This window comes from Danio aesculapii, chromosome 16 (genome assembly GCF_903798145.1).
Source record: "Danio aesculapii chromosome 16, fDanAes4.1, whole genome shotgun sequence".
Lineage (NCBI taxonomy): Eukaryota > Metazoa > Chordata > Actinopteri > Cypriniformes > Danionidae > Danio > Danio aesculapii.
In genome coordinates, this window is record NC_079450.1 from 50,933,540 (window position 1) to 51,061,393 (window position 127,854).

The following is a 127,854-nucleotide window of genomic DNA, read 5'->3' on the forward strand; positions in this document are numbered from 1 at the left end:
CACGGGGCAGAGTGTGATGCTGCTTGGCTACTTTAAAGTTTTTACATCAAAATAATAGAAATATATGTTATTTTGTATAAATGTATCGATATTATGTGAGATCTGTTTAACAGTGTGAAAATAAAACAGGCAGCAGTAATGGATCCTTTTTACTTAAGTACTTTTCTGAGGTTGTACTTCTTTACTTTTACTTCAGTACAAAAGTGTAGTCAGTACTTCAACTTTTAAACATAAATATCTATACTTCTACTGGAGTAAAGGATGTGTTTACTTTTGCCATCTCTGCCTTTAGGATACTGTAAGTACACATAAATGAAATTTAAAACTGTCTATTTATTTTAATGCAAAAAAAACCTGAGCTTTTGACTAGTATTTATTTGTTTTTCCTTCATCCTGATGTTTTGAAGTATGTTTAAGTGGCTCAATCCAGAGGGCGCACACCTTGTTTGCACGATGTTGCCAGCTTTTGTAGCTTTGCTATAAAGACTCGTTGAGTGGCTTATTCATTTTAGTGAGTCATGGCTATTGTGATGAGCACCCGTATTGACTTTCGTCCATTCATTTCACAGCAAAGTCAATCCAATTATGCAATGCATAATGCACATTATGCTCTTCCCAAACAAACCGCACTCACAACGGAGGCAAGACCTCTGTGTTACTGAGCGCACAGTGTTTCGGTGTTTGTTGTTCATCTGCTTGGCGATTAACCTTCGTTTCTGGAGAAAAAAAGAACTAAATGAAAGATGGAAAGTCTAATGAAGCACAAAGCGCTCTTCAGATGCTCATCTGTGTAGATTGTTGGCCTGCAGTCCTGACTGAGCTACCACACATCGAGGCAGGCTACAAAATGATAGAGTGACTCTAGTTTCACAAGTGTCCTCTGGGAGAGGACAGACGAATAGGAATGTGAGAAAACAACCCACTCACCAGTGGAGGACTGGAGAGAGACAGAGGGTTTGATAGGTTGCAGTAATGCTGCTTTAATTGTGCAAAACTAGCAGTGAGGTGCAAACCATTACGACAAGAGATACATCTGACACATTGGTTGGCGGGCCTTTGTGAAGTATTTAGCAATAATTAACATAACGGCAAACTTTATAAGCGTAAACACATTAAATATTTACAGGGATTGGACATAAAACTGAAACGCCTGGTTTTAGACCACAATAATTCATTAGTATGGTGTAAGGCCTCCTTTTGCGGCCAATACAGCATCGGTTTGTTTCGGGAATGACAGATCCAAGTCCTGCACAGTGGCCAGAGGGATTCTGAGCCATTCTTCTTGCAGGATAGTGGCCAGGTCACTACGTGATGCGTGAGGAAAACGTTTCCTGACTCGCTCCTCCAAAACACTCCAAAGTTGCTCAATAATGTTTAGTTCTGGTGACTGTGCAGGCCATAGGAGATGTTCAACTTCACGTTCATGTTCATCAAACCACTCTATCACCAGTCTTGCTGTGTGTATTGGTGCATTATCATCCTGTTACATGGCACTGCCTTCAGGATACAATGTTTGAACCATATGGTCCTCCAGAATCGTTCAGTAGTGAAAGTAGTTCCTCTTACAAAAGGGTTTTTAGACTCTGTGTGTTTGATTTTCTTTTTTATATACATGATTATGCCGTCGAACTGTTGTGTAAATGCAATATCACACGTAGCAGTGCGATATGACTGTATATTGTCACTCATGGGACACTAAGTCACTCCAGTTGAGTCAACGCACGCCTCCCACCAGTGCTGATTAACAGCCATATCGCACTGCTGCAAGTGTGATATTGCTCATATATATATATACAGTGTGATATACACACTGTTTATATACACAGTTAAAGTCAGAATTATTAACCCCCCCTGAATTATTAGCCCCCTGTTTATTTTTTCCCCAATTTCTGTTTAACTGAGAGAAGATTTCCGACACATTTCTAAACATAATAGTTTTAATAACTCATCTCTAATAACTGATTTCTTTTATCTTTGCCATGATGACAGTAAATAATATTTTACTAGATATTCTTCAACACTTCTGTATAGCTTAAAGTGACATTTAAAGGCTTAACTAGGCAAGTTATTGTAATTAGGCAAGTTATTGTATAACGATGGTTTGTTCTGTAGACAATCGAAAAAATATATAGCTTAAAGGGGCTAATAATTTTAACCTTAAAATGGATTTTAACTGCCTTTGTTCTAGCTGAAATAAAACAAATAAGACTTTCTCCAGAAGAAAGAATATTATCAGACATACTGTGAAAATTTCCTTGCTCTGTTAAACATCATTTGGGAAATATTTAAAAAAGAAAAAAAATCAAAGGGGGGCTAATAATTCTGACTTCAACGGTATATACAGGGCTTGACATTAACACCCGCTAGCCTGCCAAATGCAGGCAGATTTCAGCTGTTAAACATAATTTGGGAAATATTAAAAAAAAAAAAAAAAATTCAAAGGAGGGGTGGGGGGGGCGGATAATTCTGACTTCAACTGTGTGTATATATATATATGTATATATAATGTTAAGATAAAATATAATGGATAAAATATAATAGATAAAATATATTAGCCATTCACAAATTTGTGTATGTGTGGTACTACTTTTTTGTGCCAAATCATTTTCAATGAATCAAGATTGTTTTGTGTTGAAAATGATCAAATGCAGTTTTGACCAACACACTTGGATATATGTTGTGACATTTTTAGAGACATAATGCATCAATAGCACCATAAGGTTTTTAACCCTTCATCTACTTTTTTTGAGTATGAGATATTTGACTTCTATATTTAGCATGAAATATGATTGGCTGTGACATTGCGGATTTTCTTAGCATTTCTGCTTTCATTACGAACAAACACATGACGTCAATGGTGATATCATGTGGAAACGTCACTGGAAACGTCATTGCAGTTTTAGGACACCGTCAAAAGCATCTGCACTCAAATGCTTAACACAAATCCGCTGACTGTTTTGCATGCTTGTCATATTTACATCCCTTATATTTGTAGTACTACACATTGAATACAATGACGTGACTCAATCAACTTCACATGCTGTGTTTTTCCACAGAAAGTGAACATCTCTCAGGTGGCTCTTGGGTAGGCATTGAAGTACTTAATTGACAGGGCTTTAATACCGGTGCTTGTGTGTATGTGTGTTCTGCCCCCATGTTAATTGTGTCCTAAAGCCAACAGTCTGATGCAACATGGGCCCTGACACTATTATTAACAATAACATTTATCTGAGCGATAATTAGAGAAGGCACTCTCATATAAACAGCTTCAAGTGCAATAATTACGTGACAAACATTTTAGCGACAAGAGCGCATGGAGGTTGGCAATTAAGAGTTCTTTGACTTTATGAGAGCCTCCTAATGTGATTTGAAACATAAGCAAGGATTTGGAGCGTGAGTGAGGTCACAGGCTTTCACCGCTCGCAGCTCTTTTTTTTTTTCTTCTCTCCAGCTGCTGTTGATTGGAGCTACGTGTATTTTGGCAGAAACAGCATGCCATCGGTGAAGTTAAATGTGAGAAGGAAATGCACTTGTTGAAGGAGGTGGAAGACGGAATATAAACACAGAGAGTAGGAGGTAGTTGCTGTGACCCTGGGGTCAAGCAGATTCACTATTTCTGCAGGAATATTATTAGCCTGAGTTAAGGCGAGTGGCTCTATTACTGTTGTTTATTACTTGGGCAGTGCTACTCTCATTACCTGCAAATTTTAAACACAGATCCACAGGACATGCGTTCTTGCTTTGGTTTTAATCTATTTTAAAAGCTCTAAAAAGTGCTTATTATGTGGCCCTAGGGCTCATTCATGTGTCTTTGCTTCTAAAAACGCAAGGCAATGCCAAACAGACACACTATGTCATAAGACGTTAATATTAAGTTAGATTTAGATTGTGACATCAGGTGCCCAAAATTCAATGTCTAGACAGCATCTAATTTGACATCCAATAATGATGCCAAATGATGTTGATATTTTTGTTTGATTTTAGTTTGTGTTGGAGAGTGACCAAAATCCAACGTCGAGCTAACATCTTAAACCAACGTCATATTGACGTCAAACACTGATATTTATTCATCAGGTATGGCAACCAAAATCCAACATCTGATAGATGTCATAGTGGTAACATCCACACAACGTCAAGCTGTAATATCATAAGACGTTGATATTTGGTTGATTTTAGGTTGTGTTGGAGAGTGACCAAAATCCAACGTCGAGCTAACATCTTAAACCAACGTCATATTGACGTCAAACACTGATATTTATTCATCAGGTATGGCAACCAAAATCCAACATCTGATAGACGTCATAGTGGTAACATCCACACAACGTCAAGCAGTAACATCATTAGACGTTGATTTTAGGTTGATTTTAGGTTGTGTTGGAAAGTGAGCAAAATCCAACGTTGAGCTCACATCTTAAACCAACGTCATATTGAAGTCAAATACTGACATTTATTTGTCAGGTATGGCAACCAAAATCAAACATCTAATAATAGTCATACTGGCAACGTCCACATAACGTCAAGCTGTAACATCATTAGACGTTGATATTTGGTTGATTTTAGATTGGGTTGGAAAGTGACCAAAATCCAACGTTGAGTCAACATCTTAAACCAACATCATATTGACGCCAAACACTGACATTTATTCATTTGGTATGGCAACCAAAATCGAACATCTGATAGATGTCATAGTGGGAACATCCACATAACGTCAAGCTGTAACAACCTTAGATGTTGATATTTGGTTGATTTTAGGCTGTGTTGGAGAGTGACCAAAATCCAACGTCATATTGATGCCAAACACTGACATTTATTCATCAGGTATGGCAACCAAAATCCAACATCTGATAGACGTCATAGTGGTAACATCCGCACAACGTCAAGCTGTAACATCATCAGACGTTGATATTTGGTTGATTTTAGGTTGATTTTAGGTTGTGTTGGAAAGTGTGTAAAATCCAACATTGAGCTCACATCTTAAATCAACATCATATTGAAGTAAAATACTGACATTTATTCGTCAGATATGGCAACCAAAATCAAACGTCTAATAAAAGTCGTAATGGCAACGTCCACATAACGTCAAGCTGTAACATCATTAGACACTGATATTTGGTTGATGTTACTGTAGGTTGTGTTGGAAAGTGACCAAAATCCAACGTCGAGTCAACATCTTAAACCAACGTCATATTGACGCCAAACACTGACATTTATTCATCAGGTATGGCAACCAAAATCCAACATCTGATAGACGTCATAGTGGGAACATCCACACAAAATCAAGCTGTAACATCATTAGATGTTGATATTTGGTTGATTTTAGGTTGATTTTAGGTTGTGTTGGAAAGTGAGCAAAATCCAACGTTGAGCTCACATCTTAAATCAACGCCATATTGAAGTCAAATACTGACATTTATTTGTCAGGTATGGCAACCAAAATCAAACATCTAATAAAAGTCATATTGGCAACGTCCACATAACGTCAAGCTGTAACACCATTAGACGTTGATATTTGGTTGTGTTGGAAAGTGACCAAAATCCAACCTCGATCCAACATCTTAAACTAACTTCATATTGATGTCAAATACTGGCATTTATTGGTCAGGTATGGCAACCAAAATTCAACGTCTGATAGACGTCATAGTTTTAACGTCCACACAACATCAAGCTGTAACATCATTAGATGTTGATATTTGGTTGATTTTAGGCTGGACGTTGGACATTATCGTCGGACTGACGTTGAGTTCTGATGTCAATTAAATTTTCATTTCCAAACAAAATGCAATGTCCCACAACGGATGTATAACCTCAATCTGATGTCATGTTGACGTCCTGCGCCCGCTGAGTGCGATTTATTCAACATAGGCTCATTCTAAATACGTAGCTCCACATATATTTCTGAAGATCGTGAATTATGAAACCAGCAGTACGTATGGTTCCTTTTAGCCTTACTAGCTGACCGCTTATCTTCTTATGGACGGCTTTCCCGCTGTTACCAGTTTTTCAGTTAGCTCAACACCAACGTTGGTGGACTTGAGAACCAGAGAGGACTTGACCATGATGACTGGGTTCGACTCCGGCAAAGAGCCATTCCAGAAAGCAGGTAAGACAAAAACAGAATAAAAAACAACTAAATAAACAAGTAAATAACAGGGTGAGAATGTGGTAAAATCTAAAAACATGGTAAAAATTAGATGAGGGCTTGGGTTGTCAGTTGGGTTTAGAGAAGTGGGTGGGAGCTTTTGAAAACACTATTGGTTGGGTTTAGGGAAGGAGGAGGGTGGGTCAGTCGATCGGTCAGTCAGTCGACAGCGGCCTCTAGTGGATTCATGCAAGAAGAGCAGGCGTAAATGGCACTCGCGACAGAAATTTGAGATCTTAAAAGGGTACACAGCGGCCTCTGGTAGATTCGCAAAAACAAAAGCTGCAAAAAAAAACGTACCTCCTCGGACATATTTAGCGCTCTCCAGAAATGTATATAGCTGTACGTTTTCAGAATGAGCCTGGGTTGGATTTAATACTGTGTCATAAATTGAGTATTATTAGGAAAGTGTCTGGTGCATATGGAGAGGAAAGAGCGTACTGTATTTCCAACAGTTAATTGTCCAGCACATTCACCTGTATGAAGCACACTCAGAATCGCACAATGTTTTCCCAGAAACGTGGATTGTTTTATATTCACTTTTTAATTAAAAATAAAATTAGCAAACGTTACAAAATATTTTCTAATGTTAAAATTCCTCATTAAAATATTATATTTTGGTTGTTACACTGTAAAAAAATTAACAGTTTTCATATTTTGTGTTTACACTTTTGTGTAACACTTTATAATAACTACACACTATGAATCATTTACTAAGCATTAGCATCTAGTAAATTCATCATCTGTTAAGCATTAACTCTACATTAATAAATGTTAGTAAGCAGTTTGTAACTGCAGCTACAAATGCTGTATTCTTGACTTATAAGTACCTATATAATGTGCTTAATAATTGTATTTTCATACTTAGTTAATGATTTATTTTTCATTACTAAATTAAGTATTGCATTATTTACAAACCAGTTGTATTTAAGAGTAGTTGAGGGTTTTTATGATAATTCAGAATGAGTTAGTAAATGATTAATAAACTATTGAAATCAACATTTATATGTCTTATTATTCAGGCATATACTAATAGTTAACTAATGTGTTAATAAATGCTTTATTAACTTAACTTCATGCAGTTTTGTGACCTAATCTAAAGTGAGGACTATTTATGCTTTATAAATCCCTTATAAATGACAAATAAAGGCTCAGAATCAAATGAACAAAAAACTTTGCAATCTTTTCTAAAAAATAAAATTACTGTAAAGATTAAACGTTGCTGAATAACAGGAATGTCAAAATACGGCATAAAACTGGATAAAACAACAGCAACAGTATAATAATTGAACAATATAATAAGATGCAATGTTTAAACTCTACAGTTATTTTATTTTAGATAAGGTTGCAAAGATTTATTTTTCATTTGAAGTACAGTTTTATTTGTGTATCTTTAAATGAAAAGGAATGAATAATGTCATTTTTCCTGTTTATAATATAACTGAGCCTTTATTTGTCATTTATAAGGGTTTATAAAGCATAAATAGTCCTCACTTTAAATTAGGTCACAAAACTAGATGAAGTTGAGTTAATAAAGCATTTATTAACATACATAGTAACCCTTAATATTTGCCTGAATAATAAGACATATAAACGTTGATTTCAATAGTTTATTAATCATTTACTAACTCATTCTGAATGATCCTAAAAACCCTCAACTACTCTTAAATACAACTGGTTTGTAAATAATGCAACACTTAATTTAGTAATGAAAAATAAATCATTAAAAAAGTATGAAAGTACAAGTATTAAGCACGTTATAAATATGTTTGTAAGTCAAGAATCCAGCATTTGTAGCTGCAGTTATAAACTGCTTACTAACGCTTAATAATGTAGAGTCAATGCTTAACAGATAATGAATTCACTATTTGCTAAGGCTTAATAAATGATTTATAGTGTGTAGTTATTATAAAGTGTTACCAATGATTTTTATTGACATTTTAGTTTTAAATGCTGTAATATAATGTATAATTAATAATAAATAGAGAAATTAATATGTAAAATAACAGAAAATGTATTGGCAGCTTATTACAAGGTTTTTGTTGCGTAATGTACAACACCAACCTAGACAATATATCACTTTAAACTATTAAAAATGTTAAAGTCATTTTCAAGCTTTTCAAGGATAAAAGTTGTTGGAAGAATGATCAATCTCCCATAATGCAATTCAAAACCAAAAATAAACAGGGAAAAATAAAAAAAACATGAATCACAAAATCCGGAAACTGCTAACTTATGGATATATTTTACAGTGTAGCCTATACATCTCATTTACAACCCTTTCCTCTGATGTATTTGCCACCGCAGAAGGAATATAGAGAGTATAATGTGTTTTTTGAATCATGCAGGCCGGATGCGAGCAGTCTGAGAACAGCACTTGAGGAGATAAGAACAGATCAAAGTGACAAGGAGCCGACAGAACCCAAGCAAAATGGCAGTTCGTGAGAATGTCCACCGAGGCCTTGAGTGCTCTCCAATCTGCCGAGATGGAAAAAGGAGAAGAACGTCATCAAAAAGTCAGGTACGTTTCAGTCAACGCAAATTCGCCAACTGAAACGGGTGTACGCTGGCATACAAATGTCAAAGTGTCTAGAGGGATATGAAGCAGCAAATAAAATGACAACGGTTTCTGGTAATACAGAGCTGACACGTGTCACATTTGATCAAGCTTCAGAGACGATTCCTTCTTGTTACTGGTCGGGAAAGTGAACATGTCTGTGTTGCTGCTGGACAAACACTAGGCTATTATTTGGCATTAATAACCTCACTTTAATCCTAACATGATTAACTATCTTCAGTGGTATTGAAACACTTTGACTGAATGTGGTTCTATTATTTTGCATCTTATTTTTACAGGAGTAATCTGTAAAAATGTATTAACATTCAATGTAAAATTGAGCTCGCTTTAAAAAAAAATGCCTGTTATACCAAAATACAAACAATTATTTGTAAATTTAATGGTAACAATTCAGTTTAGGTCACATTTCGTGGTATTAACAAAGCATTACTTAACACTACTAGCTTAATAAACTAATTAGCTGTTTATTAATAGTTAGTAGTTGGGTTTTGGGTAGGATTAGGGATGCAGAATAAGATCATACTTTAGAACTACTAATGAACAGTTAACATCTTAAAAATAGCCAGGTAATAAGCCAATATTTAATAGCATGAATTGTCCAGCCTGATCTCACGAGAAAACGTAAGTATTTTACGTTTTGTCAGTTTAGTGGCTAATTCGTACGAGTTCAGTCGTACGAAATTGTACGATTTTAAAAAGGAGGCGTGGCACCTAACCCCGCCCCTAAACTCAACCGTCATTGGGGGATGAGCAAATCGTACTAAATTGTACGAATTAGATCATACGAATTCTCACGAATTAGCCACTAAATCAAAAAGTTACGAATTGCCGTGAGATTGTGTTGGAATTGTCACCAAAGCTAAAGTATTTCCCTGGAAATCTCTGTAAAAATACATTTATTTTGGTAACCCTTTATAATAACTTTGCATTAGTTAATGTTAATGTGTTTACTAACATGAACAAACAATGGAAAATACATTTATTACAGTATTTATTCATGTTTGTTAACATTAGTTAATGCAAATACAGTCATTCATTCTTAACACACGCGTGCATAGATTATCGAATGTTAGCAAGCATGAATTTGGATTTTAAAAATGTATTATTAAATGCTGAACTATAGTTAATAAATGCTGTACAATTCATGCTAAAACACTTAAGCACTGTAAAAAAATCCATAAATTAGCAGTTGTCTGTATTTTATGTGTTTTTTTGTTTATTTATGCTTTTGAATTGCATAATGTGATCTTGATCTTTGATTTTGAAAGTTTTCGTGTTAAAAAGTTTGAAAAAGAGACTTTTGATACATTTTGTGATACATTTTGTGTTGTAAATTACGGTAAAAAACTGGTAATAACCTGGCAGTACATTTTCAGTTTTTTTTACAAATACATATATAATTTGTTTTACAGACATACTCATATAAGGGGGCTAATAATTCAGGGAGGCTAATAATTCTGACTTCAACTATATATATATATAGCCCTGTAGCGTTCGTTTAAAGAAATGAAATGCAGCCATACGTACCTCCGCCTATGTAATTCGCTGTTTCCAGAAACATCCGCAGGGCTACGTTTTCACAATGAGCCTGTGTTAGGTGTAAAATAAGATCATACTTTAGAAACGCTAATAAACAGTTAATATCTTAATAATAGGCTGGTGATAAGCCAGTGTGAATTGTAATTACTTCAACTAAAGTGTTACCAAGTAAATATATTTCATGTATTCTTCAAATATTAACCAGGATCAAAGTTCAAGCTCTTCACACACACACGACTGTATTTACTTTCTACTCAATCACTACAGGAAGTGTGCGTCTGATTTATTACCGTGAAGAACAGGTGAGATTTGCTTCAGGAAGCAATTAGTTAAATAACCCAAGGGTTGACGGTGTCTATCGCTGATCAGTTGAACAGGCGGCACTAATAGAGGTGATTAATGCGTTTATTAATGTAGAGTCCCTATTGATAAAGACAGTAGCCGGCAATGATGTCAGACTCTACGTGTTTGCTCTGGGGGAATGGGATGGAATTTCAAGTGCTTGTTTTGCCCGTACAAACACAGGGTGGATTTTATATTATATTTAGGGAACATTTTATCAGTAGTTTTTAATGATCCTGAGTAGATTCACTGCTTTGTACATTTTGTGTGTTTACTTTACAATACGGTTCCATTAGTTCATGCTAGTTCATGTTTTTAACCACCAGAATGAACGATACTTGTAGCATTTCTTAATCATGGTTTAACATTTAGTGTGCCTTATGTTTACAATAGTGTCACTGTTGCTGGTTAGTGCTGTCGCCTCACAGTAAGAAGGTCGCTGGTTCCAATCCCGGCTGGGCCAGTTGGCATTTCTGTGTGGAGTTTGCATGTTCTCCCCGTGTTTGCGTGGGGTTGCTCCGCTTTCCCCCACAAGTCAAAAGACATGCGCTATTGGTGAGTTGGGTAAGCAAAATTGGCTGTAGTGTGTGAAAGAGAGTGTGATTCCCAGTACTGGGTTGAGTCTGGAAGGGCATCCGCTGCATAAAATATATGCCGGAATAGTTGGCGGTTCATTTCGCTGTGGCAACCTCTAATAAATAAGAGACTAAGCCGAAGGAAAATGAATGAATGAATGTTTACAATGTTGTGCTTGTTTATATTGTGTCAACAATGACACCGTTCATATTTTCCCTACTAAAATTCCATGATTTTTCAAAGACTTTCAGGTGAATATTTATGACATAATGTTTCATGTAATGTCTGTGTATTCAGATTATATTAGAGAAAGTGAATGTTCAAATTTATTACAGCATATACATTGCAGTCTATGTCATTTACAATACTTGATAAGTGAACTTTATTTATAAACTAATTTCGAGACGATCACGTGCTTATGATTGGACATTGGTCTTGCATTAGCTATGTATGATCCACCAATCAGACGATTCCTAACCTACTATAAAGAGCCAGGGTTTGTCACTACAGTCATCTTCGATTTGAAGAATCAGCCCTTCCACCCCTACTTCTCCACCTTTCCCTAAATTCAGCACTACAGTCAAACTCTCATCAAGCAGCATATCTCTTCATTGTAATCATTTTAGTCATCAGCTCTTACCAAAGGGGGAGTTGTTAAGATCTACCTGAGCTCATAGCTCCCCTCTCGCCCTGCAAATGGGAGGGAGCCCAGGGCTCAAGGACCTTTTGAGCTCAGGGCTCTCTCCCGGGACAGCATGCCAAACTTGCTTACAATTAATCATCAGCTACGTGTGAACACTTGAAAATGCATTTACGTACAGCTTACAATCACAGCTATAATTATTTGAGAGCATGTGATTGGCCAATGCTATCTCATGCCAATTTGTAACTTTTTGGATCTAATAGCTAATTTTTATGAATTTGTATGATCTCTTTCGTTCATTATCAACACAGACTCATTCTGAAAATGTACAGCTATATACATTTCTGGAGAGTGCCAAATATGTCCCAGGAGGTACATTTTTGCAGTTTTTGTTTTCACGAATCCACCAGAGGCCGCTGTGTACGCATTCGCACCTGCTGTTCTTATGTACATCCACCAGAGGTCGCTATCGATTGACCAACTGACTGACTGACTGACCGATCGACTGACCCACCATCCTCCTTCTCTAAACCCAACCAATAGTGTTTTCAAAAGCACCTATTGACCCGCCCACCCACTTCCCTAAACCCAAACGACAGTTTTAAAAAGCAATCCAGAAAAAGAAAAGCCCTGGGCTGATTTTTTTTCCACGTTTTCAGATTTTACCACATTCTTACCCTGTGATTAACTTCTGTTTTTGTCTTACCCGCTTTCTGGAACCGTTCTTGGCCAGATTCAAACCCAGTCGTCATGGTCAACTCCTCTCTGCATCTCAAGTCCACCGAAGTATGTGGCAAACTACTGGACAAACTGGTCACAGTTGGAAAGCCCTCCATACAGAGGTAAGCGATCAGCAGTTTTTGCAAAAAAGAATGGCGTCATAGCGTTCATTTTAAAGATGAAATGCAGTCATACATGGCTCTGGTTATGTTATTCACGCTCTCCATAAATGTATATAGGGCTACGTTTTCAAAATGAGCTTATGTTGAAGCATAATTTATACACAAAATGGAAGAATTTATCATTTAAATTGCTGCCATCAGTACTTCGGTTCAGATTACCTGGTTGTAGAACAAAAAGTTTTAATAGTTGTTGCTTATTTGTTTCAGTGGCTTTTAGTTTGATGAAATCTTTATTGTAAATATGTCTGAACCACCCCCCCTCCTTTGCTTTTATTTGTATTTTATTATCGTGAATGTTTGAAGTTTATGTAATGTTTGTTTGATATGCTTAAAGTGAATCTTTGATGCAAGATTAGTTTTCTCCAAAAGGACAATAAACAACCCAGGCTCATTCTGAAAACATACCTCTATATACATTTCTGGAGGGTGCCAAATACGTCCCAGGAGCTACGTCTTTTTTTTTTGCAGTTTTTGTTTTCCTGAATCTACCAGAGGCCGCTGTGTACGCTTTTCCAGATCTCAAATTTCTATCGCACAGGCCATTTGCGCCTGCTCTTCTCACGTAAATCCACCAGAGACTGTTTGACTCACCGAATGACTGACTGGCAACTCGACTGACCCACCCTCCTCCTTCCCTAAAACCAACCAACTGTATTGATTGACCCGCTCACCCACTTGCCTAAACCCGACCAACAATTTTAAAAGCAATCCAGAAAAAGAAAAGCTCTCGCCTGACTTTTACACATTCTCACCCTGTTATTTACTTGTTTATTTCATTTTTTGGCTTCTATTTTTGTTTTACCCACTTTCTGGAACCGTTCTTCACGGGGCTTGAACTCTGTCATTGTGGTCAACTCCTCTCTGCATCTCAAGTCCGCTGACGTACATGGCGAGCTAACGGGACAAACTGGTAACAGCGGGACAGCCGTCCATAGGGAGTTAATCGTTCACCTGGTAATCACGATAAGAAACGGCGTCATACCGCCCTGTAGCATTCATTTTAAAGATGAAATGCAGCCATATGTACCTCTGGCAACATAATTCACGATCTCCAGAAATGTATATACACTGAAAAAATGCAGGGTTCCACACAATTCCTTCATGTTGTCCCAACACAAATCGATTGAGTTAACTTAACACTTTTAACAAATTTTTGTGGATTGAACATGAAAAATTAAGTTGTCCCAATGAAATCTCAAGAATTGTGCTGATTCAGCTTATTTTAAATAAGTAATTTGAACAAGCAAAAAAATATTTGGGCCAAGCTTTCAGAATGAGTCTAATGTTGAAAATAAATGCAAAAGAAAAAAAAAACAAGGATAGAAAACTACTCGAAACAAATGACAGAACTAAATGCCTTGTAGAATTCAGGCATTTTCGTTTTATGTAAAAAAATAAGTATAGATATGTGTTAAATTTCGATGACTTCTCCAAAACTTTATTAGTTTTCATGTGTTTCCAAAACTTTTCCAGGCCTGAAAATGAGGCATGTCAAAATTCCAGTTTTTTTCTTGACCATATGAACCCTGTAATAATAAATTACTTCATTTCCATTAATTAACAATAACAAAGATGAAGAAATACTGTAATTAATGTAATGTTCATTGTTCATAAAACTTTCACGAAACGCTTATAATCAAGACAAAATCATGAATATGAATGCCATTTTTATCTTATTCACTCAGTTATGTCATTTTACATGAAAAGATGACACTGTTGGGTAGCACGGTGGCTCAGTGGTTAGCACTGTAGCCTCACAGGAAGAGGAACGACTTGTTTGAGTCCTTGTTGGGCCATTTGGCGTTTCTGTGTGGAGTTTGCATGTTCTCCCCATGTTGGCGAGGGTTTTCCTCCGGGTGCTCCGGTTTCCCCCACAATCCAAACACATGCGCTATAGGTGAATTGAATAAACTAAATTGCCCGTAGTGTATGAATGTGTGTGTGAATTAGTGTGTTTGGGTGTTTACCAGTAGTGGGTTGCGTCTGGAAGGGCATCCGCTGTGTAAATCATATGCCGGAATAGTTGGCTGTTCATTCCCTATGGCAACCTTTGAAATAGAGATTAAGCCGAAGGAAAATGATTGAACGAAGATGACATTGTTTGAGATGTCTTTGTTATGACAACTTGACATTACCAATCACAACATGTCAGTGTCATGCAAGTTTACATACAAATCTTAGACTGTAGTTTACAGGTCACACACTATGGTAAAATGTTTTAGGGTGCTTACATGATATTCTGCAAGTAGGAATTAGTCTTCATTGAGAATCTGCACCTATTATAATAATTCATGTAAAAAGAGAATAAAAGCTGTTGATGTTTTACAACCTCGAGTTCTCGTGTCATCTGAAAACTGAAGCAAAATTGTTTGTTAAAACAAACAAAACATGTTCTAAATTAGAGTTTTTGCAGTCTTTCCATAATTAAATCTATTTGTGTTCCTTAAGGCAGTGTTTCCCAACCCTGTTCCTGAAGGCACACCAACAGTAAACATTTTCAAGCTCTCCCTAATCCAACACACCTGAATCAACTCACCAGAACATTAGAAGAGACTCCAAAACCTGAAGTGAATGGGTGAGATAAGGGAGACATCCAAAATATGTTCTGTTGGTGTGCCTCCGCAGGAACAAGATTGGGAAACACTGCTTTATGGAACTTTAGGGAAAAATAGCACTTAATTGTCTCATTCTAATTGTTTTCTTCACACAAATGTGAATAAAATGTTGTTTAACACAACCGTTGGGTTAAAAAAAAGTAATTTAAAAATAGCTTACTCAAATTTTGGCTTTAAAATAATTACAATACACTGCAATTACATTACACTGAATGACATTACAGCATTTCCCACCAATATTTTGATGTTTATTTTCACAAAGGTGACTTGAATCATTAAAGCAGGCACTTCATCTGCATGTAATATGCTTTCTGTTATACTAATATCACTTTTTCTGAATATAATTTTGGTTGCACTTTATATGAAGGTGTCCTTTGTTTTAAATTAACTAACATTAATTAATTACATGTACTAACTGTATGGTCAGGGTTAGAATACATGTTAGGTTTAGGGTTAGTAAAATGTAATAATTCTGCTGTGATGACCCCAGATATACAGTATGAGGGACTAAGCCCAAGGAGAATGAATGAATGAATAATTAGTAATGCTTTAGTTTAAGTACCAATTCTCTCTATTAACTATAGTTACACTTTTAACCTATACATATTACCTGCCTAGAGGGGCGATATATACACTATATATATATATATATATATATATATATATATATATATATATATATATATATATATATATATATATATATATATATATATATATATATATATATATACACTATTATTCACTATTATTTTAAAGAATAATTGTATAATAATAAGAATACTTTTATTTATAATATAATATTATTGTACAATTATTCTTCTAAATAATCTTAAATGTAACTGGAAAACAATGTTAAGACAACTGGAGTGATATGCTAAGATCATTTAAGAAATTACTTTTGCATAAATATTAATTTCATTTGAATGAAATTCTAAAGACAATTCAATAAAATACAAAAATAAAAAAAAGATGTGTTATAGGATTATCTGTTGTAGACTTGACACATGGCAGATAATTAGGTTTGTTAAGTCTTACCTCCTGACTCGTCATCCCCTTCTTTTTGCTTCCTACAAAAAATCTATCTGGAGGCACGCTTAGTAAGATCACCATCATTTTGTTTAAACTTTAGTTTTGTCCACTTGCAAAACAAAAAAGGCTGTTACGCTGGTTTTCCAACGCATGAGCGGCGCGGCACGTGCCCCAGTGAATTGGGTCTAGCGACGCCCCTGCTTGGGATCATCTCTTCACAGATCTTGGATCGCTTCAGTGGCACTGCATAATCTCTGGGGGTTTTGGGATGAGTATCCCCAGGTGTAAATAGAGAATAAAGAGAATAATTAGTGTAGCTGCTGTTCATAGTGTATATAAACAAGGTGCGTCAAGTTAATTTTTGACCTCACCAAAATTAATTTAACAGATTTGCAAAAACATTGTTATTTAGTAGCGACAAATCAAGGCAATACAGTTGAAATCTGTCAGCTTGTAGCACAGTTTTTGGTTTTGTCCTCTCCAGCATCACCTGCTCAGGTTGAGGTGGAGATGAAGTTCGGTTCGGGTCACTGATTATAAATCCTTGTGACCGGCGCTGGCTGTTCTCAGAAGCCAGGAATAGGGACAGTCTTTGCTTGTGATGCAGAAAGCTTGATTTCATCATAACATTTTCTCTACTCTGTCCATAGGAATTAAATCACGGCATGGAAACAATGGCAAGAGCGCAGTGTTTCTGTACACTCCTGAGCAGAGATGGAATCCTGCCTGACAGAACATCAAGACACAAAGGGTTTTTAGAGTCTCAGACATACACAAATGTAGTGTTAAGAGTTAAAAGAAAGAACAACTGTATTTCTGAACTGATACAGCCACATGGGAATTCACAGTAAACAACATGTGGTCAGACTTTATTCTAATGTACAAGTCATACTATTAACGAACTATCTACTAAGACTTTTAGCTCGGTAAACTACTGATTAGCTGTTTAAAAATAGTTAGTAAGGTATTTACTATACTCAGTGTTGGGCAAGCCTGACAAATGTAGTGAGCTAAGCTATTAGCTACGCTACTTAAAATGTAGCTTAACTACAAAATAAGCTACACCTTGGGAAATGTAGCAAGCTAAGCTAAAAGCTACATGGCAAAAGTAGCTTAGCTACGTCTAAGCTATTTTTACAATTTTCATTTTTAAATCGAAGCAACTGAAATCCAAGTCAATCATATCTGAGTGATCAATAAAACTGTCAATGAAACATATCAGGCATAATAGTTCAGTTATTTACTGTAAATAATATGCTGTATTAAGCAGACACAAATTATAGTATATATAACAGCAAAAACAAAAAATCCAATAAAACCAGGTGTTACACATTTAAAATACTATAGTAATTTATAGTAAAGGGAAATATTTTGGAATAAGCATTAGAGTATATATTACTATCTAGTGTATATATATATATATATATATATATATATATATATATATATATATATATATATATATATATATATATATATTTATTTATTTATATTATGTATATTATGTATATTATGTATATATATATATTTATATTATGTGTATTTATTTTTATATATATATATATATATATATATATATATATATATATATATATATATATATATATATATATATATATACTAAAGTATTTTTATTTTTTGAGCACAGCATCAGAAATTAAGTTATTGCATCGTAACGTACTTTTTGAGGTATGGTCCTGCTTCAGAAATAACTCCTCTCCCTCAGTCATCTTTCCATCAAGCAAGTTTCACCAGAGGTGGCAGTAACGCACCAAATTATTTGTTTTTGACCACCGTAAAACAGGAAGAAGAAGAAATGGTCATTCTTGCCATCATATGGATTTACTTTCATCGGGTAGACGCCGGCCTCACAGCTGGTGCAGTGCAATCTGCATTCAATGCTTTTTAATGGACCCACCTAACCCTACCCGTCACAGTGATGTCACTCACTCCATTGAGTGCATTGTGTCTGACAATGCATCGCTGAGTGATGCAATCTCAGCTTGCATCATAAAGGCTGCATCCAGATACTATTGCTACAAATGGCTGCCCCCTCAAATAATGCTATATAAGGGTATGGATGGATACAGCCATACAGTTTGATGTACATTGTAATGAACTTTATCATGTTTATGACAGATTTATGACAAGTTTTGTTGACTTTGATGTCAAGTTGTCATATAAAACAACGTCATCGTTGAATTTAAAATGCCATAACTAAGTGAATGACAATTGTTATAAGCATGCAGAAAATCTCATTCACATTCATGTTTATAAAGGTTTAATGACAGTCTAATGAACACCCCTTCAATTGTTACCGTATTGTTTAGTAAAAAAATAAATCACAGCAATTGACCCAGTGTTTAAGATAATCTTTGGACAATTTATAATAACTGCCACTTTAGATTAAATCATATTAAATATATGTGTTCCACCCTGTATTCATTCATCAGATGAATGTCAGAATAACAGAATATCACTTTTGCAGGCCCTGCTTGTTAAAAAGATGTGGGCAGATCATGAAATGAAGTGGAACGGTTTTACTCCAGGTCTGTGCTAATGACAACATGCGGCGATGACATGGATCAATACTAAGTCTGGTTTACAGTTAATAAAAGGGAATGTGTTTTTTAAAATGATCAAACGCGACATTCCCAAGTGTTGTTCCTGAAAGACGTGAACCAAATTTGGAAGCTAAAGCCACAAGCCATTAAAGACGCCAAGTCTGTGTAGGGATGTGTGGGGATATCCGTTTGAATAATATTCAGTCTCTCAGATAGAAGGATTTGCATGCATGTTTTTCAGTTTAATGAGACTGCTGGCTGGCTGGCTGGCTGGCTGGATGGATGGATGCATGGATGGATGGATGGATGGATGGATGGATGGATGGACGGACAGACAGACAGACAACATGACAAAAGTCTTGCCTATCCAAGTTTTAGGAACAACAAATACTAACTTGACTTTTAGTTGATCATTTGGTGTCAGAAGTGGCTCATATGAAAGGCAAAGGCCTCTATATTATGCTTATTTTACCAAAATAAAATATGATCATGCCTTGATTTTTAATTATTTCATTAGGACAGTAAGGTCTGACTTTGCTTAGACAGAAGTCTTGTCACTTAACAGAAATAATGTACAGTATAGAATATAAAGTCATGCTGCAGTGGAAAAAGAATGAATATTGTGTATGACTCCATCATGAGCTTGGAGGACTGCATCCATACATCTCTGTAATGACTCAAATCACTTATTAATAAAGTCATCTGGAATGGCAAAGAAAGCGTTCTTACAGGACTCTTGAGTTCATCAAGATTCGTTGGATTCATCTTTAATGCCTCCTTCTTCCTCTTACCCCAAACATACTCAATAATGTTCATGTCTGGTGATTGGGCTGGCCAATCCTTAAGCACCTTGACCTTCTTTGCTTTCAGGAACTTTGATGTGGAGGCTGACGTATGAGAAGGAGCGCTATCCTGCTGAAGAATTTGCCCCCTCCTGTGGTTTGTAATGTAATGGGCAGCACAAATGTCTTGATACCTCAGGCTGTTGATGTTGCCATACATTCTGCAGATCTCTCGCACACCCCCATACTGAATGTAACCCCAAACCATGATTTTTCCTTCACCAAACTTGACTGATTTCTGTGAGAATCTTGGGTCCATTCAGGTTCCAATAAGTCTTCTGCAATATTTGTGATGATCGGGATGCAGTTCAACAGATGATTCATCAGAAAAATATCTACCTTCTGCCACTTTTCCAAATGATCAACTAGAAGTCAAGTTATTATTTGTTACAACTGGGATCGATGACAAGACTTTTGTCAGATAGATAGATAGATAGATAGATAGATAGATAGATAGATAGATAGATAGATAGATAGACAATAAAAATAGGAAAATATACAGTTGAAGGCAAAGTATTTTCCAAATTTTTTTCAAGTGATGTTTAACAGAGCAAGAAAAATGTTGTTTATATTATCGTTTTCTTATTATTATATTGTATATTATATTATTATCTTAATATATATTTTCTTAATCTTTTACTTTGACCAGAATGTTAAAAAAGATGATTAAAATACCCAGATGAACCTGTGCTATTAGTTCCTAAATTTATTTGCTTGTCTCTGATGCTGTTTGGCGCTGTCTTGTAATTGAATAATACGCAGGTTAGTGTATGCTCCATTCAGCAGTTTTCGTTTCTGTCAGCTTTTTTGTGTTTAATTAAAGAATTGATAGACTGTTATGTTTGAGAACAACGTTTTGTATGTTTTAGTGTTTAATTTGTATGTTTTGTGACAAGTTGTAGCTGTAATAAACGTGATAAAAACATGTTTTCAGATAATAAAGCTCTTCTGTCTTTATACAACAGGCTTTATTCTGCGATAACAACACCCTGGATGTACTTTATCCCTTACATAACAAAGAGACAATGGTTTCATTTCAAATCTAATTAGAATTATTCATAAATAGAAGAAGAGTAAAGAGTCAGTTTTAGTATTTGGTCTTTAAAAATTGCCAAAGGGAAGATTGTTTCTGATTTACTTTTATTTCTTTTTCAGTTTCGAGTGGCATTAAATTGTATTCCAGACAGCCGTGTAACAATCTGCAATATCAACTGCCTGGTTGTCCTTTATCCATTATTTATTACACAGCTGTCTGGATTATTTTCTTCTGATTGGTCAGTTGCGTCAGTCCAAGCTATGTTATTCCCAGATAACAACCAGTTCAACACTGGCTCATTCGTAAACTATTTATTTGCTTGTCTCTGACGCTGTTTTTGGCTGTTTGGTGCCATCCTGTGATTGAATATATTGTAGGTTAGTGTATGCTCCATTCAGCTGTCTTTGTTTCTGTCAGCTTTTTGTATTTAATTAAAGAAATAATAGACTGTTATGTCTCAGAACAGTTTTGTGTCAAATTTATATGTTTTGTGACAAGTAATAAGCATGATAAAATACATCAAGGCAATTGTTTTCAGATAATAAATCTCTTTGGTCTTTATACAACAAGCTTTATTCTACGATAACAACCTCCTGGATGTACTTTATCCCTTACATAACAAAGAGAATAATGGTTTCATTTCAAATCTACTTAGCATTATTCATAAAAAGAAGAAGACTGAGGAGTAAAGAGTCAGTTTTAATATTTGGTCTTTCAAAATTGCCAAAGGGGAAGAAGGGGTTTCTGATTTACTTTTATTTCTTTATTTCTTTCTCAGTTTCGAGTGGCATTAAATTGTAATCCAGACAGCTGTGTAATAATCTGCAATAACAACTGCCTGGATGTCCTTTATCCATTATTTCTTACACGGCTGTGCGGAATACCTGATTCTGATTGGTCAGTCGCAACATTCCAAGCTATGTTATTCCCAGATAACTACCAGTTAAGCTAATAACACCGGCTCATTGGTAAACTAATTATATTCTTGTCTCTGACGCTGTTTTTGACTGTTTGTCAAATCTTGTGATTGCATAATACATAGGTTAGTGTATGCTCCATTCAACCATTTACGTTTCCATCAGCTTCTACATTTAATTAAAGAGTTAATTGATAGACTATAATGGCTTAGAACAATGTTTTGTGTCTTATTTTTACATTTTGTGGAAAGTAGTTGTTTAATACGGAGGATAAAGTACATCCAGTCAATTGTTTTCACAGAATAAAGCTTTTCAGTTTTTATACAACAGGATTTATTCTGCGATAACAATGTCCTGGGATGTACTTTATCCCTTGCATAACAATAAAAATGGATTCATTTCAAATTGACTTAAGAGTTATTAATTTAAAAAGTACTGAGGGGTAAAGAGTCAGTTTTAATATCTGCTTTCCAAAGGTGGAGATTGTTTCTGATTTACTTTTATTTCTTTTTCAGGAGAAAGTGTTTCGAGTGGCATTAAATTGCTTTTTTCTAAGTGCTGCACAAAAATCAGATAGAATTCAATCGATAGCGGTTCCATCCACTTATTACAGAACTTCACATCCTCTTTTATCTCCACGGCTCCAGTGTCATAAGTGAGGTCTAGCATGCCTCTGTAGTGTTCAGAAATGAGACTGCGGGTGAGTAAGACAAGCATGACTCATTACAGCAAGCAGAATGTCATGAATGGCTGAATCGCTAGACCCGTTTGTCTCCAAATTGTGGACTCAACCCATTTCTGGAGACTTTTCTCTCTGTGAGAAGAGGAATGGGAGAAAGCTATTACATTAGGTGTCTCAACTCAGAAAAAGAGAGTTTGGTCTTTATTTTAGTGGAAGGTAAAAGTGGTGATGTGTTTGTTATCATTAAGGACAAATTTATCCAAGAAAGAAAATTCTGACAACCTCATGTTGCTTTGTAAGGAAACATACATTTTTCAGGGCATTTTTTTTGGGATTCACAACTGTTTTCTGTTTATTTATGGTGGTGAATTGCATTTTGGGAGCTTGATCTCTGCTCTGTAGACTTTTGATGTTGAAAATTCAACTCTACCCTTTAACAAAGTGCCTTTTTATTGACATTTTAGTAGTTTGAGATGATATAATGTGTAATAAATAGAGAAAAAAAGTCTATAAAATAATGGAAAAATTCAACCCAGACTTGTTCAGAAAATGTACCCCTATATGCATTTCTGGAGATCACGAAATACGTCCCAGGAGCTACGTTTTTTTTTGCAGTTTTTGTTTGCGAATCCACATGAGGCCCCTGTATATGCTTTTTCAGACCTCAAGTTTCTCTCACAAGTGGTATTTGCTCCTGCTGTTCTCTTGTAAATCCACCAGAGGCCACTGTCGACTGACTGACTGAGCGATCGACTGACCCACACTCCTTCCTCCCTAAACAAACCAATAGTGTTTTCAAAAACACAGATTGACCCTCCTACCCACTTCCCTAAACCCAATGACAGTTTTTAAAAGCAACCCAGAAAAAGAAAAGATTCACCTGATTTTTACCACATTTTCATATTTTACCACATTCTCACCCTGTTATTTACTTCTGTTTTTGTCTTACCCGTTTTCTGGAACCGTTCATCGCCAGACTCGAACCCTGTCAAATGTGGTCAACTCCTTTTTGCGTCTCAATTCCATCGACGTACATGGCGAGCCACTGGACAAACTGGTAACAGCGGGAAAGCCGTCCACACGGAGGTAAGCGTTCTGCTGGTAAGCATAAAAAGGAACAGCATCATACCGCCCTGTAGCGTTCATTTTAAATGCAGCCATACGTACTTCTGGATACATAATTTGTGATCTCCAGAAATGTATATAAGGCTACATTTTCAGAATGAGCCTATGTTGGAAACTTTTTTAACATTTTCAAGGTTAAAAGTTGCTGGAAGACGACTCAAGGTCCCATCATGCAATTTACAAGCATAAATAAACAGGGAAAAATAAAAACATGAATCACAAAATACGGAAAACTGCTAATTTACAGATATTTTTACAGTGTAGCTTAAAAAACAATAATAATTTGTTGATCTTCAGGATACAAATGAAGATATTTTCATAAAATTGGAGAGGTTTCTTCCTCCATTCATGCACTCTGTTGAAACAAATGTAAATAAATGAAAGCAAATCCATATTAATCGATTTAATTTAAGGCTCTAAAAAGATTCAATCACTCTATAGGATAAACATATTTATACAACAGTACCTCCTGCTTCTCAAATCTAATAGGCAAGAGGCTCAGAAATCTGTGAAACCAGCTGTTCATCTTAAATTCTGTTAATCTAATGAAGCAGTTATCTCTTCAGAGGTTATACAACTTAAGTTCAAGTTATTTGTTTTTTTATTTGTCCATCCCTGATCATTTTAAATTGAGTTAAACTTTTAACTTTTAAATTGAGTAACTTTTACAGATTCATCTTTGCAAAACATTTACAGAAATTGCTGAGATTCAATTAAAAATATCTTTGTTTATGTTCTGAAGATGGCAGAACGGTGGCGCAGTGGTTGCCTCACTGTTAAACATGAGCCTAGAGCACCATCTGCTGTTAAACACTAGCCTAGAGTGTTGTCTGCTCTTAAAAACTAGCCTAGAGCGCAGTCTGCCATTAAACACTAGCCTAGGACACCATCTGCTGTTAAAAACTAGCATAGAGCGCCATCTGCTGTTAAACACCAATATAGAGCGCCGAGTGCTGTTAAAAACTAGCCTAGAGTGACGTTTGCTTTTAAAACTAACATAGAGCGCTGTCTGCTGATAAACACTAGCCTAGAGTGTTGTCTGCTTTTAAAACCTAGCCTTGAGCGCAGTCTGCTGATAAACACTAGCCTAGAACACCATTTGCTGCCTTTAAACACTAGTCTAGAGTGCCATCTGCTGTTAAACACTAGTCTACAGTGCCGTCTGCTGTTAAACACTATTCTAGAGTGCCATCTGCTGTTAAACACTAGTCTACAGTGCCGTCTGCTGTTAAACACTATTCTAGAGTGCCGTTTGCTGTTAAACACTAGAGTGCCGACTGCTGTTAAACACTAGTCTAAAGCAGTGTTTCCCAACCCTGTTCCTGAAGGCACACCAACAGTACACATTTTCAACCTCTCCCTAATTAAACACACCTAAATCAACTTATCATAACATCAGAAGAGACTCCAACACCTTAAGTTAATGGGTCAGAAAAGGGAGACATCCAAAATATGTACTGTTGGTGTGCCTCCAGGAACAGGGTTGGGAAACACTGGTCTAGAGTGCCATTTGCTGTTAGACACTAGTTTAGAGTGCCGACTGCTGTTAAACACTAGCCTACACTGCTGAAAAATCCAGCTTAAACCAGCCTAGGCTGGTTGGCTGGTTTTAACTGGTTGACCAGGCTGGTTTTAGAGGGGTTTTGGCCATTTCCAGGCTGGTTTCCTGCCACATCCAGCCTGGTTTAAGCTGGACATAGTTGGTTTTAGCTGGTCATCACCCAGCCTGACCAGCTAAGACCAGGCTGGAAATGGCTGGATACCAGCCTGGAAATGGCCAAAACCCCTCTAAAACCAGGCTGGTCGACTAGCTAAAACCAGCCAACCAGCCTAGGCTGGTTTAAGCTGTTTTTTTCAGTAGGGTAGAGTGCCATCTGCTGTAAAACATTAGCCTAGAGCACAGTCTGCTGTTATGCACATGCCTAGAACGCAATTTGCTACTGTTAAACAGTAGTCTAGAGCGCCGTCTGCAGATAAACACTAGTGTAGAGTGCCATCTGTTGTTAAAAACTAGCCTAGAGACACATCTGCTGCTGTAAACGCTAGCCGTGCTATCTGCTGTGAAACACTAACCTAGAACGCCATCTGCTGCGGTTAAACTCTAGCCTACAATGCTGTCTGCTGTCTAGCTAGTCTAGAGCCCCATCTGCTGCTGTTAAACACTGGCCTATAGCACCATCTGCTGTTAAACACTAGCGTAAAGTGCTATCTGCTGTCAAACCCTAATCTAGATCGCTGTGTCATCTGCTCTTAAAAAACTAGCATATGGCCCAGTTCCGAACCGTACTGTACCACTTTTTCAGCACCCTTACGAAAGGGAACCAAAACATGAAAAAGGGCACCAAAAGGCGGAGCTAGACGCGCAGCTGAACACTATTGGTTTACAGTGATCTGTCATTCGCAACAAGCCAGAATGAAAACAAAGAAACCGCCATGTTTTAAATACACAGCCGAGAGATTACAGCGGAATTATATATACATATAATAACGAGCCATGGTCGACCCGGGCTCGAACAAACCTTGTCGTCATCTTGATGAACAGCCACAAAGCCAAAAAGAAGAGCAGATTTACCCTGTGCCCCGTAGTTTTTTACGAGCCAGTCTTTTGCTTTCTTGCTTGCGCTCGCTGTGTGTTTATATTTGAATTAACAAACTTCTTGAGCTCATGATAATAAACTGCGCTTGATTATTGACGTGCTTTTGAAACCCGATCCTGTCAGGAACTGACAAACGTGTGAGTGACCCGCGAAAAAACAAAGGAGAAGCTGGAAATAAAGGGAGTGGGGTATGAATGCAGACCTGGTGCAGTGCAATCTGTGCTGCATCCAATGCTTTTTAATGGGCTCACCTAACCCCAGCCCTCACAATGGTGTCAATCGCTCCATTGAGTGCATTGTGTCTGACATTGCATCGCTGAGTAATGCAATCTCAGCTTGCATCGTAAAGGTTGCATCCAGATTCTTTTGAAAAAAGGAGCACATTACTTTTTTCAGCAAACGTGAACAAATTGCCATGTTTAACTATTATCATCACCTTTTGGACTAATATCAACTCAGAATAATAGAATTATTTTCTAACAAGAGGCTACTGTAATACTGAAGATTACAGACATGAATGTGGGCTATATTTCGTGTTGTTTTGAACCCAAATAAGGACTAAATGTCTGTTGTGTTTTTCTGTAAGTTGTAACATATCAGAGACTGTAAGGGTCTGTATGTGTTCATGAATGTAGCATTTATTTATTTATTTATTTATTTTAATAATTAAAGACGTTACAGTAGGCTATTTTGCACGGTCATTGATCTGCAGTTATAATCAAATCATGTTCATAGAAAAGTTAGCAATGAACATTTATACACAAGTATTTATGTGTATAAAGCATCTATTTTGTAAGAAGTGCTTCTCATATGATATGTGAGCGACCCGTACGGCTTTACTGTAGACATTTCCTCGAGCAAAAATGACGTTGACTGAAACTGACTGTACCATTGGTACCCTTTTAGCAGTGGAAACGCAAGCCTGATAAAGGTGACCCGTACCGTACCGTACTGTACCAGTCAGTGGTAACGAGCCAATAGAGCGCCATCTGCTTTTAAAAACTACCCTAGAACATCATCTGCTGCTGTTAAATACCAGTCTGGAGCACCGTCTGCTGGTAAAAGCTAGTCTAGATCACTTTCTGCTGTTAAACACTAGCCTAGAACGCCATCTGCTGCTGTTAAACACTAGCTTATAGCACTATCTGATGTTAAAAACTAGCCTAGTTTTTAAGAGAAAATAGAAATGAATTTTGAAAATTGCAGAATCAATATATTGAATGATTTTTCACCACAGCTCTGTCATCCCGTGTGTAATGTCGTTAATAACAAAGTTGAAACAACACCGTTTGAAATGAACGTATGTGATAATTTTGTAAACATTGCATTATAGTTGTAACGAATGTGGCACATTACCATTCATCCGTCCACCAGAGGGAGCTCTCTCCCGAATATTGACTGGGTACTTCCTCGGTGGTACTTCCTGGTAGCCACCATATATAAGCACACTGTTTATGTCTGTTCTTTGCGAAGTATTGCCAGTTCCACTGCCTTACCAAGCGGTTTCTTACTGTTGTGTTTGCCATTGTGTTATGACCTTTTTGCCTGCCTTTTGACTACTGCTTTTTGGATTTTGGACTCTGCCTGGTTTGATTTTTTCGGACTGCCTCTTTGTTTGCTTGACTTAGCCTGGTTTCGGATTACGATTCTGCCTTTGTTTTATGTTCGCTGTTTACTTAATAAACCTCCAGCTTTTGGATTCAATCAGCCTCCATGTCTTCACCTACGGCTCCCTCACAATAGTCCTGTTGTTATACAGAGAGAGAGAGAGAGGGAGACCATTGCACCGGAAATGCATAACTGAACATCACTGATCCAGCATTATTCAATCAACACAGTGTAGAAAAATATTTATTAACACTAATTCTTTGATTTATGAGTGCTGATTACATATTTATGAGTGCTGATTATTTAGTTTCACAAGTAAAACTTGTGCAAGTCCATCCAGAGGGGTTAATGAATTCATAATAACCTCCACTTTTCTGAGCTACTGAGTTGAATAAAAATGTGGCAGCACTGACGAGTCAATTAAATTGGCCATGCCGGCTCTCCAGAAGACAGAAGTGTGTGTCAGCTTTGATGAGCTGGATTAAGAGAAAAGGTCCGGGATTAGCGCTTGGGGCAAAACCTTGAGCAGAAAACTAACACATCGTCTTTTTCCTACCCTTATTTTCAATCTGATTTTGCCTTCATTTCTGCATAATGTTTATTAGAAAAGCCTTGCTGGGATATGCACCATCATGCACCGGTGGACATCTGCTGCACTTCGACCTCATTTATCCCACAACGCACTTCACCTCTGAAATTTCATCAACCCATTTTAATAATCTGCTTTTCTGAATGTTCAGAGTTAGTCTGTTAGTCACTGGCGAAGGTAGGAACATAAGTATTAAATGTTAGCTTTCATTGTCCACAAAAATTGTAGTTATTATTGCTACATGGATGGATTTCTGTTTATTAATGTATACATATTTTAAGCTTGTTATGAATAACATCTCATTTCACCTTCTGACTCTCAATCATTTAAAGTCTCGTATTTATTTAGTGGTTTATAGATTATTGCTGACCTTATTGTTGATCATGACTGATTCATAGCAACAAAAAAAGATACTTGTTCCTATCATAATTAAATGTCTAAAGGAGCACACACTAATTTCACTAATTTCTTGCTGTGTATGAACTTGTTATACTGGCCTCTGAAGTGACAGCTCTAAATGACAGGTTTTAAGCATATTAATTTGGGCTCCATTTTAACGATCTAAGCACAAAGTCTAAAGCTCATGTTGCAAAATCATTAAGGGCGTGTCCGAATACACTTTTACTATTTTAAGCATGGAAAAATACGCTTTGTGCCCAGGTGGATGGTCTAACAGGGTTGTGCTTATTCTTTTAATGAGTTATTGGTATGTTTTGAGAATAAACCAATCAGAGTCTCATTTCTTATTCCCTTTAAGAGTCAATTGTGTCACGACATGGCACATTTGCTGTTTATATGACAGACTTTGTACGTGGAAAAACTGAAAGAAAACAGTTAAACAGGCCATCTGTGCAAGGACATAGAACGAACTTCCTCCATTCGGCCTCTTTACTTTCTCTTTACTTTTACTCCCTTACTTTTTTTTATAATACAAGTTACAACTATAAAACAGTATAAACTGTGTTCTAGGAAATATGAACTTGTTGGAAACAAAGGAAATAAATCTAAATGTATAACATACTCATGAAGTATTTTATTGTTTTAGTAGCCTACAAGCTGTAAAAACACTGACAAAAAAAACACATGACTGTTCTGTTTTTTTTTTTTGTTTTTGTTTTTTTGCAGTATTAGATTGAAAGATCAGAGAAGTACAGTACACCATGATCAAAAGTGAACAAAAGACTTTAGCCTAACCCCATTTAAATGCAAGATTTGAACAGGAACGTGTCTCTTGTTTACCTGTGATCCGATACCAAAATGCACCTTATAAACATGTATAAACATGACATCAGTCATGACAGCAGTCATGTTTACATCGCTGATTCCCTCTCTCTCATCCAAGTTTGCCATTCTTGCTGTAACAAGCCCGATTTTAAAATGTAAGGTGTAGAAACTACAGATATTTGTACAAAAATGTAAGGAGTAAAATTTTATAAAATTAAGGAGTAAAAGTTGTCAAAAAAAAAAGTGGAGTAAAGTACTGATACAAGAAAAATCTACTTAAGTACAATAACAAAGTATTTGTATTTCTTTACTTCCCATCTCTGGTCAGTTGACATTTCTGTGTGGAGTTTGCATGATCTCCCCGTGTTGGCGTGGGTTTCCTCCGGGTGCTCCAGTTTCCCCCATAGTCCAGACATGCGCTATAGGTGAATTGGATGGACTACATTCGTCCTAGTGTATGTGTGTGAATGAGTATATATATATATATATATATATATATATATATATATATATATATATATATATATATATATATGTAATTTCCATTCATATGCATACAAATGGTTCAGACTGGAAACGCAAGCTTGTGCGACAACTTTCGCAGTTCGTTGCATTGCAAAGTTCAAGCTTGGTGAACTCTTACCTGCCATCACGTGACTGCGCAAGACCAATCGAAGATCAAAACATGACCACTCTGGACATTTAAAATATGGAAAATATGCAGAGTCACTGATTCGATCCAAGACCAACGACGAGATGATCCTAGGCCGTATCCTGAGCAGCTACTGTGGTGGTCATGGAGGAGTGGAAAACATGAGACTAATTCCTGTGACGCTCCAGGGACAGACGAGTCTTCGCTGAGGCCAGCTTCCAGCCTCCGCCGCTGAGACTGCAGCTCGGCACAAGACGTTTGTCCAGCGGAGAAATTAAAATGGTCGTGCCCAACTGAGCCTGGCTTCTCTCAAGGCTTTTTTTCTTCACTTTCGCCTATAAGTGAAGTTTTTTTCCCTCTCCGCTGTCGCCACTGGCTTGCATGGTTCAGGATCTGTAGAGCTGCGCATCGTTGGATTTGCTCTTCAGTGTTTGGACTCTCAGTAGTAATTTTGAACAACACTGAACTGAGCTAAACTGAGCTTAAACACTACAAACTGAACTACACTGTTCCAATTTACTATGACCTTTTATGTGAGGCTGCTTTAACACAATCTACATTGTATAAGCGCTATACAAATAAAGGTGAATTTAATTGAAGTATTAGTGAATGAACAAAGCCATTAATCAAAAACAATCCAACTGAATGTGTTCCAGCTACTTTTGAAAGAGGTTGAATAAACATTTTAGACCACGTTAACACCTGTATTTAGCATCATCTGCTTGTAATTGGACTGGCAAAAACATATAATCTGTGACTAAAGGTGATTAGCAAAACTTATCAAAAATTAGAAGAAATAACAATTCTGAAGACATATCTGAAGATTCATGGCCATTACTGAACTAAGCAATTCTGCTTATTTACCATTGTTGTAGAAGACATAATATCCATGACAATGGCATTAGCTTTTGTTGCTTCATTCTGTACATTCTGAAATCACTTTAAGGATACAAGGCATTCAAATTTTTAACCAGAAGAAATTGCTTATAGATTAGCTCTGTGTCTCAACAAGGCTAGATAAAGGTGTGATTTTCTGTAATACTGTTTGCTTGTATGCACCAATTCCCAATACCCCTTTCTAAGTTTTAACGATTGCTTCCAAAAAGCAATAATGTCTTTTCCCGGAACAAATAGGCCCAATTAACAATTATCTATCCATAAATTTTATTTGCAAGTATTTGCAGTGCTTCCACTAAGCCAGGGGTCACCAATCTCAGTCCTGAAGGGCCAGTGTCCCTACAGGGTTTAGCTCCAACTTGCCTCAACACACCTGGCTGGGTGTTTCAAGTATACCTAGTAAGACCTTGATTAGCTCATTAAGGTGTGTTTGATTAGGGTTGGAACTTAAATCTGCAGGACAACGGCCCTCCAGGAACAAGTTTGGTGACCCCTGCACTAGGCTGTTGGCTAAAACAAGCCAACTTTTTTTCAACAGGCATCGTTACAAGGCTTAAAAATGAATAGTTCATTCAAAAAGTAAAATTATGACAATTCACTCACCCTCAAGTTAGATGTATTTATTCTTAATCTGGGTAATAATCTGGGTAATATTAATAAATGTGGCCATTCCCAGCTGTATCATGACAGCAAAGGGTGTTAAAAATACATCTATTCATCATAAAACAATTCACATACAACTACAGTGTTACTGTAGATCTGTATTAGTGAACTTGTGGGTCATTTTGAGATGCATCAACTTAAAGGGTTAGTTCACTTAAAAAGTCCCAGCTGGGTCAGTTGGCGTTTCTGTGTGGTGTTTGCATGTTCTCCCTGTGTTAGCGTGGGTTTCCTCCGGGTGCTCCGGTTTCCTCCACAGTCAAAAGACATGCACTATATGCGCTCTATTAAATAAACTAAATTGGCTGTATGTGTGTGAATGAGTGTGTATGGATGTTTCCCAGTACTGGGTTGCAGCTGGAAGGGCATCCGCTGTGCAAAATGCATGCTGTATAAGTTTACAGGTCATTCCGCTGGTGCGACTCCTGATAAATAAAGGGACTAAGCTGAAGGAAAATGAATGAATGAATGAATAATTACTCATATGTTTTTATGCGGCAGATGCCCTTCCAGCTGCAACTCAACACCGGGAAACACCCATAAACGCTTGCATTCACACACATACACTACGGCCAATTAAGCTTACCCAATTCACCAATAGCGCATGTCTTTGGACTGTGGGGGAAACCGGAGCACTCGGAGGAAACCCACGCGAATGCAGGGAGAACATGCAAACTCCACACAGAAATGCCAACTGACCCAGCATGGGGCTTGAACCAGCAACCTTCTTGCTGTGAGGTGATTGTGCTACCCACTGCACCACCGTGCCGCCCAGCCAAATATTGTCCTATCCTAATAAACCATACCTCAAATGAGAGGTGTCAGTTTACCAGCACTGCCATGACTGCACAATAGCACTGTTAAAGGAGCAGGAACAAGTGCACTAGATACCCGTAGAAATGTCCTGTCAGCATATTATTTAAGTGCACTTTGTTTGTTGAGATTTATATGCATTTTAAGAAGTAATTAGGGGTAAGACGGTGGCTCAGTGGTTAGAACTGTCACCTCATAGCAAGAAGGTTGTTGGTTTAAGTCCTGGATGGGGTAATTGGCTTTTCTGTGTGGACTTTGCATGTTCTCCCCGTGCTGTCGTGGGTTTCCTCCGGGTGCTCCAGTTTCCCCCACAGTCCAAAGTCATGTGGTACAGGTGAATTGGGTAGGCTAAATTGTCCGTAGTGTATGTGTGTGGATGTTTCCCAGAGATGGATTGCGGCTGGAAGGGCATCCGCTGCATAAAAACGTGCTGGATAAGTTGGCGGTTCATTCCGCTGTGGCAACCCTGTGGGACTAAGCCGAAAAGAAAATGAATGAATGAATGTATGAGTGTGTATGGATGTTTCCCAGTACTGGGTTGCAGCTGGAAGGGCATCCACTGTGTAAAACAAATACTGGATAAGTTGGCGGTTCATTCCGCTTTGCAGGCTTCTAATGAATAAAGGGTCTAAGCCAAAGGTAAATGAAATGAAAGGAAGAAGTAATTAGTTATTGAGTAATTAAAATACTTTTCAGATGGAGTAATTATATTTTAAATACTCCATTGATGATGCAATTAATTATTAATTACTTCTTTGAAGCAACCCAACGCTGCTGTCGACTAATAGTTTTTGTTTAATGTGCAAAAGTACAACATTTAGAAGTAAGAAAGAATACAGAAGTTTTCTCGTAGCTTGAAAATATTCAAATTGAAGCACTGAAGACACATGGACTGTTATGATGATGTTTTTTGGTAACTTTCTGTACCATGCTGTCTATGAAGGGTGAGAGAGCTCTAGGATTTCATCTAAAATATCTCAATTTGTGTTTCAAAGATGGTCAACGAAGGTCTCAGGGGATTGGAGCAACATGAGGGTGAGTAATTCATAACATAGTCTTCATTTTTGGGTGAACAATGCTTTAAGTAATGTTGTATTATTACTTGGATGACATGAATATGCATTATGGAAGTTGCCGAATTATAATAATGTAAAAAGTTACAAATATTAATTTGAATAAAGTAAATATGGACATGTTTCTTACAAAAACCCATCATTTAGCTTCGGAAGTCGTTCATTACTCATGAAGGAGATATAGATTACTTTTATTTTCAGTGGATGTGCTTTTTGGAGCTTCCATTCACAGCCATTACAAAAGAAAGCAGTATATGATTTGTAAGAACTCCAGTTGTGTTTGTCTGAAAGGCTGGAGGCATTTTAACTAAGTCCCTGGGTAAACTATTCCTGTAATGATAGACAAGACATTGTGTTGACCAATGCTGTCATCTATAGTGCTTTCCTGTGTCTTTTCCCATTTTTGTAGCTTGTCTTTTGCACATGTATTGCTAAGATTTGTACTTTTTAACGTTTGAATTGTCAGATTCCCCATTACCATACACTCTAGGATGAATGAAAGCATTCTCCTTACAGCACTAAGAAGTATTGTCTGCATTTTGGCATCCCATTTACTATATACTGTGGTGCTTTACAGGAAACTTGAGTCCACCGAGGTTGGAAGAAAGTGCATCTTTTTGTAAACTAAAGTAAGGCACAAACTTACCACTTATCACTTCCAGACAAAGACTTTAATTGTGGAAAGAGGATGATTCATTATCTCACTCACAGCAAAGATCTCAGACTTAGTAAAACAAAATAAATAAATAAATATAAAGTCCAAATGCTAATGTACTGCACACCAAGTGAATTATGCATTCGTCAACTGATTTAATGGGCAGCATGGTGGCTCAGTGGTTAGCACTGTCGTCTCACAGCAAGAAGGTTTCTGGTTTGAGTCTCAGTTGGACTAGTTGGCATTTCTTTGTGGAGTTTGCATGTTCTCCCCGTATTCGCGTTGGTTTGCTCCGGGTGCTCCGGTTTCCCCCACAGTCCACAGACATCTGGTAGATGAATTGAATGAACTAAATTGGCCGCAGTGTATGAGTGTGTATGGATGTTTCCCAGTACTGGGTTGCAGCTGGAAGGGCATTCGCTGCGTAAAACAAATGCTGGAATAGTTGTCGGATCATTCCGCTGTGGCGACCACTGATAAACAAGGGTCTAAGCTGAAGAAAGTTAATTAATGGACTAATTTAGTTGCTTTGTTTGTTTTAAAATGGTATCGCATTCTGCTTGGTTTGCACATACTGACAATGTGACAAATTAATTCATGTTTATTTTTCAGTTTGACTTATGACATAGTATTTAAGATGGTTATTTTAGCAGGGCCCTAACACTAATACATATCACTAAGAGTATGCTAACTAATTAGCAACATTCCAATACATATTAGAAGCAAACAATGCTAATTTAAACTAACAACATGCTAACACAGTTTGGTCCTGGAGAGCTGCAGTGCTGCACATTTCCACTCGAACCTTAATTAAACACAACCTAACAAGCTAATCAGTGTGTAAGTGTTAAAACTCTATCCTAAAAACATGCTATGCTAACAACACGCTTAACCTACTAGAATGCTAATTCAGATAACAATATGTTTGTCATCAAATTTTACTCATTTACTTACTATTCATTCATTTTCTTTTCAGCTTAGTCCCTTTATTAATCCGGGGTCGCAACAGCGGAATGAACCACCAACTTATCCAGCACATGTTTTACGCAGCGCATGCCCTTCCAGCTGCAACCCAACTCTAGGAAACATCCATACACACTCATTCACCACAGACAATTTGGCTTACCCAATTAACCTGTACCGCATGTCTTTGGACTGTGGATGAAAGCACCCAGAGGAAACCCACACAAACACAGGAAGAACATGCAAACTCCACACAGAAACGCCAACAGACCCAGCCGAGGCTCGCACCAACGACCTTCTTGCTGTGAGGCGACAGCACTACCTACTGCGCCACTGCGTCGCCCATCTACTTACTATATACGTTTAGGAAATAATATAATTTAAAATTAAAATTGGCATTTCCCTTTGCCATCATTGCATGTATGTATGTATGTATGTATGTATGTACACTCACCGGCCACTTTATTAGGTACACCTACCGGGTTGGACCCCCTTTTGCCTTCTGAACTGCTTTAATCCTTCCTAGCACAGATTCATCAAGGTACTGGAAATATTCCTCAGAGATTTTGCTCCATATTGACATGATAGCCTCACACAGTTCCTGCAGATTTGTCGGCTGCACATCCATGATGAGAATCTCCCGCTCCACCACATCCCAAAAGTGCTCTATTGGATTGAGCTCTGGTGACTGTGGAGTCCATTTGAGTACAGTGAACTCATTGTCATGTTCAAGAAACCAGTCTGAGATGATTCACGCTTTATGACATGGAGCGTTGTCCTGCTGAAAGTAGCCATCAGAAGATGGGGACACTGTGGTCATAAAGGGATGGAAATGGTCAACAACAATACTCAGGTAGGCTGTGGCGTTGACATGTTGTGTGTTCAGAGATGCTCTTCTGCATACCTCGGTTGTAACCGGTGGTTTACTGAGTTACTGTTGCCTTTCTATCAGCTAGCTGGAACCAGTTTGGCCATTCTCCTCTGACCTGGCATCAGCAAGGAATTTGCGCTCACAGAACTGCGGCTCACTGGATATTTTCTCTTCTCTGTAAACCCTAGAGATGGTTGTGTGTGAAAATCCCAGTAGATCAGCAGTTTCTGAACTACTCAGACCAGCCCATCTGACACCAACAACTATGCCACATTCAGTCACTTAAATCACCTTTCTTCCCCATTCTGATGCTTAGTTTAACATGCAGCAGTTCGTCTTGACCATGTCTACATGCCTAAATGCGTTGAATTACTGCCATGTGATTGGCTGATTAGAAATTTGCATTAACAAACAGTTGTACCTAATAAAGAGCAGGTGAGTGTATGTTAAAATCAACAGAAACTGGATGTCATGACTGGATGCATCACATGCTACCTAAATATCCTGTTGGTTGGAGGGCATGTCAGGTAGTTCCAGAGGAAATTAGGTAGCACATAACCAAGAAAATGAACAGTCATAAGAACAGTGACGTGTATTTTCCATCATGGGCAAGTATTTTTTTTCCCCAGGCTGTGCTAAGAAACACACAGTGTCTTATATTAAAGAACATGTGAAGAAAATCATCGATTTTGGGCAAATCAGGCCAGTATGATTGAAAAAGATGCAACATAATCTTCTGCCTATTCTGAAATAATTGTATTCCTCTTGTTGAGGGAACAAAATATTCTCATTTTGAATACAACATATGTCACTTGTCTAGAGAAAAAAGGTCTTTCTGTCTAAAAAACAATTTAGTGACAGGTTCCATTGTGTGTGCCCAGCATGTCATGTTGTTTTGGCAAATATTACAAAATAACATGCCCTACTTACAGTATATAAAATAAGTGTTTATTAAGTATCTGCTAGCGAGGTAAGTCTTCATTTGCTGTAGTTTTAGAAGTAAATTTGCACAATTTTACACAATAAATATAGCTAGCAAATTTATATATGTACATAAGCAAAATTTGATGACAGACTTTAATTCTGTGTTGTTAATAAAGCTGTGTGAATTAGTATGTTGCTAGCATGCCCTACTGAAAAATCCAGCTTAAACCAGCCTAGGCTGGTTGGCTGGTTTTAGCTGGTTGAACAGCCTGGTTTTAGAGGGGTTTTGGCCATTTCCAGGCTGGTTTGCAGCCATTTCCAACTTGGTCTTAGCTGGTCAAGCTGGAAAATGGCCAGCTGAAACCAGCTTGACCAGCCTAGCCAGGCTGGGAGTCCAGCCAAAACCAGCTATGTCCAGCTTAAGCCAGGCTGGTCAAGCTGGTTTTAGGTGGATTTAGCTAATCATTTTCCAGCCTGACCAGCTAAGACCAGGCTGGAAATGGCTTCAAACCAGCCTGGAAATGGCCAAAACCCCTCTAAAACCAGGCTGGTCAACCAGCTAAAACCAGCCAACCAGCCTAGGCTGGTTTAAGCTGGATTTTTCAGCAGGGTGTTTTTAACAGGAGAGCCACAGTGCTAAAGAGTTCGAACACTTTCACGCTGATTAGCTTGTTAGGGTTTGTTTAATTAAGGATCGAGTGGAAGTTCTCCAGGACCAAACATTGTCACCTGTGTGTTAGCATATAGTCAGTTTAAATTAGCATTGTTTGCATACTTCTAGTTTATTAGCATATTGATAATTGGTTATTTTTGGAAATATGATGTATGTGAGGAGGAAATGCAGTTAATCTGCACACATCTTAATGTTCCATTCTTTGGAAAGCAGTGTAAACTCGTGTGAACTTTCCAGACATTGTGCACCGAGTTATACAGCAGAAAACGTGTGTTAGGATTATTCAGCTTCTTCATACTTCTTAAAAACTTTTTTTCCTCACAAATATTAAGTCATTAAAAAGAAAACAAAAAGCAAATAGTCATTTAGCAGACGAATAGTAAAGAGAGAAGAGTGTTTGTCATACCCACTCACCTGTGTGAAGCACACTTCATAAATGCAGTTTTTTTTGAGAAATGGAGTGATTGTAAAAAATATTATACAAAAATAATAAATAATAATACAAATAAACAATAGCAACAACACAAACTAGAAAGGCCAGCAAATTACTGCTATATTCTGTGGTGTATACGATGACACAAGGGCTCCGGTGTGGTGTTGTGACACTCAACATATAACCTACTATCCGATCTGATCCTCCATCTTACATCAATTAAAGCATAGTGTTATAGGTGACAGTCTTTATCAGATTTCATATGCCACTCTAACCTTAATTAAACACCACCTAACAAGCTAATCAGTGTGTAAGTGTTAAAACTCTATCCTAAAAACATGCTATGCTAACAACATGCTAAACCTACTAGAATGCTAATTCAGATAACAATATGTTTGTCTTCAAATTTTACTCATCTACTTACTATTCATTCATTTTCTTTTCAGCTTAGTCCCTTTATTAATCCGGGGTCGCCACAGCGGAATGAACCACCAACTTATCCAGCACATGTTTTACGCAGCGGATGCCCTTCCAGCTGCAACCCAACTCTGGGAAACATCCATACACACTCATTCACACTCATACACCACAGACAATTTGGCTTCTTTATCAGATTTCATATGTCTTCAGAATTTTAACTGAGACTCCTGAACTGATTTCCCTGTTGGATTTGACTAAATCGACTCTGAACCAAATGAAGCCCTGCAGCTTATTTAAAATAGATGAACAGTGAGGCAAAGTCTTAAAGCTATTTTAGTTTCTCCAAGGTAGGAACTGTTACAGTGATAAAGTTCTCTCTTCAGTGATCATCTCACACACTTGTCACATCCGCACAGTCTCCTACAAACACATCAAATGTTTTTTTAGAAATGAAAGAATATCGATCATGTTCATCCTTAGAGCATATTTTTAAAATGTTTTTTATCAATTTATTTTTCGGTGGTAGCATTTCTGATTCATATTCATGTGCTTCATACAGGTGAGTGGGCTTGACAAACCACCTGTAGAAACACTCTTCTCTCTTATGCACCAGACACTTTGTTTAAACTCCATCTTACAAGAACTCCATAAGGAAAACGATGGTTACTATAAATGTACCACATGCTGCGCTGCTTACTTCAACCTTAAATACCTCTTTTGCACAACATTCCCCTTTAATACCTCGCTTGCACAATATTCTGCACAACACTGTTCAGTCTCATGTAAAAGTACTTGTATAACATATCTTATGTGTATAGTTTAAGAATCGCTAACACTTTATTTTGATGGTCCATTTGAGTAGTAGTACTGTCTGCTTATGCTCCTTCAACAGATATTTAACTGACTATAAGAAACTTTGCAAGTACATGTCAACTTACACTAACCCAAACCCTAACCCCAATCTAACAGTCTACTTATAATCTAATGAGAATTAGTTGGCATGTAGAACTAATGTAACTTAAATTCAACAAACGGACCATCAAAATAAAGTCTGACCAAAGAATCTTATAGTATATGTTAGTTATGTTTTTTAAAATAGCTCTTATGTCCAGTGTTGTGTTTGTATTTGTGATTAATTTATGTAGCACCGTTGTCCTGCGAGAGACAACATTTTGTTCCTCTGAATGTCCATGTAGCAGAATTACAATTAAGCTCGACTTGACTTGACTTGAGTAAAATAATGTGTGAACTTCAGCTTTTGAGGAAGTCAGTAAATGTTATTAAGGAGATCTGAACTGTGTTTAATGGTCTCCGAGGAACCAGAAGTCTCCAAAGCAGTTAAGAATGTCTATTTGCAGTGTGAAATAGTCAAAAAATGTAATCTGAATTAATCTGAACTATTAATCAAAATGTGGTCATCATTAACTCACCCTGATGTTCTAAACCCACAAGACTTTACAACAGAAATAAAGACTTTTCTAATACATTTTACTAAGATAAATATCCCTTCACTGAAAGTCTATTCACCAAGTTAGAAGGCTTTTTCACAGATATGTTGTAGGACTAGTAACTGTATTGTGCTATTGTATTTATTTTTTCTCCCGGGCACCTGCATCTACACTCTCAGAAATAAAGGTTGCTCCTATATCAGGTCCTTAAAGGTTCATTCATTCATGTATTTTCTTTTTGGCTTAATCCCTTTATTAATGAGGGGTCGCCACAGTGGAATGAACCACCAACTTATCCAGCAACTTTACGCAGCGAATGCCCTTCCAGCCACCCAACACTGGGAAACATCCATACACACTTTTTCACACAAACATACACTACGACCAATTTAGCTTATTCAATTCACCTATAGCAGATGTCTTTGGACTGTGGAGGAAATCGGGGCACCCGGAGGGAGAACATGCAAACTCCACACAGAAATGCCAACTGACCCAGCTAGGGCTCAAACCAGTGACCTTCTTGCTGTGAGGCAATTGTGCTACCCACTGCGCCACCCCTTAAAGGTATTAATACCTAAAAAGTACCAATGTGTACCTCATAGAACCATAAGATTACAATATTAAACCTTAAAGCTACAAAAATTAACCTTAAAAGTACACAAGTGTACCTTAAAGGTACTAATGTTCACCTGTATGGTACAAAAGTGTACCTTTAGAAAAGGTACCACCTCATTGGCAGATTTTGTACCTTTACTCTTAAAAATGCAGCGTTATTTTAACCCAATTCTGGGTGTAATAAGGACTAACCCAAAAGCTTGGTTCATTTTTCTATTAAATTAATAGGACCAAATTTAACTGAATGTTTGGGTTAGTCCATATTTTACACAATTTGGGTTTAAATAACCCAGCATTTCTTAGAGTGTTCATCTCTGATTGGATACTTGAGGTTCTGCTATCAACATTGTCCACCCGATCAATGTTTAAATGTGCATAAAAGCTTGGATCAAATCTGTTCATCATGTGAAGCTATTTTGCCTCTTCAGGTGACTTAAATTAAACCATTCAGTTCATATGGATTTTAATGTTGTTTTGAAGCAGCAGGATTAGGTGAATAGACTTTTACGGATGGAAGAGAAGTCTATCTGTATTTCCTATTGGTTTGGCGTAACATGAGTAAATGATGCCAGAACTTTAATTTTCGGGGAAATCAAACTGAAATCGACTTAACCTAAATGAAACTATTAAAGGGGACCTATCAGAATCAGTTTTATTGCCAAGTGTGCTTCACACACACAGGGAATTTGTTTTGGCTACAGAAGCTTCCAGTGTACATAAAGTGACAAGTGACCAACACAAAATAAATATAGAAAAAAGAAATATGACAAACATTAAACAGAGATGCAGTTAGTCAAAAAATGATGTTGAATTGTATGTACAGATTTGTTATAAATATACAGGTTATAAGGTGCTGTGTACAAATGCGTATGAGAAAGTATTGCGCGTTTATTGCACAGTAAGGGAATATTTAACTGTTCATAAGGTAGACAGCCTGAGGAAAGAAACTTTTCCTGTGTCTGGCTGTTATTGTGCTTGATGCTCTGATGGTAACAGTTTGAACAGGTAGTGTGCTGGGTGCGAGGCGTCCAGAGTGATTTTAAGAGCCCTTTTACTCACTCTGGAAGAGTACAGTTCTTGAAGTGTAGCAAGGGTAGTTCCAGTGATTCGTTCAGCAGTCCGGACTATTCGCTGTAGTCTACGGAGGTCGGTTTTGGCAGCTGAGCCGAACCAGACAGTGATTGAAGTGCAGAAGATGGATTGGATGACAGCTGAGTAGAACTGTACGAGCAGCTCCTGTAGCAGGTTAAACTTCCTCAGCTGATGTAGGAAGTACAGTCTCTGCTGGGCTTTCTTCACAATAGAGTCTATGTGAATGTCTCACTTCAGATCCTGAGAGATGGTGGTGCCCAGGAACCTGAATGACTCTACTGCAGCCACAGTGCTGTTCATGATGGTCAGGGGGTTTCTCATAAAGTCCACTGTCATCTCCACTGTTTTGAGCGTGTTCAGCTCCAGGTTGTGTCCTTTTTTACAAGAGGTAAAGTAAGTCTGATGTGTCTAGAGTGTTTATGTGAAATTTTACTTTCTTAGTTGAACTTGAAACTGCTCCTTTTAGGCTTTGATCCAAATTGTGCCGCTTTGGTGACTGTCGCTTTAAATTCAAATGTGATTGACATACAAAGGGGGAAGGGTTTCTGATTGTTTTTATCAAGTGTGACTATAAAAAATATAATGAATTCATTTTTACCATTAGAGGCTGGCTATATTCACACACTGCAACCACACAACTGTGTTCAAACCCCTTGCAAAAGTGAATTTTTTGCAAAATAGGTCCCCTTTAAGCCTTAAAATAAGCCGCTTTAGGGTTTATCCTTATTTGGTTTATCCTTATTTCTTATATTATATTAGGTGTGTTAACCACTATGTAGTTACAGTACATAAATGTTAACTGTTGTTTGTGTGGAAGAATTTTAAGACAATAAGCATATCCACAGTTATCCACAATAAGCATGTCCACAGTTATTTTCTATGACTGCACTTTATAACTTATACCTGTATCCTGCACTTGCTGCTATTGCACTGCTGGTTAGATCTAAACTGCATTTCGTTGCCTTGTACTTGTACATGTGTAATGACAATAAAGTTGAATCTAATCTAATCTAATAAGACCTCTGTGAAACTGGGAATTTGCTCATTGGAGATTTGGTGGAAGGGAAAACTTGTCATGCTACTGTAGGTTAATTTTATGTTATAAAATAATACAATGATCAAAAACAATATTTGAGTCTGCATTGGTTCAAGAGAAATGACATCAATTTGTGGCCTATTCATGCAAAATAATAAGGTTGAAGGAGTCATTTCATTGAATAATGCAGCATCTATCTATCTGATGATGCACTGAAGAATAAGGGTTTGAGTTTGGATTTTTTCCTTTTATTTTTCATGATTGTGCTGTTTCAGGATAGTGTGTGTGTGTGTATGTGTGTGCGCGCGCATTTGTGTAATTTGAGCAATTACATATTATATATTCCCTGTTCTGTAGCTTTTATTTTCTCGTAACCTCTCTGAGCTATTTGTGTGTGCATGTCTGTTAATGAGTATATATTTGTTAGTATGTATTTTTTATGGTTTCTGAAAAGCTTTATTATTTATAAACTAAATACAAGTTGTATTTAGGAAGAAAAAAAAGGATAACAATAAGATTTACTCCCAAATGTTATAATAAAAAAGTTAGATTAGTCAGTGCAGGATGTTTGTTTCCATGTACAGCAAGAAAAAAGGGTCAACATTTTATATCACAAACACGTGTGCCAAATGTCCCCAAAAGTATAGCATTACCAGTACATTTGACCTTGTGGGGACCTTCATTTGTTCCCCATTAGAAAAACAGCTCAAAAATCACACAGAATAAAGTATTTTGAAAATGTAAAAAATGCAGATTGTTTCCTGTGAGTGTTGGGTTTAGCGTTAGGGTTGTGGTAGGAGGATATAATATACAGTTTGTACAGTATTAAATCATTATGTTAATCGGAAGCTCCCATAAAAATATGTGTGTGTACAGGGACATGAAGTTGTATAGTGACAGGTATGACATGGGTTGTACTCTATTAAGGTGGTTTATGAGGTCACACCTTGTGCCCCTGTAATTCAAAATGCTTAAATACCATATTTACTGAGGTGTTTTGACATTCAAAAGGGTTGAGTTTAGCGTTAGAGGTATGGTAGGGCCATATTAATGTATTTTTACTGTACAAAATACGTGCATGTGTGTGTGTGTACTGGTTTTGGTGGTTTACGAAATTTGTATAATGAAATGGATGGTATGACAATGTCTGTTATACATATTTGCATTGATAATACAAAGGTGGTTTATGAGGACATTCCCTGTGTCCTCCAAATTCAAAACGGTTTTGAAAAAATCCTATTTAACAAGGTCTTAATACATATATTTTTATACCGAGTTTAGTGGTAGCGTAAGGTGATGGTTTTTAGAGTAGAAAATGCATTACGCCATTGGAGAGTCCTCACAAACCACCAAAACAAGCGTCTGCGTGTGTTTGACGGAAAGCCTATTTGAGCAGTATGTAAACACCCAAGCTTCCTGTATGCAGCGTTTGATAGTGTAACCACAGTAGCAGATTCACAGGTCCGACTGCAGGGCAGTTAGAAGCTGTTTGTCTCCACACAAGCACAAATTTAATGGCACACTTTATCAAAGAGGCCAGCGCTCATATCCTTGCTCTCATCTGTCTCCGAATGCCCTCTGAGCCCAATAAAAGCATCTCCTTCACTCCATAATGACTTCCTACTCCATTGCAAATGACAGTCGCTCAAGCTAATTGTCCACATTGTAAATTACGAGTGCTGAAATGACATCTTTTTAGAACGTCCAGTGCAAAGTGATGGCTCAGTGAGATCAGAGACGGATGGACGTCATTGTCCCTGTATAACAAAGAGGAGATGGTTGCCAGGTGAACCAAACGACAACAAAAAAACAAATGAAGAATGGGAGCAAGTTCACAATGCAGAGCGCAAACTTTACTTGTTCATGAATGATCAGATATTCAATATATCGTGATAATGAACATGCACAATAGTGATATAGTGGACATTTCAAAATGCTGTGAGTATTTATTTAAGAGTGCTTTTTAAAAATATACATTGCGTTTTTAGGGATGTTCATAACAACGCCAAATGTTTGGAAACTTAATTCATTCATTCATTTTCTTTTCGGCTTAGTCCCTTTATTAATCCGGGGTCGCCACAGCAGAATGAACTGCCAACTTATCCAGCACATGTTTTACGCAGCTGCCATTCCAGCTGCAACCCATCTCTGGGAAACATCCATACACACTCATTCACACCCATACACTACGGACAATTTAGCTTACCCAATTCACCTGTACTGCATGTCTTTGGACTGTGGGGGAAACCGGAGCAAACTCCACACAGAAACGGCAACTGACCCAGCCGAGGCTCGAACCAGCAACCTTCTTGCTGTGAGGCCTACCTACTGTGCCACTGCACAGCCTGGAAACTTAATTGTTTAATATTCAAACAAAAAATTAACAATTGACATATTAATCTGACCTACTACACTGTAAAAATATCCGTAAATTAGCAGTTTTCTCAAGCCCTTAATACAATCATCACTCCTGACCCTCTGACTGCACTCTTTGGTTATCTCCCAACCCCAACTACACAAACATCAACACGCTGCATCATTGCCTTTACCACCAAGCTCGCATGCAATTCTCTTCAATTGAAAAAACTCTATCATCAGAACACTGGATTAGAGAGGTTCTACGTTGCATCTATCTTGAGAAACTGAGACATGGTTTTAAAGGATCACTTAACTCCTTTAACATGCAGTTCCATACTGTCTGTCATTAGCCGCATTTCCACTATCGGGCCAGTGCGAGCCAGGGCTTTAATCGGGCCAGGCCGGGCCAATAGCCCGGGAGGTTGAGAAATGAGGCCGAAATCATCTCGCGTTTCCACTGTCGGGCTAGTTGCTCGCAGCGCGTCACGCAAACACCGCCCCCAGAACGTCCCCCGAATCAAACGTCACACAACCCGTCACACAACCCGCCCACTTCAGCGGGAACAAAAAACTCAAATTATAACCACAAACACAACCTGGCATCACTACGAGAGCTGGAAGATGGAGAACACCGAAGCGATTGCTTTTTTACTGTTTGTGGTCTGTTGGTGTAAGGCCAGACAGCGATCCCTGGATAAGGACATTCGAGTTCGGCGGCATTTACTTCGAACACAGATTTTGGCTGCAAGGCGCAAAAGAGCAGCCAAGCGACGAGGACTCGACGAGGACTCTCGCGGACTTGTATCGTTGTTCGCTGAATTTGTGCGAATGTACTTGATAACGTCCTCATTTCTGCAAACGCCGTCTATTTGCCTCTGAACATTTTCCTCGGCCCAAATGTTCAGAAGAGCCCTGGTGTCCTCAACTGACCAGTACTGTCTGCTATCCATTTTTTCTTCTTCTTAGTGAGTTGATCAAGCGGGATAGCAAAACAAATGTAAGGGAAGAAAGCATCTTGTCTCCTCTTTACCTGACAGGAAAACTCCGCCTTTGTACGTAACCACGCCCCGAAGCCCCAGTTGGCCCTCCTTGGCCCAAGGTATTCGGCGGGCCGAAAAAGGCCGGACGATGGCCCCAAGGAAGCCCCGCTTTGGCCCGATTACGCCCCGGAAGTGATAGTGGAAACGCGACTGGCCTTGGCTCGCCCTGGCTCGCTCGCTTTAAGCGCGATAGTGGAAACGCGGCTATTGAGAACCTTAACATTCCAGGACCTGCTGACTAGAATTTCACAAGAGAGGCATTCTGCCTAAAAGCTTTTGTAGTTTTCATCATTAGTTTAACTGAGGGAGCCCTACTGTACACTGTAAAAAATGCAGGGTTCCACGTAATTCCTTTGAGTTCTCCCAACACAAATCAATTATGTTAACTTAATTTTTAATTCAAAGTTGATTGAACATAAAACAATTAAGTTAATCCAAAAAAACCTCAAGCTTCAAAAATATTTCTGAATGTAAAGTGCTAATAAACAATTGTCCTATAAATAGTATTTTATATAATAATCAATACATTTTTCAGCAGATAGTAGTTCAGATCAACATTAACATAAATGTTTTTTCTCTATAAACATTTGCTGCTGGGATGAAAACCACAGTAAATACAATCTAAATAGTCTTAAAAACACTCTAAAAGTTTAAATAATAAATAATTATTCACAGTATTTTGAATTGCCCATGATATCAGTATAGTGTGTGTTGATTATTATGATGAATTACTGAATATTGGCAAATATGTCTACTAACGGAAAGTAATCTCAGTGCATGGCCCTACACCAGGGGTTGGCAAACTCGGTCCTGGAGGGCCGGTGTCCTGCACAGTTTAGCTCCGACTCTAATCAAACACACCTGCTTATAGATTTCTAGTGATCGTGAAGACACTGATAAGCATCTTCAGGTGTGTTTAATAAGTGTTGGAGCTAAACCGTGCAGGACACCGGCCCTCCAGGAACGAGTTTGCCCACCCCTGCCCTACACTAAAGCATAGGGAAAATGCAAAATGCAATTCATTCATTTTCCATCGGCTTAGTCCTTTATTTATCAGGGATTGCCACAGGGGAATGAACCGCCAACTATTCTGGCATATGTATTACGCAGACAATTCAGCTGCAACCCAGTACTGGGAAACATCCATTCATTCACACTCACATACACTAGTGCCAATTTTAGTTAATCCAATTCACCTAGAGCGCATGTCTTTGGAAACCGGAGCACCCGAAGGAAACCCACGCCAACATGGGGAGAACATGCAAACTTCACACAGATATGCAAACTGGTCCAGCCGGGACTCGAACCAGCAACCTTCTTGATAACAACTGAGCCACCGTGCCACCAGCAAAATGCTTTTTATAAATGTAGAACGCAATTTACATATGCGTATTGAGATAAGGCGAGCAAACCGAACAGTTCAACATTAGGCTATGATTATTGTGGCATCCCTAGTTAATTAGCAAACAATTTAGCCTTGTTATGTTTAAAACTGAATGCGCAGTCTTTTAATCTTAACCAGTGTCAAATGAGCTGCGCACATCCCCTGAGCCATCCTAGATATCAGTCCTCTGGTGAAACTCTGACAGAGATCAATGCGTCGACCGTTTGCAATCAGAGAGGAAGTGGTTATTGGACCACCTGAGGGTCTTGCTGTTACGTCACATTAAGGAAATGAACAGACTGGGGAGCCATTTTTAGATTGGCCAGTTAGCAGTCGAGAGTCCCTCAGAGTTTATCATCCACTGCTAAATATCGCTCAACAATACGCTCCTTTTTTTTTCTGGAATCCTCCAATTTCCCCTGCGCCCTGAGAACAGGATCAGTCATAGTTGCTGGCTGTTTAAATAAGCCAGATTCATCACAGGTCATCAGTCATGATTCTTGCTTTCCGTTCATCACTCTTTCTGTCCCTATTTAGTCTTCATGTCAATTAGAAAGGGGTTTTGGGCTGTGACTAATCGGTTTATTTAGATAAATTGTAGTGGTACTGGCTAATCCTTCAATAACTATATTACATGGTGAAAAGGGGTATATAACCTGTAGTTGTTATTTTTAAATGCTGTTTCAATCAAATTTAAGGTTGAAGGTTATATACATGCATATTTAATTTCAGCCAATTTCATATATATATATATGTATTTTCGTATATATTCATATTAATATCTACACTCACCGGCCACTTTATTAGGTACACCTTACTAGTACCAGGTTGGAACCATTTTTGCCTGCAGAACTGCCTTAATCCGTCATGGCTTAGATTCAACAAGGTGCTGGAAATATTCCTCTGACATTTTGGTCCATATTGACATGATAGCATCACACAGTTGCTGCAGATTTGTCAGCTGCACATCCATGGATGCAAATCTCCCGTTCCATCACATCCCAAAGATGCCCTATTAGATTGAGACCTGGTGACTGTGGAGGCCATTTGAGTACAGTGAACTCATTGTCATGTTCAAGAAACCAGTCTGAGATAATTCACGCGTTATCCTGCTGGACGTAGCCATCAGAAGATGGATACACTGTGGTCATAAAGGGATGGACATGGTCAGCAACAATACCAAGGTAGGCTGTGGCGTTGACACGATGCTCAATTGGTACTAACGAGCCCAACGTATAATATATATATTATATATATATAATATATTATACTTTGGGCTCGTTAGTACCAATTGACCATCGTGTCAACGCCATATATGATATTATTATTTGATGGAACACTATGGAAATCAGTGGCTGTTCACCCCCACCTAAAAAAAACCTTCAGTTTGTCTTTGTGAATTTGAAAACTAAAATAAAATTTGAAAATGATGGTCAATTTTTTGTTTTGGGGTGTACTGTCCCTTTAAATGCAAAAAAAGGATCATTTTATACATTTTAAGAGATAGCTTTAGAAATAAATAATTCAGGCTATTATTTCTTCAATGTGCAATATTTTATATAACAGTTTAGTTATATAAGTGTTTAGTGCAAAAATAAATAAATAAAAACATTTATTTTTGAAGCAATTGGTGTGTTAAGACCATTTACTGCAGTTTGGTTACCAACAACATAAAAAAAAAAAAAAAATGCATATGAAAATAAAAAAGTATTACCTAACTAACTTTTTTTAAATTGATATTGAAATATTTTTTAAAGGGTGAAACTCCAAATAAACTAAAACTACAAGTATGTGGTGGTAAACGAAACGTCATTTATGAAACGATTCAATGGTCCGTTTATGAAGAGAACTGTAGCTTCATTTCTTCATTAAATTACTGTGTGTTTTAGTCTGAGATACAGTCTTGCTGCTGCTTAATATGTTTGTTGGCAAAATTTACAGAAAAAAAGCATGGTGTCTCAAACATTACACGGTTTTAATATTAAATTAAATGCTCTACTGTTTCCCAGTGATGGGTTACAGCTGGAAGGGCATGCGCTGTGTAAAACATATGCTGGATAGGTTGGTGGTTCATTCTGCTGTGGTGAGCCCTGATGAATAAAAGGACTAAGCCAAATGAATGCTGTGTACAATCAATTGCTGTTCAGGACAAAAACAGGCCTTGTGTGATATATTGAATTATATTATGTTATTTGTATTATATATTAAATGACTATATATATTCTATGTTTTCAGAAGCAGTGAGGTGAGGTTATGGTGTAACTGAGATTTAGTGTTCAGCACAGAATTCATGAGACGCGAATAAGGTGATCCAAACGCATGTAGAAAAGTTTTGTGCTGAGATTGACTGCCATCTAGTGGCTAAAGGCTCGTTTACTGTTAAACGTATGACCACATTCAGTATCAAACTTCAATTGTTCCCTCAAAGTATGCCTACTTTTTTCCACTAGCTGTTTGGGTATTACGACTTCTGAGGATCAATACTTGCGTTTACCCTCGGGATACTCACTTGTTTTGCTGATTAGACACTGGGGCTGACTGCTACAGGAAATGCCAACACCTCAATAATTACATTCTAATCAATATTTTGTTTTATTAACAGTTAAACTAAATAATCTTTAACATAACAAAGCCTTAAAATGTAAGGCAAATGAAGCTGAGGCGCGCTTTAAGTACGTCTTTCCGTGTTGTCATCGAACTACAATTCCCACAATGCCCAAACCAGACTCACAGAATCAAACATGGCGGCCGGTGAGTACATTTTGCATGCTAGCAGCTTCAAAGATGTCTTGTTTTATTGTAGTACAGATTTGTCACATTTCAAAGCGACACAATCAGTAGGAGACCACGAGAGGTTTTATATTTAATCGTTGTAATAAAGTTTAATAAATGTATAATCTGCGAATGGGAGAATGACCTTGGTGTCGCACCAGCTGTCGTTCAATTTAGCAGCTCAACATTTAACGTTTTTTTTTGTATCTGAGGTAAATTTGGTTTTATATTCGCAAATTTGTTCAGTGATAACTTCTAACACGCTCCCTATATTGCTTACCATGGTATTGTGAATATGATGTATAATGTAAATATGACTTGAAAACAGCATTGGCATTATTTATTTGACTGTGAACAATGTTGTACTATGATAGTTATTGGCTAACTGTTACTAATATGATTTCACTATTAGGAATTAGCAAAGAATACTTTTCTGAAATTATATAATTAAGGAGAAAGTCCAAATGTGGATATAAAACCAACTTTACCTCAATTGTTTTGAACAGTTGGCAGGATACTGAAGTATATGTGGGATAAAGAGCCTGTGATTACAGTGTCCTGTGCGATCGGAGTGGCAGGTGAGTGCGAGATCAATGTAACGTTACCTTATGAATATTCATCTACTGTTTTTTGAACTTATCTTATGTTTTGCTATTCATTCAGCTTGCATTGTGCCGTTTGTGAGCCCTTATACTAAATACACAGCAATGATGAACAAGGCTGTTCCGTACAATTATCCAGGTATGTTATTCTTCACATGTAACGTGGAATATCTCGTTTATCCTGAAAAAATTGTATTAAGGTGAGGTTGGTCTTACATATTAAGCCTGCATTAATGCAATCATTGTATAGGTGTACATTTAGTTGTTAAAAGATTGGGATCTCAATTTAAACACCCACCCAACTTAAATGACAAATTTTTGATTAATGATGATTTGCATATGTTGATTAATCCTTCGATGTGCTGCAAATCCGCGTATAATCGAAAAAGAGATTCGCTTATTACTCTTTTTACTTACGCTTTTTACTCTTTACCAATGTTTTACTCTTTAAACAATCAAATGACACAGGAGTTCTGGAAAAACAGTTTATAGTTCAGATGGTAAATGTTAAAATTACTGTTTAATGCAACTTGACGCTGTTGAAAGTTGTTGGAACAATTATCAAAAATATGTCACTGAATAGTTTGGGACATTCTAAAACGTTTAACGTGAAAAAAAGCTTAACATGGCTTAATGTACCTAAACATCAACCAGAGAAACCCAAATCTCTGTTCAACTTTACTTGTAATTAACTTCAACTACTGTAAAAAGAACGAGTCCCAATTTGAAAGTCCCCATTGAAGTCTATTATAAGGAAAAAGCTTAACGTGGCTTAATGTACCTTAACAACAACCAGAGAAACCCAAATCTCTGTTCAACTTTACTTGTAATTAACTTCAACTACTGTAAAAAGAACGAGTCCCAATTTGAAAGTCCCCATTGAAGTCTATTATAAGAAAAAAGCTTAACGTGGCTTAATGTACCTTAACAACAAGCGGAGAAAATAAAATTTCTATCAACTTTTACTCGTGAATTACACTAGCTTTGATTTTATGTACAGCCTTTTTAACATTTGGTTTCCCTCAGTTGTAAAGTTATGTTAACCCTTCCTTATTATAGACTTCAATGGGGGAAAAAACTCTTAACCTGAAATTGTTCACTTTATCTATGGAATTAGGGCTTGTTCTTTTGACAATAGTTAGTGTTAATCACAAGTAAAGTTTGACAGAAATTTGTGTTTCCCTGGTTTGTGTTAAGATAGGTTAAGCCACGTTAAGCTGTTTCTTATAATGGACTTAATACGCATAACGTGATTTTTTTTTGTCACTCACTAAAATTAGAGCTTGTTCTTTTGACATCAGAAAGTGTTTGTCATGATGAGTAAAATTTGATAGAAATTAGATTTTCCCCACTTGTTATTAAGATGCATTAAGCCACGTTAAGCTTTTTTCTTATAACAGACCTCAATGGGGGAGAAAACTCTTAACCTGATATTGTACAATTTATCAATGGAATTAGGGCCCGTTCGTTTGACAATAGTTAATGTTAATCACAAGTAAAGTTTGACAGAAATGTGGGTTTCGCTGGTCGGTGTTAAGGTATGTTAAGCTGTTTCCTTATAATGGACTTAAAACGCATAACGTGCAAATTTTTTTAACTCACTAAAGTTAGAGCTTGTTCTTTTGACATCAGAAAGTATTTTTCATGAGTAAAATTTGATAGAAATGTGATTTTCCCCGCTTGTTATTAAGATACATTAAGCCACGTTAAGCCTTTTCCTTATAATAAACTTCAGTGGAGGAGAAAACGCTTTTAAAGTGCTGTTTTTCACTTTATCTATGGAATTGGGACTCGTTCTTTTTACAGTAGTTAGGGTTAATTACAAGTACAATTTGACAGGAATTTGGGTTTCTCTGGTTTATGTTTAGGTACATTAAATCACGTTAAGCTTTTTTCACATTAAGCATTTTAAAATGTCCCAATAGTTTAAAAAATGATATACCTAGTAATGAAACATGGAAGTTTTATAAGGGAATTATTGAATCAATAACTGAAAATGAAACTAAAAATAAATATGGTGTGGCGTACAAGATTATAATGTTAGATTTATACTTTTAGCATTATCAACAACAGCGGCAAAGATAATATTTTAGTATTAAATAACCTTTATATTCGGCTGTTTATTACTTGATTTAAAAATTTTTTTATTACAATTACAGGTTCTAAATTATCTTTGTTAAAACCATAGTGTGATTGGAACCGTGAGAGATGTGATCCGTTACACCACTAATGAGCATTTATTCAGTTGTTGTTCATTTGATCTTTTTTTTAATGATATCTCACTCTCCTCAGTACCTGTTAGAGATGATGGAAACATGCCGGACGTCCCAGCACATCCATCTGACCCACAGGGAACAAACCTGGAATGGCTGAAAAACCTGTGAGAAGTCCTTCACAATCATGTACAGTCCACATTCACCTTTACTTCTGTCTCAATAATAAAACTCTTTATTTGATTATCTTGTTGTTTTTCATATATATATATATATATATATATTATAGGTTTCACCCAAATAGGTATCGCTGCAGCCCGGAGACCACCAAGTGGGAGGGATTTTACTGCATGTAGGCTGGGTGACCTCCAAGTGGGAGGGACTTATGCTGCAAGTGGGCTAGGTTACTGTAGGTGTAGACATTAATAAAACACAACAGGTTACTGTGAGGTTGGGTTTAGGGTTGGGATAGGTGTATAAAACACAATAGGTTGGACTCTGTGTCATATAAAAGACATTAATAAAATGAAAACTCCAGGTTTGGTCAGCCTACTTGGAGCTCAAGTCCCACCCACTTGGAGCTGGCTCCAACCTCCGTTTATACCCTTCTCGTTTCACCTGCCAGATCAACAATAAACACCAGCCATATATCTGATATAAGGCTGTAACAGTTAACATAAACATCAGAGATTAACTTTGTTTATTGTAAGATCATTTAAAAAGGATACAATTATGACATTAAAACATTCAATAATCAAACATATGACTGATCCGCAGAGACTCTGAATCCAGTGATCATCCACACTGTAAAAAATAGCCCTAAATTAGCAGTTTTCCATATTTTGTGATTCTTTTCCCCCCTGTTTATTTCTCCTTTTGAGTTGCATTATGGTAGCTTGATCTTTCTTCCAACAACTTGTAACCTTGAAAAGTTTAAAAACGTGACCTTTTTTGAACGTTTAATAGTTTAAAGTGATTTATTGTCTGGGTTGGTGTTGTATATCATGCTACAAAAACCTTGTAATAACCTGCAAGTAAATTTTCTGTTATTTAACAGGCTTATTTCCATTTGAATGATTTTGTATACATTATATTATAGTATTTCAAATGACTAAAATGTTAATAAAAGTCACTTTTTTTTAAACTGTAGAGTTCAATTTTCAACAACATAAGTCAACAGAGCAGAGATCAAGCTTTCATAATGCAATTCACGGCTGTATATAAACGGAAACACTTGTGAATCACAAAAAATATGGAAACTGTTAATATTTAACATATTTTTACAGTGTAAATGTGTTTTCATAGCTTTATGGACGTTTATTACTTGGGTCCCGTATTCACACAACATCTCAAGGCCAAAAGTAGTGGATGTCGGTCCTAAATTTAGAAATCCTTAATGTTTGAATATTTCACAAAGTATAGGGTATATGCGGAAGTATGCTAAAGGACTTTTAGTTTGTCAGTAACCTGGGTGAACCGTTTCCGATAAACTGTATGCCATTACAAAATCGGCGCGTTTAAGGTCTTTTTTCTTTAAAAAATCAGCGATCTCCACTAGCTGAGTGATATCCGATATAAAGTGGGTCTCAGATTGTACAAGAAGCACTGCATTAAGTGAAGTTTATTCATAAACTACTTTCGAGAGGATCATGTGCTTATGATTGCTTGCGGCTGGACGCGCATTATACAGTTTACAATGCACCAATCAGACGATTCCTAAGCTTCTATAAATACCCTAGGTTGTGTATCACAGCTATCTTCATTTTGAAGAATCCCCCCTTCCACCCCTACTCCTCCTCCTTCCTCGATGGGTAGCACGGTGGCCCAGTGGTTAGCACTGTTGCCTCACAGCAAGAATGTCTCTGGTTCCAGTTTTTACCAAACCAGCTGACGGCGCGGAGTTCGCATGTTCTTCCTATGCTCATGTGGGTTTCCCCCGGTTCCCTCCCACTGTCCAAAAACATGCAACCTAAGTTTGACTAATCCAAATCAACACCATAGACCTGCTCCTACCAAGTACTTATCTCTTTAAAGAGCATCTACTATCTGCTCTTCAGCCATCATGACAGGGGAGTTCTCAAGATCTGTCTGAGCTCAAACTCCCCTCTCTCCTTGCAACAGGAGGGAGCCCCGAGCTCAAGGATTTTATGAGCTCAGGGCTCTCTCCCAGGACAGCATGCCAAACTAGCTTTATAATCATTCATCAGCTAAGTGTGAACTCTTGAAATTACATTTTCCCCACCATGTCTTTATTTACTTTACTCCAGTATATACATTACAACTTCCATGCTGTAAAAGGAACCGTATAAAGTGGAAAAAAGTCACATTAACCGTTCACCGGAAGTTTATCAGTATGGAAAGAAACACTAGCTCCGCATATACCCTATTGTAGTGCTAAAACTCGCTAAATGAGTGAAACGTCAGCATAGTGATAATAAACTATACTAAAATATGTGTTTTCGACAACATGCCTTTAAAGAAAACATTATAAAAACATTGACCTTTTAATAAGTTATCGCCTTAATAACAGAAGTTTTCCCATATGGTAAGAAGTAGGTTTTCATTTTAAAATACACAAAAAAATGGCCAAAAAATAATGTCTCAAAATATATTTAATCAAACATTTGTTCTATAAATAGAAATTTGGCCATTTCTATATGTTTTTCATAATATTTTATCAAATTATTATATAGCAAAATATATTTGCTTGAATATGGTAACTTGTAACACCGAAAGAAAATCTTTATAGAGCTCGGGAACATCTACGTCACAGCGAGTTACGGTCAACCATGTTTTAGGGCAAATGCAGGCGCAGGCTCTATGTAAAGCCTAAACAGATGCAAATCACAACAGAAAAACAACCATTTTATAATAATATCTTTATAAAAACATCTCTCAAATGCTCCAAATATAATGGTCTGATGTGTATATACCTTTATAAACGCTCTTTGTGTGTCTGAGAAGCTGATAATATGCATTCAATAACAATACAATTCAGCGGTGGAGAGTAACTGGAGAAGCCGAGCACAGACGCATAGAAGCTGGATTTACGAGTTTATCCGTAACTAACAGGGTATCATGGAGCTGCTGCAAGAAAACATCTCCATGTGTGATTTACTTCATTATTTGTACTGTGAGCACTTACAGTTTATTGATGATGAGTGCCTGAAAATGTAGTTTCCAGACTTTATTTGAATATGCCAACATAATATCATGCTCTACTAAGTATCCATGATTAAATCTCTGAGAGAGATAACAACCCTCCCCATCAGCCAATCACTGTGTGCATAGTTAATAAGGATGATGACATCACGCATAATACTCTCAGCGTCAGATTTTAAGGCTTGAAGTTTTAAGATAAAACTCTTTCATTTAGGCAAACTCTTTGCTAAGATGTGCTAAGATGAAATGTTTTGTGAATACGGGTCCATAATACCCAAAATGATGTGTTCAGGAGTCTCTGGGATATTTAATAAAAGTACAACATCAGCAGAGATCAAATCTGCTCAACCGTGAATACGTCGGCTCGGAAAATAAACACAAAGTTTAACATGCAGCCTGAGAGCACATACATGCGTTCATTTCAACTTGGAAATGCATTCTGGGATACAATGATTGTAAAAGGAGAGGAAACAAGCAGATTTGAATCTCTAATCAAGTGTAAATAAGCTCAAGATCATTATTAAACCCTCATCTGATCACTCAATTCTTTAAGCTTTCAGAACACAGTTGCATTTGCGTATACTTGCATGTGTATATACAGTATTTGTGTTTTACATAACAGAAGAGTTAATAAAGGAAATAAGTCAAACATATATAAACACAATTATCATCATTATTAATGTTTAGTTGTACTGGATTCACTTTAAAGTCTTAAGCAAATATATTGCTGAGACAATTCAGAAACTGTTTCATTATACTCCAGTCTGTTTCTGCTTTCAAATCAAAATGGTAAAAGAAAATTGAGTTTTTATCTCACATTTTTTTAAAATCAGGATCGTGAGTTAAAAACGGTTAAAAAGGATAATTGTGATTTCTTTTTTCTTCACAATTTCACAATTGCAAACTCCAACATATTTTTTGAGAATTTTCTTCTTAGAGTTTATTTCGTGCAATTGATACTTTTTCAGAATTGCAAGGATAAAACCTGAATATTGTGAGACAGCAATGTTTTTTTTTATTCTGCGGAAGCTATGTGTGTGTGTGTGTGTATACGTGTATATATATATATATATATATATATATATATATATATATATATATATATATATATATATATATATATATATATATATATATATATACTATTCTTATAAATAAACTGCATAGTTGCAATCTAAACAACTACATTCATGCCTGAAAAGTACATTATGTTGTCCAAAAGCTGCAATATTTGTCAAACTAGTGAATTTATTGATCTGCTTTCACTCTATGTGGGCGGAGTAATACAGAAGGTTGAAGAGGCTGGACGGGTGCTGTATATACACACACACAAACACACACATACATATATATATATACGCAACAGTTCTGGTATCTGATTGGCCAATAGCTGTGTAATATTCTGCAATAACAGCACCCGTCCAGCCTCTTCAACCTTCTGTATTACTCCGCCCACATAGAGTGAAAGCAGATAAATAAATTCACTACAGTTTGACAAATATTGCAGCATTTGGAGAACATAATGTACTTTTCAGGCACGAATGTAGTTGTTTAGATTGCAACTATGCAGTTTATTTATAAGAATAGTGCCAATTTTAAAATATTTATAATATCGCATTGGCATATTTATAAGTTCGATACAGCATGTCGGCATCCATCAGCTTGTCATACTAAGAAGAGTAACGACGGTTGACGTTTCCCACAAGTAGGTGACAGAGACTGCATAATAAGCCTTTAGAGGAGAAAAACTCGTAACTACAACTGATCAGTTATGTATTTATACCATAACCTGGTGATGTTTCTGAAAGTGTTTGCTTTGGCTTTTTCGGGGTTAATTATTGCGATCTCCTGTTTGCAGCAAAGAAATACTAAGAAATATCTGTAGACTGATGGCATTTCAGTCTTATAATCCTAAAATGTGAGCAAAATCACCTGTTTTGTCATCACTTTTAGACATTACACCAGAGAATCATTCAAATACTAGCTCCAAAGTGACGTTTGTGAAGTAGCAACGGTTTCTGCTGTTCTGACGTCAGCTGCAGATGTGAATGAACGGCAAAAGAAAGTAGCTCCTCATTTAAAAGTATTTTTTAGATTCTCTGTGTTTGAATTTCTTTTTTAAATACACGATTATGCCGTCGAACTGTAATATAAACTCAATATCACACAAGTAGCAGTGTAATATGGCTGGATATCCTCACTGGTGGAACACCAACCAATGCACGCCTTCCACCAGTGCTGATATATATATATATATTTATTTATTTATTTATTTATTTGAGAATTTTCTTCTGAGAAATTTTATCATGGAACTTTTTCAATTACAAGGACTCTTACAAGTCTTTAAGATAAAAGCTTGTGATAATAATAAAAAAGGGTGAGACAGAAATTTAGTTTTTCTATTATTATTGGAAGCTTCCATTCATTCATTCGTTTTCCTTTGGCTAAGTCTCTAATCAGGGGTCGCCACAGCGGAATGAACTGCCAACTTATCCAGCATATGTTTTACACAGCGGATGCCCTTCCAGCTACAACCCAGTACTGGGAAACACCCATTCAAACACACTACGATCAATTTAGTTTATTCAATTCACCTATAGCGCATGTCTTTGGAATGTGGGGGAAACCGGAGCACCCGGACACATAGAGAACATGCAAACTCCTGGAAGCTTCCATAAAAACTTAAATGTAACTAAAACGATTATTTATGCTAATTTTAAACCACAGGACACAAAAGTTTGTCCCAAATTGATGGCAGGACAAAAAAAAACATGATGTTATAGAACAGGAAAAAAATCGAAAGATAACTATTGATTTTTACAACGGTATTTTAGTTTATATAATCTTAAGTTTGAGAATTTACTTCTTAGATATCTGTTTTTTTATCTTATAACTCAGAATTGCATGAGAAAAAAAAAATCTGTGAGATAAAAACTCAAAAATGTGAGTCATAAAATAGTTTGTTTTTATATTTCACGAAAGAAAATATGCTTCCATTACGAAAAACTTACATGTAACTAATTATTTTTTATGTTCGTCTTAAACCACAGGATATAAATGTCTCATTTGTCTCACTGATGCCAAAAAATGGGCAAAAAAGAAAAAGGACCTCCAGATGCAGCGCTTTACCTCCGTCACGTCCTCCATCACATCTCCACTTTCCAGAACTTTCTTTCACATCTCTCATCCTTCACATTCTCAACTCTCTACTCTACAGCTTCATTTCTGGACGTCTGGAGTTTAACACACTGCATTAGACAGACACAAGAGCTGAGAGCCTCCTCACACACACATCACATCATTTACAACACCTACAAAATCCATTCTGTTCTGACTTCAAACCTGCTCCTCCTTCTAGAATGCTCTACTAGACCCTGTCCAAAGCAATCAAAATTATAATAAACATTTGTTGTTTTTGTTTTAGCCCAAAAAGAAAAACTCAATTAAAGGAATAAATCACTCAATGCCAGCATTGTATGAGCTGAGCACAAGAATTATTAAAAATGACAGCATGTGTGGTCAATAATGACTACATTTACATTTGGATAACTATTTCATTAACCCTTTATAGGGCACTCATGGGTAAAAGGGATATTAAAAGACTTTTATGACTTGGGAAACAAATATAATGTAATCAATGTCATTTAAGTTATCATACATGCACCAATAAAGGGTTATAAAAGCTAATTAGACAAGAATATATTGAGTGCATTTGCACACCAATGCAAACTTCATACACTCATCGCTCTGACTTGATCTAAAATGTTTTATGAAACTAAATTAGGCTCCCGCAAACATCTCTATCATGAAAAATATTAAATTTGTCATAATTTTCATGAGAATTCACTGCATTTCAGTGATGTAGACATCAGATATCACAGTAAATCTGTTCAAATACTGAATAATCTGTTCAGAATATATGAAATCAAATATATATATATATATATATATTAGTTGGTCAAAATTATTAGCCCTCCTGTGAATTTTTATTTTTTAAATATTTCCCAAATTATGTCTAACAGAGAAAGGAATTTTTCACAGTATTTCCCATAATATTTTTTCTTCTGGTGAAAGTTTTGTTTGTTTTATTTTGGCTAAAATAAAAGCAGTTTTAAATAAGAAAAATCAACAACATTTTAAGGTCAAAATTATTACTTCAACTGTATATTTATATACGCCGTTGAAAGACATTTATTAGCCCTCCTGTGATTTTAAATTATTTTTATTAAGTGCTTTTTAACATATTTTTGGACATTTTTACTAGTTTTTTACCGTTTTAACAGCTAATTTGGGATTTAGGGCTGCTTTGCTGCACCAGGGCCTGGATGGATTGCTGTTACAGACGGAAAAATTAATTCTAAAGATTATGAAGACGTTTTGCAGGAAAACTTAAGACTAGTGGTCCTCAACCCGTGGATCAATTGGTACCGGGCCGCACAAGAAATCATTAATTATTTCAGTTTTATTTATTATCGGAACGAATTTTGAAAAATGAACGTATTCTCTCGCACACATCTCAGTCATTTGAGCACCCAAATTGAACCCACAAGCAGCAAAATGAGTAAGAAACAGACGACTCTGGAAAGTTTCTTTGCTAAGGGGAAAGGGTCTAGTGGACCTGCGAACTGCCAAGAAATTGATCCACAACCCATTTGTCAACAAATCGGGTGAATCCAGCATGTCTGTGCAAGAAGATCAACTGCTGGAGATCGCAAATGGTGGTGGACTTCAATGCTGTGTTCACACCAGACGTGGAATGCGTGAATAAGTCGCGACATTCATTTGAGTTTACTCGCTTCATTTGCGCGTCAAATCTGCTTCATTCGCGCGTCAAATCTGCTTCATTCGCGCGTCAAATCCGCTTCATTTGCACGTCAAATCCGATTCATTCACGCGTCAAATCTGCTTCATTCAAGGGTTAAATCAGCTTCGTTCGCGCGTCAAATCCGCTTCATTCGTGCATCAAATCTGCTTCCTTCGCGTTTCAAATTCACTTCACAATAGACACTGATTCGCGTCATGGGCACGAGGTTTCTGTCTGCCCAGTGACTCTAGCTTCGTGCTAAATGGCTAACATGGATTTTATTGAAAGAATAGCTGTGCTTATGTGCTTTAGGAATACTGAAAAACAGCGTCAATTCATTTTGGAGCCGTGTCTGAGTCCACTAGATCCTTTCAGAGGTGCACCCAGCTCTGTGTGCTCATAAATTCCTCCAGAAACTGTACTTGGATGATGGAAGCTTTCAGTGGTGCTTTCGACTGAGCCAAGCCCAGTTTGATGAGCTGTTGTCTGGTGTCAGCAGGAGGATTTCCCCCCGGAACATCAACAACAGGCGCTACGTGATAATCACATCCCTACAAGAGAAAGCTCCTGATTGGTTAACGTGGCGTGAATGTCCGCTAAAGTTCAGATTTTCCAACTCAAGCTTTTCTCACGTAATGCGTGATACACGCATCAATTGCGCAAAACGCTTAACTCACCCTGATTCACTCTCACGAATGGCGTCATTCGCACATATTACGCCGCAGGATGTCTGTTCACGTCTTTGCATTGGCTTAACATGTAAATCACTCGCGCTTGACGCTTCTTTCCGTGTCTGGTGTGAATTCAGCATTAGAGTTCGTTTATATATCTGGTCTTTTCGAGAGTTCGCGCAGGTTCATTATTTCCAATGGAGGTGCGCGGCTCGTGCTTCCAGACACACACAGATGAATGAATACCAGGAGCACACAGCGAGTCACATGACAAGAACTGACCGATCAGCTTCAGCTTGAATGGAATATACACATTTCCGTAGACTAATTATCTCAGACTAACACAGAAAACCCAAACACTGCAGTGCTTTGTATTTTTTCCATAAGTAAAACTTGTATCAGAGTGACAGCAAGGATTTGTCAGCTTGTCATCCTCTAAAAAAAACGGTTGATGGTGGCCTAGCAACCTACGAACCTCCTCCTCCCATCCACCAAACCCCCCCACCCCTGGTCCGTGGTAAAATTACAAAGCGTTGACTGGTCGGCTGTGATAAAAGGTTGGGGACCACTGCTTAAGACCATCTGAAGCTCAACAGAGGATGGGGGATGCAACAGAACAATGAGCCAAAGCATAGATGTAAACAAACAAAAAAAACCCAGAATGGCTTCAACAGGAGAAAATACATGTTCTGCAGTGGACAAGTCAGATTCCTGAACTCAACCCGATTGAGATTTTTTTTTACTCATTGGTAAACATAATAGGTTTTAATAACTAATTTCTAATAACTAATTTATTTTGTCACATAATATTTTACTTGTGGGCGTCACGGTGGCGCAGTGGGTAGCACGATCACCTCACAGCAAGAAGGTCGCTGGTTCGACCCTCAACTGGGTCAGTTAGCACTTCTGCGTGGAGTTTGCATGTTCTCCCTATGTTGGCGTGGGTTTCCTCTGGGTGCTCCCCCACAAGGCCAAAGACATGTGGTATAGATGAATTAGGTAAGCTAAAATTGTCCATAGTTCATGAGTGTAATTGAGTGGGTATGGATGTTTCCCAGTAATGGGTTGCAACTGGAAGGGCATTCGCTACATAAAACATGTGCTGGATATTTGAATATTGAATGAATATTTTAATTGTTATTTTAGCAGGATGAAGTGAAATTAAAAGACTTAACTAGGTTAAATTGAAATTTTTTTAATCTTATTTTAAATTTTTTACTTTATTCCAGGGAAATTAGAAGAAATAAGATTTGCGAAAAAAGTCCGAAAAAAATCCTTGCTTTGTTAAACTGCACTTGAGAAATCTATGTTTTTTAATTTACAAGAGGGCTTATCAGCTTGTCTTTAACTCTATATATAACTAACATACACTCAATCTCCTAAATGATCTTAACACATTTAACAGCACCTAATTCTCTGTTTCTGTCAGCAGAAGTGTAAATCCTGCCTCTGGAAGGTTTAGTAGATCATCAAGGCATCTTTGCAGTAATTATCCGATCATCTTTACTGTATCAGAGGAGCGGAGCGGTCGTTGGTCACCGTCTTCCTGAGCTGAATATGAGCGAACGGGTTGATCCTGTGAAAAGATTAAATTAACTAATCCATCAGACTAACCAGCAATAACCAGACATGATTAGTACTTTACCTGGTAGGGGATGGAGGAGGAGGAGAAAAATCAGTGGACATCTGAAAAACATAAAGAAAACACACATCAGTATATATCTCAGTATATATTCTCTATCGTGAAAGAGACAAAAGCCAATGTTCATTCATTCATTTTCTTTTCGGCTTAGTCCCTTTATTAATCTGGGGTCGCCACAGCGGAATGAACCGCCAACTTATCCAGCACATGTTTTACGCAGCGGATGCCCTTCCAGCTGCAACCCATCTCAGGGAAACATCCATACACACTTACTCACACTCATACACTATGGACAATTTAGCCTCCCCAATTCACCTATAGCACATGTCTTTGGACTGTGAGGGAAACTGGAGCACCCGGACGAAACCCACGCGAACGCAGGAAGAACATGCAAACTCCACACAGAAACGCCATCTGACCCAGCCGAGCGAAAAGCAAATGTGCAATAGAAGAAAAAAAAATCATCTAGAAATGAGATGCTATAGGCAAACAAGCATTCTAGAATGAATGAATTGACTGGAAAAGAATGAAAGAGTGAATGAATGGATGAATGAATGACTGAATGGAGTGCAATAAAATAATGAATGAATTAAATGAAAGAGTGAATAATTGAATAATAAAATAATGGATGGAGTGCATTAAATAATGAATGTATGCAAATGAATGAATGAATTTAATGGGATGAAAGAATGAATGAGTGAATGAATGAAATTATGGATGGATGAATGAATGAAATGGTGAAAAAATGAATTATTAAATGATGAATGAATGGATGGATGAATGAATGTGAATAAAAGAATTATTTAATGGAAGGAAAGAATGGATGAGTGAAAGTATGAAATAATGAATGGATGGATGAATAAATGAAATAATGCAAGGAATGACTGGAATGAATTAATGGAATGCAAGAAAATAGCAAATGAATGAATTTATGAATGAATAAATGGGATGAAATTAAAGAATGAATGGAGTGAATGATTGAATGAAATAATGGATGGATGAATGAGAATGAATGAAATAATGAATAGATGGATGGATGAATGAAAGAATGGAATGAAATGAAAGAGTGAATGAAATAATGGATAGATGGATAAATGCAGTGCAATACAATAATGAATGAATGGAATAATAGAAAGAGTGAATGACTGAATGAACTAAATAATGGATGGATGAATGAATGGAATGCAATAAAATAATTAATAAATGCGAATGAATGAATTAATTCTTCAATGGAAGGAAAGAATAAATGTGACTGAATGAATGGAATGAAATGAAAGAGTGAAATAATGAATGGATGGATGAATGGAGTGCAATAAAATAATGAATGAATGAATGAATGAATTATTTAATGGAGGGAAATAAATGTAAATATATGGATGAGTGAATGAATGAAATAATGAATAGATGGTTGAATAATTGAATGAATAAAAAGCAATAAAAAACAAATGAATGAATTGAATGAATAAATGGGATGAAATTAAAGAATGAATGAATACATTAATTTAATACAAGTTAATTTTATTAAAATATTTCATAAATGAATTGAAAGAATAAATGAATAGAATGAAATTAAAGAATAAATGATTGAATATGTGAATGAATGAAATGACATGAATGAATGGGATGAATGAATGAATTTATTAAAGGAATGAATTAATAAATGGAATGGAATGAAATGAACGAATGACTAAATGAATGAATAGAATTAAAAGAATGTACGAATGTAAATATATGAATTAAAGAATGACTGGATGAATTAATAAAATTAAAAGAAAGAATGAATTAATGTGAATATATGAATGAACAAATAGTATAAAATTAAAGAATGAATGAATTTATTTAATAATAGAATGAATTAATAAATTTAATAAAATAAAAAAATGAATGGATGAATGAATGAAATTAAATGAAAGAATGAACGAATGTGAATATATGAATGAACGAATGACTGGATGAATGAATAGAATTAAAAGAATTACCAAATGTGAACATATGAATGAATGAATGAACAAATGAATGGATGAATTAATTAAATTTATTAATGGAATGAATTAATAAATGGAATGAATGGATGAATGAATGGACATAAATGAAAAATTGAACAAATGTGAATATATGAATGAACAAATGAATGGGATGAAATTACAGAATGAATGGATGAATTAATTAAATTTATTAATGGAACGAATTAATAAATGCAATGAGTGGATGAAAGAATGGAAATGAATGAAAAAATGAACAAATGTGAATATATGAATGAACGAATAGTATGAAATAAAAGAATGAATGGATGAATTCATTTATTAATGGAATGAAATTAAATAATGAATGGAATGAAAGAATAAATGAATGTGAATGAATGGAATGAAATGAAAGAATGAATGACTGAATGAATGGAATGAAATGAAAGAACGTATGGATGAATTAATGGAATTAAATGGAAGAATGAACGAATGTGAATATATGAAAGAATGAATGAATGGTATGAAATGAAATAATGAATGGATGAATGAATAGAATAAAATGAAAAAATAAATGAATGTGAATATGCAAATGGATGAAAGGAATTAAATAAAAGAGTTAATTAATTCATGGAATAAATTAATTAATAGAATTAATCAAAAGAATCAATTGAGTGAAATTAAATAATAAATGAATGTAAATATGTGAATGAATGAATGAATGAATGAATGGGTAATCAGAATCTGCTCATTTGCTAGCAGAATCAGCCATAAACAGTGCAGATGTGTGCTGAAGTCTTCAGGCATGTGTGTTTCTGACCCTGTCCTTGAAGCGCAGGCGTGGACTGGTCCTGCCGGTGTCGGGATTCATCATGCTGTAGGGTCTGGGCCTGAAGGTGCTGATCCGCTGGGAGATGATGCTGCGCTCGTCCTCTGAGTCTGGACTGACCTGCAGCTGCTGACCGGCAGGAGGAAGCCTGTCTAGCTGACCCATACTGGTGCTGTTAACCTTAGAGAGCACAGCAGGACTGAAGCGCACACACACACATAGATACACACAGATATACCGTCATGGGAAAACTCAGATGAAAAAATAAAACAGTAAATACTACAGTGTTTTTTGATCCGTATTACAGTAAAGTGTATTATACTGTATATACTATAGTATCTACAACACTTAGTTAATAAATGGTGCAGCATACTGTAGTATTAACTATGGTGAACTGATAAACTGTAATAAATACAAATAAATAAATAAATAAACTATAGTATATTTTAGTTTTTACTACAGTAAACTGTTTTTTTTAGGTTAATATATACTCTATAGTTGTAGAAAATCACAGTGCACTGAAAAAAATTATTCAAAGATGATTCTTTGGATTTACTAAATTTTTTTACGTTATGTGGTTGTAAACAATTTATTTGGGCTGAATTTAAACAAACAAATTAAGTTGAACATTGCTCAATTTGTTTGTTTAAATTCAACAAAAATAAATTGTTTGCAACAGTTTTGCATGCAACACTTTTTTCAGTGTACTGGGTCTTTTGCTTATATTACTATAAGTTGTTGTGTTACCATAGCATCTGTAGAATCCCCAGAACAATATATAGTACATTACTTTACTTTACTTTACTTTACTTTACTTTACTTTACTTTACTTTACTTTACTTTACTGTACTTTACTTTACTTTCTTTATTGTCCACAAGCGGAAATTTATCTTTGGCTTCACCACACAACCACATCAGCGTTCACAACAGGCAACACAAATATATCTAATGTCATCACATATATAACATTAAAAACTCAATTTAAAACCCTAGACAGGGGAAGTCAGAATAATTAGCCCTCCTGAATTATAAGCCCCCCTGTTTATTTTTTCCCCAATTTCTGTTTCACAGAGAGAAGATTTTTTCAACACATTTCTACACATAATAGTTTTAATAACTCATTTCTAATAACTGATTTATTTTATCTTTGCCATGATGACAGTAAATAATATTCTACTAGATATTTTTCAAGACACTTCTATACAGCTTAAAGTGACATTTAAAGGCTTAACTAGGTTAATTAGGTTAACTAGGCAGGTTAGGATAATTAGGCAAGTTATTGTATAACGATGGTTTATTCTGTAGGCTACCGAAAAAATGTATAACTTAAAGGGGCTAATAATTTTGACCTTAAAATAGTTTTTAAAAAAAATTAATAACTGCTTTTATTCTAGCCGAAATAAAACAAATTAAAAAATTCCAGAAGAAAAAATATTATCAGACATACTGTAAACATTTCCTTGCTCTGTTAAACATAATTTGGGAAATATTTAAAAACTAAACAAAAAAATTCAAAGGGGGGCTAATAATTCTGACCTCTACTGTACATACTTAGTAATTCCCAGTATTTAAAATTCTAATGGTAGTCGGCACAAAGGACATTTGATACACATTTTTCTTTACTTGAGGTTGCCTAAAACGTCTTTTTGATGCAAAAGCTGAAATTTTAAATTTAAGGGATGGGAACAATCTTCTATAATGACGTGTGCTTTCTGTTTAATTCTCATTGAATACATTTCATTTGGTTGTCTTTGTGCTTTACCTACAATTGCACTGGCAATTTTTACTACTCGATGCAGTTTTTGCTTTTCCTTAATCATGCTAAAACTCAACACTTTCAACCAAGTTCTTGTATACCATCTCCAGAACATCTTGACTCACACCAAATTGTTGTAACCTCCTAATGAGATATAATCTCTGCATTGCTTTTTTAAAACTGCACTCTGCATTTGCACCAAAGGTTAATCCACAATCAATAAATGTTCCTAAACAATTAAAACATCCAACTGTCTCGATTTCATGTCCCTCAAGAAACAGAGGTTTCAACCCTTGACTAAGGACTAGTATATTTCTGCTAATTATCATCTCCTTGGTTTTATTAAAATTGATCTCCAGTGAACTCCTTTTACACCAATTTTGAAGCAAATTTATATAATTATGTTAACTGTTTTAGTCAATTGGCCAGCAAGTGCCATATCATCTGCATATTTAAATAACTTAAAACCTAAATCCTGGATCTTAAGTTCAATTGTGTAGAGAGGAAAAGTATGGGTGATAAAATACGTCCTTGTGGAACTCCTGTATTTACAATCATTGTTTTAGACACCATATCGTTAACAACTACTCTTTGAGGACGATTTAAAAGGAAATCTTTAATCCACCAAATAAGATCACCATTCACTTCTAAATCAAGTAATCTTTGAAGGAGAATATTCAAATTAAATTAAAAGCTGAGCTAAAATCTATAAATAAAAAAATCATACTATAGTAGGATTCAAAACACTAGAGTATTATATAATTTATACAGTAAATGAGAGTGAAATATTACATTGAAGTATTTTCTATAAATGAGAGTATAATTTCAGTCATATCAGCTTAGAACATAACTTTTCCTTTGATGTTGGTCTTAGTACGCAATGTAAATAGGGAAATTATTAAAACGCAAAAAAAAAATTGAGATGCTAATGGTCTAATCAGATTCAATGAATTATGCTAAGCTAAGCTAAAAGTGCTCGGAGATTGGCTGAATGGATTCAAAAATGGTCAAACTCAACTGTTTAACTCTAGAGGAACTGATAAAATGAGCCTATTTGCAAAAAAGTGGAGTGTTTCTGTCAAAACAGATCATTTTTTAATGTTCTATATGGAATAATTGGAATTTATTAGTATTTCCTATTAAACTTTTTCACATTACTGTAAATACATACAGTTAAATTCAGCATTATTAGCCCTCCTGTATATTTTTCCTCCAATTTCTCTTTAATAGAAAGATTTTTTTTCAACACATTTCCAAACATAATAGTTTTAATAACCTGCACTTTTATCTTTGCCATGATGACAGCTTGTAATATTTTACATAGATATACTAGTATTCAGCTTAAAGTGCAATTTAAAGGCTTAATTAGGTTAATTAGGCAACTAAGGGTAATTAGCAAGTCATTGTAAAATGATAGTTTGTTCTGTAGACTTTGAAAAAAATATTGCTTAAGGAGGATAATAATATTGACCTTAAAATTGTATAAAAACTGCTTTTATTCTAGCTCAAATAAAACAAATAAGACTTTCTCCAGAAGAAAAAATATTATAGGAAATACTGTGAAAACGTCCTTGCTCTGTTAAACATCATTTGGCAAATATTTGAAAAAGAAAAAAATAGTTAAGTGTTAATAGCGAATAGTTTTGACTTCAGCTGCATTTAAGACAGAATATTTATTTATTATATAATATATTTATTGTCTTCCTGCTGACCTGATGTCATGTCCAGTAGTGTTCGGGCACGGCTGCGTGTAGGAGAAAGGAAACCAGCCTTTTCTGAGAAGAAGACGATAAACATTAAAATAAAACACGCATATTAATATCTTAATAAAATCAAAACCATCTGAGCTCTTCACTGGATTATCTTGAGGATGATGATGATGATGAAGACATGTAAACTTATACAGCAGCCATCTTTAAGCTTGTTTTAAAAGGCATGTTCATGCTCAGAATGAAAACCCTAATAAAGAAATGTCTGTTCACATTAAATAAAATGCATTCCAAATATTAATATGCATTGCTGCATTATGATGAAGATAATAAAGACTGCACTGTATTCCAGACAAGAGACTTTTTTGTCAGATCTTCTTTACTCTTTGAAAAGTAAATTTTCCAATTTTAAGAAGTGTTGTTGGTTATGTTGCCTTGACATGTAAATGAATTAAAATATGTTCAAGTGCTACAATTACTAAAGTGCAATAAAAATAAAGGTTAAAAACAAATAAATGTCCAAATAGAAATTTAATAAAAAGAGCTCATGGAAAAGGTAACATAAACACAATTACATCAAAATGTTACATTTATATTGTCTTCACAAACTATAAATAAAACTACTACAATTACTACAATTACTAAAGCTAAAACAGTAATAAAGATAAACCAACAAAATTATCAAATAATAAAAACATAAAATAAATATTTATAGTATTATTATATATAAATAAATAAGTAAACATATTTAATAAGTAGCATGTGAAAAACAACCTACAGATAAATGAAATAAAATTGAAATAATACTGAAAAAAATTATATATATATATATATATATATATATATATATATAGATATATAGATATATAGATATATATACGAAGAGTTCAAATGCAAAAACCTCTAAGTGGCATCTGAAATTTTCTAAAATTTGAAGGCAATGCCAATTTTTTGCCATAAAAGTGGATTTGCTAAACATACTCACAGGAGCTTGCAAAAAATGCTAATTTTAAAAGAAAATTTCAAACTGCATTAGAGGTTTTTGCATCTGAAGTCTTCATATATATATATATATATATATATATATATATATATATATATATATATATATATATATATATATATATATATATATATATATATAGCTGGACACATAATTATTAGCCCCTCTGAATTATTATCCCCATGTTTATTTTTTCCCCAATTTCTGTTTAACGGAGAGAAGATTTCATCCACACATTTCTAAACATAATAGTTTGTTCTGTAGACTATTGAAAAAATATATATAATTTTGACCTTAAAATGTTTTTTTAAAAATTAAAAACTGCTTTTATTATAGCCGAAATAAAACAAATAAGACTTTCTCCAGATAATAAAATATTATCAGACATACTGTGAAAATCTCCCTGCTCTGTTAAACATCATTTGGAAACGATCAAAAGTTTGGGGTCAGAATGATTTTTAAATGTTTTAAAATAAGCTTCTCCTGCTCACCAGGGCTGCATTTATTGAATTAAAAATACAGAACAAATTGTAAAATTGTGAAATGTTTTTACGTTATAAAATAACTGCTCAAAAGTAGTTTATCATTAAATTTAATCATTTATTTCAGTTTTTAAAGGTATTAAAGATGAATTTTCAGCTTCAATACTCCAGTCTTCAGAGTCACATGATCCTTCAGAAATCACTGTAATATTAATTATTATTATTATTGTTATTGTTATTATTATTATTATTATTATTATTATTATTATTATTATTATTATTATTATTATTATTAATGGTAATAGTAATAAAAGTAATAATGACTGGAGTAACATATTCACTTGAAACTACATACAATAATAAATAAATAAATATATAATAAATAAATGTTTAACAACACATTTTTTATATTTAATTAATGCCGCCTTGAACAGAATAATGTTATTAAAAAAATGAACATGAAAAAGTAAAAAATAAAACCAAGCCCAAACTAATTTTTAATTTTTTTAATATTTCCCAAATGATGTTTAACAGAGCAAGGAAATTTTCACAGTATATCTGATAATATTTTTTCTTCTGGAGAAAGTCTTATTTGTTTTATTTCGGCTAGAATAAAAGCCGTTTTTAATTTTTTATGAACCATTTTAAGGTCAATATTATTAGCCCCTTTAAGCATTTTTTTTCGATAGTCTACAGAACAAACCATCATTATACAGTAACTTGCCTAATTACCCTAACCTGCCTAGTTAACCTAATTAACCTAGTTAAGCCTTTAAATGTAACTTTAAGCTGTATAGAAGTGTCTTGAAAAATATCTAGTCAAATATTATTTACTGTCATCATGGCAAAGATAAAATAAATCAATTATTAGAAATGAGTTATTAAAACTATTATGTTTAGAAATGTGTCGGAAATCTTCTCTCCGTTAAACAGAAATTGGGGAAAAAATAAACAGCGAGGCTAATAATTCTGATTTCAACTGTATATACACAGCAAAATGACCCAACTAAACATATATAAGTTGCACATGTAAAGCTTAACCTATAAATGAATGGACTTAAGTAAAAAGTAAAGAAAATTTAATAATTTTTTTAAATAAATGTTGGCCTAACCAAGTACCTAAAATCAAAAGTAGTTTAAGCATTAAAATTACTAAAACTCATATTAAAAACAAAACAAAACTAAATTTAATAAAAACAAACTGGACTGGTGTGTGAGATGGAGGGTATACCGTCCGGTGCGTTCGTTCTGCCCATAGTGCCAGCCGTCCCGGGGTTCACTGATCAGCAGGCCCAGCATGTCTCCGGGTTGGAAGGACAGCAGACAGGAACCTCCTCCACCGGCTGGATCTCCATCACAGGACTCAGAGGAGTGAGCGAACATAGCCTCCACACGACACGGAGAACACAGAGGAAGAACACGAGGCAGAGTGGAGCCTGTGGAGCACAAACGACAACAACACGCCGGTCAGAGAGAGTGAGAGAATCTGAATGAATGTATGTTGTGTATTGTATCGAATTATATTGTAAGTTATTGTATCGTATTGCAGTTTATTTAATTGAATTTTATTATATAAATATATTAGTAGGGCAGCATGGTGGCGCAGTGCTTTTTCAGAGCTCAAATTTCGCGCCTGCTCTTCTCGCGTAAATCCACCAGAGACCGCTGTCGACTGATTGACTGACTGACTGACTGATGGACTGACCCACCCTACTCCTTCCCTAAACGCAACCAATAGTGTTTTCAAAAGCACCGATTGACCCGTTCACCCACTACCCTAAACCCAAATGACAGTTTTAAAAAACAATCCAGAAAATGAAAAGCCCTCGCTTGATTTTCACCATGTTTTTCATTCTACAGCTTGATTTTCTTTCTCTGAAAGCATTTGAGTTTCCTTTGCTGTGTTCTGGATCATTGTCTTGCTGAAATGTCCACTCTGTTTTTATCTTCATCATCTGCTAATGTAGATGTTGGACTGAAGCAGTTGATATTCATTTACACTGAAGAAGGGCAGAGGGTTGCTGAAGAACTACTGAGAGATTTCAGCTGCTGTCTGGGCTTTCACTTCTTTTCTACACCTCCCTTTCTTCATGTGTTCAATACTTTTTTCCGGCCTAATTTCATTTTATTACACATAACTTCATTTGTGAACTAATTAGACTTTGTTGTGCATATATGCATTTGTTTGGTTGTTACCATCATCTCCTTTAGAAATATTTATTCTGAGAAAAATGGTGAACAGTTCCATACTAATTTCCCCCACTGTATATATTTTTCTCTCCTTTTCATTTTTGCTATTATATTTTTGTTATTATTACTCTTATTTGCCTTATTTGTATATGTAAAAATCTAATTTCTTTGTGTATAGACAGTACACTACCTGACAAAAGTCTTGTCATCTATCCAAATTTTAAGAACAACAAAATCTTGACTTCTAGTTGATCATTTGGTATCAGAAGTGGCTTATATGAAAGGCAAAGGCCTCTAGATTACACTTATTTTAGCTAAATAAAATATGATCATTCCTTGATTTTTAATTATTTCATTAGGACAGTAAGGTCTGACTTTGCTTGGACAAAAGTCTTGTCACTGAACAGAAATAATGTACAAATAATAAATATTGTGTATGACTCCATCATGAGCTTGGAGGACTGCATCCATACATCTCTGCAATGACTCAAATCACTTATTAATAAAGTCATCTGGAAAGCGTTCTTGCAGGACTCCCAGAGTTCATCAAGATTCTTTGGATTCATCTTCAGTGCCTCCTCCTCCATCTTACCCCAGACATGCTCAATAATGTTCATGTCTGGTGACTGGGCTGGCCAATCCTAAAGCACCTTGACATTCTTTGCTTTCAGGAACTTTGATGTGGAGGCTGAAGTTTGAGAAGGAGCGCTATCCTGCTGAAGAATTTGCCCTTTCCTGTGGTTTGTAATGTAATGGGCACCACAAATGTCTTGATACCTCAGGCTGTTAATGTTGTCGTCCACTCTGCAGATCTCTCGCACACCCCCATACTGAATGTAACCCCAAACCATGATTTTTCCTTCACCAAACTTGACTGATTTCTATGAAAATCTTGGGTTCATGCGGGTTCCAGTAGGTCTTCTGCAGTATTTGTGATGATTTGTGATGCAGTTCAACAGATGATTCATCAGAGAAATCTACCTTCTGCCACTTTTCTGAAAGATCATCTAGAAATCAATTTATATTTTGTTGCTCTTATAACTGGGATTGACGACAAGACTTTTGTCAGGTAGTGTAAATATATATCTAATATATAATCACTATTTCATTCATTTCAAAACACACGCACATACAGACCCAAGAAAGAGGTGTGTGCGTCGCTGCTCTGTCTCCTGGGCAGTGGGAGGGTGGACGTGCCGTACAGCAGACCGAGGCCGGACGCCGCATGAGGAGCCGCAGACGGGACGGGTGTGAGCGCACGGGAAAGAGGCGCACTGTGGGGCAGAGGAGGGCTGTGAGGTGCTGCGAGGGGCGGAGTCAGGCCCTGCAGAGAGCTGTGGGAGGAGCCTGAGGTGTGGCCTACAGAGCTGACCACACCCACTGCTGGCTGGGAGTGGGCAGGGCTTGCTGTAGAGCTGGAGTGGGCGTGTCCATTCTGCTGAGAGGCGCTGCTAGGGGAAAGACTGTCAGATTGAGAGTGCTGCTGCTGCTGAGAGCGACTGCTGCTGCTGTCACCGTTTAACAGAGGAGGAACCTCCTGCACTGACAGCCTCTGACAGAGATCAGAAACAATGGGAATGAGATGAGAAGGGGAACAGAGCATAGAAATCCAATTATGTTTCCACAATAGTGCCCCCCTGCTCTCACCTGTTCTGCAGGCTGTGTGATGCCCAGTTTGGCGTTTCGCAGCACCTCCGCCAGTCCCGCTCCTCCAGAGCTCTGGGGGGCAGTGTGGCGTAGCAGGTTCAGCGCCCGCTCCGGCAGTTTAGTGGGCTGAGCACAGGACTGCTGCCATGATGACAGCTTCTGAGACAACAGCTCTCTCACCTGCACAACAACACACTGTTTACACAAAGCTTTTTTCCCCTGAAAAGCCCTAATTTAAAGAATAGTTCACTCAAAATGATAAATTTAAGCAATATTTACTCCAGTAGTACCAAACCTTTATGATATTTTCCATTTCTTTGTTTAGTTGATCACTAAAGAAGATATTTTAAAGCAACCATTGACTATCATAGCAGGAAAAACAAATTCAATGGAAGTCAATGGTTATGGGTTTCCGACATTCTTAAAAGTATCTTCTTTTGTGTTTAATAGTAGAAATAAATTCATGAAGGTTTGAAACAAGTAAAGGGTAAGTAAATGATGAATTTAAAATGATTATTTTAAAATGATTTTTAATAATTTACTCAATATTTACTCAGGTCATTTCAAACCTTTATGATTTCTTCTATTTCTCTGTTCAGTTGAACACAAAAGAAGATATTGTATCATGAAGAAAGCTGTAAACCTGTAACCATTGACTTCCATAGTAGGAAAAACAAACAGAAGTCAATGGTTACAGGTTTACAGGGTTTCTGCTGGTTTCATTAAGTTAAATGTAAGACGTTTTTAAAACATAAATGAAGTAAATTTCAGACTTATACAGTTCTAAACGCTATGGATTTTTGTCTAATGTCCAGTGGAAAAGATTTTTACTTGTCCCATTAAAAAGATTTAATTTGGTTAGTTCTTAGCCATATATTTTAAATAATGTGTCAAAACAAGCAAACTCTAGTTATATACGTATAGATAGGCATGTGCCGGTATGCTATGGTAGTACGTTTCTGGCGGTATGATAACCTTGGATAAAAATATCATGTTGCCAAGGTATTGTGATTACTGCTCTAAAATAAGTTCTTTTTAAATGTCTGAGTAAAAACAACAACAACTTGAACACAATATATTTTATTTAAAGAAACATTTATAATATTTTGGAACATTAAACATGTCAGGCTAAATAATTAAATTAAATCATTGACTTCTGCTGTCTCCATTAGTTTAAATAGAGAAAAAACACATAAGATAGCCTTACATATACCTTAGGAACGGTAAAGCAGATCATTTTAGTGGTTTTAAAACCTTGACTTTTCCAAACCGCGTAAATCTTGAAACCAGTTATCGTCCCATCATGCCTACTTATAGGTACATTAAAGTTTTATATCCTCATATAAGTTTTAAAAACTATAATAAACTAAATGTACGCACAACGGCCTGTCCGGGTCAGCAGGTATATATAAATCCTCACCAGTCCTCACCAGGTATATATAAATACATGAAGAACTTTTAAACAAATGTTATTGTAAGGATGTGAGCAAGATAAAGATGTAACTTTTGTTTAGCTTTACATGTGCAAAGAAAAATTAAGGCCTGTTTAAAATTATATAAGATCTACAACACAATTTTCAGTGTAATTTAGACTTTTAAGGCCCAAAATTATCATTTTAAATTTTAAAACACACCGAGGTTTCCAACATTCTTCAAAATATCTTCTTTTGTGTTTAATAAAAGACATAAACTATATGTAGGTTTGAAACAAGTAAAGGGTGACTAAATGATGACAATTTTTAATGTGGGGGTTAACTATCCTTTTAACTTTTAAATCACTAATTACCCTAAATCATCTTGAAAAACATACAATCATTTCTTAAAAAACAGATATTAGACTTTTTATGGTATTACTGTTGTTACCTTGCAGTGGTAGTTGATGAGGATCTTGGTGACTGAACACTGACGGTCCACCAGAAAACAGTAGCGGCGTCTTTCTTCTGTCAGAGCAGATCTGTAGCCCACCGCCACCAGAGAGTCCAGCTCAGCCTGTCGACGGCTCATCAGTTCTACATACTGACACACAAACACACACTGAGTTTTATGGGTTCTTCTCAGATATGGAATGATTGTATATTCGCTCCCCCTAAACCTAAACTCAACACTAGCAGGAAACAATCAGCATTTTTACATTCAAAACAATTCTTTCTTTGTGATTTACTAGTCGTTTTCCTCATGGGATGAACAACAACAACAAAAAAAAACTCACAAGGTCAAAAATTATTGATATTACTATACTTGTGAGGACATTTGGTCCTAATAATGTCACCAGGACCACAAACAAACTCTTAATCTCTCTCTCTCTCTCTCACTCTCTCTCTCTCTCTCACACACACACACACGCACGCACGCACGCACGCACGCACGCACGCACGCACGCACGCACACACACACACACACACACACACACACACACACACACTTGAAATACTGCTTTTGTCCATGCTACTTACATAGCAGAGTCATGCTAATCTGTATAGTTATTTTTATTAATTGATACAATACACATAACGACAATATATCACAATTTTAATTTAGTTCTTACAGTCATACTAATTAATTATTACAAATTTTTTACCAACTGAACTGTTCGTTAAACCCTATCATGACAAAAAAATGCTGTAATAAGTTATAGTAAATACTAGTGTTAATGAAGTATAGTAGAGTGTATTATACTGCTTATATAGTATTTCCAACACTTATTTGTAATGAATGCTGCAGCATACTATAGTATTAACTATAGTGAACTCATCAACTTTAAAAAATAGTGTAGTATACTTTAATTTAGTTTAATATACCCTTTAGTTGTAGAAAACTACAGAATTGGGTTATTTGTTTATACCAGCAAGCAATGTCATAAGTAGGGACAAACAGAATCTGGAGACATTTTTTTTTGCTATTTCTGAGGATAATTTTACTAAAAATCTGCAGATTTATGCTGAATGATTTTGGGAGTATTATGACTACAAACTTCATATATGAAGTAAAAAATAAAAACTTTTGAACTTTTATTTAATGTTAATAATGCAAATGCAATTAGATCCACTTTATTTGGTAAACAAAGCAAGTCTCTCATATAATATCTCTACTAAACGACAGAAAAAATCACTTTACAAACTGTATTGTAAATGAATCATGTGAACATTTTCCTATTAGTCTATAATTTTACTGAAATTCATTTAAAAACTGAATAAATATAAATGTACACACATTTACACAAGTAAATAAACAGAATCTGTGGAAATCTGCAAAATTCTGCGCGCGCAGATTCCGTGTGGGCCTAGTCATAAAACATTAACATATGGTTAGATTTAGTTCGTGACATCAAGTGACCAAAATTGAATGTCTAGCCAGCGTCTAAGGACAATGTTATTTTGACATCCAATAACGATGTCAAATGTCCTCGATATTTGGTTGATTTTTTGTTGTGTTGGAAAGTGACCAAAATCCAACGTCGAGCTAACATCTTAAACCAACGTCATATAGACATACATTACTGACATTTTTTCATCAGGTATGGCAACCAAAATCAAACATCTGATGGACGTCATAGTGTTAACATCCATACAACGTCAAACTATAACATCCTTAGACGTTGATATTTGGTTGATTTTAGGTTAGATGTTGGACATTGACGTCAACTTGATGTTGGGTTCTGACGTCAACCCGATTTTCATTTCCAAACAAAAACGCAACGTCCCCAGGAGACAACACCCTCCACCCTCCCGTTTTGTCATTTCTCTCAAAAAACTCCTGTATTTTCACCACGCCCTTTCACCAGTCCTCTGTTTTTTGGTACAGTCTATACCCCCTGGGTCGCCAGCTTTGCAAGGCTAATACTATCTAATTGCAGCGGCCGCCCGAAATCAGGTTTATCCTACCCATTAGATTATGCTACCAACACTGTATTTGAATGGTTCTAAGGTTGGGGTTAGGGATTCGATAGGTTGGGGCGATATAACAGCTTCATATTAAACTACTCCACATTAAAATTAACACTGGTAGCAAAATCTGATAAGTAGCATATTATTCATTCATTCAATTTCTTTTTAGCTTAGTCCTTTTATTACTCTGGGGTCACCACAGCAGAATGAACCGCTAACTTATCCAGCATATGTTTTGCGCAGCAAATGCCCTTCCAGCTGCAACCCATCATTGGGAAACATCCATCCACACTCATACAATTTTAGTGTACCCAACTCACCTATACCACATGTCATTGAACTTGAGGGGGAAACCGGAGCACCCAGAGGAAACCCATGCAAACAATGGGAGAACATGCAAACTCCACAAAGAAATGCCAACTGACCCAGCCGAGGCTTGAACCAGCAACCTTCTTGCTGTAAGCAAATTGTGTTACCCACTGCGCTACTGCATCGCCTGAGTAGCATATTACTTTATCTAAATGTGCTACCTACTGTTTGAATAGGAGCTAGGATAATCTGACAAGGTAGGACAAATCGACTGAACACAGGTCCATAGTACAGTTACTAACACCATAGTACAGTTACTAACCCAGTTCTTATCTGTGTATTCACACAAACACACACCACCACCCCCACCCACTGGTCTACCAGAATTTCAGATACAAATGTTGGCAGTTATGCCACGATGTTGGGGTACAACACCAATCTGACATTATGTTAGAATCCAGTGCCTGCTGCCATTACCATAGCAATTGCCAGAACAGATTAATTCTTATACTTATCTATAGTTGTTGTGTTACTATATCGCCACAGCCCTATCACCCTGCGGCCCAAGACCGGTTATTTACTGAAGCTAAGCAGGGCAGAGCCTGGTCAGTACCTGGATGGGAGACCACATGGGAAACCTAGGTTGCTGTTGGAAGTGGTGTTAGTGAAGTCAGCAGGGGGTGCTCAACCTGCAGTCTATGTGAGTCCTAATACCCCAGTATAGTGAAGGGGACACTATACTTTCAGTGAGCACCATCTTTTGGATGAGACGTTAAACCAAGTTCTTAATTCTCTGTGGTTATTAAAAGTCCCATGGCACTTCTCATAAAGAGTAGGGGTGTTACCTTGTGTCCTGGCCAAAATGCTATAGTAAATATGATTGTCCTGGCCAAAATGATCATATTTACCATAGCATTTTTTCATGTTATTTCAAACAGTCCAATAAGTGTCCTTTTCATTTAACACCTCTCTTTTATTTTCCTTCTTCAGTAAATACAGTAGTATACATTAGATTTTACTACAGTAAACTGTGGTGTATTGTAGTATAATATACCCTATAGTTGTAAAAACTACAGTATTGGGTTATTTGTTTATATTACTATAGTTGTTGCGTTACCATAGAAACTGTCAAATTACCACAACAGATTTTTCCAAAGCTTTTCCATAGTTGCTGTTTTAACATAAGAACTATAAAATCACCACAACAGATTAATTAATTAGTATGCTTCATAATCACAATCATATTTACTATAGTATTTTTAATGTTGTCCCAAACAGTCCAGTAAGTGACCTTTCTATTTAACACGTCAGTCATTTTCTCCTTTATTTTCCTTCTTCAAGCAGAGGCCCTGTTTTTCTTCATAATCTGTTTTTCTCTACCTCGGTTTTCCTCTTTTCTGGCCCCAGATCAGCTCTTCCGGATATCTGCTCAATCTCACACTAAAACACTTGTTAGTTCTTTTCTCTGAGCCCAAAAAAACAACACGCTTACACTAACGCTCGTGATAGCAGAGCTCAAACACAGATAAACTAAGTCCTGAACAAACACAAGTTCAAATAAACAAACACTTGTTCCCCCCAAAAAATCCTCTCAGTCACAAATCAGCTTTAATATGTTGGACGCAGACAGCCTCCAATGAGCTCAATCCAGTCATTATAACACATAGAATCTACAAATGACCGGCAGTACATGATTTAGTCTACAGTACATGAATAGCAGCCGATGAGCTGGCCAGCACACAATTACTCAGTTCATTAGCAGGCGCTTTAATGCCATCTGACTTACTGTTCATTGATGACAGTGTTAATCAGCCTCAAGTGCTTCCCCACATTAAAAAAAAAATACCATAGTATGCTTTAGGATTTCCTCAGTGTTGGGCAATGTACTTGAAAAATGTAGTGAGCTAAGCTAAAAGCTACTTGGCAATTTTCATTTTTAAATCAAAGCAACTTAAATCCAAGTCTTACATATACTTATCTTATACTTATCATCCAAATCTTAGTGATCAATAAAACTGTCAATGAAACATATGAGGCAGAATTGTTCAGCTCAATTATTTACGGCAAATAATATGCTGTACCAAACAGAAACAAATTATAGTATATATAACAGCAAAAACAAAAAACTCCAATAAAATCAGGTGTTGATAATAGTAATTTATAGTAAAGTCAAATATTTAGGAATAAGCATTATTTACAACTTCATTAATGAATTACACTACATAATGTAGTATCAATAGTAATTATTATGAACTAATAGTAATTACCATAGTATACTTTGGCCTTTACTACAGTAAACTATATACAGTTGAAGTCAGAATTATATATATATTACATATATATATTTGAATGATATATTACCCCCCTTTGAATTTTTTTTTCTTTTTATAAATATGTCACAAATGATGTTTAACAGAGCAAGGAAATTTTCACAGTATGTCTGATAATATTTTTTCTTCAGGAGAAAGTCTTATTTGTTTTATTTCGGCTAGAATAAAAGCAGTTTTAAATTTTTTATGAACCATTTTAAGGTCAAAATTATTAGCCCCTTTAAGCTATATGTTTTTTCGATAGTCTACAGAACAAGCCATCATTATACAATAACTTACCTAATTACCCTAACTTGCCTAGTAAACCTAATTAACCTAGTTAAGACTTTAAATGTCACTTTAAGCTGTATAGAAGTGTCTTGAAAATATCTAGTCAAATATTATTTACTGTAATCATGGCAAAGATAAAATAAATCAGTTATTAAAAATATTATGATTAGAAATGTGTTGAAAAAATCTTCTCTCCGTTAAACAGAAATTGGGGAAAAAATAAACAGGGGGGCACTGGTGTAAAGTACTTAAGTAAATGGAATTTGTTACTTTATTTAAGTATTTTTTTGGCTACTTTGTACTTGTACTGAGTATTAAAAATATAAGCAACTTTTACTCTCTACCTGACTACATTTTTGATTGAATATATGTACTCTTTACTCCACTACATTTGAACGGAAGCTTACCGTTTCTCGTTACATTGCGATAGTGCGCGACAAGTCGGCATCTTTATCCACCACGGCTAATCTGTTGGGCAGACGAGGTGATATCGCCATCTGCAGGGTGCTGAGGGTACTGTATGCTATTTATGAGCTAAATCACGTGAAGGTGAATTAGCAGCTTGCCTAATACCAGGTGTTTAATAAGCGACATGGCTGCAGCCAGTGATGAAGCCGAAGTTGGCACATCAAGCAGTGCCAGCACTGATGATCATCCATGGCCTTGATTTTCTCTGTTATGATATTTAAGCTTTAAACAATTAACAAGCAACCAACTAGAACACCCTAGCAACTGCTATAAAGACTATAGAATACAAAATCACAAATACAAAAAAATGAACACCCAAAACTGTAAGAGTATATTAAAATGTACTAGTAATTCTACTATGGTAGACACTATAACAAGTGCAGAAGAATTAGCACAACAAATCACCACATCATTGCAGTTTACTGTAGTAATATACAGAGTGGGCCATTTATATGTATGCACCTTAATACAATGGGAATGGTTGGTGATATTAACGTCCTGTTAGTGTCACATTAGTATATGTGAGGAGGCAAACTTTTCAAGATGTGTGGTGACCATGGTGGCCATTTTGAAGTCAGCCATCTTGGATTCAACTTTTGCTTTTTCAATAGGAAGAGGGTCATGTGGCACATCACTTATTGGGAATTTCACTAGAAAATCAATGGTGTGCTTGGTTTTAACATAACTTTATTCTTTAATGAGCCCCCTCACGTATACTAATGTGCCACAAACAGGACATTAATATCACCAACCATTCCCACTTTATTAAGGTGTATCCATATAAATGGCCCACCCTGTAGTATTTACCACACTGAAAAATTGCTTTGTCATTTTTTAAGGTAAGTGGTTGGAAACAATTTATATGAGCTTACCTTTAAAATAAAAAAATAATAAAAGTAATGAATCATGCACATGAAATTTACTACATGTTCTGTAGTAAATCTACTCTAAAATACTATAGTATATTTTTTCATGCTTAAGATATTTAAAATGTAGGCTGAGGCACGTATTTACAGTGAGTATGTGTAGAGTATTACTATGACACACCTGCATCTCTCGGTCTCCATATTTGTTGGGATGTCGACTGGCCTGACTCTTCCTCCGCAGCTTCTTCAGCTGTGACTGACAGCGCTCGATCGACTCCGCCTTTGACTTCCTTTCACTCTGGTATTTCTTCAGCGTACCCTGAGAAACGTTTTATATACAGAATAATTAAGTTTCTGAGATGGAGCAATAGTTAAGCTACAGGATCACCTTCTGCAAGACTCAAAATGTAAACTATTTCTTAACAGTGTTGGCGTGGAGTAGGCCCAGGACCAGAATTTTTCATCCCATCAGTGAGTCTATATATTTACTTATGTAAAAGTGTGTGAAAGCATACCTCTACAGACATTTCTGGACACTGCGAAATATGTCTCGGTGGCACATTTTTCTGCAGTTTTTGTTTTCGCGAATCCACGAGAGGCCGCTGTGTACGCTTTTTGAGATCTCACATTTCCCTCGTGAGTGCCATTCACGCCTGCTGTTCTCGCGTAAACCCACCAGAATCTGCTGTTGACTGACTTTTTGACTGACTGGACGAACGATCGACTGACCCACCCTCCCCCTTCCCTAAATCCAACTAATTTTATCGATTGACCCGCCCACCCACTTCCCTAAACCCAACCAACACGTTTCAAAAGCAATCCAAAAAAAGCATCTGATTTTGTTTTACCACGTTTTCAAATTTTACCACATTCTCACCCTGTTATTTACTTGTTTGTATTATTTTTTGGATTCTTTTTTTCTCTTCCTGCTTTCTGGAACTGCTCTTCACCGGACTCGAACCCCATCATCGTGGTCTATTCCTCTCTGCATCTCAAGTTTGCCAACGTACTGTACATGGCACGCTAACTGGACAAACTGTTTGCAGCTGGAATGCCGTCCATACGGAGGTAAGCGGTCAGCTGGTAAGAGCGAAACACCACCCCGTAGTGTTTGTTTAAAAAAATTAAAATACAGCCATACATACCTCTGGCTACGCAATTCGCAATCTCCAGAAACGTTGCTACGTTTTCAGCTCTATTTTATGATTATATGATTTAAATACAATACAGTTTGTAACACTTATGACAAATGTTATTAAGTGTCATTTGCTCAGTTATGTCATTTCAAATGTAAAGAGGACACTGTTTTTATGACAACTTGACATTGGGTTTGGAGGCCCTTTATTTTTGAGAGGGGCACTTTTGGGACGCAACTTATGTTAATTTTCTCTGTTATGATTAAACAATGACCTAGCAACCAGTTAGAACTCCCTAGCAACTGATATAAAGACTATATAATACAAAAAAATACAGGGTACTTTGCTTTAACAACTACTGCCCTGGCGGTCACATCGCAAATCCTATTTAATCTTATTAATTTCTTCAACTTTAAAATCTATTAAATCTACTAAATCCTTTCTGGTCAGACTTTCACAAGCCAATATAAAGCTTATCTTGATAAACCATATCGTCACGAGGGTTACTAAGCTAACAAGATCAATTTTATGTTCAATTACATGTACAGATATGCAGATAACATTCATTTTACTCAATGTTTTTATCCAGTAAGCCAGGTAATCAGTATTGTACACTTACGGTGAGATACTTGATGTCTAGCTCCAGTTTCTGCTCCAGCTGAGACAGCAGCTCTGAATGAAACAACTTCAGCTGCAAACACAACAACAAATACAGTCATTATGAAAACTCATTCATTTCTTGTATGGCTAGAAAATTATCATACTGTGTCTAGGAATTTGTCATAAATTATTAAATTGCCTTATAATACAGATCTGATGAATGCTTGATTCTGATTGGCTGGTGAGCATTCTGAGGTGTGCCGTTATTTTCAGATAAGCGCACAGCTAAAGTAGTTCTGGCAGGTTTTGAGTTCTGTATCACTACGCTGAATGATTTCAGTTTCACAGATTTCACAGCTATAACCCAGATAACACACGAATGTGGGCCACTTTAGGCAGTTATGCGGCATTGGTGGTATTCCTTCGGCCCAGACAAAATGAATGTGAGCCTGAAGTGGCCCACCTGTACAATGGCAAAGGGGGGCTAAAGATTAAAATTCCTATATGGGCCATTTAAGGCAAAGATTTGGCACTAATGGTCATCTGAATGTGGGCGTAATGTGGAAAATTATAAATTTGGCCCAAATGATGGAGGACAAATGTGGGCCACAGTTGACAAAAATGTGGCATAGTCATTTAAGTGTAATCTGGGTCTAAACCTAAAGTGGCTCACACGTTTAAGTGCAAATGTGACCCAGTTATCTTAAGACATATGAGTGCCACTTTTGGCAAATTCTTGGCACAGTAAGCTCTGGCTATTGCGGCTGTGAGCCTAATGTGGCCCAGAGAAAATATGGCAAATGTGGCCCAGTCATCCTAAAACAATTGTCGGCCTCTTTTGGCAAATATTTGGCACTGTTAGCTCTGGCTAATGTGGCTGTGAGCCTAAAGTGACCCAGAGAAGATATGGCAAATGTGGCCCAGTTATCTTTAAACATATGTTGACCATATAGACCAGGGGACACCAATCTCAGTCCTGCAGGGTGGTGTCCCTCCAGGGTTTAGCTAAAACTTGCCTCAAAACACCTGCCTGGATGTTTCAAGTACACCTAGTAAGACCTTGATTAGCTTGTTCAGGTGTGTTTGATTAGGGTTGGAGCTAAAATCTGCAGGACATCGGCCCTCCAGGAACAACTTTGATGACCCCTGATATAGACTAAAGTCACCATCATGGAGAAAAGTGTTTGTTTTTTTAGTTGTCTCATAGACCCGATCCTCTTAACATAAATTTTCTTTTGGGCTGCTGTAACTTTTAAGAACTTTGCTTGAAAAGTTTATTCATTACAGCAACCAAGCCAAGTAAAAAAAACTATAAAATTAAATGAGGCACAACCTGTGATAAAATAAAATAATTCACTGATATTAACCAATGTTTAATCCATTATTAGAAATAACGTAATAACATGCCACAGAATTATGAAGGTTTATAAGCTAAAAATCAAATAGTGAAAACTGTAGCATCAATTAGCTATATAATGTATTCATACTGCAATGCATCCTGGGATTTTTGTACTTTGTCACACACAGCAAGTGTAAGGTATAGGCCAGATTTGGGCCAAAATAAAAGCTAATTGTGGCCCAGAATAGGGTCAGTTCTGTTAAATTTGGTTGAATTCTGGCTGATATGTGATATTGCTTTGGCTTATTTGTGGCCCATATCTGATAAACAGGAGAGTGCTGCCCTAGAGCCATCATTGCATTCAGTATGTGGTCCAGATGTAAGTGTCTGCTGTGGGCCGGATCTGAGCCAGAATAAAAGCAAACTGTGGCCCAGAATAGGGTCAGTTCTGGTTCAATTGGTTAAATTCTGGCTGATATGTGATATTGCTATGGCTTAATTGTGGCCCAGATCTGGCAAACAGTAGCGGACCGCCCAAGTGCCATCATTCCATGCGGTATGTGGGCCGGATTTGAGCCACATGGATTTTGCTAGCTGGGAACAGTCAAATATCATATCAACACACACAACAGAAGACTTTGGATAAGATGTGTAAGAAACTAGTCCTACACACAGGAGCAGTTTGAGGACAAAAATCAGACAAATGTCTCAAATACAACAACTGAACAGTCGTATAAGTGTAATAATGCACTCTGATCTGTTGAATTATTTGAAAATGATGAATCACCACATCAGATGTGCTTAATTTTTTAATCATTCAATGAACCGTCATCAATTATTTCTTACAAAGTGCACTATAACTGAAGTGATTTTAGTTTGAAAGAATGTGCTAGAAATGTATCATTTATACGTGCTTTTCTTCTGCTTACCACGTCCTCGAGCTGGACCTGGATCTGCCGATGAACCTCCGCCATCTGGAACAACGTGTCGCCTGAATCAGAAAAACATTTTCCTGTAAATATAACTCCTTACTGATCTTTAAAGGACCAGTTCACCCCAAAATGACTATATGATTAATTACTCATTAACTCACACTCAAGTTGTACTAAACCTTGAGTTTCTGTTTTCTGGAACAAGATATTCTGAAGAATGTTGGAAAAAAGCACCCACTTACTTCCATAATTGGAACAAAAAATCCTATAGAAGTCAGTGGCAATGGTATAATTTTTTTTTACATTTTTGGGTGAACTGGCCCTTTAAATAACATTGGATATAAACTGTAAATATGTCCATCTTTATCCACATTCATACAGTATGTTCATGTAAAATTATTTATTTTATATAACAAATATTAAATGCTTGATTGTTTTTTGAACAGCAAATCAACATATTAGAAATGTAACTGAAGGATCATGTGATTGGAGTAATGGTGTTAAAAATTCAGCTTCAGATCACAGTAATCAATTCATTCATTCATTTTCCTTCAGCTTAGTCCCTTTATTCATCAGGGGTCACCACAGTAAAATTAACCCCCAACTATTCCAGCACGTTTTCCCCTTTCAGCTGCAACCCAGTACTGGGAAACACCCATACACTCTCACATTCACACACACTCATACGCTACGGCCAATTTATTTGGATCAATTCACCTATAGTGCATGTCTCTGGACTGTGGGGGAAACCGGAGCACCCCGAGGAAACCCACGCTAACACAGGGAGAACATGCAAACTCCACACAGAAATGCCTTCTTGCTCTAAATTACATTTGAAAATATATTCAAATAGATTTCAATAGTCATTTCAAATATTTACAAATATTACTGTTTTTGCTGTACTTTGGATCAAATAAATGCAGGGCTGATTATTATTGATTAAATGCAGACTTCTTAAAAAAATATTAAAAATCTTACAGTTTTTAAACTTTTACATTTTATTGTAAATAGTGAATGTGCAAATATACACTTTAAATAAAAAATAAAGGTTCTCATTTGCCATTAAGAACCATTAACATCCATGTAATATTTTCATCACAATATTTCAGATGTTTTTTTATGCTTACACACTGTTAAAAATGCCTTTCTTAGAATATTTGTCTTGTTTCTGTAAATATCTAAAAATATTGACAAGTAAAAAACATAATAAAAACATAATTTCTGTCTCAATCTCAATGTTTTTTACTTGTCAATATTTCTAAGTGTTTCAACAATTTTGCAATGGGGTAAGCAGAATCATTTTGGTTTTAATATAATATATAATAAAATATTTTTAATTTCAGGGTGACACAGTGACGCAGTGGGTAGCACGATTGCCTCACAGCAAGAAGTTCGCTGGTTGGAGCCTCGGCTGGGTCAGTTGGCATTTCTGTGTGGAGTTTGTATGTTCTCCATGTGTTCATGTGGGTTTCCTCCGGGTGCTCCGGTTTCTCCCACAGTCCAAACACATGCGCTATAGGTAAGGTAAATTGGGTAAGCTAAATTGGCCATAGTGTATGTGTGTGACTGAGTGTGTATGGATCTTGGAAGGGCAACTGCTGCGTAAAACATATGCTGGATAAGCAAGGAAATTTTGTATCACAGTATGTCTGATTTTTTTTTCTGGAGAAAGTCTGATTTGTTTTATTTTGGCTAGATTAAAAGCAGTTTTACATTTTTTAGGTCAATTTTTTTAAGGTCAATATTATTAGCCCTTTTAAGTCATTTTTTTTCGATTTTTCGATTTTTTTTTATTTGTTTTAATTTGGCTACAATAAAAGCAGTTATTAATTTTTTTTAAAAACTATTTTAAGGTCAAAATTATTAGCCCCTTTAAGTTATACATTTTTACGGAACAAACCATCGTTATACAATAACTTCCCTAATGACCCTAACCTGCCTAGTTAACCTAATTAACCTAGTTAAGCCTTTAAATTTCACTTTAAGCTGTATAGAAGTGTCTTGAAGAATATCTAGTCAAATATTATTTATTGTCATCATGACAAAGATAAAATAAATCAGTTATTAGAAATGAGTTATTAAAACTATTATGAAAAAATCTGCTCTCCGTTAAACAAAAATTGGGGGGGGGGAAATAAACAGGGGGGCTAATAATTCAGGGGGGCTAATAATTCTGACTTCAACTATATATATATATATATATATATATATATATATATATATATATATATATATATATAAATCATTCTATATATCATATGTATCATTCTAGTTTAAGGAAAAATAAATAAAGGATGCCTGAAATTTACCTGCAATTCTGGAATGAGTCACACAACACCCTGTAGTGTATTTGGTGTATTGGTGTTTTAAAGGTGACCTAAAAAAAAATAAATCTCTGATGTCCCTAAAGTGTGTATGTGAAGTTTCAGCACAAATTACCCCAGAGATGTTTTATAATTCTTTGAACTGCCCATTTTAGGCTTTGATGAAAAATGTGCCATCTTGGTGACTGTCGCTTTAAATTCAAATAACTTGTTTTAAGGAAAAAACTCACTTCATTTTGACATAATTTCAGAAAACAACACTTCTTACTTAAAAATGCTTCTTGATTTAAGAATTTTGTAGATATTTGGATTAGAAACGAGACAAAAAAATTAAGTTAGAAATCTTCTTTTTTTAAAGTGCCGAAAAGTTTTCAAAACCAAAAATTAAAGGAAAAAACTGTGGCATTGCTGAGTAAAAACCCTTGTTTAACCTTTAATTTACTTGTTAATAGAAAATAGAGATGACACGGTGGCTCAGTAGTTAGCACTGTGGCCTCACAGCAAGAAGGTTGGTGGTTTGAGTCCCAGCTGGGTCAGTTGGCATTTCTGTGTGGATTTGCATGTTTTCTTCCCGTGTTCATGTGCGTTTCCTCAGGGTGCTCCGGTTTCCCCCACAGTCCAAAGACATGCACTATAGGTGAATTGGATAAACTATATTGGACGTAGTGTATGTGTGTGTGTATGAGAGTGTATGGAATTCCCAGTACTGGGTCGCAGCTGAAAGGGCATCCGCTGTGTAAAACATATTCTAGATAAGTTGGTGGTTCATTCCTCCGTGGCGACCCCTGATGAATAAAGGGACTAAGCCGAAAAAAAAAAAATAATAATAATAATTGAAAATAGAGAATCTTTAGTTTTAAGAGTTTTTGTGCCAGTAAAAGGTTGAAAATTGTTCTTTGGGGAACCCAGAATGCTTGTTTTTGGCACCACTTCTGGAAACTTTTAAGACTGTATTATTCTAAACAGAAGTGAATAGTTTCTTCCTTTAGCGGATGTGACGCTGTGGTTCTCCTGTGTCAGTAAATGGTGTAAATGATGTGTGTTTTGCTGTTGCTCTTCTTTCTCCTGTTTTTTTTTTTGTGTGTGTGTGTGTGTGTGTGTGTGTGTGTGTGTGTGTGTGTGTGTGTGTGTGTGTGTGTGTGTGTGTGCGTGTGTGTGTGTGTGTGTGTGTGTGTTTGTCGTCCTCCTCCCTCTGCTCTCCCCGCCGCCTCCAGCAGCACAATGAGATCATGTGGTGTTGTTAATCTTCCAACAAAGACCTCTCTCTTTTTTGCCCGTCTCTGGCTTTCTCTTAGTTTCTTCATCTGCATTTTATCACACAGGCTCGCCTCTTTATTCTCTTCTGCTCTAGTCACTTGTTTTAAGCTTTCGTTTCCTGTGAACCCTGACGTGCTGTGAACTTTAAATGATGTAGTTATATTTACTTACATTTATTCCCAATATATAGCGGATGTATCTTTAAAAAATGATCTGAATAGCCATGTCTGATTTGAACAAGTATTTACAGTTTGCTAAATATATTGATTTTTATGTATTGCCAAGGCAACATTTCTTATTTTCATTTAATTGAATCTAATCTTTAATAATAGCTCAAATTGTTTAAAGGGAACATAGTTTACCCCTTTTTTATGATTTAATATTAATATTATGGTTCTTCTGAGTGTGCCAGTTTAGGTTCAGTTTAACACAGTTCAGATTGTTTTATTATAATGTGTTAAAAAGTGTCATGTTGGGGGCGTGTCCACAGCTCGCTGATTTATGGGTGTGTTGCTTCACATGAAAATTAGTTTCAACTTCCCGCCCAACGTAACAAGGGGGCGGAGCCAAGAGCTCACCCGCTCTGTGTTTGCAACAGAGTCAGACAGGCAGACTGAGGAGCAGGTGTGAGAGGATCAGCATTACATACATGTACGACTCGGACACAGACCAAGCAGAGAGTACAAAATCATTTGTGTCTTTGAACAGTTTTACAGCCAACTGTGTGCTAGTTTCAAGTGCCGAGCTTGTACACAGAAACTAATAACCACGCACACTGAATTAACTTTGACTGAGGCACCAGATGCGCCGCTCGAAGCCGCGACATGGCACACCAGACAAGTGTAAGGTAGACACAATGAAAAGTACACATGTTTGCAAACCTACCGAAAGATACAACCAGTAATTCAGATTAGAGCGATAATGTGGAGAGTATTGATCTTGTGTTGAGCCCAATGAGCCTTGCCTCTAAAAATAGAGCAGGGGTGTTCCTTCAGTGATATCGCTTTGACTCACGCTGAAAATGGCGGACGTAAATGAACAAACTGAGGATATGATGACACGCCTGTCAATCAATATTGATGGGCGGGGGGACCGCTCTCCTACGTCAAGTTGTGGTCTGTTTGAAAACCGCTTCAATTGGTCCACTGTTTTTATGTTGTTAAATTGAAAAAAAAAGCACTGGGTGTGCTTATATCACCCCAATATGACGGTCTATACACTATACCTACACATATCTGTCCAAACAGCTTGAAAGGTAGATTTTTTTTACCATAGGTGCCCTTTAATATAAACTACAGGAATCATAAAATAAAGTACCAAAAAAAAAAAAAAATCACACAAGAAATTTATTGCAAAATTACTTAAATTAAGTAAAAAAAACTAAAAATAAAATATTATATACGTACAAATTATGTTTAGGCAAAATATTTATATCATCTGAAATATTATTTTAGTTTATGGCCAAAGAAACATATATATATATATATATATATATATATATATATATATATATATATATATATATATATATATATATATATATATATATATATATATATATTGTTTATGTACAGGCTATGTATAGGCAAAATATTTATATTATCAGAAATATTATTTTAGGTTATTGCCAAGGAGACATTTATCATTTTCATTTAATTGATTCTGATATAAAATAAAAACATAAACAAATTAATACAAGCTAAAGGTATCAAACATTACAAAAAACACACAAGGAAATTTATTTAAAAAATGACTTAAAATGAATAATAAAATACTAAATAAAAATATCTAATATTGTTTATGGACAGGCAAAATATTTATATTATATTAAATATTATTTTAGGTTATTGCCAAAGAAATATTTCTCATTTTTTTTTATAATTGAATCTGACGTACAGTAATAACCAAAACGAACAATAAAATAAGGTACCAAAAATTGCTAAATCATGCAAGAAATTTATTTAAAATTGACTTAAAATGAATAATAAAAGAAAAAAAAGAAAAACATATATATTGTTTTTGTACGACTATGCAACATACTTTTATTATCTGAAATATCCTTTTAAGTTATTGCCAAGGACAAATTTCTGCAAAATAATGTCATCCAATGAGATTTTCAGTCTAATTATTATTGACTCTTGTTAATTTAAGCATTATATATATATACAGTTGAAGTCAGAATTATTAGCCCCTCTTATATATTTTTTTCTTTTTTAAATATTTCCATAATGATGTTTAACAGAGCAAGAAAATTTTCACAGTATGTCTGATAATATTTTTTCTCCTGGAGAAGGTCTTATTCGTTTTATTTCGGCTAGAATAAAAGCAGTTTTAATTTTTTTACGAACCCTTTTAAGGTCAATATTATAATTTTTTTGACTGTCTACAGAACAAACCCTCATTATACAATAACTTTCCTAATTACCCTAACCTGCCTTACCTATTAAACCTCTTTAAGCCTTTAAATGTCACTTTAAGCTGTATTGAAGTGTCTTGAAAAATATCTAGTCAAATATTATTTACGGTGTATTAGAGTTTTAAAGGGGACCTGTTATGCCACTTTTTACAAGAGGTAAAATAAACCGCTGATGTTCCTAAAGCGTGTATGTGAAGTTTCAGCACAAAATACCCCACAGATTAGACTTTTTTCTCTCATTGAAACTGCCCGTTATAGGTTTGATCCAAATCGTGCCATTTTGGTGACTGTTGTTTTAAATTCAAATGAAATTGTGCTCCCAGCCAGTGGGCGGGGCTTTAACCACCTATGCCTTCTCACTAATGGGCGGGGCTTTCCCCATCTGATGACACGTGCAAAGGGAAAATGTCAATGAAAGTGTTTCTGCAGACTGTTTTTATAAAGTGTGATTATAAAAAATGTAATTAATTCATTTTTACCATTAGAGGCTGGCTATATTCACACACTGCAGCCACACAACTGTGTTCAAATGTGATTTTTGAATAATAGGGCCCCTTTAAAGTGCCTTACCCAGTTCTTTTGAGCCCTGACTGTCGCTGGCCAGCTCTCCCAGTTTAACCAGAGCGTCAAAATATCCTTTAGCTGCCACTGTGACGCCTGTAGAGACACAGACAGACAGAGTTACAGCATTCTGTGTGCTACAACAAAGTGCTAATGAGCAAACATGAGTTCCAGCGGACTGTTGCCCATTACAAGACCAATGAAGCATGGGAGTATTGATGTCTGACCAGTCAGAGCCTTTTCATAGTGTTTCCCCATAGTGACGAAATTCTTCAGACTGGGGTTGAACTGGTCCAGAATGCCCTGAACACACACAGACAGCAAGAAAATGAAATTAGGACATCGATTAAGTTTTTAGTTAGTGATTATGTAATTAAAACAAATGATGAAAATGGTAGCATTAGGGCTGTACGATACTGGAAAAATATGCAGTGTTGTTGTTTCTTATGATACATAATATTTCGCTAGACAAAAGTGCTGTTTTCATTAGCTGTGTTCTTTATATTATTTATTTATTTAATGATATTAAAATAAACAGGTATGAGATATTTATTTTTTAGATCTAAATAGTTTTAATTCAGACTACAAAACTGTGTCAAGGTGCAAACATTTAGTCTTTAAAAATCCTCTGCAGATATTCTGACTCTGATTGGCTGTTGCTTTTATAAGGGTTTATTTTCTGGGCCGCTCCAGCCAATAGCAGAACAGCAACTACTGGGGAGGCGGGGATAAATATAGCAGGGCCCCATCTGATTGGTCAGCTTTAGATGAATAACTAATGCATAAAATAAATGTAATTTATCACACATGAATATTGCAAATACTATTACCTAGTCTGCATACTAAGCTTTTGTTGTTACTTTTAAAGGGATAGTTAACACAAAAATCTAAATTCAGTCATCCTTATCCTGTTCTAAACCTGTTTGAGTTTCTTTCTTCTGTTGAACACTAAGCAACATATACTGAAGAATGCTGGGAAAATAACCAATGACTTCTGTAATAATTTTTGTTTCTTCTATGGATGTTATTTTTCCCAAACATTCTTTAGCATATCTATCTATCTATCTATCTATCTATCTATCTATCTATCTATCTATCTATCTATCTATCTATCTATCTATCTATCTATCTATCTATCTATCTATCTATCTATCTATCTATCTATCTATCTATCTATCTATCTATCTATCTATCTATCTATCTATCTATCTATCTATCTATCTATCTATCTATCTATCTATCTATCTATCTATCTATCTATCTATCTATCTATCTATCTATCTGCCTGTCTGCCTGTCTGTCTGTCTCTCTGTCTGTCTGTCTGTCTGTCTATCTCTCTCTCTCTCTCTCTCTCTCTCTCTCTCTCTCTCTCTCTCTCTCTCTCTCTCTTTCTCTATCTATCTATCTATCTATCTATCTATCTATCTATCTATCTATCTATCTATCTATCTATCTATCTATCTATCTATCTATCTATCTATCTATCTATCTATCTATCTATCTATCTATCTATCTATCTATCTGCCTGTCTGCCTGTCTGTCTGTCTCTCTGTCTGTCTGTCTGTCTATCTCTCTCTCTCTCTCTCTCTCTCTCTCTCTCTCTTTCTCTATCTATCTATCTATCTATCTATCTATCTATCTATCTATCTATCTATCTATCTATCTATCTATCTATCTATCTATCTATCTATCTATCTATCTATCTATCTATCTATCTATCTATCTATCTATCTATCTATCTATCTATCTATCTATCTATCTATCTTCACAGTATGTCTGATAATATTTTTTCCTCTGGAGAAAGTCTTATTTGTTTTATTTCGGCTAGAATAAAAGCAGTTAAAAAAAATAATAATAATTTCAAGGTCAAGATTATTAGCCCCTTATCGCTATATTTATTCGTATAGAAGTATAGAAGTATGCTGTATAGACGTATATAGAATATACTTAATATAGAAGTTATTAAAACTATTATGTTTAGAAATGTGTTGAAAAAATCTTCCCTCCGTTAAACAGAAATTGCAGAAAAAAAATAAACAGGCTAATAATTCAGGGGGCTTAAAAATTTTCACTTCAACTGTATATATTTTAAAATGTAAATCTTCAATAGTTATAACAATTGCATACAAATAATTGTTAAAACAATTAATATAGTGATGCAGTATTTATTAGTTTATTAGATAAATATTATTTTAAAATAGTATTTTTTAAATAAATAAAAAATAATATTAGTAAATAATATAAGTAAAATCAAGTTCAAAAGCAAGACCTTTTGCTTTCATGTGACATGAAAACAATTATTCAATTATTCCAAATAAAAAAACCTAATATTTCAATTATTTTTGGTGGTTCAGTTAAAGACAATTATTATCCCTGCTGTTGAATGTTTTATTCTTTTTCAAATATTTCCCAAGTGCTGTTTAACAGAGAGAACATAATAGTTTTAATAACTGAATTAACTAATTTCTTTTGTCTTTGCCATGGTGACAGTAAATAATATTTTACTGAAACATATGCCTGAATAGTTGCAGTTCATTCCACTGTGGCGCCCCTTGAAATAGAGACTAAGCCGAAGGAAAATGAATGATGAATTTTGTAAGATACTAGTGTTAAGCTTGAAGTGCTATTTAAAGGCTTAACTAGGTTAACTAGCCAAGTCATGTGACAACAGTGGTTTGTTCTGTTGCCAATTTTTTATATTTTAGCCAATCTAAAAAAAATAAGACCTTCTCCGGAAGAAATAAATAGTAGGAAATACTGTGAAAATTTCCTTGCTCTGTTAAACATCACTTACAAATTATAAAAAAAAAAATTAATATTTCACAGGAGAGCGAATAATTATTGTCTGCAACCTTATATACTTATGAATAGCAATGTCTGTATAAAACATTACAATTCAAAGATGACTTTTTTGTTTACAGTAAGTAACCTGACACTTTCTATTGACTCTTTTAATCGTACCTTGTAGACATTTTCTGTCATCTTGTTGACCTCATCTGAGCGTGACATTGTGATTTCTCTCCAGCTTCACCTTGCTTTCAGACTTCAGGAATCACAGCAGACGCAACTACACAGATAGAAGACAAAATATGAGTGATATCCAGTAACCTTGCTTTATTTTTGTCAGTGTATTATTTGCGTTAGTTAGATATTTTTGAGATCAGGGTTTACAGTGGAATGGTAAACCCTGCTTTTTAAAAAAAGTTTGCTCTAAAATTCTGTGTTAAAGTGATCAGTGTTGGGTTAATTATTATTTAATTATTAGGTAATTATATCATCATTGAAATTCTATGTAAATTACTTTTCCAGTGACTAAAAAGTCATTTAAATGCTCAATTATGAATTTAATTGACTCAATACTTCTTAAAATCCCTATAAATATCAACATATAGACAATAGAAATTCAACTTTTAAAACAATTTAGTCAAACATGATGAATGCTACATCATTTTAATAGCAATCATAAGTCTCTTTAGTTAAATAGAGTTACTAAATTAGAATTAGATTAAACATTTCAAAGCAATGACACCACATACATAACATTTTATTAATGCAGCGAAATTGACTTTTTGACCGATACCAAAGTCCCTTTAAGGCAAGTCATTTCACTTGACGGCCATCTTTGAAACGCATCTCATGTGCAGTATGTTCGGGCAGTCTCTCTGTATAGTGAAACATCAAATTCTCCAAAACTGTTTAACAAGCTTACGATTACTTTACATATTTGAAATCACCAATAAAATTAAACAACATCTGACTCATGAGTTTAGCTTCTAAACGTCTGAATCAAACAAAATTGGCATTTTTTCAGATTGCCCGAGCTAATGCTCACGCGCACTCGAAAAGAACGAGATCACGACACCAACCCTTATTTACGGCAGTGTTACACTTTATTATCCCCTGGATAATGCTTGATCACGCTGTTCTTCTGAAGTAATTCACAACTTGGACTTGATGGCTAATCTCCTCCAAAAATTACAGCGACTCTTTGTTTACAAGTTTGTGAGCGTTTGAGTAGTTGCTGTCATGTGATGTGCGCTTGACAGGATGGTCTGTACCTCGCGTTCGTTTCAAACAGATTACAAAACCAACAAACCTTTGTTTTTAAGTGCACTTGATTAATTTAAAAGCACAGATGTCATGCTTTATTTGGATATATTTCTTATGTGTGTGAAGCAAGTATTCGCTGAGATTCCAGTGTGTTTGTTGACCACCAAACCGTCGTAAAAGCACACATCCGGTCCCCCGGAGAAACGTCAGTCTATATCGATCGATGATTGGCTCCTGTACTGGTAGGCGAGCTTCATTCGCCATATTGACCGTTACACTTTTCCTCATTCAAAACTATACTAGTGACACTTGCGGTCACAAATACATCATTACATTAAGACAGAAATGACATTTTTGGGTGAATTATACCTTATAAATACAGTGTGTGACACTTTTAAAGCCATTTTGGAGGTGTCCATGTTGCTGAGCAACGTATAAAAAACAGTGTGAAGACTTGTGCGACAGCCTTTACGCTTCTTCCTGACGTTGAAAATACAAATGGAATCATAGAAAAGCTGAATTAAGATCGTGTGTAGGGTCGAATCGAGACCATAATCATTTTTCGATTAATCGTGCAGCTCTAGACTAAGCCGATAGAAAATGACTGAATGTTTCAAGTAAAGTGGTTCAACCAGCGGAAATCATTCATAATTTATCAGCTTAAAGATATCGGCCTAATTTTGATATCTGACTGATAATGGTAATATTAAAAATCGCATTTATCAGCCAATATTAATGTGGCCACCAATGTGTTGCACATACATTTATTGTCATTAATAATTTCTTACTTTATTGGTTCTTAAGAATGTTTGCAATCGTCTCATGCAACTGTCGTATTTAATGAAACCTTCTTTAGTTGAAAAGTATTTTCTTTTCAGTTTAGTCCCTTGATTAATCTGGGGTCACCACAGCGGAATGAACCACCAACTTATCCAGCATATGTTTTAGGCAGCGGATGCCCTTCTGGAAACGAAATGAGAAACGAAAAATAGAAATATTCTGCAAAAATTATTGTTATATATTAAAAATACAATTGATTATAGTTGATTAATAAATCAAGTTGATAAATCAAGTTGATTAATAAAGTACTGTGGAATTTACATACAGTATTTAAGCCCAGGCTCACTGTAAATCCGTGCCTCAGGCTACATTTTTGCAAAACCTAAAATTCCTTGCTGTGAGTACATTTAGTTGTACGTTTCAGATGTCAAATCCACTAGAGAGTGCTCTCTACATTTTTATAAATCTGAAATATGTCACTTGGGGTGCATTTTGTTGTACAGTTCAGACACTCGTCCTTCTTGTACACGTCCAGGAGAACGCGGAGCTTGTCGTACAGATCAGCTAGCGAACCAATGAGCTAAACCCTTCCCTAAACCCAACCGAAGGTGTTTTCAGAGGCAGACGTAAGAGCAAAGTACACTCCCACCTTATTAATTTACCTTGATTTTACATTGCTTTTATCTCTTTTGTGGGAGCATGCTTCAATGGACTCGAACCCAAGCGCTCTGCAGCACATCAAGTGAGATACAAGCAAACTGACTACGCCAGAAAAGTCCATAAATAGAGATAAATAGGTGACTCAAACGTATTCATTACAAATCATAGACAGCGTTAAGTTTTGTGGCGTATATTTAGTGTCGTGCAAAGAACTGCACAAAAACTATCCTTAATTTGTTGATCATATGTCTCTGTAAATATCACTAGTGTGAATAGAAACAAAAGTTGTAGTCATTATACTGCCCCCTAGTGATCATGTGACCTACAAACTGCAGTCAAACGTATGCTGAAGAAGGTTTTTGCGTTTTCCAATAAGCCTGTGTTGCAGACATTATAAGAAGCTGTTATTGAATGACCTAAAATGAACAGTGATCCCTTACTTTACTTTTTTAGAAGAGAAGTAATTTAATTATACCCACTAGTGACTCTGTAGCTCAATACAGCCAGCACTGGGTTTGATCATGCCCCACTGGAGGAATGCTTTCCTGAACATTGCTGAGGGGATTTGCTTGTGTTCCAGCACAAGAGCATTAGAGAGGTCAGGGATCGTGTGATTGATTTGGCCAGAATCGCAGTCTTTGGCCCAGTTTATCTGAGGTCAAGTCCTTCAAAAGCTGGAAACCATAACCATAAAAATATCACCGCATACCATCACTGCTTCCCTTCAACCCAAATATTGAGGTTATTCAGGCTTAATTGCTAACAGAAAATTATCTTTTGTTTCTCCTGTGGAATCTCATGGGATACAAATACTAGAGTGATTTATAGAGTAAAACTGTTGTGTTATTGTGCTATGCTATTGTAAAGTACTATGTTTAGGGTTATGGTTGATTCTATAGTTGCTATGGTAACACAACGACTAGAGTAAAGTACTTGAATTAATCTGCTGTGGTGCTTCTATAGTTGCTATGGTAACACACCGACTATAGTAAAGTACTTGAATTACTCAGTTGTGATGATTCTATAGTTGCTATGGTAACACAACGACTATAGTAAAGTACTGAATTAATCTGTTGTGGTGATTCTCTAGTTGCTAAGGTAACACAACGACTTCATTAAAGTACTTTAATTAATCAGTTGTGGTGATTCTCTAGTTGCTATAATAACACAACGACTACAGTAAAGTACTTGAATTACACTGTTGCTGTGATTCTGTAGTTGCTATGGTAACACAACGTCTATAGTAAAGTACTTAAATTAATCTGTTGTGATGATTCTATAGTTGCTATGGTAACACAACGACTATAGGAAAATTCTTGAATGAATCTGTTGTGGTGATTCTCTAGTTGCTATGGTAACACAACGTCTATAGTAAAGTTCTTGAATTAATCTGTTGTGGTGATTCTCTAGTTGCTATGGTAACTCAACAACTATAGTAAAGTTCTTGAATGAATCTGTTGTGGTGATTCTCTAGTTGCTATGGTAACTCAACAACTATAGTAAAGTTCTTGAATGAATCTGTTGTGGTGATTCTCTAGTTGCTATGGTAACACAACGACTATAGTAAAGTACTTAAATTAATCTGTTGTGATGATTCTATAGTTGCTATGGTCACACAACGACTACAGTAAACTATTTAAATTAATCTGTTATAATGATTCTATAGTTGCTATGGTAACACAACGACTATAGTAAACTATTTAAATTAATCTGTTGTGATGATTCTATAGTTGCTATGGTCACACAATGACTATAGTAAAGTACTTAAATTAATCTGTTATGATGATTATATAGTTGCTATGGTAACACAATGACTATAGTAAAGTACTTGAAATAATATGTTGTGGTAATTCTGTAGTTGCTATGGTAACAACATCTATAGTAAAGTTCTTGAATGAATCTGTTGTGGTGATTCTATAGCTGCTATGGTAACTCAACAACTACGGTAAAGTTCTAAAGAATGAGGCGACACGGTGGCTCAGTGGTTAGGACTGCTGCCTCACAGCAAGAAAGTTGCTGGTTCAAGTCTGGCTGGGTCAGTTGGCATTTCTGTGTGGAGTTTATATGTTCTTCCGGTGTTCGTGTGGGTTTCCTCCTGGTGCTTCAGTTTCCCCTACAGTCCAAAGACATGCGGTATAGGTAAATTGAATAAGCTAAATTGGCCATAGTGTATGTGTGTATATGAGTGTGTATGGGTGTTTCCCAGTACTGGGTTGCAGCTGGAAGGGCATTCACTGTGTAAAACATATGCTGGATAAGTTGGCGGTTCATTCTGCTGTGGCAGTCTTTACATTGCAATTTTTTAACCCTCAAGTTGGATTTGGGGTGTCACAGTGGCGCAGTGGGTAGCACAATTGCCTCACAGCAAGAAGGTTCGATTCGAGCCCCGGCTGGGTCAGTTGGCATTTCTGTTTGGAGTTTGCATGTTCTCCCCGTGTTCGCTTGTGTTTCCTCCGGGTGCTCCAGTTTCCCCCACAGACTAAAGACATGCGGTACAGGTGAATTGAATAAGCTAACTTAGCCGTAGTGTATGAGAGTGTGTGCAAGAGTGTATGTGTGTTTCCCATTGATGGGTTGCGGCTGAAAGGGCATCTGCTGCGTAAAAGATATGCTGGATAAGTTGACGGTTCATTCCGCTGTGGCGACCCCAGATTAATAAAGGGACTAAACCGAAGGAAAATGAATGAAGTTGGATTTGTCCATATTTGACCAAACAATGGGTTAAAAAAATCAAGCATTATTTAGTGCAATATCTTAATAAGCGAACTGAAGTATTAACTATAGAGAGCTGTAATAAATACTGCAGTATACTGTACTTTTTTTTTACTATAGTAAACTGTGGTGTATTGTAGTATTTTATAGGTTGTATTTGTTCAAAGAAAAAATACAGTATTTGTTAATTAGTTTATTTATTTTTACTATAGATGTTGTTACCATAGCAACAACACAATTACCACAATATAGTAAACTGTTGTTGTAGTGTAGTATAATATACCCTACATTAATTCATCTATTCATTTACCTTCGTCTTAGTCCCTTTATTCATCAGGGGTCACCACAGTGGAATGAACCGCCAACATATGTCCAGCATGTGTTTTGCACAGCGGATGCCCTCCCAGCTGCAACCCAGTACTGGGAAACACCCTACACACTCATTCACACACATACACTACAGTCAATTTAATTTATTCGATTCACCTAGAGCGCATGTCTTAGAACTAATAGCATGGTTCAAAAAGATTATAGTATTTACTGTAAATTACTATAGTATTTTTTTCATGCTGGATGGTACCTCATGATGCATATCTGAGGTTTTACCTTGTAGGAAGATTTAAAAAAACAAAACATTTCTCATACATTTCACAATTTAGTGCACATCAAAACAAGGACCACCCCTGATATAGTGAACCCCCCAGAGATTATATCGTCTGAGTCTGGCCAAAGCCTTCCTAATACACTGTTATTGGATGTCTTGAGTTCCTGAAATTGAGTCTGACATGTCACAGTGCCCCGAAGCAGAGTAATCCTGAGAACAAGAGTCACGCCGCTGAACAAACACTGGCGCTCACACTGTTTCCCTTCTTCAGTCATCCTGAATAACAGACTTCAGTTAGCATCACGTAAAACTGCAGCGCTGAAGCCTCTCGTGTGAGTTATTGGAGGAAGAATTTGACCCCAGAGAAGTGATCGACCGAGACCCCCAAAACAATAACATTCTCATCGTATGACACTCACATCTCACCGCTTGTTTTTCTGTCACTCCCGTGACTATGTAAAATGTAATAGCTATGTTTCAACATGAAAAAATACCATACACTTTCTTATTTACTACAGTAAAATGCAGTAGATTATATATATTGCAGTATTTACTACATCTTACTAAATATTTTTTGCTGCTTGTTCCAGCTACTTATTCAAAATGAGATAAATCCCAATTTATTTGGGAGCAATTAATTTTATTATGTTTAATCTACTTACGTTAACTTAATTGATTTGTGTTGGGACAACATAAAGGAACTGTGTTTTTTTTAGTGGTGGGCCGTTATCGGCTGTGTTAATGCGAGACTTTTATCGGGCGATAAAAAATATCGCAGTTAATCTATTCTCAAAGTTGGGTTGGGAGCTGGGTCTATTCTACACAAGCTATGATGACTTTCACCTTGATATTTTAGCGCGGATGTATACCTGACCGGTGAGCCGTCTGACAAAAAAGTGCCCTTATAAATCAAATCAGCAGGATGCCCTTCTGGATCTTTCACTTACCTCGAAGACACTACCGACTACGTTTACATGGACATCTGTAATGTAGCTATTTGTCTCATTAGACAATAATGTAATTAAGGTGTTTAATGATTTCATGAGTTTCCTGTAATTTTGGGTGACTTTAACTGCAGTTCAGCAGTTTCACATCCACTCATGAACATTTCATTCATGCCTCCATGACAAACTGGGGTATTAGATGCAAATAAGGAGTAAGGACTAGTGGAAGAGTGTTATGGAATTTAATATCGCATGCCAAATGGAAAGAAAAAACTTCTGCATTTCACGATGTGTGTGTGTGTGTGTGTGTGTGTGTGTGTGTGTGTGTGTGTGTGTGTGTGTGTGTGTGTGTGTGTGTGTGTGTGTGTGCGCAGTCCTTTACTGACAGCCGCGTGTGTGGATCTTGTCGGAAAATATGGCGAAATGTCCTACATGACGGCAATAGTTTGATCACAGTGTTTACTTAAATAATGCCACAAATATCTGCATACTCCACGTCTTAATTCCATTTCTGTTTAGTTCAGTTATGACTTTAGTTGGATTAAGGTAATCAAAAAACGTTGTTTGGAGCTTATGTAGGCCTACAGTTCAACATTCATGTTTAACTGAATAAACAGTTAGTAAACACATGTACATCTTATTGAACATCATTTATTTTCATCACCAATTATCATAGTAGATCAGTTTCTCAGGCAGATTGTGATGCATTTTGGAAACAGGAGACGAGCTCCTGGTCTAATCTAGATTATTCTAGATTAATTCCAAGATTACAGTGAGATCAATCTAGATTTTAAAAATTATCTATAACAACCTATGTTTTTTTTTACAGCGTAGCATTAACTATGGTGAAACTTAGGGTGCTTTCACACTTGATTCAATTGCCTGGACCGAACCCAGTTTGTTTGCCCCCTTTGCCACGTCCTTGGCTGGTTTGTGTTCGCACTGTCTTTTTACCTTCTGAACCCCGGTACAATCGCGACATCAAGCTGCTGTTTTGTGTACAGATGTTGTAAGGTGACGTATCATATTATAGTATTTAGTTTGTTAATACAGAAAGAACTGTAGTGAACTTAGGGCTGGGTGATAAATCGAAAAAGTAATTGAAATCGACATACAGAACCTATAATCGATCTTCCCAGGTCAGTTTTTTCAATTACTTTCCCTACCATGTGTGGACTCAAGGTTTTGCAGCCACATCTGATCTCTGGTCAAGTAGGACGATGGACCTATTCTTGAGCCTTACTTTGCACTAAGTTGATGATGATTGGAAGCTGCGCCAGAGATACCTTAAGATGGCATTTCTTACATTACATTAAAATTATTAATTCATTCATTCTCTTTTCGGCTTAGTCCTTTTATTCATCAGGGGTCGCCACAGCGGAATGAACTGCCAACTTATCCAGCATATGTTTTACACAACGGATGCCCTTCCAGCTGCAACCCAGTACTGGGAAACATCCATACACACCCATTCACACACACACACACACACACACACACTATGGACAATTTTTAGCTTACCCAATTCACCTATAGCGCATGTCTTTGGACTGTGGGGGAAACCAGAGCACCCAGAAGAAACCTACGCCAACACGTGGAGAACATGCAAACTCCACACAGAAACGCTAACTGACCCAGTGGGGACTCGAACCAGCGACCATCTTGCTGTAAAGTAACAGAGCTACCCACTGCGCCACTATGTCGCCCCTAAATACACATATATTTTCTTATTGTAGAACAACAAAAACTTTAAAAGTATAATGTAGTTGGAGAAAATGTACTGTAGAAGTAATTCATGTAGTTATTAGCTTAGTCAAGAGTAAAATTACCACAACAAACATTTCCAGCATTTTTCTTTTGTGTTCAATGGAGGAAAGAAACTAAAAAACAAATTTAAAAATGCTTAGTTAGAGTGGTGTCAGGAACACAATTTTATTTACCCAACGAAACTGGTGAATAGTAATTTTCTAAAGAGTGGAAGCAGAAGGGTTAAATTCAAACTAAAACCATCAACTTAACTTTGTGGTTAACAAACATCATTAAAACAAAGCAAATGTAGTGTTTCTTTGACTTCTTTGAAGTTCAGTTACTGTGTACTGCAATTTTTGAGTTAACTGAACTAGAACTCAATTAAGTTGTAATCGATTAAATTTGGTGAAGATTTATACAATTAATGAGTTGACTGAACTAAAAACTCAATGAAGCTACTTGGTTATAAATCAATTAAATTATGTGAAGATTCATACAATTTTTGAGTTGACTGAAGTAAGACCTCAAATATTTTACTAAGATAAAAATGTATTAAATTTGGTGAAGATTCATACAATTTTTGAGCTGACTGAACTAAAAACTCAAATAATTTACTCGGTTAAAATTTAATCAAGTCATGTGAAGATTCATACAGTTTTCTTAGTAGACTGAACTAAACTCAAGTAAATTACTAAGTCATATATTAAATTATGTGAAGATTCATATAATTTTTGAGTTGACTGAACAAAGAACTCCATTAAGCTACGAGGTTATAAATCAATTTAATTATGTGAAGATTCATACATTATTAGAGTTGACTGAACTAAGAACTCAACTAAGTTACTAGGTTAAAAATCAATTATATTATGTCATACAAAATTCATAGTTTTTTGAGTTGACTGAACAAAGACCACAAATAATTTACTAGGTTAAACATTTATTAAATTGTGTGAACATTTTTACACTTTTTTTTAGTTGACTGAACAAAGAACTCCATTAAGCTACTAGGTTATAAATCAATTAAATTAAGTGAAGATTCATACAATTTTTGGGTTGACTGAACTAAGAACTTAACTAATTTACTTGGTTAAAAATTGATTAAGTAATGTGAGAATTCATACTGTACACTTTTGTTGAAATCAATTCCCCTATGAAGAAAACAAATGGAGCTTTTACCTCCAGAACTAACTGATGTACTCGATTCAGGGAGGGAGTCTATTTCCAGAACGCATTTGATTGGACAGAACATGAGCTAGCCCTGAATCCAACACCAGTCATTTGAATTTATGTCTGTTTTGCCCAGAAAAGAAAGACTATACATTTTAAGCAACAGCTACATCTGCTTAAAATCACATTTTCATCTGTTAGGAGTACAATTACCCTTCAAGAAAACACACATAGAATGTAATATGAAATAAAACACACAGGTAATATGAAATCTCATGACAGAGACATCATTTACGCATACAGAATTTACATTTATTCATTCATTCATTTTCTTTTCAGCTTGGTCCCTTTATTAATCTGGGGTCACCACAGCGTCAACTTATCCAGCATTAATTTTTATGCAGCGGATGCCCTTCCAGCTGCAACTTATCACTGGGAAACATCCATACACTCTTATTCACACACATAGACTACGGACAATTTAGCTTACCCAATTCACCTATTCCACATGTCTTTGGAGGGACTGTGGGGGACACAAGAGCACCCATGCAAACACAGGGAGAACATGCAAACTCCACACAGAAATGCCAACTGACCCAGCCGAGGCTCGAACCAGCGACCTTCTTGCTGTGAGGTGATCGTGCTACCCACTGCACCACTGTGACGCCATCCATTTATTTATTTTCATTTAAATTATTATGTCACATTCCATAATCTTAAAATAAGATTATAATAATATTATAATAAGCCACACTCAAGTCTCTAATAAGGAAAATGGTGTATTTATTTTTCTTTCACATACATTGCTCTCATTTGACGCTTGTTTCCTTTAGATTTGATGATTAAAGTGATGCTATTGCGATGTAAATGTAATCATTTATATCAAAGAGCATAGACTCACCAAGAGGCGAAACTCTGTTGTTGTTTGGGAAACACCCACTAGATGCCGCTAGTGTCACACGGTGGCCATTTTGGAATGAAAATTCCAATAGTACAACAGCATATTATAAGCCTGTAAAATAAACTATTAAAAGTGCTGATGATTGTGATAGTAAGTGTTGTATTGTCGTCTTTCAGGTTGTATCTCAGCTTTAATGTGCTTTTTAAATAAATAAATAAATAAATAAATAAAGCAACTGCTTGCAATCGTGACAGCAATGAGATCCAATGAACGGCCGATCGCTTTCACTCCAAAATGGCGGAATCACGAGGCTGTTGCTGGTCGCTGCTTTTGCAATGGAACGTTCTATTGAGTGTCTCCTCTTTGTCATTTTAGGCTCTTTGCTTATATCTAACCAATCAAACAAGCCCCTTTCATTGGGTTGAAAAAAACAATGCAACTTTATCAGTGCCAGAATTTACAAAGCCAAAGATGACCATCAGTAGGTTAAAAAAATCACATTTTATGTACTCTTTCAAAAGCCTAGCAACCACCCAGAGTATAAACAATAATGAGAAGTCAAGCAACATCACAGCAACTACCTAGCAACCCCTCAGAGTACCCTAGCAACAACCCAGAATACACTAGCAGCCACTCCTTTTATCTTAGCAGCTGCCTAGCAACCACCTAGATGTATTTATCTATCTATACATCAAAGTTTCTCAACGAACGTTACTTTTTAGTTCCAGAATGCATTCGATTAGACATAAAATGTCCCAGCAGACATAAGTCGTTTAATTTTTGTGTCTGTTTCCCCAGAAAATAAATACTATGAATTTTAAACAAGAGCTTCATCTGCTAAGTTACATTTTCTGCTGTTGTGAGTACAATTACATGTAGATTCCCTTAAAGAAAACACACACGTATATTATGTATATTATAATAAAACGGTTTATCATTACTGAATTGTGGCATTATAGCATTTCTGAGTTGAACATTTTAACATTCTCAGTATAAAACACATTCAACTCAATACTGATAAAATCATGTCTTTATTTTTACGGTCTCATTTGTCATCTGGTGATTAAACTGATTCTATCACGACATAAAGTTACATTTTCTGCTGTTGTGAGTACAATTACATGATTGAGGTAAAGTTGGTTTTATATTCACACATTCAGATTTTACCCCTAATAATATTATTTTAGAAAAGTAGTATTTGCAAAATCTAAATAGTGGAATCATATTAACAGCCAATAACTATCAAAGTACATTGTTCAGAGTCAATAAAATAGTCCTAATTTTGTTTTGAAGTCCTTCCTACATGCAATTTGAGACCAAATATTCAAAGTACCATGGTAAACAATATAGGGACCATGTCACAACCCAGCAAACAATTTTGTGTTTAATAGACGTCTAATAGACATCTAAACATAGACATCTAGGCTAAAACAAGGCTATTTGATGACTAGTCCAGTTTTGGCCTATATTCTTAGACATCTATTAGATTTTCACTGTTAAAACCCAAGACAACTGTGTTTAGACGGCTATTAGACATCTATTAGACATCTTTTAAAAATGTCAATTCAGTCGATTAAATAGTCCTAAAGTTGTTTTGGAGTCATTCTAACATGCAATTTGAGACCAAATATTTTAAGTACCATGGTAAACAATATATGGACCATGTCACAACCCAGCAAACAGTTTTGTGTTTAATAGACATTTAATAGACATCCAAACATAGACATGGCTAAAACAAGGCTAAACTTGACAATCAGATAGACATCTAAGAATAGCCCAAAACTAGACAGATTAGACAGACTTTCTATGTGTAGTCAATTATTTCTGTTTATTTGATGACTAGTCTAGTTTTGCCCTATTCTTACACATCTATTTGCTAGATTTTCACTGACAGCCCAGATTTAGTCTTGTTTTAGCCTAGACGAGCATTTTTGGACGTCTATTAAACATCTATTAGCCATCTTTTAAAAACAAAAAAAGCTTGCTGGAAGGTGTCACTGTAAAAAAATGAATGAATGTGCAAATAAAAAAACAACTTTACCTCATTAATTACATGTACCTTAAAGAAAAGATGAATATATGTTATGTAGGCTACATTATTAGTTCCGCTTGTACAATTAAAATGGTTTATCATTGCTAAATTCTAGCATTATTACATTTCTGAACTAAAAAAATTCAACATTCTCAATAATAATAAACACATTTAACTCAGTAATGAAGAAAAGTATGCCTTTATTTATTTGTTCACACATTGTTCTCGTTTGACACTTGTTTCCTGTTAGATTTGATTATTAAAGTATTACTATCGCGGTGTAAATTTAATAATTTTTAAATGGCTAATCAAACAAGCCCAATTCGGGCCGGAAAAAACAAACAATGCAACTTTATCAGCCTCAGAATTTACAATGCCAATCACGTCCATCAGTAGGTCGCATTTTATACTCATTTAACGCCACTTGTTGCACCGAGAGTCAGTCATCAGATTGTTCGTCTAAACTGTATTACTAAATAAATAAACAACACTTTAGTTTAAATGAATTCCTCATACCTTGTCAATGTTCATCGTGTCCTCGGCGCTTTGTCTGTTGTGTTTTTCACTTTTCTTTCTCCGACTTTCTATAGAGTGGTGGGGGTAGTTTAGCTAGTTAGTTTGACCCAGTAAATCCCTCGTCCACCCCTCACCCTCATCCAAACTCGAACTCACTGTTTCCAGGTCAGCACTCGATGCTCATTGTTCTTCATTCACGCTCCTTCATGACCGCGTCAAACTCTCATCCTCTCCGGCCGCGGAATGTCCATTTGCTGCGGGTCTGTGGAGCTCGGGCAGCTCGTTGTCTGTCTCTGCTGGACAATGTCTTCTTCTCCTCTCTCTGTGTGTGTATGTCACTGGGACTGAATGTCAATGAGGTAACGGGACAGCAGTGAATGCCGCCTCTGCTCATTACAGCTCCGCTCACTCACTCACTCACGCATTCAGTCTATAACTAACTCTATTCTATTCTATTCTATTCTATTCTATTCTATTCTATTCTATTCTATTCTATTCTATTCTAACTGGCTGTATTGGCATGCCAAATATCATACCAAAGCAGTTGTACTATTTCATTTACATTAAATTAAACATATGGAAAAGATACAAAGTAATAATAAATATTTTAAAAACTATATTATGAGCAATATCACATGGGTAGCAGTGTGATACTGGCATTTCGGAGGCGTGTGTTGGGACCACTGACGATCTATCGCACTACTATGATTGTGATATTGCATTTATACAACAGTTTGATGGCATAATCATGTATATAAAAATTTAAATCAAACAAAGAGAGTCTAAAAATCCTTTAGAATTTACTACTAATTTCTTCCGCCATTCATTCACATCTACAGCTGATGTCAGAACAGCAGAAGCTAGTTCACAAACATCCCTTAAGAGCTGATTGAATGATTCTCCAGCGCAATGTCTAAAATGATGACAAAACAGGTGATTTTGCTGACATTTTAGGATTATAAGGCTGAACGGCATGAAATGCCATCAGTCTACAGAGATTTCCCAATATATCTCTGTTGCAATCAGATCACAATAATTATTCACGAAAAAGCCAAACCAAAGGAAATACTATGATATGATTACAGCACTAGAACATTAAAAAGGAGAGGGATCGACTTAGAAAGTCACTGTTTTATAATGATTTGAACAGCTGTAGTTTGAAATTACGCTGAGTTTTCCTTTAAGGGCTTATAATGCGGTCTCTGTTGCCATCTTGTGATGGAGCGTCAACTGTCTTTGCTCTGCTCAGTATGACAGGCTAATGTATGCCGATGCGCTGAATCTCGTAATTATGAATATTTAAAATAGGCACTATCCTTAAAAATAAACTGCATAATTGCAATCTAAACAACTACATTCTCGCTTAAAAAAGCCTCAAAAGTACGTTATGTTGTCCAACAGCTGCATTATTTGTCAAACTGTAGTGAGTTTATTAATCTGCTGTCAGTCTATGTGTGCGGAGTAATACAAAAAGGGTGAAGAGGCTGTACGAGTATTGTTATTGCATAATATCACACGACGATGTGATCAGATCAGCCAAACAGATCTGTTGTGACAGAACCAGACCAGACAAAACTGTTGAGTATATATATTTCCCCCTGAAATTAATTATACCGCTGACAAATTCTGATTAAAGTAACTTTTATTCAACGAGCCAGTTTGTTTTTTCTGACTGGAAACGACACAGGCTTCTCCAAAAAGACAACATACAAGAGGCATCATTGTGAGAAAAATATTTTTTCAGCTTTTTGAATAAAAAGTGGCATGTGCAAAATTATTCATACCCTTCTCAATAATCAAAGGAAAAGCCTTTATTGGTTATTACAGCAATCAAATTATTGCTATAATTGCTGAGCACCTTTTGCATGTCTCCACTTGAATTTTTGCACATTCATCTTTAGCAATGAGCTCCAACTTTTTCAGGTTGGAGGGTCTCCTTGTCATCACCCTGACTTTTAGCTCCGTCCACGGATCTCAATTGGATTTAAGTCTGGACTCTGGCTTGGCCACTTTAAAACATTAATGTTTTGAAACACTTATGCACATTTGGATATTTAAAAAAAGCCACTATCTAACACCATTATACAGCATGAAAGAGCTAGAATTATAATCATCCTCAGGTTGTTTCCCCCTGCAGTCATTTTCAAAACAAATGAATATATTTTAGATGAAATCTGAGAACTTCCTCATCTTCTATTGACAGCAAATTTCCAGAGACACTCAAAGACCAGAAAAAACTAAAACATTTCATGTGTTTTCAGTGGTTCAGCTGTAATCATACAAAGCTCCAAGAACACCTTTGTGCACCAAAAAAAAAAAAACTCTGAAAAACCTACTTTAAAAATGTTTGCCAATGCCTTCTGTATGAGATTAGCGTATGTGTGTACTACAGGCAATACAACACTTGCGTGTTTTGCTGCTTCTAATGGCAATCGATCATACTTCCTGTAGTGAACCGCACACTTCTTTCTTTATCAGCAAATCATCGCATTCGAATAATTTCCAATGAATCAAGTGACACTGAAAAACAACAACAAAACAATGATTTTTAAATTGTAATTATATTATATTATATTACTATATAAAAAAAAATAAATTAACATAATCAGAGAATCATTTCGAAACTTTAAATAAACATATAAAGCTTGGAATGGTAGTGTATATTAAAGGTACATTTCACCCAAACATGAAAATTCTGTCATTCACAAATGCTGCACTTGTTCAAAACCTATTTGGGTTTCTTCTGTTGAACACAAAGGAAGACATTCTGAAAAATGTTGGTTGCTGGCACCCATTGACCTCCATTGTAATTTTTGCAACTAGCATTCTTCAGAGTATCTTCTTTTGTGTTCCACAGAAGAAAGAAAATGAGAAAGGTTTGAAACCACATGAGGGAGAAAATACGATAAGGCAAATTACATTTTTGGGTGAACTATCCCAGCGGCTTTGAAACGAAATGTCAAAATTAATTCCAGCTGTTTTCCCCTCACCTCTGTGTGAACAGACACATGCATAAATAAATTTTAAAAAGCATGGGAAAAAAGAACCAATGCATTTCATCTTACTGTCTAGAACTGGGGTACACGAACTTAGTCCTGGAGCGCCGGTGTCCTGCAAAGTTTAGTTCCAACATAATCAGACAATCAGGCTTTCTAGAGACATCCATGCAGGTCTCTTGAAGCAAGTTGGAGATAAAATGTTCTGGCCATCCGCCCTCCAGGACCGAGTTTGGGCACCCATGTTCTAGAAAACGTCATGTATTTCTCTATCATGTCCATAAGAGGGAGCCACACCTCTATCTGAAAAATCTCCTACAGCCGAGGGCAACCAGTTTCCTCAATCAAAGACCAGTATGTGAAAAATAATTGCGGCAAACTTCATGCAGATACTGAGAAACAAACACCGAACGAGTCAGAGACCTGGAGTATTACACTTTTTACCTTTTTTTGTTTAGTTCTGTTCTTGCCAAAAAGTAAAAATGCATTAGGTCTTTTTTTATTTTAACATAATTTGAATTTATAATATATTATAATAATACATTTATTTTCTATAGCTCCTTTAAAAGTTGCTTTCTCAAAACGCTTTACTAGCAATCAACACAACAGAGAGAAGAAAAATAGCTCATTCATAAAACATGACAAACAATACAATAGAATTACAATATATGAAAATAACATGAATAAAAAAATAAATGAATCTTAAATTAAATAGTTTTTAGGAAGCATTTTATAATATAATATTTTCTATTCTGTTATAATCCAATTTTATGTTTATTTTAAATGTAAAGCTGTAATTTATCTTAAAATGTTTGTAAATATTTGATTTATAAAACAGTTAACAAACTGATAGTTTGTTGTTCAGAATTTTAGTAATGACTGTATAATGCAACAATAAACTACAGTCAGGCAGTCACCAGAGCACCTCTCCATCACTAGGCACACCCGTTTGTTTACTCTATAGTTTACTCTCACCTGTGGTGCGTTCCAAACAGGATATATCGCCATCTGAAGGGCACTTAGGAGTGAAAACAAAATTACGTGAGTTTTCCGGGAGAAATAATATAACGGGAGGGTGGCGGGAGATGGGTCTGAAATACGGGAGACTCCTGGGAAAAATGGGAGTTTGGGCAGGTATGCATGGGAATAAAGGATTAAAATCCCTATGCCCTGGCCTAATCCCTTCGAAGGGCTTTCCCTCGATCCCTTTGATGCACAGCTGATGACCATTAAACATGCCTGTAATGATGAACTTTATATCTATTTATTTATTTATTTATTAAAGGTATTTAGTTATGCATGCATGCATGTTTGTATTTAGCCTGTGTATGTAGAGTGCATCCGGAAAGTATTCATGGTGCTTCACTTTTTCCACATTTTTTTATGTTACAGACTTATTCCAAAATGGATTAAATTCATTTATTTCCTCAACATTCTACACACAATCCCCCATAATGACAATGCAAAAAAAAAGTTTTTGAAATTGTTGCAAATTTATTAAAAAATAAAAAACCTCATCAAAAAATCACATGTACATCAGTATTCACAGCCTTTGCATACTTTGTTGATGCACCTTTGGCAGCAATTACAGCCTCGAGTCTTTTTGAATATGATGCCACAAGCTTGGCACACCTGTCTTTTGGAATTTTTGCCCATTCCTCTTTGCAGTACCTCTCAAGCTCTGTCAGGTTGGATAGGAAGCGACGACGTACAGTCATATATGACAAATTAATTTAATCCATTTTTGGAAAAAAGCTGTAACATAAAGAAATGTGGAAAAAGTAAAGCGCTATGAATACTTTCCGGACACACTGAATGTTTGTATGTATTTATAACTTTCATTTATTTTACAATTATTTTTATTTATAACTCTGTTTTAATTTATATCTTCATTTTAAAAAAATACACTACTTGCCTAACTTGTCATTCAACTTCCCTGCGTTTTACACATTTTAATATGGAAACTGGTCAACGTTTACACAGCAAGAAATAATAAAATGAAAAGAAAAACAACAACTGTACATTATTTTAAATCATTAAACTTATTTTTTGAGTAATTTGTTTCTGTTTGCACTTAAACTTAACTACTCTTTCTAATATATATATATATTAAATTTTATAACTGTAGCCTACTCTTTTTCTGTTATTTCCCTTATATGTTCTTTGTTATAAAAATTGTACACACAAAAACTTGTGTAAAGGATCATGGGTGCCGAAGTGTCCATCAGTTGTACCCAACTGCTCTTCCTCGTGAAGCAAATACGGAAGTGACTGAAACTGCAATTCAACAAAATTCCGCTAGTCCTGGCTCCATAACAGAGCAAATTTCTATTGACCCCACAGTTAAAATGGCCAACTTTACAGCAGAAAAAAAGGTGTTTAGAGCCTGGTAAAGAAAGATTTTGGTTCATATACCCTTCATGATAAACTGTGAGGGGGTGATTTTTTTTTAACTCATCCTTTTTGTTTATATTAAGTTAAATTAAGTCTGCATAATTAAGGGTGTGGCCACTTCAGTGACAGCTAGGCCTCGCTGGTCGCCATCACTTCACTTCAGCTGATGACGGCTGATTAGCCACTGAACGCTCCATATACATCGTATTTTTGTTTTATGTGGCTTTACACAGTCAGCTGCCTTTTGGAATTATTTCTTTCAATTATTAGATGATATGGCATGATGTGTGCACTTGCTCACAAACCATTCACGTGGCCTCCATTGTGAGTGAAATGATATACTTATATACCATCTCTATAAATGTATTTGTTTAATTTAAGATCATTTATAATTTTCTTTAGACCTGTAATGCACTCCAGAATCTGACAGATTGATTAGCTGTAGCTCCGCTCATGCTCTGCCTCCTTGTCCTTATTTGGTACCCCACGGTTGGAGCGATGATGTGACAAAATGGCGACAGTTGGCCACGCCAACTTGTAGCTTAATTTGCTTTCTTCAGAGGTTGTTGCTAGATCGGATACGTTTGCGGCCGGAAGTTATTGGGAATTATTTCTATTATTTATAAAAATTTCCCATTTATTGTATTTTATTAACGTCTACCCCCACCCCAACCCTAAACCCAACCGTCACAGTAACGTAAAAACCGTTGTTGTACTGAGTATTATTTATGTTACCTATTAAATTACCCAATAAATTGTCATTTTTAATGCCAACTCCCACCCCAACCCTAAACCCAACCGTCATAGTACTGTATAAATTTGTTGGGTTTCGTGTGGTGCAAACAGCCAAATTGCTTATCACTGCAAATCTTATGTAGTTTGTTGTTATGGACACAGGGTTACAACTTGCTCACCTAATGTTTAAGTTTATAATATTTATATTATTTGCTAATTAATAACCACCTCATGTGAAACTGAATCTGCGTCTCATTTCGAAGTCTGCTACTGTCCACCGGAGGTCGCATTTCGGTCACGAGCTCATGCTTTGAGAGTCTTTCTGAATGAATGAATGAAATATGCTGTTTACCAACAAGGCAACCTGGCTGCTGAAATATAATTGCCTAACTGGCATTGGGCGGGTTAAAAGAACCAAAACAAAGACAGACATTCCGGCACATAACAGACATTTTCAAAGCAGAATAACTGATTCAGCATTGTTTTTCAGATAAATAAGAATGTTCACTTGGCATCTTTCTTAAATATCTGCAAACATATTATGGTATTTTTATGCTTTAGAAGAATCAAAAACTTACACATACAGCACCTTTAAGCACTTCTGTGTGAAACGACACTTCAATATTTTTGTTTTCACTCTGAAATGGTAAAAAAAATGTAAATAGTTAACAAAATGTCGTATACTTTAAAATATACGATATAATGCGCTTAAAAAACACTACAGTATTTACTCCAAATTGCTAAAGTATTTTTTTCATGTGGGATGTGAAGTTGCTGAGACGAAACGAGTGTTTTGGAAAATGTGTAATAATCTCAGGCAGGAGCTCAGCCAACTGGAGCAACGCACCGCATCCATCGGCTCTCCTGTGTGGACTTCTAGGAAAGATGAAGTCTGCTGTCCTTACTTCAGAAACACAGAGACAGGTCAGTCGAGCGGTCACCAGGCCAGTCCATAGACTGTAAGACAAAATAGGGTTTGATCTTTAGTGCTTGATCTCTGTGCGTCAGCGTCTGAATGAGGTGGACGGAAGCAGAGCGACAGGAATAGATTTCTGCGGAAAACAGGCTTAGTTGTAAACTGACACCAGTGGAGCAAACACACTCAACACACATGATAAAAATACAGTAATTAGCTATATTTAGTATTTACTACATTTTACTGGGGCATATTATAGTAATAACTATACATTGATAAACTGTAGTAAATGTAGTAGTTAGGCTATATTTAGTGAACTAGTAGGCTAGATTGAGTCATATTATAATAGTTTGTTATATTATTTACACTTTGCTAATGCATACCTATGCCATAAAAAAACTGTAGTGAACTGATAACATAAATAGCGTCTCTCTTTCCCTTACAAGATATATAGTTGATGTCAGAATTATTAGCCCCCCTTTTAATTTCTTTTTCTCTTTTAAATATTTTCCAAATTATGTTTAACGGAGCAAGGAAATTTTCACAGTATGTCTGATAATATTTTTTATTCTGGATAAAGTCTTATTTGTTTTATTTCGGCTAGAATAAAAGCAGTTTTAAATTTTTTAAAAGCCATTTTAAGGCCAAAATTATTAGCCCCTTTAAGCTATATATTTTTTCGATAGTCTACAGAACAAACCATTGTTATACAATAACTTGCTTAATTACCCTTACCTGCCTAGTTAACTAGTTAGACAATTATCTAGTAAAATATTATGTACTGTCATCATGGCAAAGATGAAATAAATCAGTTATTTTATTTTATCAGTTTTTTGATCGAAGTTTCTTAGATAGGTTAAAAACAGGTGGTTCATTCCGCTGTGGCGACCCCTGATTAATAAAGCGACCAAGCCGAAAAGAAAATGAATGAATGGCTAAAAACAAGAAAATTGATAGACTCTTGGAATATTAAAATAATTATTTTGGAAATGTCATGCATGCAACCCAGGCTCATTCTGAAAACGTGCCGCCGGGACGTATTTCGCGGTCTCCAGAAACGTCCGTGGAGGTACAATTTCAGAATGAGCCTGGGTTTTCTGCAGTTTTTGTTTTCATGAATCCGCCAGAGTTCACTGTGTACGCTTTTCGAGATCTTAAATTTCCCTCGCGAGTGCCATTCGCCCCTGCTGTAAACCCACCAGAGGCCACTGTCGACTCACTTTTGGACAGACTTTCTGACTGACTGAGCGAACGATCGGCTGACCCACCCTCCCCCTTCCCTAAACCCAACCAATTTTATCGATTGACCCGCCCACATACTTCCCTAAACCCAACCAACATGTTTCAAAAGCAATCCAAAAAAATAAAAGCCCTGCTCTGACTTTTTTTACCACATCCTCACCCTGCTATTCACTTGTTTGTTTTATATTTTGGTTTCTGTTTTTGTCTTACCTGCTTTCTGGAACCGCTTTTCACCGGACTTGAACCCCCGTCTTCATGGTCAACTTCTCTCTGCATCTCAAATCCGCCGACGGACATGGCGCGCTAACGGGAAAAACTTATTGCAGCCGGAATGCCGTCCATACGGAGGTAAGCTCTCAGCTGGTAAGCACGAAAAGGAATGGCGTCACACCGCCCCGTAGCGTTCGTTTAAAGAAATGAAATGCAGCCATACGTACCTCCGCCGTAATTCGCTGTGTCCAGAAACGTCCGCAGGGCTACGTTTTCACATTGAGCCTGTGTTGACCTTCTTGCTGTGAGGCGACAGCACTACTCACTGTGCCACTGCGCCGCCCTGTAGTAGAATAACCACAAATGATGGAAATTTCTGCGTAAGGTTCAAAAACACCAGAGTATTTACCACAGGAAATTTTCTACATGTTCTATAGTAAATGTAATAACTTGTTTGAATCTGAATGTTGCGGCATGGTGGTGTAGTGGTTAGCACTGTCACCTCACAACAAGAGGGTCGCTGGTTCGAGTCCAGGCTGGGCCAGTTGGCATTTCTGTGTGGAGTTTGCATGTTGGCGTGAGTTTACGAGTGCTCCGGTTTCCACCACAGTCTAAAGACATGCGCTATAGGTGAAACTAAATTGGTAGTGTATGTGTATGAATGTGAGCGTGTATGGGTGTTTCCCAGTTCTGGGTTGCAGCAGGAAGGACATCCGAAATATATAGTCTATATTAACTGAGAAATGGATAGATAGATTACTTTTAAAAAGGGGTGTACTCCTTCATGCCGAGCACTGTATATATGAGCCAGCAGACTGTCTGTTACACTGTGTGACCTGGATGGTAATGAATGACTGTCTAATGTCTGGATCAGCTTTCTCTCAGTCTCTGTGCTTTCTGTATGTGTGTGTATATACATATATATTCCCCCTGACCTCAATCAGTGTCCATCTGTCTCTCTGGCCGCTGCGCTGGATTCTGCTCAGACTTTAATTAGGCCGGTTATCTCGTTAAGGCTCATGACAGCATGTGCACAACACACACACATAGCCTTCAGAGAAACACTGCATCTCCACAGTCTGACGGGCTTCCTGAGCATTTTGTTTCGTTTATTTAAAGTCACCATTAAATCAAAACTCTTATTTTCATTTGTTTATAGTAGTGCTATGTATCTGTGCACTCTGTTATTTTGTAAAAGCTCATTTGCCCTCATAAACCATAACCTTCCTTCCTCCTCGATACAACTTTTCTTCACTTCTGGTCACATAGGAATGCTTTTAGGACAGGCCTTCAGTCCTTTAGGATGAGGCTATTAGGCCCCGTTTACACTGCCAGTTAAATGTGACCCAATTCCAATTTTTTGCACATATATGATACAGATCAGATCTGTTTTATGACCGTGTAAACACACACACACACACACACAAAAAAACGCATGTATTCGGATATTCAGAGATCGGTTTCAGGCCTCCTTCATATGTGGAAATAAATCAGATATGTGACAATGTGACTGTCGTATAAACAGGCAGATCGGATTTATTGAGGCGTTCCGTTTTGTACGTCATTAAACTTGGACAATGTGGTACTTCTCCGCAGTTTAATAACGTAGAAGGAAGAGTGTGTGTCATTGTACGAGAGGTGTATGGACAAGCTTTGACACAACATATCAAATGTTGGTTTGCTCATCCTAAAGTTTTTGACCCACTGCTCTTCATTAAAGCCCGCCACAATTTGCTCACACCAGACCTGAGATCTACCTTGTACCCACAAATTCCTCTGTATGGTGGAGGATACCCAGTGTTGCCAAATATAGCTGACTTTTTCCAGCCCCAAAACTGTCCAAAACGCACAAAAAAACTCACAAAATATGAGATTAATATTTTATCTAATTATAATTTACTTAAATCGAAATTAACCTAGTTATTTTAACTGTAATACTAGTAAAACATACAGCAACCAACACCAGCAGTCACAGAAAAACAATATAACCAGATCACATGAAAAACACTATCCAATTGTGCGGGAAACTGCCCAATCTGGCAACACAAAGGACACCATCCATAACACATAGGCGCAAGCTGCGATGACGGTCCTTTCCCTGCTCCTCCACCTCAAAATCATTTTAAAGTTGAGCAAACTTAGCATATTTCGCAGAGATAAAAGCAAGACAATTTTCTTCCATCGTGGCTTGTGTGGTGCAGATGCTAGAACCTGCATTTACGCATGCGCGACGTCATAAATTGTATGTCAAGTGTAAACGCATGAATCGGACACAATTAAAAGAACGTGTAAATAAATCCGATGTAGGCAACAAATCGGAATTGGGCATCAAGACCTGACAGTGTAAACAGGGCCTTAGAGTTTCTGTCGCATTTTGCCCTGCTTTCGTCCATTTGTCAATCTTCCTTGATTTTTTAACAACACCCATCTTTCTGCAATCCATTTGGTTCCTAAAGAACAAAATCATACACCCCCTTACATATATATATATATATATATATATATATATATATATATATATATATATATATATATATATATATATATATATATATATATATATATATATACAACTGTTCTGTCTGGTTCTCGAATCTGATTGGCTGACAACCGTGAGATATTCCCATAATAACAGCACACGTACAGCCTCTCTACCTTTGTGTATAACTCCATCCACATAGAGTGAGAGCAGATCAATAAACTCACTACAGTTTGACAAAAATTGCAGCTGTTGGACAACATAATAGGCGAGAATGTAGTTGTTTAGATTGCAACTATACAATTTATTTATAAGGATAGTGCCTATTATAAATATTTATAATATCGGAGATGCAGCACATCATCATCCATCAGCCTGTCATACTGAGCAGAGCAAAGACGGTGGACGTTCCGCCACAAGATGGCGACAAAGATCGCATAACAAATACTTAGTGGAGTGTAATTTCAAACTGAAGCTGATAAAATTATAATAAAACAGGTAAGTGACTTTCTAAGTCAGTCTCTCTCTTTTATATGTTGTCGTGCTGTATTTATACCATAGTAATCTACTAGTGTTTCTGGAAGTGTTTGCTTTGCTTTGGCTTTGTTAGGGTTAATTATTGTGATCTCCTGAATGCAACAGAGAAACTCTGGGAAATCTCTGTATACTGATGGAATTTCATGTCATTCAGTCTTATAGTCTTAAAATGTGAGCAAAATCACCTTTTTTGTCATCACTTTAGATATTACGCTAGAGAATCATTCAAATACTAGCTCTAAAGTGACGTTGGTTGAAATAGCTACAGTTTCTGCTGATTCATGTCAGCTGCTGGTGTGAATGAATGGTCAAAGGAAGCAGTTCCTCATAGAATAGTATATCAGAATCAGAATCAGAAAGAGCTTTATTGCCAGGTATGTTCACACATACGAGGAATTTGTTTTCGTGACAGAGCTTCTACAGTGCAACAGGATAACAGAGACAGGACAAAAAACAGATAATAAATATATTTTAAAAAATAGAAGTAAGTAGTGAGTGCAAATATACAGATTGACAAGTGTATGTACATGTTTATTACTAAATACATCGTTATATGTGCAGCTGTTATGTGCAAATTGGCATGTAAAGTGTGTTGTTAAATAAGTGTATATGTGTATAAAAGTGTATAGCAAGTAGTGATGTTGGTTTTGCAATTATTATCATCAAGTGTTCATGAGATGGATTGCCTGAGGGAAGAAACTGTTTCTGTGTCGGGCTGTTCTGGTGCGCACTGCTCTGTAGTGTCGACCAGAAGGTAAAAGTTCAAAGAGGCAGTGTGCTGGGTGTGAGGGGTCCAGAGTGATTTTGGCAGCCCTTCTGCTCGCTCTGGATAAGTACAGTTCTTAGGGAGTAGGAAGGGTTGTACCAGTGATTCGCTCAGCAGTCCGAACTATTCGACGTAGTCTTTGGAGGTCATATTTAGTAGCTGAGCTAAACCAGACAGTTATTGATGTGCAGATGACTGATTCAATGATGGAGGTGTAGAACTGTTTCAGCAGCTCCTTTGGGAGGTTAAACTTCCACAGCTGACAAAGAAAGTACAGCCTCTGTTGAGCTTTTTTAACAATGGGGTCAATGTGAGTGTCCCACTTCAGGTCCTGAGAGATGGTGGTGTGCAGGAACCTGAATGACTCCACTGCTGCCACAATGCTGTCCATGATGCTCAGTGGGGGGAGAGCAGGGGGTTTCTCCTGAAGTCCACTATCATCTCCACTGTTTTGAGCGTGTTGAGCTCCAGGTTGAGATATTTGAGACTCTCAATAAAAAAATTGTATCAAGTTATCTCTAAAAAAATGTTTGTTTGTGTATTTAGCGAAATTTTGTCTTGAAAAATTTTTACTTATAGATTCACACTATACCTATTATTAGGAGGTCTCCACCCACCCACTTCACTAAAACCAACTGACAGTTTTATAAAGGAATCCAGAAAAAGAAAAGCCCTCGCCTCATTTTTAATACATTTTCAGATTTTTTTGGCTTTTGTTTTTGTCTTACCTGCTTTCTGGTACCCTTCTTCACTAGAATATAAAAATTAATATGAAAATTATCTTAATCTGTTAAACAACACTTTGGAAATATTTGTAAAAGGAATCACAAGAGTGCTAATAATTGCATGTCTGGTGGCCTTTGGGTGTATTATGCGACAGAATTAATCATCAGTAGGAGGAGGAGGAGGAGGAGAGAGGCGGGTGTTAAACTCTGGATTAACTCTCTTCAAGCTGTTTGATGACTGAGTTTGACGAGTAGTTCTGGACAAACCCGAAGACCTGCAGGATCCACAGGTATGTAGAAATGATATACAGACTAAGAGCTGATGCTTTGTAGATTTTCACTGTAGATCTCCGGCTGCTTGAATAATGTTTAGGTAGTCCAACACAGTATTTTACTACAGTATTTTTCTCAAGTGGGATGAGATGGAGATTATCTCAAGTGATAGACCCTGATGGACGTGTGTCTGTTTAGGATGTTATTTCATGATTAGGAGGATCCATGTTGGTCTTATTTGTCATTTCTTTGAGACTTTCGTATTTTTAGAGAATCATTTGATCAACGTATGCACTGTAAAAAAAGCTGGGTTCCACACAATTCCTTCATGTTGTTCCAACACAAATTGATTAAGTTAACTTACAAATTTTAGTAGATTGAACAAAATTATTAAGTTGTCCCCCAAAAAACTTAAGAATTAAGTTTTAGGTAGCTTAAACAAGCAGCAAAAGTCATTTTTTGAGTGTGTTTTTGTGCTAAATCTCTTTAGCGGTTGGCTTTATGAACTGCGCTTTTGAACAATCCAACTTACAGTCGAAGATTTAAAGTGATAGATCACCCAAAAATATAAACTTACTGACTTTCAATTGATACCAAATTAATTCTTTTTTGGTAACACTTTAGATTAGGTCATAATTCTCGGTATTAGCAAACAATTAACTAACACTACTATCTTAATAAATTAATAATTAGCTGTTTATTAATAGTTAGTAAGGTAGAAGTTGGGTTTAGGTTTTGGGAAGAATAAGCTCATACTTTATAACTACTTATGAACAGTTAATATCTTAATAATGAGCAGGTTATAAGTTAGTAGTTAATAGTGTTACTGTTTTTTTTTTTTCTTTTTTTTGTTGAACATAAATGAAGATGTTTGAAGAATGTAACTCGAATTTAAAACTCGTGACCATTGACTTCCTAGATATATATACTACCGGTCAAAAGTTTGGGTTCAGTTTTTTTTTTTATTAATAATTTAATTGAATAATTTATATAAAATTATTCTGTTCATCAAGGCGGTATTTATTAAATGCAAAACAAATTGTTAAATACATTATTAAATATTTGTTTATTACTTATTGTATTTAATTTCAAATGAAATTACTACTCCAGTTATTATTACTTTTATTACTATAACCATTAATAATAATAATAATAATAATAATAATAATAATAATAATAAACAATTAAAACTAACATTGTGATATTTTATTTATCTGCAATACATACAATATTGACAACAATTTTAACAGATAAGTTAAATAGCATTCATTTGTAAAGAATTCATGATCTTTGATTGATTAGGATGATTTTAGTGGAGCACATCTGCATAAAATGTAAACCAAGCATTGTTTTCTGGGTGTCTAAAAGCAGTCAGGTACACAAATTGAATAATTAATGTAAAATGGCACTGTATAATTTCCATGGTGTATATATGCTGCACATAAATACAATTAATCTTTCTTAAAATTACAAAAATGTGCGTGAACGCTTTAAACTGGCTTGAAATGCTTACAAAGTCCTTAAAAACACACAATTATTTAGTAACTTTATGGTTAAACTTTGTAATTACTCCAAAATTATCTGTGTTTTTAATAGTAGATCCTAGTCAACCATAATCCTGATACAACATTGCACATCCAGCGATATAGATGCTGAAACAATATATTGTGCAGCCCTAATATATATGTTGGCGCAGGGGCGTAGCAGACATTTTAAAAGTGGGGGGGGGGGGGGTGGCTGTATGAGATCAGACGTTCATATAACTATTAATCACCTGTTTCTAAATGGTCTGTTTCTAAAAGTGAGGGGGACGTATCCCCCCCGTCCCCCCCGGTTGCTACGCCCCTGTGTTGGCGCAAACGGCACTTGGGAGAAGAATTTGATATCTGAAAAATTGTACAAAGCGGCCTCTGATGGATTCACGAAAACAAAAACTGAAAAAAAAAAAAAAAAAAAAAAAAAAAAACGTAGCTCCTGGGACGTATTTGGCGCTCTCCAGAAATGTATATAGAGGTACTTTTCAGTATGAGCCTGGGTTGATAATAAATGCTCTCAAATGTAAAAGCAAGACATTTAATTGCACTTAATATTTAAATGAAAGATGAAATATGTGGCATAAGTGTTGTGTTCAGAAAGATCCAGACTGTTGGAGATGGTTCTTCGTGTGTATTTTTCAGAGGGTGTATTGAACTGCATCGTGTGTGTCTGACTTTAAGTTGTACCTTCAGTGGAACTCCACAATCAGGCTAATCGAGTGGATTTAGACAGGAAGATAAACGGAGATGAAGGATTGAGAGAGAGAGAGAGAGAGAGAGAGAGAGAGAGAGAGAGAGAGAGAGAGAGAGAGAGAGAGAGAGAGACGGAAACGGCTTCTGTTCTCAACTGCTGCCATCTGTCTCGCTTTCTAAAGCCAGCACACGCGTGATCTTACACACACACACAACCTCTACCCCATAGACAAATACAGACACACACATAACCCCTACCCCATAAACAAATACAGACATAAAACTACATAAACACACACAAATACACACATAACCACCCCACACACAAACATACCTGCCCACATTTGGATCATAAATCCGGGTGCGCGCGAACTGAAGAGCGTGGGTGATGGAGCGCGCGAACTGTGGAGCAGGTATGAAGATGGTTGCGCGTTGGGTTCGGTGCGCATGGAGACTGAACCAAAAAGCTGAGGAGAACTGAGGGGGGGGGGGGGGGGTAATGCGGGAGATGGGTCTGAAGTACGGGAGACTCCCGCGAAAACGGGAGTGTTGGCAGGTACTGTATGCTCACAAACATAAACGTAAATTGCACACATTTGCAAATAAATCCACACACAGAAATAGCAAACACACAGATACACACATAACCCCCACCACAAACACACACAGCTATAAAACCACAAACAAAAGCACACAGAAACAACACACACGCAACCCTTCCCCAACACAAATATACAGACATAAAACTATACACAAACACACAGAGATACACACATACCCTGCCACAAACAAACACACAAACATAAAACCACACACAAATAACACAAACACACATACACATAAAAACAACAACAACAACACACACACAGAGACACAAATATACACATAAACCTTCCCCACACACATACAAACACAGATACCACATGAAATCCTACACACAAAAATACACACAGATACATGCATAACCTACCCCATAAAACAGACACACATATACAACCCCTTCCACCCACACATCTAAAAACACTCACAAAAAACACACAGAGATGCACACATACTGCCAACAAACACAGAAACACACACACACCCACAAATATACACGTAACCACTTCCCCACACACATATATCCACCTAACCACTCCATCAGCTCTGCACACATACACACATCAGATGCCACACACACAAAAATATACACAAGGATACATGCATAAACCAAAACAAACACACGCACAGTCAGTTGTGTTGCTCATATCCAGTGTAGTGCAACATTGTGGACTTTTGTATTGTTTGGTTCTGAAAGACACTTGAATGTTTCGTTCAGGGTTTATCAAGCTCATTTTTCCGACAGCTGAAATCTGCACAAACCGTTGGTGACACACTCTGACTCCACTGACTCACAACTGCTCACAATACAACCCACAGAACAGTCAAACCACAGGACACACACACAAAAGAGCTTCCAGTCAGTGAGTGAGTGTGTGTCACTGTTAGTAGCCATAAAACCATTATGATGGTCTCTGATTGGACAGAATTTACGATAACAAGACGGGATTGGTCACTTTTAACAGTGAGTGAGCTGACTTGCGTTACATTTACATCACATTGAATAATAGACGCTTTTATCCTGAACGACTCACAAATAAGAACTATAGAAGCCGTCAAACCAACAATATAAGCAACGCATAATATTATCATCAAAATATGATTGTTTTATTAATAGTTTTTAAGTATTTTGATCTTTAATTAAAGGTGCAGTAGGTGATTGTCTTCAGAAACATGTTTTGTTGTGCTGGTTGAAAGTCTCTTAACATTTCAATAGTAATAATTAAATTAAATGATCTAAATGTATTTATATGTGCTTTTATATTCTGGCTAAGGCATAAAACTAAAAAAATTTTCATCCAGTTAAATATTGTCGGGCCAATAATTTCCTAATTCTGATAAGTAGCCCAAACTCTCTGTCAACAAATGTAGATTAGTACATCTGCAACCGTTCACACAGATCGGCCATTTGCTTAACACACGAGAGCTAGCGTGACAACGGTAAAAACAAAGGCTCAATCAAAACTTTTTAAAATCCTGAATCTATATTGGAGTTACTTTTGCACGCTTGAGGAAGGACGACACCATGACTGAAGTATTTCTGTTAGACAGGTGATGTTCTGTTTTAAAACTATTTTAGTCACCCAAAGCTGATGTAGATGTTGTTTTATAAATGGGTCACATGCACAGAAGTGTTGTTCAGCTACTAAAATCTTCTGGCGAACGATTGATGTGACTATTTTCTGTTTTATAAGGTTCTTTTACAGCATCGATCATGTAGATTTGTATTTAGTTTAACAACACAACAGAAGTAAATAGCGCCATTCCTCCTACGCTGCTTTACTGAGGGGAAGTTGGTTTTATATTCACATTAGTTCATTTTTGAACAATAATAGCCTGTGACATGCTCCCTATATTGTTTACCGCTAGTCTGAATATTCAGTCTGAAATAGCATGTAAGTATGGCTCAGTGATAAGTGTAATTCCTGCACACCGCTGACCAAACA

At 36.2% G+C, this 127,854-nt stretch overlaps 2 protein-coding genes across 2 annotated transcripts; one reads left to right on the forward strand and one right to left on the reverse strand.

Moving 5' to 3' along the window:
- The first annotated feature begins 6,057 nt into the window (after positions 1 to 6,057).
- ndufa3 (NADH:ubiquinone oxidoreductase subunit A3) lies at positions 6,058 to 53,390 on the forward strand. Its single transcript, XM_056476116.1, has 7 exons — positions 6,058 to 6,100; positions 12,551 to 12,659; positions 16,851 to 16,864; positions 50,231 to 50,308; positions 50,836 to 50,907; positions 50,993 to 51,070; positions 53,224 to 53,390. The coding sequence occupies exons 1-7, from the start codon at positions 6,058 to 6,060 to the stop codon at positions 53,313 to 53,315; spliced, it is 486 nt and encodes a 161-aa protein (XP_056332091.1). The 3' UTR covers positions 53,316 to 53,390.
- Positions 53,391 to 63,027: 9,637 nt separating this feature from the next.
- zgc:158689 (uncharacterized protein LOC791177 homolog) lies at positions 63,028 to 110,127 on the reverse strand. Its single transcript, XM_056474662.1, has 16 exons — positions 109,964 to 110,127; positions 109,808 to 109,875; positions 96,654 to 96,759; positions 93,920 to 93,995; positions 93,702 to 93,788; positions 87,132 to 87,193; positions 84,883 to 84,954; positions 83,309 to 83,446; positions 76,864 to 77,016; positions 75,001 to 75,180; positions 74,491 to 74,905; positions 72,395 to 72,599; positions 69,682 to 69,744; positions 66,205 to 66,412; positions 63,427 to 63,467; positions 63,028 to 63,357 (listed from the first exon to the last, which is right to left on the reverse strand). Exons 3-16 carry the CDS (start codon positions 96,699 to 96,701, stop codon positions 63,285 to 63,287), a joined length of 1,821 nt encoding a protein of 606 aa, XP_056330637.1. The 5' UTR covers positions 96,702 to 96,759; positions 109,808 to 109,875; positions 109,964 to 110,127; the 3' UTR covers positions 63,028 to 63,284.
- Positions 110,128 to 127,854: the final 17,727 nt, after the last annotated feature.

What these genes read in the sequence shown, in the direction of transcription:
- zgc:158689 (XM_056474662.1), bottom strand. Translation starts at nt 96,701, where the DNA reads ATGTCACGCTCAGATGAGGTCAACAAGATGACAGAAAATGTCTACAAG. An exon ending in TGACAGAAAATGTCTACAAG is followed by an intron (nt 93,996 to 96,653) that starts GTACGATTAAAA and finishes GTGTGTGTTCAG; the next exon opens with GGCATTCTGGACCAGTTCAA. An exon ending in GCCTGCGCTTCAAGGACAGG is followed by an intron (nt 63,468 to 66,204) that starts GTCAGAAACACA and finishes TATGTTTTTCAG; the next exon opens with ATGTCCACTGATTTTTCTCC.
- ndufa3 (XM_056476116.1), top strand. Translation starts at nt 6,058, where the DNA reads ATGACTGGGTTCGACTCCGGCAAAGAGCCATTCCAGAAAGCAG. An exon ending in AGAATCAAACATGGCGGCCG is followed by an intron (nt 50,309 to 50,835) that starts GTGAGTACATTT and finishes TGTTTTGAACAG; the next exon opens with TTGGCAGGATACTGAAGTAT. An exon ending in TGTTCCGTACAATTATCCAG is followed by an intron (nt 51,071 to 53,223) that starts GTATGTTATTCT and finishes CACTCTCCTCAG; the next exon opens with TACCTGTTAGAGATGATGGA.